The sequence below is a fragment of the Syzygium oleosum genome, unplaced genomic scaffold (genome assembly GCF_021117445.2).
Source record: "Syzygium oleosum isolate NSW1041296 unplaced genomic scaffold, Sole_v2.1 Sole_v2.17, whole genome shotgun sequence".
NCBI classification, from domain to species: Eukaryota; Viridiplantae; Streptophyta; class Magnoliopsida; order Myrtales; family Myrtaceae; genus Syzygium; species Syzygium oleosum.
The window spans coordinates 4,628,365-4,740,719 of NW_026607501.1; the positions used below are offsets into that span (position 1 = coordinate 4,628,365).

A 112,355-nucleotide genomic window follows, 5' to 3' on the forward strand; every position below is an offset into this window, starting at 1 on the left:
GACAAAACTCTCAAGACCGAGGATCAACCCGCACAGTGCAGAGTCAAGAGGTCCCAGGACCAACGACCGACCTAGTTCCCCTAGGAATCGGACCAGGACTTGCCGGGTTGTGCCGGTCTAGGGTCAATCCAGGGTCAACCCTACACTGTTGCTCACCCTTACCCCAAACTCCAGCTGGCCGTCGAGAACATCCACGACATCAGTCACTTCGACAATGTCCCTATTATCTCCGCCCTCCACCTCCCCCTTGCCATCCTTTCACCCCAACCATCCCGTGGCCATCCTTTCTGACTTCTTTCTCGTCTGGACCTTCGACTTGGCCGACAAGCTCGGCATTCATCGATTCTGTTGGGCCGCCTGAGAATTGGTCCAATTTCAAGATCAAGTGGTCCGGTTCTCGATTCTTGGGTTGGACCAGGAATTGATCACCCCTAATCTTGACCCTAAATGTAAAAGATATGTAACAATATTGGAAACCTATGAATAACTGTCTTCACGTTTATTTTTCCATTTCAAGTTACATAACTTGAGGTTTTAATCTTAAAGATAGATCTTAAAGATAGATCTATCATTTTCCTTTCCATTTTAACCCAAAAATCCAAAGTCATGAACCACAAAACCACGTACTTACAACCCTAATTCGACTCACCATCCACACCTTAGCCCCCTCGAGCTGAGCCAACCTCGTTGCCTCATCAGTGACAACGACCCTTCCTCCCTGAGTTGCACTTGTCTCGTTCCTGCCCTCAGCCATCCTTCTTCTCTATTAGTGACGACATTGAGCTCGATCCTATATCTGATCAAGCTCGACATAGGCATTCATGAATTCAAATTGAAACTTTTCAGAAGTGAATAAGATATATATATAAGTTGGGAATGGTTCTTGAAATTTTCCTCTTTCCTTCTTAAAATTACAAATTCTTTCTCAATATGTTTGGATGGAAGAAAATGGGCCTAATACCCTAAAAATCCTCAAACTTTAGCTTTTGTCTCAATTCTACCTTTTGTCTTATAAAAAACCTCAAACTTTAGGTCTTATCCCAATTTTTCCCTAAACTTTTCTTTGTCCCATAAAAAACATCAAACTTTAGATTCAGTCCCAATTCTACCCTATACTTTTTTTATCTCATAAAAAAAACCCTCAACTTTAAGTCCAGTACCAATTCTACTCCGAACTTTTTAGTCTCATAAAAAAATCATAGCTTTAGGTCAAATTCAATTTCACTCTAATTTTTTTTATCTCATAAAAGATCACAAACTACTACTTGAGTCCTAAATCTACTCTCCATTAATCCTCCGTCAAAATTGCTCTTAGGGATTTTGCGCTCGGTCTTTGATCTCTTGTGCTTGGGAATGTTTCATCTCTTGCGGTCAGAGAGCTCGCGCTAGAGAGTTTTCCATCTCTCGATTATCAATAGGAAATTTTGAATTGAGAGTTAATGGGGGCAGATTTGTGATTCAAGTAAAAGTTTATGATTTTTTATGAGACTATAAAAATTTAGGATAAAATTGGGACTGGACAGTAAAATTGGGACAAGACCTAAGTAGGGGGTTTTTCATAGGACAAAAAAATGTTTATGATAAAATTGGGACATGACCTAAAGTTGAGGGTTTTTTTATGGGACAAAATAAAATTTATGATAGAATTGGGACATAACCTAAAGTTGGAGGTTTTTGTGAGACAAAAAGTAAAATTGTGATAAAAGCTAAAGTTGGAAGTTTTTTAGGGTATTAGGCCGAATAAAATGGGAGGAAATGAGAGTAAATAAATTTTATCTCCATTTCCTTTGGGAAAAGTATTAGAAAAGTCCTAAATTTATTATATTGGTCCCAATTTAGTCCTAAACATTTTTTCAGTGCCAACTCAGTCCTAAATCTTTTATCTTTGTGCCAATTCAGTCATTCCGATTAATTTTGACTGGATATTGCTAACGTGGATGCCGGCCGGCCGGCCGGCCTATATGGCATTACCGGCGCTGACGTGGATAATTTTTTAATGATATTTTAATATCTTTTGAATTATTTATTTATTTTTAAAATTTTCTTTTCTTTTCTTTCTTTTTCTTTTTTTTCCTTCCCTATCTTCTTCCTCCAATCAATCGCTGGTCAGGCGAGGTCGACCTCACCAGCGAGGCTCGAGCCTTCACCAGTGGCTGGGCGAGGCACAACCTCACCAGATTTGGCATGGTCGGGCCTCACCCATGGCGGGCAAGGCTTGACCCTCGCTTGATTCGACAAGGGTGAGCCTCACTAGGCTAGCATGAGGCCGGCCTCACCAGATTCGATGAGGTCGTGCCTTGCCCAGCTGTTGGTGAGGCTCAACCCTCGCCTCACCAGAGGACCTCGCCGGATGTGAGGGCGGCCTCGCGTTGGGATGGCGAGGGTGGAGCCTCGCTGGCGATGGGGGAGGCCCGACCTCGCCAGATCTAGCGAGGTCGACCTCGCCTACCCTGGCCAGGCGATCGGTTAGAGGAAGAAAACAGAGAAGGAAAAAAAAGAAAAAGAAAGAAAGAAAAGAAATAAATTCAAAAATATTAAAATATTATTAAAAGTTGTCTACGTTAGCACCGGCGGTGCCACATAGGCCAATCCACGTCAGCAATATCCAGCTAAAATTAGCTGGAAAGACTGAATTGGCACAAAGATATAAGGTTTAGTACTGAGTTATCATAAAAAAAAAAGTTGAAGACTAAACTGACAATAATACAATAGGTTAATGACTTTTCCGACACTTTTCCCCATTTCTTATCTTTTCTTTTCCCTTCTTTTCCCTCCCACTTGGTTAGAAGGTTTGTTGGAATGAGACAATTAGAATGAAATAAAATGAATTGGGATAGAACATTGGGTAAACGGACAAGTAAATAAATTTTGCGTTAACATTTAGGCACACCTTGGGTTTTGATGTAATGTTTTCATGATTGAAATATTAATTAAAATTTCCATAATAATAACAGGTGAATAGAAATTTATTTAAATAATTGCCGAAGGAAGGAAAGTAAAGAAAGGGAACGAGAGAACTGTTATGTCATCTTTCTTTATTTAGTCGTTTTCTTGTTTTTAATATTCCTTCATTTCCAATATCCATCTCCATTCCTTCTTATTCCGAATTACAAAACACCATAATGAACGCAAATCATCTCTCGTAGTCTTAAACCTTTTAATAATTTATCAATGTAATCCAGTCGGCCAATTTTAATCGGAAATTGATGATGTAGACGTTGGCTGTCCAACATGGCATGACATATACCGACGTGAAATTTTGTCTAAATTTTTTCTAAATTTTTTTAACTTTTAATTTTCTTTTTTTATTGTTAAAGGTTGGCAAGGGACCGCCGGTCACTGACCAACGCTCGGCAACCCCTGCCGGTCACTGGACGAGTGCGGAGGCAAAGGCTATTACGAGCAAGGGCTCCAAGCTACGAGCGATGGCTGCGAGTCCTCGCCCAGGGGCCCCTTGCTCAGAGCTGGGCGAGGGCCTACCAGCCCTCGCAGGCCCAATGGCCAGTGGCCCCCTACAGGCCCTTAATAATAAAAATAATAATAATAATAATAGTTCAATAAGATTGAAAAGAAATTTAAAAAATTTAAAAATATTCTACATCAGTGAAGGCCGTGGCTGGCGTCTAGGTTATCAATTTCAAGCCAAAATTGGCCAAATGAACTACATTGGCAAATTGGTCAAATTGAAAGGTTTATGATTATTGGCACAAGTGCAATAGGATCATGACTTTTTTGGGAATTTTCCCCTATAATGATGAATGTTGGAATTAGGAAACTAATCTAATTCAAAATTCAAATTCAAACTTAGGCTAAAACCTAATCTACATCAATTCATTAGAAGTGATCTTGCCATCGTTTTTATCTTCAGAGTCAAAATATGATATGCTGTTTTAGTTCTTTTATGTCTTGATTGCTTACTCTTGATTGATGCACACTTCAATTTTTCTTGTTGACCACCTTCATGCATAGCTCCTCTCTGACGTTCAACTTGGGCCACACTGGAGATGCCGAACCCTACTCCATCTCGTTGGCCTGCTGGACATGCTTTCTGGATACTGCAAGTTGCCATTTACGCGCACACTTCAATTTTTCTTGTTGACCACCTTCATGTATAGCTCCTCTCTGACGTTCAACTTGGGCCACACTGGAGTTGCTGAACCCTTGACCACCTTCATGTATAGCTCCTCCCTGACGTTCAACTTTGGCCACACTGGAGTTGCCGAACCCTACTCCATCTCGTTGGCCTGCTGGACATGCTTTCTGGATACTGCAAGTTGCCATTTAGAGCACACTTCAATTTTTCTCGTTGACCACCTTCATGTATAGCTCCTCTCTGACGTTCAACTTGGGCCACACTGGAGTTGCCTAACCCTACTCCATCTCGTTGGCCTGCTGGACGTGCTTTCTAGATACTGCAAGTTGCCATTTACGCGCGCTCTCTCTCTCTCTAACTTGTGATGGCATGAAGCCTATAATAACCTGGCATGCACTGCTTTGGCTCTTCATCCAATATATCAAAATACGAAACATGGCAGTGATCGTCGCTAGCTTGAAAGCAGCGACCATGATGATCGGCATTGCCGCCTTCCTCCTCTTCGCATTGCCTCCGGCGACCGCCGGGCCGGTCTACGAGACCCTCCCGCTGCCGCAAGGAACCAACGGCCCCGAGTCTCTCGCCTTTGACCTCTTCGGCTCCGGGCCCTACACCGGCATCTCCGATGGTAGGATCGTGAAATACGTCCCCCTTCTTGGCTTCACCGATTTTGCCTTCACGGCGCCGACCCGGTAAACATATGTTTCTCGACTAAAGGGGTTTGGTCCAAGTTAGTGACAAAATGATCTTGTATGGTGGATAGTATAAATATGTTTCTTGGCCTAAAATGCAAAATCTATATATTAAGCTTCACAATATCTGGACATCGAGATATGAGAGCCCAGAGGGGAGCTTGATTAGTTTATTTCTTGTGTTTTTTTTTGGAACAATTATTAAGGAACAAGACCTTCTGCGACGGGAAAAACGCGACCGTCGACGCGACTGTGGGGAGAATTTGCGGGAGGCCGCTAGGAATCGCGTTCAACGCCACTCAATTTCTCTTCATCTGCGATGCTTACTTGGGACTTTTTGTGGCATCGCCTCTCGGAGGACGAGCGACCCGACTAGTTTCTTCGGCGGGAGGCGTCGCGATCCGCTTCTGCGACGGATTGGACGTCGATCTCAACACCGGTCTCGTCTACTTCACAGACGCCAGCACGAATTACCAGCTCAGGTGCATACTATCACTTCTCATGCACAACATTTGGGTGTAGACTATGTAATATGTGCATATAATCTTTAAGCTCATCGACTGGAGATATGACGTGACATTAGGGTAAAATGGCGTGAATCCTGTTTCGGTACCATTAGCTAGCTACATGAATATTTTATATTGCTGTTTGTAGCATCGACATTGATATTGTTAATGTAAATTTTTGAAAGACTTTTCCATAATTCGCTTAAATACTAAGGATGTGGGATAAGAACAGCAGGGGTACCATAACTTTCATACGATACTTACTCGAATGCTAAAACTTTTTTTTCACTCACTTAAGTATCATATCGGAGTAAAATCGATCATTTAAGTGTCATTTCTGGCAATTCGTCATACGCGAATTTTTTACTTAATTTTCATTCCCACATGGATTATTTTTAATATTTTGATTTTTTTGAATTTTGAATTTTTATTTTTCTTTTCCTTTTTTTATTTTTGCTTTTTTTGTGCCGACGAGAATCTCCGGTGACTCTCGTTGGCTTCAAAGGCCTTGCCTAGACTAGGCGAGGGCCGCCTCACCCTCAGCCAGTGGGGCCATGAAGGCCCTAGGCGAGGATGCCTCTCCTGCGACCGACAGGATCGCGAAGGCCCTAGCCTATATCTGGCTAGGGCCTTCGTGCCCTCGCTTGCGGCTAGCGAGGCCACAATTGCCTCGCCTAGGGCCTTCATGGCCCCGTCGGTCGCGGGCAAGGCTTTTGCAGCCGACGCAGAAAAAAAAGCAAAAGAAAATTATAAATTAAAAAATAATCAAAATATAAAAAAATCATTATAATAAAATCAAAGAATAAATAAAAATTTCCCACGTTAGTGCCGGCGATACCACGTAAGACAACCGGCGTCCACATCGGATTTTCCAATGAAGAAAATCGCCGATGACACTTAAGTGATCAATTTTTTAAATTTGTGGCACTTGAGTGAGTAAAAAAAAAAAAAGTTATGCGCCGTACGCAAATTATGGCACTCTTGCGGTTCTTATCCCTTGAGGATGTCGAAGTAATTTATTATTTTTTGTGTTTGTTGTAGCAATATTTCCCAAGCCATCTCGAGTAGGGACAGGACAGGAAGGCTACTTAGATTTGACCCGAGGACCAACCAAGTGACGGTGTTGGCAAGGAGCCTTTCGGGCCCTGCCGGTGTGGCGGTGGCCGCCAACAGTTCCTACGTCCTCGTCACCCAGTTCATCAACGGCACCATCACGAAGTTCCACCTCACCGGCCCCAATGCCAACACGGCTCAAACCTTGCTGAGCGGTGTCACGGGTGCGGACAACATCAAGAGGAGCGAGCGAGGCGACTTCACGCTCACGCAGAACCCGCGGCCCTTCAGCCTGAGAGCACTGAGGATCAACGGAGACGGGGCGGTCCTTGCGAACGTGTCGATCGGCGGCCCTTACGCCGATGTCCCATCCATCAGTGAAGCTCAACTGGTTGGCTTGTTCACTTACATTGCGTCTTTGTATGCGAATTTTGTTGGCAAAATCCTTGGGTCCGGGCTCTCTCCAATCAACAGCTAAGGCCTTGATATAGCTACGATGCTTCTCAATAAGTGTGGTGATTAATAAAAGTTCGGAGTCTTGTGCTATCATTTCGTATGTGCTTTTGCTATAAAGAGATGCGTGTTTGAACATGTGCTCCGTCGTTCGAGTTATCTAATTATATTTGTAAACCACCAATCAAAATACTGATTCGAGGAAGCTTTCTCCGATCAAAGGTGGCGCAAAATATGACCCTTTGAAATAAGCGCGAATGGTAAAATCATGTTTAAATGTTTATGCTTATCTAGTTAATAAATGGTTTAGTATCCTTACCTAGTTATGATCCTTATTTGTTCATGTAAGAAAAGCACTACGTAAGGTAAATGCGAGTATTTAAGGGATATGCGACACTACACGAACAAATCATGGTTGAATGTTTTTTTTTTTTGGTAAGGAATCATGGTTGAATGTTCATGATTCATAAGATCATTATTTGTCAATTATACTCAATAAAAGGCAAATAATGATCACATAGCACCAACGAAGAGGCATGAGGCTATAGGTATACAATAAAAAAGGAAAACATGTATCGTCGTTATCATCTTAATTTGGATTTAATAAATACAATTATGTCACTACTCATCTTAATGTCATTTTCGAATGGAAAACATAAATCTTTTTAGTTTGCGAAATGCCTAATGTAACCACAAGTTGTCAATAATTCTAAGTTGATTAGTGAAGATATGATTTGTTTTGGGGGGCAACAGAAAGAGGCGAACTCTAGTAATCCATAGGGTAAATGACACAAATGATCCATAAATTTTGACCCAATATACAATGTGATTCCTCAACTTTAAATTTGGTCAATGTAATTTTTGAACTTTGGTGCAACGTGCAACGTGATCTCTGAACTTTTAATTTGTTCAATGTGATCATTGGAATTGTGGTACATATTCAATTTAGTTCCCGGACTGTACGAAGATGTTCAATGTTGTCCTAATTAAACATGTACCAAAATTTCAGGGACCACGTCGAACAAATTAAAAGTTCAGGGACCACGTTGCACGTTTGGCTAAAGTTCAGGACCATTTATATCATAATCCCTGATTTATACAAAACCGCACGCGCGGAGATACGATAGGCACGTGGGCGCGCTAAAACACCCCGACCGGTCGAACCGTATCCTTTCTAATCGAACCGGAACCGCCCTACCGGACCGGTTCGAGTGGGAAAAACCCTAGCCTCCCTCTCCCCCGCGCAATCTCTCTGCGATTCTGCGTGACTTCTTCCTAGTTCACAGAGAGAGAGAGAGAGAGAGAGAGAGAGAGAGATGGGGAGCGATGGCGAAGCGGAGAGAGCGCAGAAGGAGAAGGAGAGGAAGAAGGCGCTGTCGCTGGCTCCCATCGCCAAGCCCCTCGCCGGCAAGAAGCTCTGCAAGCGGACCCTCAAGCTCGTTCGCCGAGGTACGAAACCCGCGCGCGCACACGCGCGTGCGTGCGGATGTCTCCGCGTCGCTCGGTTTTTCTTGCCCTTCCGGACAGCTCGGTGGACAGGGGGGCGATTGCGTCCGACGTTTCTTGGTTTTTTTCCCTTACCCTTTTCGGGTGTTGGGTTTAGCTGTGACTGGAGCCTGGATATGAAGAAGAACCGAACCGTGTTCATCATTCATCGTGATTTCAACTGAAAAAAAAGTGGCAATTGAACTGTCTTGACGTCAGCTGAAACTATGTGTAAAACACCAAATTTTGCTGGGCAAAGGAAGAAAATCAGTGATGTCCCGAATTTCAGTTGCTATTGCGTTGAACATTTCCTCTCCTGTTCCTTTCTTTTTGTTCAATGTATTGATCGTGTGCCGGGTTTTTCGAATTATATATTCCATGGGAACTTGATTCAAGTTCCTTTCTTTAGTCCGACGTTACTTTAGTTTGCCTCTGTCTACGCTGGCTAACAAAAAGCTAGGCTTTTACTTTGGGAGATGCTATATATATACCATCAAATTGATGGAATCAATGTTGCATACGGGCTAATTTGAATGTTGTGTCTTGACTAGCAGCTGCTGAAAAGAAATGCTTGAAAAGAGGCGTGAAGGAGGTGGTCAAGAGCATCAGGCGTGGTCACAAAGGGTCAGCATCAGCTCTCTTTGCATCATCCTTGCATCTAATTTTCTGTTTCCTGCAAAACCATTTGAATCCATTTGCATAGTTCTTTTTCCCGTTAGACGAGTTTTCTGCTATTCCTGTGTACCAATATGTCATTTTGGGTCCATGTTCTTCTTCTTTTTCGAATGTTCGTTTGGGATCTCTAGATTGCGGTGATTGTGATGCTAAATGAAGAGGTCGTAATAAAGAATTTGGCATGTAAATAGTGCTAGGTGGCGATGTTACCAGCTCCAGCAGGGTGAAAATACTTTTGTGTCAGAGTTTTATGAGAATGTATATTTTGAACAGAAGTGTGGTCTGTTTATGCAAATGGGCTGTCACAATGACCTTTCTAAAATGCCGAGATGGAGCACTTGTAAACATATGAAGATGATTGTGCTGGAGTATGTGATCAAGGTGATTTGAAAAATGTATCATTTGAATTTTCAAGTTAGAGTAGTACTGCCAGTACTACAGTCTACGGCTGTGTTTGCCAAGGAAAGAGCGACTACTTGTACAAGCCCTTTGGGTATTGTCCATGTTATTTTGAGTTTGTGTTATATGTATTTGAGTAGATCACTCAACGTTCTTCTTGTCTTTTCTTTTCTGTGTTGTGCAGATTATGCGTCATTGCTGGCAACATATCACCTATTGATGTGATCACTCATGTTCCCATTCTATGCGAAGAGAATGATATCTCCTATATATATGTTCCCTCAAAGGAGGTAAGTTTATACCATCCTTCAATGTGAATGGTTAGGTTTTGTTTTTTTATTCATCAGCATGCATGATGCGAATGGGTTGCCATTGCCCCGGAAACTTAGTTCATCTTCACCTTATTAGCTGTTTAACTTTTGATTCTCCCAGCTCTGAGATTATTGTCCTGTTTCCTTTTTATGTTTTCAGGATCTAGCAAATGCAGGAGCAACGAAGAGGCCAACATGCTGTGTTCTGGTACTTACAAAGCCAACTAAGGGTGAACTAGGCCCAGAAGAGCAAGAAAAATTAACGGCTGATTATGACCAAGTTGTAACAGAAGTATCTGAACTTACCTCCACTCTTTTCTAAAATGTCGACATACTTGGGGTTCTGCTTCTTTATGCTCATTGCTCTGCTAGTTCTGGTTGTTGTATTGTCGGTTAGCCCACTGGTCTCTCCGGTTTATACGGTGCCACAGCACGTCTATAAATTCATGTATGCGTATCCAAAGCACGTGCCAAAAAAACTGATATCAGTACATGGGATTATGCTTTCAGAGTGTCATGAACAGGAATGCGAATGAATTCTCGCAACATCGATTTGCCTCCAAAGAATTAGCAATTTACTGCCTTGGAGATGCAGACTACGGGCTGCTTTCTTTCACAATGGCACGACGGAGATCCTAGTTAGCAATTTTAATTACAAAATTTCACAGGTCTTGGTCATGGGATATAGATGTGTTCCAAGTCGAAGGCCTCAATGTTTAGTAGAAACTAGAAACGAGGCCGGGTGAATTGCAGCAACGTATATTGGAAACTTTAGTAAGAAGGGATCAGCATTCAAGCTAACAAAACCCGTGCAGAAAATGCTGATTCAATGTTAATGTGAATGTACTTTTCTTTCTCTGGAGGTTTTGATGAGATGCAAAGGAATCATCTTGCGAGAGAGAGAGAGAGAGAGAGAGAGAGAGAGAGAGAGAGAGAGAGAGAGAGAGAGAGAGAGAGTGACAGATATATCTCTCGAACCGATTTGAGATCAAATAATGTCCTTCCCGGTTTCCAGTTTAAACAGACGTTTCAAAGTGAAATCTGGCTGTCAACCTGCCCATTATCAAACAGAGGGATTTGGCGATGAAATCCAAGTGAAATCCGAAAGAAACATTGTTTTCCGAACAGGTTTGCTGAAATGCAATGATATGTACTAGTTCCATAATGGTACGTGGACTGACAATTTCAATGTGAATTGCATGAATCTTGCCCCAAATGACGAGAGCTTCATCAAGAATGAACTTCACCGATTCATATCTCTGGCATATATACACCTCAAAAACTTTTTAAACTTGCAGGACTTCGCTGCTTACTTTGCTATATGATATCATAATAGTCAAGAAGCCTCTGTATCATAGATGAGGCTGAAAAGCTACAATATACAGTTGACAACCACCCGGGACATGCCCGTATGGTGATTATTGGTGGCCTTCCTCAAAATGCAGATTAAAAATATACATATAGGAAATAAGAAGGGTAGTGGTCTTTTGTTGTAATAATGCAGAAAAGGATCTAGCGGAGGAATCACCTTTGGGTGGTCAGGGTCTTGAACAGAATCAGACCTAAGCCACCGAAAGCTAGAGTCAGTACAATAGGGACAGTGACGACGTCAGTCATCGTGGTTACGTCATTTTTTCTTGCTTGACGCGTCCGCTCCCCACAATACTCATGTAGAAGATTGCTCAGATTGTCTAGCTGGTGCATGATTTGGCGTTGTGATCGGGCAATGACTAGTATCTGCCATTGGGAGAACAAAGCCCAGATAACAAACAGCCATTGTTAACATATGAACTAAAATCATGACAATAATATGCCGAAAAGATTAAAAATGAGAGATCAACTCAATCTTCCTCAAGTGATAGCTTCTGTCCGGGCAATAACATTCCATTTTCATCAGGCCAGGAGTACCTTGTCTTGCATGAATTCACAACCCTATTCAACACAAACAGGACTCACTATCTCTGGGACTACAGCTCAACAGCTCTCATGTCAACCAGAGAAACGAGCAAACATAGTTTTTGCACAACTGTCCATGCAACTTTGTGCCAAAAGAAACCGTTCATGCAACAGGTTACAGCCCTTTCTAGTATTTTATCGGGCCTGAAAATTCCCTGGAAAGTTTTGGGATTTGCCATAAAGCCACGCCTAGTTTTTGAAGATATCCAACATGGCACAACACCACTCTATAAGTTTCACGCAGTAGCATGTCACCAGTTCGTCCAAAGCAGGGTCTCAAAAGATAAACTCGATATGATACTCGAAGGCTATAGCATATGCTGCGTCAGCAAAGATAAGGCCAACAAAGTGCTCTAATGTCAGAAAATCTCTCCTTAATATCTCACTCAAGTAAATGTCATAGCTGGTCCATTGGATCTACTGCACCCAACAAAGTGCTAAAAGATGAGACTCAGAAACATACCTCTTCCACAAGTGGAGAGTCCTTAGCTAATTGGGAAGAGGATGAAGAATGGGGCATCAAAGAACCAGTCAAAGACCCATTTCCTAAGCCAGTTATAAAAAGAGATGTGGGTCCAGATCCATTGCAGGCTTCGGCCTGCGGTCCTAAGTTCTGTTGACTAGCTGAAACTCTTCTGGTGTTGAACTTGGAATTGAGCTCTTCGATACGAGTTGTAAATTCATCCATCCTTTCATTGAGCGTGGATATTTGCTCGGATAGTTGAGTGATGACTCCCTGTACCCAGTCACATGCGTGTAAAAAACTAACCTTACGACAGTTTGCGAGGGATGGGGGCCAAAATCAGCAAAATAATGTCGGGGGAGGGACCACGGAACAAATGAGGATAAATTGTCACAGCTTACAGAAGAGGAAGATTTATGTGATTTGAGCTTCTTTCAGATTTTCATCATTCTTACCTGGTTTGCAATTGCAGGCGATTCTAAAGTTCTTCCATCAAACCTTCTATCATTGATGGCGAGTCTGGTCAACTTTGATAAGTTCTTCTCTTTCTGATTGGAGAAAGACTGAGATATCCCGCTGAAAGGAATATGCACAGAATTCAATGAATGATTGCTTGAACGTCCCATAATAAAGATGGTGCTACCACTAAATCTGCTTTAAATGATGCAAGGACAGGTTTGAAAGCACTAACATAAAGTATCTGTACACACACAAATTGATAAGCTCCTCTCCTCTAAACTTGCTCTATACTAGCCTTAATTAGGGAAGTATCTAGTATTGTGGGTTAATAAGCGTATACCGGTTAAGATATTTCATCCTCCTATCTGCAGAAGCCCGGGAAAGTGCCTCCTTAGGGCTGGAAACAAGATCATCATCTAGGCTAAGCTTTGTCTTCAAATCGTCCGGCAATGCCTACAAAGAAACTCAATCATCAGTGCAGCAAGTAGATCAAATTTACAGAGAGATAAGAAGAGGCATACCATAACATCATTTACAAGCTTCTCCAACTGAATCTGTTCTATGTAGGTGCGAGGAACATATGAACCATCCAAACCCAGCTGCTCTGCAACATGTTTGACATACATACGGTCACGTCCTTGTACCTTCACAACCAGATCAGAAAGATTTTGCTGTTGGCCTTCCAAATATCAAAACAGAAGCAGCTAATAGATGCAAACACACTAACAAGATAGACTAGTTTAATGAATACACTCGGACAATTTACAAGATAAAATTTTCATAATAGGATGCTGAAAAACAAAGCTCTCTACACTTATGTGTTCTGAATGCAATGGCTTTACTTGATCTTTCATAGGTGAAAAAATATATGAGTCAGGAAAGTTGTGTTCGGGTCTAAAAGGCACCGAACATCTTGGTTGATGGTTCAGTAATGTTAAGATGTCCTTTATCAAACGCTAGAGGATTATTTAGTGTACAGGGTTACATTTCAATTCAAAATTAACAAGGAAAGAAATGTATGATAGTGTTGACTCCAAAGTTATTAGACACTGACACAATAAAATGGCTCCAAATGTCAAGTAGAGCAAGCTGAACATATAAATGAACCAGCTGAAATATACCTGAACATACTTGCGATTAAGCTGTTCCAGCCAATCAGTTTTCACAGACGCCCTCTCATCAGAGAAGACATGGCTGCTTCTTTTCAGAATGGATGCGATTGTGTAGCCGAGGGCCATCAATCCTCCTAGCAGGCGCACGCTAACTTCAAAAGTTATTCTTGGAGATATAATGAATGGACTATCTGTAACCCATTCCTGATACAAACAACATTAAATGCATCTAAGCCCAGAAGAGGACATTGGACTGATTATGTCATGATATGGCAAAGACTGACACTGGCTTTGAACTCTCGAAAAAAAATCCGAAGTAGTTGACCTACTATGTTCATGGAAGATGCCACCTCCCATCCCCGATTCTAGACAAATGTCTTTATTACCCTCTGAATAATGTTAAGTAAGGTAAATATGATGCATATGGTTGCTTATCATTGGTTTTAGCAAACCTTGTCACGCATTTTTTGTCAACTTCCTTTCACAGAATGGCTACTCAAAGCTTAGAACCCAATGTAGAGCCTGAGTCAGCATTTATGGACAAGAATGTAGCCTGTTCAGAAATACGTGGACATAAGTTATACAATAAAAACCCTTTTCAACATGTTTGTTCTTAAAAAAAATCCTGTTTCCACACCAAAACCAAAGTTTTAAGTTGTTCCCACCAAAACATTCTTAGAAAAGAACAATTTAACTTGCATCTTTTCCAAAGGAAAGAGCAATAGGATGTAATTTTAAGGACGCATTTCTTTCGGGGGAAACCTACGATTTGGAAAACATTTACCTAAATATGATCGAATGAAAAATATTTTCATCATCCACGAAAATGTTTAGGATTAAATTGTTGCCGATACTGAAATAATTTTCTTGTAACTAATTTTTCTAAGCGATATAACCAATCATTTTTAAGAAAATGTTTCCCAAATCATTTATTGTCCGTGAAATTAATGGACCCCTAAGAAATTGACAAGTTAAAGTGAAAAGTATCTATAGATCGTAATGATAATTCGCAAACTCACGTTCTACTAAAAACATCTGACTACTGCCTCTGTTTTCATTCTTAAATCATGTTCTCTAAAGGATTTCCTAGAGGAACTCCCAAATGAGCACTTCTCCTAGAACTTGCAGTATATTATGGAAAAAGCCCAAATGTCAGTTTCAGATTAGATCAAGTATCGATTTCAAGAAGTTTTGTGAAGAGTTGAAATTTACAAGGAGATTTAGTTAGCAGCTGCTATACTAAGAACTAATCACAAACTTGTTTTCAGAGAGTGGTATGGGAATTAAGTGGGAAACTAGATGCTGCTTTTGCTAAATATCCTGGTAAATGCTTTAATGACATTACTTCACTTTTGTAGCAGAGGTAATTTTTTATCGGAGTTGTGACACAATGATAATATTTTGGAAGGCGATGCCACGTGACTGCTAAGAGATTAAATTTAGAACTTGGATTACAAGTTTCGAAACAGCTAAAGTGACAATTATGTTGCTGATTTTCGGCCTAAGAATGGAACTAGAGAAAAGTCTGACCAGGTTCCGTTATGTTCTGAAAAACCTTGGCAGCCGGTATTTGAATCTAGACTCGCAAGGCAGGTTTTACTTGGTTTTCTATCATATCTCCAAAAGTAAGAAAAAAGAATGGAAAACATGACACCATAGCAAGAAGGTTAACCTTATATTTATCCCACCTCAAACATGAGATTGTATTTGCCATCCCTATTTCGCATCCTGAGATATGATTGGCAAGCTTCTGGATCTTCACCGGGCGGTAGAAGGTATATATCATAAGTTTCCTCGATACTCTCTGAATATTTTCCAGGGAAAACAGCCTTGATTTCGTCCTCTGTTACTGTCCTTGTTGACTGGAATAAACAAAAGGTATGAATTAAGTTACGGAAAAAGAAAAAGAAGCGAGTCTCGATCTGAGATAGAAATGTAAAAATAGACTGCAAACTCCTGATAGAAAAGGTTCGACAGTAACTTTGAGAATATAAATGGGATTCTGAAATCCAGAGAAAGGATTAAATTTGTTGATTATTTTTATATGCGCAGTCTGAAGATCAGGCTCAATGAAAGCCTTGTACATTGGGTACACCTGCAGGGGATTAAAAACTTGGTTAGATGCTTCGATGGTGAAAAACTGAGAATAATAATTAGCAGACAACTGGACACCTTATTACTTAATTAAACTCTTGACACAGGGAAAGTAAGAAACCGTTTCAGATATCTGCTGAATGATTTCTTCAGGTTCTTGATCAGCACGTTGGATATCCCTTAGAACTCGTTTGACAAGATCAAAATGAACCCCTCCAGTCACAGAGACGCGAAGATCAAGCAAAGGCCGCAATTTTTCACTCAGGGCGTAAATCCCTTCTATAATCACAATGCGAGAACTGGGAACTTCAATAGTCCTGTCAAAAGCATAATTTTCAATTTTTTTGCATAATGCATCTAGGATATCAGATACAAGTAAATGAAAAGCAGCAATTTTTAGTGTGTATTCTACAAAAGTTTTTGGATTCCATCAGGAAAATCTTTCTTCCTTTTTCTAATGAAGTAAGTAAAATCTTTCCACATTTAGAGAGATGTACATAACCTGTAGCCTATACGAGAGCTGGACTTGAAATCATACATAGGAACCTGAACAGGCTTCCCGGCCTTTAAACCGTGAATATTCTCAAGCAATGTGTCATAGTCCGTCAAGCGAGGATCTGCTTCAGATATAATTGTTAGAATTTATAACTCATCTCTCATTTAGCAAAGTTCACAAAATAAGAAGTATTTACAACATTATAAGACGCCAGTTGGTGTACCATATCCTCGACTGCCTGTAGATGACTAAAGGAATTAGGTAGAAGAAAGACCCACGTATGAAAGGAAATCTAAATGAAGATACGTGGCAACATAGCTGGAGCATAAGGCAAGCTAAGGATAGGAAGAAAACTGAAGTAGATCCCTAACCCTAACAGTTGAAAAAGCTTTCATAAAATAGCATGTATCAACCTTCAGGCTTTGATAAAGATCTACCTTCACATAAAAACATGTCCAGCCAATATTACAAATTGAACAATTACGGAAGGAATGGACATGCACTGCTGAAATATAATACATGTTGGCGAGCAAATGGCCATGCTCAATCTAGAAGAGATGAAATAATTATTAAAGAGAGATGACTTCAGAAAAAAGAAGCCTTGATCTTGGGGATGAAAAGAAGATTAAAAATCCAACGGGACAGGTGAATATAGTATTCACACTCACAATGTCTGAGAATTAAACCAGAGAAATCACAAAAAGAATTACATCACTGACCTACTCAAAAGCCAGGGCAGCTGGCAAGATAATGTCTTAATCAACTCAAAATGCAGGTATCTGTGAGCATTGTGTGTTCCTCTCATGGTCAACAAATTATACTAAGTCATCAGGTTTTACACATATTTGCCAGGTTGGACTTGGTTGGCTCCTCTTCACTAACCTGGTTGGTTCCATTGAACTGATCAACCGCCTCATGAAGATTAGCTGATAAATCTTTGCCACAAGCCAATGCTCTGTTTCTTTCCGGTGCCAACATCTCGAGAAAGCTCTCTTCCCAAAGGTCAAGCTATTCCTAGATATCAGTGTTTCTTTAAGATTGGAAAACAGCTAACAATCTCGACGTGGCTGTTAATTCTCCTACCTCTAAATAGCTGATTCTTCTCTTCGGTATTCGAAGTACGCTCTTTTGAAAGTGGACATTCTGTAAACCTAACCAATCCTAAATATTTTGAGTTTGTGCCTTGTATCTCTCCTAAAACTCTTTGCTATCTAGGTGAAGTGGAACCCAAGAACTTACGAGTAATTTAAAAATCGAAGATAAACCTGAAGCTGACACAGGTGAAAAGAGGACTCACCATCGAAATTGCCATCGATTATACGGCTGGAGTCATTGTAATTATCCATTGTTATGACAGCAATGCTGGGCATAAAGCTCAGCACCTTCTCAGTGAACACGGTCTTGCCAGCTCCAGAAGGACCGGCTACTCCAACTAATATTAACCCATCATTCTTTTGGGCCAACAATTGACACGCCCGAATAAATATGTAAAAACCCTTCTCATATGAAAGTGATTCCTGGATCGGAATGATCTCGAAGCGATCAGAGTCCTTTCTCTTAACTATCTGGACCTGATCCCGCAAGAGGCCAGAACGCCGGCGAGGTGAATCGGCACTTGGTGAATTATCTTGAGCCATGCGTGAAGCTGACGTATATGTCCCCCAGTAAGTTGCAGATGAAAGCTAAAAACGGGAAAGGAGCTATCAATAAGCATCTGTAGCAGATCAGCAGTGGAAGAATTCTGATACTGCGAGGGATGCAAGGTAACATCTAAATGGCAGAGAGGTGACGAAAGCGGAATAGTAACATCTAATGCTGCAACGACATACATGTAAACAATCACTGGACTGCCTTCAGCGAATCATGCGTAGTGACCTCACGAAATATACATGACAAAGTCAAGAGTAAATGTGTGCATGCATGGGCGCCAGTGGGGCATTAGCTGCAGCAACATATTTCAAATGGTCCTTCAAGATCATGCCAACAGTTAGACACAGATTTTTCACCAGCTAGCATCATTGCCATTAGCTGAGTATCTAGGACCAATATGACCGTGAACACTAAACTGAGAACATATCCACGGCCTTCCTCCCAAAGACGATACGTGTCCGGCGGAATCCGCAGTTACCAAGAAAAAGAAAATGAACAATCAAGAACATGAAAGTGCTCGAACGATCGTATTTGCCGGCCGATGATTCTAATGGAAACATGCCAAAGACCCAATCTATTTACACAAGAACCATCGAATTTATAAGAAGGAAGTCGAAAACGAATGCACCCATAAAAGATCATCAAAGTAAATATTGTTCGCACTCGAAAAGGCAAGAACAACGAAATTTAAACGAAGCTCCTCATTTTTCTCCCAAAAAAAGAAGTATGTTTAGACGAACCCGGTGCTTAGGCAGGATCAATCAAACCAGACAGAACAGCAGCAAGAAACACAGAACGTCAGCGACCTTCCGGGTGCAAGAACGTAGGCCCGTCTCCGGAGAAACCCAAAAGGGGGTGGTCGGAAAGAGAATCGGAACACGGGTTCTTGGAGGCAATTGGGTGGCCTCAAGAAAAGCCCGGAAAGGCTAGTGGAGGCGCGGGATCGAATCTTTTACCGCAGCTGGGTGTGGCCAAGATCGAGGGGATTCTTGATTTTCCGTGAGGGACAGCAACGGAGCATGCGAGCCTCCAAGACGAGAGTGGATTCGCTACGATGTGCGGGCGCTCGCTGGTTGTCGACTACGTGCCCGAAACCAGTTCCTTAAAAGCTTCGATGGTGGAACTGGATATTTCCATGGTAGCAAAACACTGCGTGTGTGTTTCACGTACGCGTAAACTCGCGCTTGAAAAATTAGACAGAAAGATTAACCACTGGCTTACTGGAAACGTCTAATGAAAAGAAAAATCATGCAAACTCGTGTGCTTAGTGAAAGAGATTGAAATCCCTTCAATGCAATATGAATTTCTGTCATGGTAATATCAATCTACTCTTGTTTTGTTGGGTTTCATAGCTCTCGATCAATATCATCAAATTAAACAAAAAAAAGAGGTTGGCCCGAGTTCAAATTCGACCGATCGTGTGCAAACTGCTCCGAGTCAGAGGCGTGTGCACATGTCAAATCTCCAAACTTAACCGGTTAGTGAACTTTGAAGAGCGTTTCGTGAACTTTCAAATAACATCCGGAGTTAAGATTGTCTGCATATTTTAAACGTTTGAGCTTACAGAATGTTTCATGTTCTTTCGAATGACATGACTTTTATGCTCATGCCGCCTTAATTATACAAAGAATTCGCCAAACAAGTGCCCTCACTTATATTTGATTTCGTTGAACATACATAGCAAAGGAAATATTAGATATTCAAAGTATTGATCACGCAAGTTACGAACATTGTAAATGTACTAAAAATTGCAATATTTCCTTGTCCGATCGCTTAGTAAATGAGAGCGGGCTAAAAAAAAAAACATGGGAGGGGGCATTTTTATTTTGCAAAAATCCTTTTATCAAAAATAAGAAAAGGGTAATTATATTAAAAGTATTAAAGTTTGTTACAAAAATGCAATCAAGTTATGAAATTTTCAAAAAATGCGATTAATCCTAAACTTCATCATTGATCCAATCAAATCCTCCCGTTGATTGCACTTTTTAAAAAGTTTACGACTCGATTGCACAATCGTGACAAGTTTTAGGATTTAATTGCACTTTTTGAAAGTTTTAGGACTCGGTTGTATCTTCATAACAAGTTTTAAAACTCGCAATATATCCATCCCAATAAAAAAGGGATAATGACACAAACAGTCCATAAATTTTGGCCTAATATGCAATTTGGTCAATGAACAGTCCCTAAACTTTACACTAATGTTTAATGTGATTCTTGAATTTTTAATTTGTTCAATGTCATCCCTGAACTTTTGGTACATGTTCAATTCAGTCCCTGAACTATATGAAAATGTTCAATACATTATTGAACATTTTCATATAGTTCAGGGACTGAATTGAACTTGTATCAAAAGTTCAATTAAAAAAATTTATGAATTATATTGCACATTAAATTAAAGTTTATGAACTATATTAAACAAATTAAAAGTTTATGGCCTAAATTGGACTCGGTTGTATCTTCATAACAAGTTTTAAGACTCGCAATATATCCATCCCAATAAAAAAGGGATAATGACACAAACAGTCCATAAATTTTGGCCTAATATGCAATTTGATCAATGAATAGTCCCTAAACTTTATGCTAATGTTTAATGTGATTCTTGAATTTTTAATTTGTTCAATGTCATCCATGAACTTTTGGTACATGTTCAATTCAGTCCATAAACTATATGAAAATGTTCAATACATGCATTGAACATTTTCATATAGTTCAGGGACTGAATTGAACTTGTATCAAAAGTTCAATTAAAAAAATTTATGAATTATATTACACATTAAATTAAATTTTATGAACTATATTGAACAAATTAAAAGTTTATGGCCTAAATTGGACTCGGTTGTATCTTCATAACAAGTTTTAAGACTCGCAATATATCCATCCCAATAAAAAAGGGATAATGACACAAACAGTCCATAAATTTTGGCCTAATATGCAATTTGATCAATGAACAGTCCCTAAACTTTACGCTAATGTTTAATGTGGTTTTTGAATTTTTAATTTGTTCAATGTCATCCATGAACTTTTGGTATATGTTCAATTCAGTCCCTGAACTATATGAAAATGTTCAATACATGCATTGAACATTTTCATATAGTTCAGGGACTGAATTAAACTTGTATCAAAAGTTCAATTAAAAAAATTTATGAATTATATTACACATTAAATTAAAATTTATGAACTATATTGAACAAATTAAAAGTTTATGGCCTAAATTGCACGTTTAGTCAAAGTTTCGTGTGATTTTCCCAATTAAAAAAAAAAAAGAGAGGCCACGTGAGCCACGTCAGCGCCTCTCCCCCACTCGGTTGATGCCTGTCTTGTCGGAGACCGAAACCTGTCGACCCGAAGACCCATAAATCAGCCGTGACGTCCCCACTCAAACTGCGACCAGAACACAGAGAGAGAGAGAGAGAGAGAGAGAGAGAGAGAGGGTAGCAATGGAAGGCACGCCAGCTTCGCACGGATACCGCATGCCGGCGGAGTGGGAGCGCCACTCCCGCTGCTGGATCGGTTGGCCTGTAATACCACCCCTCCGTCTCCCTTCGCCGTCTCCGGCGTCGAAAATCTTGGCGACCCATCTTCTTCTCTTCCCCCCGTTTGAATTCTTTCTTCTTGCGGGCGGCGGCCGATGGGTCGGGGAACGGTGCGCTGAATCATCTGATGCTGCTCCTCCTCCTCGTCCTCGCAGGAACGTCCGGACAACTGGAGGGACAACGCGGCCCCTGCCCAGCGCCTCTTCGCCGAGGTCGCCGCCGCGATATCCCGGTTCGAGCCCGTCACCGTCTGCGCGAGCGCCTCCCAGGTTTGGTTCCCGCGTTTCTCGGCGGATTGAAGTTGACGTTTCTTGGGTGTGTGGTTCCGCTTTTTGAGTTTTGGGTATTGTTTGTTGTGGGTGTCTGTGCGCGCTTAGTGGGAGAATGCGCGGAGGATGTTGCCGGCGAATGTCAGGGTCGTTGAGATGAGTATGAACGATTCCTGGTTAAGGGACACTGGACCGACTGTGAGTGACTATGAATAACCCCCTCGAGTTTCTTTTAGGCGGGCCGATGTCGTGATGCTTTGTATGGTGTTGCCCCATTGTAGTTTGTGGTGAGCGACGGATCTCCGGGTTGTGAGCGGAAGGTAGCCGGGATCGATTGGAATTTCAACAGCTATGGAGGTAACTTGGCATTGTTTGAAGTATCTATTCTCTGTAAAGATGAGTAGTTATTGTGACATCTGATGTCATGTTCGCCATGTCTTGGTATTTCGAGTTGGAAATGAAGGAGATTGTGTGAGCAAGATGTTCAAACTGACATGAAGAATGCAACCAATTTGCTGTTTCAATCATTTTGTCGTGGATCGAAAAGAAATGAGTTCTTTTTTTTTTCTGAGAAAGTGCGTGAATTTCACACTTAAATCAATTTCAGATGTTTCCTTTCACTCTCTGCCTCCCTAGATGACAGCGATAAAGCTGGTTTCAAATTGATAAAAAGTCATAGTTGAAATTGAATTGATAAATGAATGGTTATTTTTCTTCATCATTACAAATAGGTATTTTCTCTTACAAGACAGGGTCAGCATTCGGTGCTCTGATAGAAAACCTGCAGATGTTAAGATTTTATTACCTTAGGATATGACCAGTCAGTTTAAGATTGCTTTCTCTCTCTAAAATGTCACTATCCCCCTTGAATATAGGTATTGAGGAAGGTTGCTATCAAGATTGGAGTCTTGACATTCTTAATGCCAGGAAGGTATGTATGGCTACACCAAACACTGTGTGTAGCGTCTCTCTTTTCTTTTGTGATTTCTGCTAGTTAAGTAGTTATTGTCCTCTTTTATACTTTAGTCTTCCTTTGCTCTTTTGGGTTGGGAACCCCGAAGCTGTTAGCTGACAGACTTGCAACACTGTCCTGCTCAATTGCATGCATTGCCACATAGAGAGAATAAAGGTGGACAAGGTGCAGTTAGCAGTTACCACCGGTTGAAGGCGGTTTTTTACTGATAGTGGAGAAGCGTCATTCGATCTCCTTATCTCACTTTATTATTTTTTTACAATCAGAATCTAAAATCAGTTTCTTTGTTCTTTTTATTTTGCTACAGCAGTCTCATTTACCTTTCATTTCCTGTATTCAGTGTTCCCTCTTAGTCAAATGCGGATTAATTACCTTAAAATCTACTGTCAGATTCTTGAAGTTGAGGAGACTCCTAGGTTTGCACATGAAATGATTCTTGAAGGTGGAAGCATCCACGTTGATGGAGAAGGTATGATCCACATGCTGGTTAGTCAGCAATTTTATAACACTCTATAAGTGAAGATATTTGACTCTTAGGTATTACTTGCGACGCACACGTATGCAGACAGGCACACTTATTATACTTGAATGCGTAATTTGTGCTTGCCCTATGTTTTTCAATATTATTAGTGGAGACATGGAGGAGATCCTTAGCCAAATTTGACTTCTTACTTTCACATGTATTGTCATCATTCATCATTCGGTTTGTTCCAGCCAGGTTCACTGCAGTGTAGTTTTCACTTTAGTAAAATAACCAGATGATATCAGGACCAAGGAAGTCCTCCCATCATTATTATATACTTACCAGTTTGTTTCTGTTTGAATGCATGTGTTTTTGGTGAATCAAAGAGCTTTAGAGGCACTTAAGAGTGTATGACAAGAAAGTCTGTGATGTCACCGCACATTAATCTCTCTCCAATGTTATAGGAAATTTCCACGGCATCATCGTCGTGCAGGTTTCCGAATTAGTTCCCTTGGTAATTTTGTGAGTTCCACGGGAAGTTGCTCTCCATTTTTGTGATTAAGATGTCCCTCTAGATGCTTAGGAAATTCCAGTTGCAAATCAACTCCGTCTGAAGTATCATGAACAGTTTAATAGAGCCGGGGAAATTAGCTCACAGTCGGACTGCTATCTCCGCCTGAATTCCTAGAGTTCATTAAGGTCGAAAGCTTTTTCCAGTTCTTGCAGTTCCACTTTGACTAGCTCTAGAAATTTGTCAGAGGCGCTGCAGAGTAATTCCACTCTTGCTAATTCATTTATCAATGATTCTGTGAGGCACTGCTTTCTTTTTGTCCTGCTGCAGTCTCAACCATACCAATTTCTTGGTATCTGAATGCTTCACCGATTGGCCCGTGTTATTTCATAGTCTTTTTTCTTCAGGGACTTGTCTTACCACTGAGGAATGTCTCCTGAACAAAAACAGGAACCCGCATTTAACCAGAGAACAAATTGAGGATGAACTCAAGGCATATCTTGGTGTCAAGAAGGTCATATGGCTGCCTCGTGGATTATATGGTACATTATTCTTATTAGTTGGCAGTTATATCATGAAGCTGAAATCAAAATCTGGACATTTCGTCTTCTACTTTTCTTCAAACTCTTGTATATTTTTAATATACTATAAGTCAGAGCATCTCAATGTCTCTCAGCCATTCTTGTGGTAGTATCCAAAACATAACGGACTTCCTCTTAAGGTAAGATGATGGGGAAGTTTCACGTTTTGTCTTCATCACTCACGCTGTGACACAGGAAACTATTATCACAATCTAGGGAATCTTCCAGTTCCCCAGCTGAAATTGTTGTGGCTTTTCCACAAGAGTGTATACATTAATCAAGAATACACTTCTACTTAGTACATAGTGTGCTTTTCTTTATGTTTTTAAATGATTAATGAGCTTTCTGCAGGTGATGATGATACAAATGGCCATATTGATAATATGTGCTGTTTTGTGAAGCCTGGTGTGGTTTTGCTCTCGTGGACCGATGACGAAACGGATCCTCAATACGAACGATCTGTGGAAGCATATCAGGTTCTCTCCAATGCAACTGATGCCGCTGGTAGGAAATTGCAGATAATTAAACTCCATGTTCCTGATCCTCTCTATGCGACTGATGAAGAGGCTGCTGGATTGACACAGGCAAGCATTTTAGAGTTTTAGAATAGGTGCTTGCCTAGTTACTTCCTTTTATTAAAGCACTGGATTGGTCACCAGAGAGATGAAAAGCATAGTTATATTCTCACACTCCTTTTCTGTGGATCTGCATTAGCTTAAGGAGAGACTGACTTTCTGGAACTTGGAAGTGTGCAAGCTTTTCAATGCCTCTGCTTTCTGCATAGATCTTTTGATTTAATTAGGATGCAGCTTTCGACTTACCCTTGAATCTTCAATGATTTCTTCATTTTTGGCCTAAAATAATTTGTTTAGAGCTATGATGAAAACAAAGCACGTTGTCCATGCGGTGACTGTCCTATAATTTATAACAGGGTGATGATGCAGTACCAAGACCACCGGGTAGAAGACTTGCTGCTTCATATGTGAACTTTTATATTGCTAATCAAGCAGTCATTGTACCACAATTTGGGGATCAGAAGTGGGATGATGAAGCTGCACGTGTCCTGGGTAATGCTTTCCCAGATCATCAGGCATGTAAACACTATCTAGTCTGCTTAGTCTTCTCTCAATTCGTTTTACAATCTTCAGTAGAACCGGGTCAAGGAGGAAATATATCAGGTTATATCCATTGGTTGATCTGCCTTGAATTTCAACTAGCTTTGGTATCGATTCTAAAGGAGCAAATCAACTTGCTCAGTGTCTTTCTTGGTGTGTTAAGCTGTGAAGCACACTTACAAATGGAGAAACATGTGCTCAAGGGCGCAAAACATTATCGTTTCAAGTATCTGATTTCATTTTTTTTTAATCTTCAAAAGATACTGACAAATTGATGCTTGCATCAGGTGGTGAGAATTGAGGGTGCTAGGGAAATCGTATTAGGTGGTGGAAATATTCACTGCATCACGCAACAGCAACCAGCGACTGTTACCGAGTAACACGATACATGGTCGACTGCCAAATATATGGCAAAAAGTCAGCATAATGCCTGCGGACCTCTGTGAAGCTCCCGAACCACCGGAGAAGTTCATCTCCTAAATCATCACTGCCAAACATTTATGAGATGTTTACTATTTGACATGTTACTGCTGATTCCATGAGTGCTTTGTTCTTGTGTGTCGTATGATGGCCCCTGTATTCTGGATTCTATTCTGATCATGGCCGGGAGATACTTGGGATATGTATGTACACCATCATTAGCTCCATCAAAGAAACATCATAAGACCTTCTTTTAACCGCTTCTTAGTGAAGAACATTCGACAGTGGATGCCAATCGTCTAATCAAACCTAAAACTAGAATGATTATTCCAAGAATGCTCTCTATGAAGTGAGGTGATCAAGCCAATATTTTTCTGGTTGGCTTCGATTAGTTGATATTACTATCTAGTTTGAGCTCTATATCAAGTACAGCATGAGTCGCAGGACGTATCAGTCTGTCAGGAGCCATCGAACGAGACAAACACTAGTCGATTGAATCTTTGGCACAGATGACAGAAAAGAGATTATATTAGAAGAAAATGCATAAATGCACTAGAAGTTTTAAAATTTGTCACGAAAATGCAATTAAGCCTAAAAATTTACAGAAAGTGTATTTGAAGTCTTAAAATTTACAAAAAAGTATAACGAAGCTTTAAAACTTATCAAAATGTTCAATCAAAGTCATTCCGCTTCTCTTACGGAAAATGCTGACATTGCCTTCTTTTATTACCTTTCTCTTCTACACAATGCATATTAATTAAAATGACATCGTTTTGATTAAAATCTGATTTTTGATAAGTATTTTATTTAAATCAAATGAAAAAATTAAGGGAAAACGGCAAGGCCTTGCCGCCACCGCTGCCCACCATTGGTAGAAAGGGTTGGCAATGGTTGGGGATGGCCGGCCAGTGGTTGGTGAGGGTCGTTGGGCCTCGGCCGACGATGGAAAAAAAATCCGCACATTTATAATCTCCAATTATGATGGAAAATCTAAAAGTTCCCGTAAGGGTAGATGCAAAACGTAGAGATCTGAGACAGAGGGATTTCACCTACGCATTGCATTTACGAGGTTGCAAGAAGATCTCAACATCGGACGAGAGGAATCAAGAGAAACTCGTAACGGCAAAAAGGGCCAACCTTGGTCCCCCGCGAAGCGGGCAACGTAGGCGAACCTGTTTCGATGCTCGCCGCTCGCGCGCGACACGAACACAGCCGACAAGTCAACGCCCATCTCGCCGCTGACTGAACGAGTGAGCTCGCTCCATGGAACACGGGACCGACCGCAAGAATGCACGAAGCCCATGTGGGTGCATTGTAATTTTGGAAGGGATCCCGGGGACGTGATGCTCGCGAAGGGAACGAAACGAGAGATCTAGAGCAATTTGGCAAACCCAAAAATATATAATCACGAAAGGAAACACACAGACACACAGAATTGCAACAGATCGATCCTCCCCACCTTTCGCTCTCTCTCTCGCGCAAGTCATTGACGTGAAGAAAGCCTTGAAAGAGACGCAGAGAGAGAGAGAGGCCGCGAGATTTCGAGATCCCCCAATTCATTCCTATTGATTGGTGATGCAGTAGGAATGAGAAATTAGGAATCTTGAAATCGTTTCAGGGGGAGAGGGTGAGATCGGCGCTTGAAGAACGAGAGGAGTTTTGTGCAGATGGGGTGTACGTTTTCTGGGTTGAACGCGCTATACGACGCCGTGAACGGGGGAGGGGACGTCTGGATCAACGAGAACAGGTTCAGGATCTTGAGGCAGCTCGGGGAAGGTGGGTTCGCGTTCGTGTTTCTGGTCAAGGAGGTGGTCAACGATTCCTCCTCCGTCTCCGGTGGAGGTCTCGCCAAGAAAGTCAAGGACCCTTCTCATCTTTCAGGTCCCCCCAATTGATTTCTTTCGATAAATTTCGCGGCTTTGCGGTCGTCTATCAGATCTTGTTGACACACCCTTTTCGTTTTGCATTTGGATTTTCTGATCTGGGTACTTTTGTTTAGTGATTTGATTGCTTGGTTGTGATTCCCATGAGCTAGCTGTTGATCCAATCGAAAGACTCAATTGTGATTTGGGCTTGATGTGAATCTCGCTTGGAAGATGTTTGCATTTGTTTTTGGTACTTTCTGGTGTCTTAAAAGAAGCATTAGGAGCCCCCATTATGTGTCTAATCTGGATCCTATATGGTTCACGGGAGTCTTTTTGAGTTGGATTCTTCGGTTTCTGCATTGGTATTTGTAAGAATTTAACAAGAAATTCAGGAGTGGCTTTTTGCTTTTCTCGTTCTGTTTTCTCTGTGCGAAAACTCATTCTGGATCTTAATATTTCTACATGGCTGTTCTGATGTTAATTTGGTTTCTATGCAGATGATGGCACTTACGCGATGAAAAAAGTTCTCATTCAGAATGGTGAACAGTTGGAATTGGTGAGGGAAGAGATCCGTGTTTCATCTCTGTTTAGTCACCCCAATCTGCTTCCCCTTCTGGATCACGCCATCATTGCTGTTAAGGTAATTACCGAGTTTTCTTTTAGATCTTCTGGCAAAAGGAACATTTTTCATTGTAAAGAGCATCCTCTCTGTTCCTGGTGATGACTGACGGAATGACAAATTGATAATGCTATAAAAGAATATATGACTCGTAAAAGAATATATGACTCGAAGTGTACATGATATGCATAGAATCTTTGCTGAAATCTCAAATTTTATCCATGATATGCATTGTTTTATGGCTAAAGAGTTAAGATCTAAATCTATATTGTTCTCTCCATGCTTCCAAACCTGATATATGTTAGGTGTCTTACTTGATGATTTGGGATTTTAATGTAGAGCTTGTAGAATGTTGAGATTAGATAAAGAACTTTGATCAAAGTAAATGAGTTTTCTTTTGAGCATTCATGTGGATAATATGAAAAACAAATTAAAATTTTTTGGTCTTTGTCAATATATTATGTACCGACTTTTGAAGAAACATGAGATTCAACCATGCCGACATGTGCACGCTGAGAAGAACAAAGGGTTTTTTTTTTTTTTTTTTTTTGGGGGGGGGGGGGGGGGGTATGGGGAGTTCATGGGACAGGACGCGATTTTCTGTGATTGAACTTTGGTATCATTCTGCATAGATTACCTGTCAGCATGTTACCATGTAGATGACCCTTACATGGTTGATACAAACAGAATAATCATTCACTAAGTGGCTTTAATAAGTCGTGTGGGTGCTCCTCTTGCATTTTCAACAACTGATCTTTTTCTGAACCAAATGGTGTCACCATCTTCTTCTCTTTTCTGAAATATGTTTCCAACATTTTTTGAGTCCTGTTTTTCCTGCATCATCTTCATAAGATGATAAATGATTTGTAATTAACATACTTGGAGGCTGGCATCTTTCCTGTTCTTGTTACATTACTTATGATTTGAGCGAGTACTTATTATATTGATAAAGATCTACTTTCTAGACTGCACAAGAAGGATCCTGGAACCATGAAGCATATTTGTTATTTCCAGTTCATCTGGATGGAACTTTATTCGATAATGCCAAAGCCATGAAAGCAAAAAAGGAGTTCTTTTCAACCGCTGATGTTCTTCAAATATTCCGACAGGTAAACAACGATTTTCCATTTTATTTTTCTCCTTCTTCACGCATTATAGGTGCTCAATATACAGAAGTTTCCATGTGACATGCCATTGCTTATTCACATTTGAGCCACTTCTTGCTACATTACAATATGTAATAAAATACAATCTGTTCTTTTTAATACTATGTTGACTTTTACAAACTTGAAAATCACGGCAGCTATAAGCATATATTAAAAGAGCGAATTGTGTTTATAGTAGAAGTGCTGCTTGAGGTGATGCCATGTCACTTGGTTGGATTTCTTTTTTGAGAGTTAATAAAGTAATTTATTAGAACAAAGAAAGAAACAAAGAAAAGCAAATAAGCAAAAATAAACATCACAAGACTATGAGAAGTCAGAGCAAGATGTCCAAATCTGAATAAAAGAGTACTACACAGAAGCAACCGAAGCTTCTAAACCCTCAAACAATCTTTTGTTGCATTCCTTCCAAATGCACCACGTTAAGAAAACTTGCGCAGCACTCCAAGACTTCTTAGAATTTGAGCCTCCTCCATAAGCATTTGAATAGCTAAAAAGCTGGATGGCATAACTTGGCATAACCCATGCCTCCTTAGATAAGCTAAGGATATGATTCCAAAGCTTAAGAGCAAAGTCGCAATGAAGAAAGAGATGATCAACGGATTTCCCAGAATGCTTACACATGCAACATGAATCCGTGAGAATGAAATCCGGTTTCGCTGAGATTCCCTATAGTTAGAATCTTATTCCAAGCTACTGTAAGAAAGAGATACTATAAGGTATATGGGGCAGACAGATTGCGTTAGAGGGGGATGAGTGAGGGGATAAAGTCTCAAAATAGAGTAACATGATTTAACACTAAATTTCTTGTTATTCGCTGGGTGCCACGTCATCTTGTCATCGCCCAAAACCATGATTTTTGAACGAATAAAGAATATCCAAGTACGATATAATCAAGGGAAGCTCCCAATCCTTAAAGTTCCTGAGGGAACAGGATTCCAACAAATGCAACCACCCTCATGATGTCGCTCGGTTGGATTAAGAGCAGTAGTGTATGCTCCCATTCCCAGTTAATTTGCTTGTTAATGTCTTGGTATGTTGATTTTACAAGTTGATCACAATGTGTTAAGAGTGTATCAGGAGCTGTTTGACTAAGCAAGTAGGTGATACAGCTTTGTGCAGGACTTAAACATATGCACAGTTTGGAGCCACCTTATGCACATAATGATGTGAAACCTGGTAATGTCCTCATAACACATAGGAAGGGACAACCTCCTCTTGCAATATTGATGGATTTTGGAAGCGCTCGACCTGCAAGGAGGCAAATTCGCTCTCGTTCAGAAGCACTGCAGTTACAGGTGCTTGTTAATCCTATACCTGTATGGATGTGTGCGTGTGCATGTGGGGGTGTGTCTTTTAACTTTTTTGTCTGTGGTTTGGTTGAGGAAAAAATCTCTTGCATTTTTATGTACATCAATAACTCTTGGTCTGTCTTTTGTCTGTCATAGAACCATTTTGTGGGTATCTTTATTGGGTGTTGTGGGCTTCATCAATTTGGATGATGTATGTTCTTTTCAGTTGGTTTTCAAGTGTTATCAGATAAGCTTGTGTGAAGTGGAAATTTTAGTATGAGGCTACCCTATCCTCTGCCATATAAATTTTATCCATGAGGAGAACTAAGAAGCATAGTTCGTCTCTTACCGAGTGATTGCAATTTGTATTGCTTTCTCATGGTGGTCCATGGCTTGCCATTGTACAGGAGTGGGCTTCTGAGCATTGTTCAGCACCTTTCCGGGCACCTGAGTTATGGGATTGCCCAAGCCAGGCAGACATTGATGAGAGAACTGATATTTGGTCTTTAGGATGTACACTGTACGCAATAATGTAAGTATTTATCCTTCACCATTTCTGTATATCTCATACCGGCCTTGGGAGAACTTAAATGGTCTTGTTGGCATATGTGTTCATAAACTGATTGGATCTGATGATGCAATTGTTTGACTGGGCATTTACCTATATGTATGTCATATATATGTCATATATATGTATACATACATGTGTGTGTTTTCATCTCAAAAGACAAATACAGTCAAAAAACTCAAAACATCATCCGATTTTGTTGTTTATAAGTACTCCAACTTCTTTCTTGCCTGTCTGTTCAAGCCTGATACTTGTTATCTGGTAGGCCACTAGTTTGACTTACCAGTCTTGTTGGTTTTCTGTAATGACATGTCTAGACTGAAATCAAATGGTAGTGCAATCAGTTTGCTAGGAGGACCTAAGCCTGTTTCTTTTATCTGAGTTAATTGGGCATGTAAAGGATATTTGTTTAGACGGCAACCAACTCTTGCACATTCAATGCTATGCCGGAAATTTGACTGGAACATTTGATTCCCATGTGGGTTATGCATATAGTTTCTTCCCACAGAATCTTTTTAATTAAACAAAAGGCTTGAGTTTGCAGTGTTGTGGCCATTATTTATGACTATTTTTCTCATCCTTGTTCTCACTGTTCTTTCCCCTAAAAGGTATGGGGTGTCTCCATTTGAGTACGCCCTTGGAGAATCCGGAGGAAGCCTACAATTAGCAATAGTCAATGCGCAGGTGAAGTGGCCGGCTGGACCCAATCCTCCATATCCAGAAGCGCTGCACCAGTTCGTGACGTGGATGCTTCAGCCACAGGCAGCGATCCGTCCGCGCATCGATGATGTAATAATTCATGTCGACAAGTTGATCTCAAAGTTCTCTCATTGAAGTTGCATAGGGATGAGAACGATGTGGGAGTAGCGCTAGTTCTAGAGAATGGTCATTTAAACAGAGTCGGTATATCTGTCTCCTATTTTTGCCTCTTTAATCCTCTTCAAAGTGATTGTCCATGAAAGCAGTTTTTAACAGTTCGTGATAAGATATTTCACTAAAGTAAAAGTTTGTCAGTTCCTGTATCTGTAGTATTCATCAGCTAATGCACTTGTTGAATGGTCTTTTCCGCACTCTTCTGAATTCTTTCGGTGAACATTCCGAGTTTTGATTACTCATAATATATACGAACAATACTAGTCGTGGTTGTTGACCCTTCTGTATAATCCTCGCCGTAATTTCTAATGCACTTGTTGAGATAACAATAAGATATCGGCATTCGTTTGTCCTAAGTTTTTCGGTTTGTCATGGTATTGCTTTTCGAGCAACTCCTTCATTTGGGCATTCAACTCTTTGTCGTACCCGCACCAGGAGGTAAAAGAGAAGAAATGTGGGTGAAATCTGTCTGATGTTTGCAGTGCATCTAAGAGAGGAGTGTTTTCATTTAGTTTTGTTTCTTGATAAGATAACATAGAAATGTCATTACAATTCTATACATGGAGGCTAAAGAGAGGCTTCACATTGGCCTCTATTCTTTGGGACAAATTTATGTCTCGCCTCTTTTCAATGTATCCAAGGAAATGGTGTCTACGCTGTCCACAATAAGAGAATTTCGTATGATGCTACATCTGAAATGTTTGAAAGTTCCCAAGTTAAAAGAAACTTTTACAATGTAACATGTTTGTACAGTCCTCCTACGTCTATACAAGAGGAAGCCAGTCACTGTTTTATCTCTTTCGATTACTCAACAGTTATCTTCTGTCCTTGCGTCCAATGCTTTTGTTACTTTCCTTGCACACGTGCATTAAAAGCTTAGAATCAGAAAACCTTGGGATTGGAATGCCTTTGGACCTTAGTCAAAATCAAATAAAGAAAGTTGCATTGGTCATCGGGCCAAATTGCTGCAAGCCAGCTCATGATAGGAAAACACAGTAAAGCGAATCTCAACCTCCCCCCAAAAGTCAAAAAGATTCATCATGGACTCTCAATAAACAAACGAGCACGCGTTACTCAATTCTTGAAACTTCTGTGAATAAACTAGGCAACACATGCACGCACGGAGACATCCTTAAAGCAGATAAACCAAAGGTCGAAAATGAAGAGGAACCGGATCTTGCTGCTTTGAAAACTTTGTCCCATTCCCAGATTTTCCATGATCCATTCTCACGTGCATGAGCAAGGACTTTTGAGTAAGTGATCAATTCTCTTCCCTGGCCCTAATCTGCATGCCACATTAGTTAATCAATCATTACGTTTCGATAAGATCGGACACGATCTATAATGGGCGAATCAATCATACATGTTCAATCTCGTGAAAGGTAAATCACGTTCTGCGATTACTATTGTATATGTCTGAACTTGTGAAAACTTTGCGGTTAGTACCGAGAGAAAAAGGAGAACACAAGATTTGACCCTAAAAAAGGACATGGAAGCAAGAATTCACTCCATGTGGCCTAACTTGTCTAATGACAACACATAACAAGTCATGACAGGAGATCAGAAGTGGGGAACAACCAGAATCGTGCTCGCTAAAATGGGAACAATGTGTGGCCCTGCCTATTGGATGCGTTCTTGGAGGGTTTTTTTTTGTCTTTTGTTCTCTTTCTCTTTGGTTTGATTGAGCATTGAGGTGATACCCTTTTCCGTTTCATTATTAGCTCATCTGGTTAAGCATGTTAGGGATACAGAATGCCATGTTTTCATGTGATGACTCTGACGTTGGGAAACAAACAAATGGTCCAGATGCTAGGGTCCACTGGTTTCGCAGACATAAAAAGTGAAGGGCAGGACAACTATTCCCTCTATCTTTGGTATGTGGCGGAAATGCGACCATGAAACCTTCGATAAGGAAACACAAGGTAAACCAAATGATGGCTTGATAATTGTCGCTGGTGTGATTAACAGTCAAATGGTGCACATTAAAATGGACATTTAGATCGGAGTTTACCCGAATCTTTTCGAAATCTTGAAAGGTTACTGACTAATGGCAAGAAAATAATGTAGAGAACTTGTGAGACTATACAAGAGCACATCTCTCTAGAGGGGAAACTCATTTAGTGGTGTTTGAAGAGGTGATTCGGATAATGATGAAGTGAAGTAAATTTGAGAGGTTATCTGTCCGATCACTACAACTTAACTCATCATCACCAGTGAGTACATCATCCATCCACACGACAAATTTATAGAGGGGGATCATTAAAACTCGGTCAGATGATCACGCGGCTTTGGCATTGGAACAGATGAGAGAGACGGGTGCTGCCAAAGATTTAATGCCTCTCCACTCCCCTATAACCCTCTAGTGCTCTCAAGTTTCAAGCAATCAAGAAGGGTCTTAGAGGTTCATTGCTCATTGACTAGGAAGGATTGAGAGATGTGACTTTCTTTTAATTTGGACACGGAAGATCCTCCAGATGGAGAAGGGGGATTTTGTGCCAGCTCCCTACTGACTTTCTGCTAGTTTAAGAAAAGGGGGGTGCCTTTTGTTTCCTTAGGTAGTAACAGAGTGGTTGTCATTCTTTATAGCACAATTGATGACAATTTTCAGTCTCGACCGCTGGTAGAGATAACGGGATTGGTTTACACAACCTAGTGAGATAATTGCGAGTGGATCGCACTAGATATTTGATAAGAATCCGCCGCGTCACTTCATTCAACCAATATTTAAGCTTTTGTATATCTAGCATTATCCTATTGAAGGGTTTTGTATTTTTGTGGTCACCTATCATATTACCGGTGCAATTCTTTGGCTTGCCCTTCTTATTTTTACATATCTGTAACTTGTCTGAGTTAGGTCAAGGGGGGATTTCTATCCAGGAAAATCCTACACTTACCATAGAGGAAAATTCTGTAATTATCAAAGAATGTAGGTATAATAAAGACATGAACCTGCTTTCTGAGGAGACAGACACCCTACAAATTAGAGGGAGACAGAAATCAGAACAAGACATACAATTTTGACAAGTTCCTCCACAATGCCCAATCTACAGAACCTAAAACTCTCAGTTGGAGTTATCTTCTTGCAACTTTTACGCTACAAGCTAGGGGAAAAAACAAAAATCTTGGTCCGTATTTATTTTTCAATGCCAGGACAGAAGAATTTAAATGTGAGAGAGCTAAATGAGGCAGTGAAAGAGGTCTTCTTCTTTACACTATTTAAAAGCTAGAGTCTTTACATATATTCTCCCCGTAGTTTGCAGGGCTCAGTTCATCACCTGGCCTTTTGCATTTAAGACTGCCCTTTTTTATTAATGACAGATTGCAGAGCAGTCAATAAAGTTTGTATCTTCACTTGTGAAAACCCCATGAACCCAGTGAACAACCCAAGTCCTTTCATATTCAAGAAGCTCTCTTTTTCTTTTTCTTTTTGATGCCTCTTGAGAGAGAGAGAGAGATGAAAATTCTGTCTTTGGCTGCTTCTCTAGCTGTCATCTTCTGATTGCAGTGAGAGAAAATTCAAGGGGTATTTAGATTGCCAGGTGGGCGTTGGATTTGTCCCTGCAGGGCCATTAGACCATATGTGGTTCCATGTAGCTTTCAAGATTACATGAGATGGGTATGTTTGCTCTTTTTGTGTAGGAAAAATCTTTCTTGAGTCAGAGGAAATAGTATAAGCCCAGTGTTGTGTTCCTCAGGTTCCTAAATGCATACACAAGGCCAAGAAATCTCCTATTTAAGAACCCTAGCTCTCTCCCTTATCTACTTGTTTCTATCAATAGCTCCAACTTGTGTTCTCTTGCCTTTAGTTAATGAAGGAGGGCCTTTTTGAGTCAGAGATGCAGTAACCTGTTGAGAGCAGATCGTTTCTCTCAGGTGTCTAAATGCTTACACAGCGAAAAGGCCAAGGCTTTCTATTTAAGAACCCTAGCTAGTTCTGTTATATCCCACTTGATTCTGATCTAGGTCTCTCTTCTTTATTTCTTCTCTTAAGGCAATGGAGTCTTCGTCCCAAGCGTCTGAAGGTTCAGAGGAATGTCTGAGCAATGAATCTGGGTGGACAATGTATATTGGGTCTCCAATGCAAGAAGACGATGAAGGTGCGGGTGACGAACAAAGTACTCACAACAATGATGATGATGATGCAGAAGATGGAGGTCATAAAGGTGATAAAGATGGTGGTCATGGTGAAGCTGAGAGTGATGATTCAATGGCCTCTGATGCATCTTCACGTCCTAGTTATAGAGGATGCGTTGCCTCAAAAAATGCTGCTAAAAAGGGTCCGTCCAAGAATGATTACAAGGAGGAAGATGATGATGATCTCAAGCAAAGAGCTGATGGCACTGATCCTTCTCCGAGTAGAGGCAAGGTGAGCAAGAGCTTGAGGATAAAGAAAAGGAAGTAAATATATGTTTTCTTGGGTTCTCTACTGGAAATTCTCATAGCTTTTTGGTGCTGGAAAAAAAATGTTTCTTTCTTTCTCACTGATATGAGAGGGGTTTTAGCTAAGTGTCAAGGGGATATGCCTTTTTGCTTTTTTGGATCATAAGTACTGTAAGAGCTCAATCCAAAGTTATATGATGTTGTTGAAGGTATGAAAGATTGCAAATATCTAAAGAAAGAGCTTCTGTCATGTCCAACTTTGTACACATGCATTGTGCGCGCTCACCGGCACATTTATGTATTCGACGAAAGAGACAGCATCTGGATTATCACTGTAAGTGTTCGCAACCGTATTCACATGGTATTGAATAACTATATATATGTATGTCAGATGAGAGAAGCTATCATTGTCAGTGTAGCTAATATATTAAGTCAATCAATGGTTCAATTCGTGGGAAATTAAATAGATGACCTGTCATGGGTTCTTTAGATATAGGAAACGATTGGCTCTTGCAATAGTATGTGAAATTACTCGGTAAGGGTTCATGTTGGACCCCAAATTTAGTCGAAACAGATGCATGATGAGCTTCCTTAGTACCGTCCATGAAGCAGCTCACAATTTTACACTTTGTCCTCAATCATGAGGGCATGTTCGTGTGGAGCCAAAGTTCCAGGACTGGAGGGGGCCAGAGGCTGTCAGAAAGTGAAAACACATCAGACAATCCGCTTGAAGCAAGAGCCATGTATGAAACTTTGAAAATCGATTCACATGTCACGAACATCATTCTTCTTTCGTAGCGATTAATCGAGCGAGACGACTGCATCCACACACGAATGAATCAGTCCAACTTCGTCTGAGATCTCTGTGCTGGTAAGTTCATCAGCAGAAGAAAGTCCCAAGGGGACCAAGTAGTTAATCAATGCACGAGGAGCATCGAAACATGAAATCCTGTGCGATAAAGAATAGTGTTAGTGCGAAACTAGTTCTCGCATGAATAGGACGGACGGGGTCGACAAACCAACATCCTCTTTTTGCTTTTTGTCTGTGGGACATGATCCGGTGTACGTGAGGCGGGGCGAGGGGAATATCCAGTAAAATAGACACCAAAGAACAAAAAAGAAATGAAAGAAGACGACATTTCTTTTGAAAAAAGTCACTACTAGTGTGCCAGCTTGCAGCATTGTTGTCGATCCTTTTTAATGTACCATTGACCACTGTGTAGGTTTCGTGGCTTTCGGCCATTGGACAGTTCATCCTTTTAGCTTGATGAGAAGTTTCCGGATTATGCTTTGTTGCCTAATGCTTGCATTGAACGAGCCATTAGATTCTTTGCGTAAGTAATGTCATCAATAGCCAAGGAAAAACTCCGAAATGATCTTGGCAATTTGAAGCCCTTCTTCTGTATCCGAAGCATAAATATCAAGAATGCCGATTCACAGTCTTAGATGGATTAGAATTCGCACGATTGCCTGACTCGATTTGGGTCTAGCAAGTTTGTGCCGCGATGTGCAAAAAACAAAGTAATGGTGTTTATGGATGTTAGTAGTTTTTTTTTTGCTAGTAGTTAATAGGCGTTCATGAATAAGAAAAATTAGGGTTTTGTTAGTGTTTTCAATGCTCTATAATTGAGCCATCAATGCCTTTGACTATTTACTCTCTTCCTCTCTTTTGAAGATCCTAAAGTATTTACAATGTTGATAGTTAACTTGTGATGGTGCTGATGGTTCTCGTGATTTGAATAGGGTCCTTGCCAGCTATTTTTTAATCTTGTGAGGGCTTCATTGGTCCACCAGCATCTAATAGTAATTAAAAAGGGTAACTAGTGAATATCTGAGAATAACAAAGGGAAAATGACACAAATGGTTTTTGCCTTTGATCCAATGTGCAATGTCGTCCCTGAACTTTTACTTAGTTCAATGTGATTCATGAACTTTTAAACATTTTCATATAATTTAAGGACTATATTGAACATTTATTAATAGTTCAAGAAACACATTATACCAATTAAAAAGTTCATAGATGACATTGCGCATTGAGCCAAACTCCAGGAAATCCATTGCACATATTAAAAGTTCAGGGACGACATTGCACATTGAACAAAAGTTCAGGAACCACTTATGTTATTATCCCAATTGTAAATTGAGAAGATATATCTTGGCTGAACCGAAAGCATCACACTTCATCCTGCATTGCCTTGACCAATTAAATCTGTGTGGAATGTGGATGTGCAGACTTCATTTTCGTAGTCCCCCTGTTCATTTTCCTTCCATCAGATTCAATTGGGACAAAGCTCCTCCATAAATGCATGGTAGACCAATCTGTTTGAGATTGAGAGGTGGGGGTACCATAATATGGAGGTGAGTACTGAAGACCGAATCATGATTCATGTCCTAGCAGCGGCACCTTAGTAGGTCCGCCTTGGCTCGAAACACAAATAAACGGGCGTCCGCCGGTATTTTCCTTTTCCGCCCCATCTTGATTATTTTACGAAGAGAATTCAACTTTCACTAAAAGGGTCGTGTTTTGAATATCTATCAGCCATGTTCGATTTAGTTAAGTTTGCACAAGAATGACATTCACAACCTGAAATCCCTCAACGACGTTCATACGGCTTGCCCGTTGATCAGGTCTAGTGAATACGTTATCGTAATTTTTCCAATTGCGCGGACCTACTTTGCACCAAAAGACGGTGGAAGCCGTGAAAGCCGTCCTGTATTCACAACATCTCAAGAGTAAAGGGAGGTAACCGATGTTGATGGGCTTGGCCAGCCCATAAAGAGGACAGACCTCCAATACCTTTCGGGTCGATTTCGACAAGTACTGGGCCCATCAGGCCCAAACGGTACCCGAAAATTCAATTTGGCAACGTGCGGGAGAGATGCAAAGCCGTGCTTAAATTCTTCTTAAGAGAAAAATACAAATGAAAAGTGTTCACAAGTGGAATTTTGATGCATATCTATCGACCGGATTAGGTTCTTGACGAGTGATCGAGCTTAGATGAGATTCTCTACGAGCTGCTGAAGGCCGAACCGAACCATCCGGGCTAACTGAATCTCGAAAGTTTCGGCCCGTCCTGGCCCGGTCCTGCCCCGTTTTAGAATGAGCTCTAGGAGGGAAGAAATGCAATGCATTTTGCTCGACTGCTTTCATGATTGTCCTGTTTCTGTCTGTGAAGTGATTTTACCACACCAAGCAGCTCTCGAGAAATGAATTCTAATGAAAAGTCACAGGTTCTTGTCTGATGGCTCTAAAGACTACATAGAAATATATCTACTGTTACACGAAATCCCTTGCACATATATATGGTCCCACCTATCTCTTTGAGCTTTCATAGAATTAAAGATGTTCACGAGAATCTGCAAGCCAAAATGGCCAAAATCGCAATGGCATATATGGCCCAAGCGCAGCACCTGAGCCAAAAATGGAATGGAACTGTCATGGCGACGAAGAAGGCGGTCGCCACAAAGAATGTGCTAATGTGCTGAAGAGCAAGGGATAACGTCAGGTACTTGGTATTGCTATGGATGTATTTGCTTACAAAGAGAAAGGTAAAGGCTAATATGACCGCCGCCGAGTACAAACAGTACACTGGACGGAGGTGATTTCCCTTCTGGACTGATGCTGCGGCTAATTCCGTGGCCGACGTCAAGCAGAACGAGACGATGATCTTCTCCCAGGCCAGGCTATGCCTCGTCTCCGATGCAGCGTGTGGAGTGTCGTGTGCCCCACCCATTTCGAGGTCCGGAGTGGACGGCACGAGCGGCTGCGGCTGCGACTGCGGCAGCTGCGGTCGGGAGGATGTTATTGCTGAGAGATTGGGAAAGATGGGATGGGTGAGGATGATTCTTGTGCTGAGCAAGGTGAGGAAATTGGATGTCCAACTTCCCAATCTCATGTTATGATAATGTTCTGTTGTTGGGGTATTTCCTAAGTCCCAGATCTCCTGCCTGGGACGCATATTTATAGCACATGGAAGGAAACTTCTTCACACCGATCGTCAGGAATTTGACTTGACAATCATGGAACACCTTATCAGTTTAGCATCCGAGTCAGATGGCTAAGAAGACTAAGAAGACCTTATCTCTTGTGCCTGCCCAGACGGAAATGCTTCATAACTTCATGGAAGCTGCTTTTTACCTCTTTGGGTTGGCTTGACTGATTATCATACCATACTCCGCACAAGAGGCAGAATACAGGATGTGGGGCTTTGGTCGGGAGGGGCGAGATAGTCGAGTAGGATGATACGGATTCGTTTTAGCTAGAAAGGCCGACCCAAGAACTTAGACTTATAGGTGGAGGGAGATCACATGCGTGTAAAGACATAGGTCTCGTAGACAGGCGGGATGAGACACTTTAACATCTCCTCTCGCGTGGAAGTCGGATTAGGAGCAGACATGTAGAGTTTGACAAATGAGGGGCTGCATATGCGATATAAACAAGAGTAGAACCCGATTCTAATGTCATCTTATCATGTCAATTCAAATGCTGAAGCATGTAGGTAGAGAAAGACCACGTGATATATAAAGTCATATCTGGCCCACTAAACGCAGCCTATAGGATTTTTGGTCGGATTTGAGATTTGAATGTCGAGTAAACTTGAACTCTTATAACTCGCACCAGCAATCTATCTTGTACAAGGATGCATACCATCTCTATTTCGAGAATAACAAGAGGCATATCGCATACAGGAGCTGCAGCAGATGAGTAATCTTATTACACAGCCCCTGAAGGCTATAGAGGGACTACATTCAAACAAAAACTATCAAACCTGCAGTGACTCGCGACTGATCATCTGATGTGCAAACCACAACAAGGAGGCAAACAAGTCAGAATGGTTCCTATAAAGACATGCTAACATGAAGTATACAAACTTCAACTACATAAGCCATTGCCCCGCAAAAACACAGCCGGAAAAAGTAAAGTAGAAGACTTGGAGATAACACACACAAGGAGTCATAGACCACGCAGAGTCGTCTGAAAACAAAGGTAATATTACAACAAGCTTTAGTTTTATTCTCCCAACAGTTAATAATTTGGGTTCTTGAGGAATAAAACTCCCTTTTGCCCTTACCAAAAAATGTGAACTTCTAAAGAATTCAATCATCCTTGCTACAAGTAAAAGATGATAGGGTCTCTCTGATGCCACTATCTACATTTTTACACAACTTACTACTCATTCCGGACTTCTACAGAACAATGTCGCCCTCGACTCGTGATTAGAGGCCAATTCGTGCTCTCCGGGTCCTTCCCCCGCTTACGATACCGCACCACCAGCAGGTAATTCATAACGACAAACAGGACATGTATTCCTCACGCGCAGCCACGTCACGATACAATCGGTGTGGTATCCATGGCTGCAAGGCAGCTGCGTTGCAATGTCCCCAGCCGTAAATTCATCCTTGCAGACCGGACAAAGCCTGTCCTTTCCATCCACATCCTCTCGAGTCAAAGCCAACTTCGGTAGATTCTGGATCACTGATTCAGAAGCCGGGGATCCTCCCACCAAAGAACTCTCATTCTCAGTAAACTGACCAAACATGCTCTCATATTCTTCAGAATATAAGTAATCATCATCATCATCAAAGTAAGTTTCCAGCTCATGCTCCAATCCTGCTGTTGCTACTAAATTATCTGAATTCAACAAAACCTCCCATTCCAAGTTCCCAAAACCTCCAACTACTTCGACACTCACATCTTCCTCGTCTTCACCTGCAATAATAGGCGTAGAAGATACAGAAATGGACCCATCATCATTGAGAGGATCGCCAAATAAGCTCAATACCTCTCTATCATCGACGCAACTCTCGACTTCCTCCCACTCCAAATCGAGATCCTCGACCTCTCCGTCATCCACTTCCAATGGAAGGGAGTCGTCCCAACACAAAGGAACACTACTAAAGTAGTCATCCTCATCGATCACGTGATCCAAACTCAATTCATCCTCCGAACCTCCACAAACCCCCAATTCATCCTCCAACTCCAAATCAGAATCGAACCCGACATCACGAATGCCACTCCAACACTGCTCCATTTCACAAACTGTCAACCCTGCTTCACAGAAATCCAACCCAGAATCCCCAGCCTCCATAAAAAACTCATCTTCACAACAATCCTCGTCCACAAGTCCACCATCCTCGTCCCCACCCACGCCGAACCCCAACCCGATCCCTAAATCTACATCCACATTATTCATACAGGCGTCATCATCCCCATCAATCACCCCAAAATCCAACCTATTTACCTCTTCCGACACCGAATCCGCGTCCCCCGCGAACCGCGGACGCTCGGCGGACAGATCCACGCCAGAGCCGCTCCCGCCGCCGAGCTTCCGCAGCAGATCGCCGGAGTCGGGATCGGAAGCCACGTCGCCGCTCGGGGCTCCGGTTCGATCGGCGGCGGCGGCCATCGGATCGCGGACGGGCAGCGTCAGGTCGTCGTCGGAATCGTAGAGATCGAACGCGCGGCGGCGCTGGTGGCTAGGGGAGGGGGAGGAGGAGCAGCAGCAGCAGGGGGGAGGGTCGAGCTCGAGGGAGAGCGAACGGCGGAGGCGGCGGCGGCTGATGCGGCGGCGATCGGGGCGGCGGAGGCGGGAGATCGGGGCGGCCTCCGCTGACATGATCTTTTCCCTCTTTCCCTCTTTTCTTTTTCTTTTCTTTTCTTTTCTTTTGCTGTTGATTTGCTAAAACGTCTCCGCGTTTTTGATATTTTTCGAGGGGAAAGAAAGAAAGAGTGGAAACGCAGGGTTGGGAGGGGACGTGGAGAGCTTGGAGTTAGGTGATTCTACATCTCTCATTTTCTTCTTTGACTTTATTATAAAAAAAAATACATAAAAAATACAAAAAAATCTTTATACCAAGGATCATGGTAGGAAGGAAATTGACACGACACCAAGCAACTCGTGATAAATGTGTGATGATGATAATAATAATAATTATAATCGTGTACCAAATTACTTAATCATCTGTAGAGAATTTTGTACAGATAGGCTCGAAATTACGAGTACTCTCGATCGTCGTTAGATCTTAGATGGACGGCACGTGTACTAGAAGATAGGTGTGTGACCGAATTCATCCAAGTGACGTCTATCCGACGATGAAAGTGGACCTGATAAAAATCCTTATACCAGCGCATTAGAAAAAACCGGCATACGTACTATCTAGGTCATATTCAGCTCTGGCAAAAGAATATCCAAAGACGATGCTAGTAGGAGTTTAGTTGGGAGTTGCATGGATTCGGACTCATTGAGCGGTGTCTGGATGCCTTCTGCACACGACTGATCCCAATCAATACAGATCGTAAGATATGATATTGGCTCTAAAGGTCCATTTGTTTCATGGAAAAAGAAGGATTTGGAAAACATTTTCCAAAAAATGATTAGTTATATTTCTTAAAAAAGGTCAATGAAAAATGTTTTTACTACCGACAACAATTTAAGTCTAAACAGTTTCATGAACGATGAAAATATTTTTCGTTCATCCATTTTTATAAGAGATACATGCGATCATCTTTCGAAAAAAATTTTCTAAATTAAGAATTTTCCGTGAAACAAAAGCATTGCGTCGAGAGCATCTCAATCCCTAGGAATATGGAGAGAAAGCCCCATGGTCTTCAGTCATCTAATCATAACGGGGCCTCTCCATCCAACGATTTGATAATATCTTGGGCGAAACAAAGTAAGGTCTTTTGATAGCCGGGTAATTCCTTAAACAATGTCAAATGTTGAAAGAATGGTCTTACACTCCCGTTTTCCCCTAATTAAATAATGTGATTATGACTTAGAAACTGACAACCATCATATCGAAGAATTCACATATATCGCGTGTCCGCGACGTAACGAATAAAAGCTCATGTGATTCGACGAGTTGCATTTGTCAGAATTTGATTAAAGATCATAACATACCTAGACGTGTTGTGCTCTAGTCAAGCCTTTGTTACTATAGATAGATTAGGCCTTTCAGCAAGAATGATGCTAGAGGCCTAACAACCTTCTCTTAACCCGTTAATCACAATTAACATGAAAACCGCCGAAATGAGTTTATCTTGCATGACTAAGTTTGGGCCTAACTTGTACGCCCAACCAAGTTCAAACATCGGGCCCGGCAACAATTTTTAAGTCATTTTAGGTGATAAATTATTTTTTTTGTCAATTTAAAGAAGGATCTTGTTAAAAAGTGCCCTAAAGCCACCGATTAAGACGACTACATACATTAAGAATACTTATTACAACATATTCAAAAATGAAAATTATATGATGCGAGAAAATTAATCATCCGCATCGCATGGGAAAATTAAACTTCAAATGCAAATTCAATGAGTTTTAACAAGTGGGCACTATTTGATATATAAAAGAGATTTATGAAAGGGCCTTGTTAATCGTTGCCTGGAGCACTTATCAAGCACTGCTACAATTGGAAACTTTATATGGTTTTCAATTAGGGATGGGAAATGTAGCAGTAATAGTGAAAAGTGTCAGAAAAATCTTAAACCTATTACATTGGTGCTAATCTAATTCAAAATCTTTTGATTGTACCAATTTAGTCCTAAACATTTTAACCTAAAGCCAATTCAGTCATTACGGCTAATTTTGGTTGAATATTGTTGATATGGACGCCGGCTGGGCAGCCTACGTGACACGACCGACGCCGACGTGAACATTTTTTAATAATATTTTAATAATTTTCGAATTTTTTTTCTTTTTTTCCTTTCCTTTTTTTTTTTTCTCTCTTTTCTCCTCCTCTTTCCTCCGGTGGCCGACATGGCCATAGCCGGGGAGGGCTGGCCTCACCGGGTCGAGGGCAAGCGCCGGCGAGGTCGCCCTCGCTAGATCTGGCAAGCCCAGGTGTTGTATGGGCGAGGGTAGCCTTTTCGAGCATCGCCTGGTCAAGGGTTGGCCTAGCCAAATTTGGCAAGGGAGCCGTCGCCTAGGCCAAGGCGAGCCCAGCGAGGCCGACAGTCGCCTGTAGTTGCAAGGGCCACCCTCACTTAGGCGAGGCTTGCCCTTGCTGGCCATGGCTATGCCGGATTCCGGAGGAAAGAGGAGCAAAACAAAGAAAGAAAAAAAAAGAGAGAAAAAATGGAAAGAAAGAAAGAAAGGAAAAAAAATTCTAAATTATTAAAAAAAATGTCCATGTTAGCGCCGGCTAGCATCCACGTCAGCAATATCCAACCAAAATTAACCAGAATGACTGAATTAGCTCTAGATTAAAAATGTTTAGGACTAAATTGGCACCATTAAAAGATTTAAGACTAAATTGGTATAAATAAAATAAGTTTATGACTTTTTTGACACTTTTTTCGGTAGTAACGATTTCATATACTCAAAAAGAAAAGATCGCCCAAAAATGTGGTCAGATAAATGAAATACACATTCTAGAAATTTTGCTCTCTCAAACGTTTTACAGGTTTTCCATCGAGCAATGTGTACTAGACTATAAGAACTGACCCGAATCTCACACGATCATACCTCGATAAAAGCATCTCTACATTTATAAGTCAAAGTGTTAGTTTTTCTTCTTTGTTTTTTTAACCTAGAGGGTCGTGTTGAGTAAATTATCAACTTGTGGATGATTGTGCTAGCAACTCGATATGGAGTGGGATATTTGTATAAGCTTGAAGTACCATGATCCTACCCTGCTACGTAGCTCGTGGTTTGAAGTTGGGAAAATTGTCGAAAATATTTTAAATCTATTATACGGCAGTAACCTTTTAATTGTGCCACTTTAATCCTACATTTTTTTACGGTTTGCCAATTTAGTTCTTACAACTAATTTTGGCTGGAAATTACTAATGTGGTAATCTAGTCAGAGTTGATCGTCCTACGTGGGACGGTCTAGTCAATGCTAGCCATCCTTCTTGGGATGGCCAGCATTAACGTGAGCAATTTTTGTAATTTTCTAAATTTTTTCTTCTATTTTTCCTTTTTTATTTTTATTTTTTCCCTTTTTCCCTCCACCAACTACTGGTGAGGGCCTCAACGCCCTCTCCTGGGTGAGGGTCACAATTGCTGGTGGCCCATCGCCAAGGCCCAGCGATGGCATGTGGATGGAAAAAGAGGAAAATAAAAAAGAAAAAGAAAGAAAAAGGAAATAAATCAGAAAATTTAAAAAATTATCCGTGTCCGTGTTGGTACTGCCACTTAGGATGGTTGGCATTAACTAGACCGCCACGTCAGCAATTTGCTGTTAAAATTAGCTGAAAGAACTAAATTGGCAAATCGTCATAAAATTTAAATTAAATTGACACAATCGAAAGGTTTATGACTAAATTGACAAATTGTCAAAAGGTTTATGACTAAATTGGCATAATTGAAAGGTTTAACACTACATTGATTGCGGTATAATAGGTTTAAAACTTTTTGGACAATTTTCCCGTCTGAATCTAAACCTTGATTTATTAAGGTTTCGTTTGTTTCGCGAAAAATGAATTATTTGAAAAATATGTTCCTAAAAATGATCACTTATATCCCTTAAAATAATTAGTCAAAGAAAATATTTTCATCATCGACAATAATTTATGTCTAAATATTTTCTTATATAACGAAAATATTTTTCATTTATTCATTTTTGTAAACAATACAAACAATCATTTTTAGGAAAATATTTTCTAAATAATTCATTTTTCGCAAAACAAACGCACACTAAAACTAAAATTTTTCAGACTCGTATTGTCAATGAAGTCTGTAAAAGGATTCATACACCAAATTGGATGTACATGTATGGTGACTCTCACCGTAAATTTCACATAAATAGCATGAACGTCTTCAATGTGTAGTCACTGCGGCAGATGTATATACATGCTCTAGTATAAATGAATGTACGTCTCAAATCATGTATATTCAACGTGAGACCCATCAAAATAAAGTCGAGGTACAGAATTAACGAGATAAAATTAGAGGATCAAAGAATTTTCCAGCAGTGAGCACTCGTAAAGATTTTCCTCATTGAAAAATGTTTCCGCATCTGAAGGAAACTAATGTATTTATAATTAAACAATACTAAATGAAGCAAAATTACATTGTAGGGGCCCGAGAGTCCTATTGAAACAACAATGAACTCTTATGCTTTGGCTTCTCAATTCTCCATACCTTTATTGGCTAAAAGCTTGGGACATCAAATTCAATCGAGCCTCCCCTTCACCGGCCAAAGCCTAGCTCTTCCCAAACACACAGACCATGTCCAACATCTTGACAAGATCACCCAGAATCTCAACAATCAAAAAGCGCACCAACTTTTCCAAAAGCAACCTCCATTGTGCATGAACAAGAGACCATGCATGCTAAGACCTGTCTCAATTCCTTGATCACATCAAAAAAAGAAAATTTTAAAACCTTTAAAGAAACAAGCTTTCATTGGAAATTGATCATGTGACCATGTCTCACAAAATCATGTGGCCATGTCTTGTAAAGGCAAGCCAAACTTCTCTTCCTTTTGAAACCCCCCAAGTTTGAATGCCGATCGAAAGCTCCCTAACCAAAGTCGCTTTACAACTAAAATAATATTATTCAGAGACAAACGAAAGTGACCACAATCTCACGATCCACACACCTTTAGGATCTCCATAACTCGAACCCATCTCCTTCCGTACATGTGGGGGGGGGGGGGGGGGTGTTACAAAAGCTTTTCTCAACAACCGAAGTTCAAAGAACCCTAAAGATGGCCTTGGAGCTAAAGAAACATGGTGACTCATCGTCCTTTATTGTTTTCTTTCATTACGCCATGACCAAGATATGTCATTATTTCGAAGATTGTAATTGATATGCTCGAATCCACGTCAAGATACACACGACTAGTCGACCCGTGTGTAATACCGGCTCTCGAAACCGACGTACCAGGCTTGAAAATGATGAACTTGACCTCATAATATTGTGCACACTCGTTATTGTTACCGCCTATTCTTATGTTATGCATGCTGCATACTTGGCAATTGATAGAACACAATGGACTGAACTAAGTACAACTTCTACGCAAATTCTGACACCCGTTGCTATGGATGCTCTTGTGGGAACATACCCAGCTCGCTGTCCATCTTCATATGCCTCCAACATTCAAATTGTGCGCAAGTACGACCAGGAGAATTTTCACACGTTCAGTCAAAACTTTCGGTCCAAGTCAAAACATGAACTTCACGGCCCGACCCAGAAAGCTCTTCTTTTTCCCCTTCTCAATGCGGTGAGAACCGAGAAAGCTGTACATATATTAAACATGACCAAGAAATTTGCAATGTAAGACCAAATCAGTCGCTTAAAAGAAAGGGAAAAATTAGGGTTTTCTCAAGATCATTGTATATCCAAGCATCTGGACAATTGATCATCCAATTTTGAAAGTAGTTTGTGGCGTTCTAAATGGTAAATTTTAGTCTTAATATACCTCAGAAAATCGTGTGCTCTCACATATTCCACATAGCATATGTATGTATATGTATAATATCTTTCTTTTTCTCATAAATACCAGTCCATAAGGAGCTAACTAGCGAGTCGCAGACGAGAATCGGCTTAAAAGCTGCATTCAGATTTGAGAATATTTGTTCCCAAATGTGTATATAGACAAAAGGGTCAGGCGTCATCATATTATATCATATCATATTATACTATATTACTCTTTAAAAAAAAAAAGGAAGAACGAAGAACAAAAAAGAGTCACTGTTCCTTACCAAAAAAAAAAAAGAGTCACTGTTCATACACCCTTTGCATGTGCAATGGCCGACGACTACGCTTTGCGCCGCTCGTTTTCCGACATTGAAAGCCAGTCAGGTTATAAACTATGATACATTGTCCTCATAAATTAAAGTAAAAGTGAGAGGTAAAGTTGGAGAGCACGCCCTCGTGTTCTATACTTCGTGAAACCCTAGCCCTTAATTTATTCGTTAATAACTGTTTATTGTTGTTAATCATCAAAGGTTGGCGATTCGAGGTGGTAATCGCTTTTTCCATGTTCTTCAATCCCCCAATTCCAATGCTGCCTCTTAGGGAACCACGTCGCCCCGATCACCAAGTGCCTCTCTCTCTCTCTCGAATTTAATCACAAGAGAAAATAATAATGAAAAGCACACAAGAATATTCTTTCTTTTTCTCTCCATAATATGATGATTGGAAAAAAAAACATTCACATTCATTTTCTCAATCGAAAAGAGCAAAGTTCTGATTCAATTGGAAACTCTTTGCCTTCTCTAACTCGAATGATCATTCCTCGCATTGCTACTTAAGGATATAGACCACTTTATTATAAAGGTCGTCATGTCAGGCCAGGAAAGATATAAATATCATGATTCGAAAAGGAACGTTTGATTTTGAGGAAAACTGTTTCTTAAATAAAGTCACACTTTTTCTTGGAATTGCACATGATGATGAGCATGCGTTAACTTGAGCATCATATGCGAAATTAACCTTCAGTCAATAATCCAAGAGCCCAAAAGAAAATACTTCGCTTCCCTTTTCAATTGTTAGAATATCCAACCTAAAAATATGAGAATTATTAGATGGATGGAGACTTTATGTATGTAAGACACATTGAAACTACATAGACAAATAACGTCGGATGCTTTGACCGCGGATATCTTGACTGTTCATGTTTGTGATCCCCTGAGTCTCTCTATATGTATGCACATTGTCTTCACAAAAACCTAACGATACTATACTTATTATTGATCATTTATGTTTTTTTGAGAACGGAATTGTTCATAATTTGTCGCATGATCCTTTCGGCTCATCCCTAACGGAGCACTCCGAGTACTTTCTTCAATTTTCCTTAAGGCAAAATATGGTGGCGTAACTTGTGGATGGTGTTCTAACCCTACTAGTCAAATCTTTGTGCCTTGTCCAAAGGTAAATTCCTAATTGCAGTCAAAACTAGGACAACTTCTCGACCAAAACGCTTTCAAACAGCAAAGTTAATTTAACATGAAACTAAACCCTCTCTTCAAACTTTGAACAATTCATCAGTCAAATACGAAACCTTAGAATACTCGGAATTAACAAATGAATGAACTAACAGCCAGCGCAACCTCCACTACTATGAGGATGTGTGCCAAAGGGCAGCATTGGCCACTGTGAATCTCTCTTGTCCAACCTAAAAACCTCTTCTCTTACACTGTTTTGGCATCGATAAACGTGGGGGAAAACTTGAAATTTTAGACCGAAAAGTATATGCATCGAACATTAATATTTTGTTTAATGAGTCCACTTGCTAAGCAACTGCATAAAAAAAAAGTTTAAATTTTCCGACCCACTGATTTTTTCAATATTTTGTGTAAATCAATACTTTAAAAATCGAATTATAACACTCGTTAGCAACTAATATCGATTGAAAAGTGAAAATGAAAACAAAAACTTAGGGTTTGGACAAGTAAAAAAAAATTCCACGTTGCATGCATGGCGGCAGACAGGCGCTGAACACCGTATCTTCAATTCCACGCGATCACATGCTGAAAAACCTCTTAATATTCTGAAGCCTACCCAACCAAAAACCGTTTTGCAACTTTTCAACTCGAGACTCTCTGAACACTTGCTTGTCCTTTTGAGTTCTTCAAAGTAATGCGGGCATTACTACGTTTAATATTAAATATGATCATCTATGATGGGAAATGTTGAAAAAGTAAGCTTTGGGACACTAGCCTTTGACCGAGGCCTTAGACTCTATAAAGACCATGGTTTGCGTCCTCATGTTCCCCTCTCTTTCGTTGTTCAAACAACAAAACATACTCTGAAGAAGCTAAAGAAAAAGGGGGAGAAGCGACCAAACATGGCGTCCGTAAGGATCACTAGCTTTCTGCTCATGCTTGTGCTCTTTTCACTACAACAATCGAGCTCCTGTGCACAAATTGGCCATGGTAAGTAGAATATGCTTTATAAGCTATACGAATTTGCGTGTCATATTGTGGTATATGTTGGTCAACGCGTGTATAAACCTCACTGAATGTTGGAACTTTTTCTCAGCCATGGAAGAAAAATTGGTTCTTGACAAAGATGGAGTGGAGGTGTTAATAGCTGGAGGCTCCTCATCAGAAGTTCAAAAGGTAGAAGAAATTACATTCTATCATAACAATTGTCGAGTGCACGCATCACTGTTGTCGATATGGATGGTAGTAAAAAGGGTTGCGAAAGTCGTTTTTCTCACCAATGTTTAAGTAGCGATACTTCCACAACTTTCTTGGAGTGTTCGACCGGTTATTTACTTTGCTTTTGCTCATATTTTGCAGGTACTACATGACGGCATTCCTTCTACTACCGACGTAGTGAGAGACATTGATCAAGGAATCGAGGAACGAAAGTTGAAGTTGAGAAAGTTCTTGGGACAAAGCACGGCGAAAGAAGTGACTTCGAGTATGCAAATGAGTTCAAAGAGTGCATCATCATTCTCATCAGCATCATCAACAGGTGCCAAGAATTATTTTGGAAAAAGTAGCCTACGTAGAGGGAAAAGGATGTCGGACGTAGACTACGAGTCGACAAGAATTAGAAGCCCCCGTCGTTCCATCAAAGTCAAAATGGGTGGTTTTGTAGCTTTCAATGCCGATTATCATGTGCCCAAACCACACCCTCCCAGGAACAACTAATGAATAATTGCATCCATTGAGAGCTACACAAGAAAAGCTCTCTTTTTTTTGCCTTTCTTTTATTTTCTTTGCTTTTTATCCCTTTCTTTTCCTTTGAAATTTTGTCAAGCTATATGCAAGTGCGGAATATCATACCTGTATGTATCCAAACTACAGAAATTTTAATGATATGAAAGCCAAAATTTTGTTCAGTGCTTCTGTTTGTGCGATGCTCTTTCCTGCTCTACCTTAATCTTTCTTGTTCTTCTTTTTCCCCTTTTATTCTCAAGTTAGTTGATGTGTCTTTACTTTGCATAAGCGCATAGTGATAAATAAGCCGCAAATATTGAAGATTGTTTGAGTTTGTTTCAATGCGACATAAAAAATGCATCCAAGTAGTTGGAAAAGGGTTTTTTATCCGTTTCATCATCCGAGTGTTTGAATTAATGCAGGAAAGGACCAAAATGATTCAAAGTTGCCCCAAGCAAGCTCACTTGAGTACATGGAAGATCAGGTTCCTCTCTCTCTCTCTCTCTCTCTCTCTCTCTCTCTCTCTCTCTCTCTCTCTCTCTCTCTCTCTCTCTATATATATATATATATATATATTCCATATACTATATGGTATATTGGACAGTCTAAATTGGGCGTACTCCCTGCAACTCACTAGATCTGACGGCTCAGATTACCTAACCCCACTGCTACAATAGATCCCACGAAAGAAAGTTGATACTTATACTATCTATAGCACCTACACGTTGGGTGTACTCCTTGCAACTCACTAGATCTGACGGCTCAGATTATCTAACCCCACTGCTACAATAAATCCCACGAAAGAAAGTTGATACTTGTACTATCTATAGCACCTACACATCTTTATTTCTTGTAGCGCATTATTCTGGCTAATAATCTTTTTAACTTATTTTGGCAATAGAATGAAGGAGGCAAGGGAGGAACAACAAGACCCATCAGAGTCTCCATCTTAAGGAAGATGATGGTGTATCCACCAGATTCAAGGCCTGTGCATTGCGATGCAATGAGAAGCTCCAAATGCCCATCATCCCAAGAACCTTATGATGAGGGTAGCCTTCAGAATCTTGATGCCCAAAAGGAAGCCACGGAGTCTGCTCACGAAATCATGGCCCTCACCAACAGAGACTACCACGGGGCCGGTCGACACCCACCTCCAATCAACAATGGACACCCCTTGTCTCAGCACCACAAGCCCTAGTTGTCTCTCAGAGTTTCATGAACTTGCTTCTCAAATTTTGGGGTTGTTTTATACGAGAAGCAAGTGTTTTTGTTTTCACTTTAGCAAAAAAACAAAAAAAGTGCTTTGTTTTCACTTACTATAGACTACAGTATAACTACTGACATAATGGCTTCTGCTGTAATTTCTTTCTAGTTGAGGGATCAATGGACTTACGTGCACTTCGCCTTTTTTCCTTATCGTGCTAAACATGGTCAAAGCGACGAGAAAAGAGATGGATCCATGTCAAACAAGTTTCAAATTTGTGTTGTTTAAGCAGAAATAAAGTAATAGATACTGTTTAGGAACAAAAAAGCTTGGCACGGACGAGGAAAACGAAAAGCTCGCACTCTGGATTCGGTAGAAAGAACTCCCGTTGCAGCACGGACGACAGCTTAGCTATCATCAGTCTTAGGGTTTTTGTCTTGGTCGATTCTTGTGTTTCAAATTGAGTGGTTTCGTTACAGTGTGGGATGGATTGAGCAGACATGGGCTTAGGTCCAAAAGCGCTTGAAAGATGCATCAAAGCTGATCGAAGATGTCGAATGCAATGTTTACGGAGCTAGCTCGGGGCCCATGCGTTGAGTAGCTGTTTGGTCCATCGTGCGTGGGATTTGCAGGCTGACCCATTTCATCACAAAGTTCTGTTGAAGGGGAGTTTTTGCTCAACTTGGTGTGCAGAGCAAGCTGCAATCTTTTGGTATTATTTTACTTTTGATTGGGAAAAAATTTACTTTTTGTCCTGTTATATTTGTATTTTTTCAAATCAAGTCATTATATTTTTAATTTAAGTCCTTCTATTTTTGCAAGTTGTCTAATTAAGTAAGTCTCTCCAACACTCAGTCCGATCAAATCCAGCTGACGTGACCATCAAACGAGGCAATATGTGACACAAATAAAGATTTGCCAACATAGACACCCAATGAGGACGGTGAACAAGGAAACCATGGCCAAGCTGCCAAACAGAGCTTGCATGGCTGCGTGAGCTCAGGTTCAAGGATCGAATGACGATCATGGCTGTGTGAGCTCAACTGGCCGTGGCAAATTCCCCTTCGAGAGAGCAATCATGAGTAGTAGAAGAAGACCTTTTTTTTCTCCTTTCTTTTCTTTATTTTTGTTGCGAAAGGAGGCGATTGAACCATAAAATTGACAAAACAAGGAAATAAATTGGACATCAGATTTATGAGATTTGGTCATAGTGATGTACGTTCACGGGAAGAGCGGCAACGAATTCCATTATAGATTAAGTAATACAACAGAAATTACAACCACATTCGAGTCACTCAAACATTCTCAGTATTTCTCAACCCCCAATTACACCCAATAATTCAAACAATATTTACGAATTAATATCTCAGTCTGACGAAGAAATTAAACAATTTTACCACAAGATTTTGGCTTCAAGACGCGTCTCTTGGATGTAATTTGTCGAAGAATTGCGCACCAGCAAAATTATTTATGGCCACAGCTCTGCTCACATCAACAAGAGCCACCCAATGGAGCCCTCAACATAATATATTTGTAAGTGCCCAGGATGTCGCGGAAACCAAGCGATCGAATAGTAAAATTGACAAAATAAAGCAAATAAATCAAGTACCAGATTTACGTGGTTCGGTCGTAGTGCCTACGTCCACGGAAAGAGCAGCACAGAATTTCACTATAGATCAAATGATACAGCGGAGATTATAACTACATTCGAGTCACTCAAACACTCTAAGTGTTTCCCAAGCCCTAATTACATTCAATAACTCACGTAGTGTTTAGCCCCATAATTCCTTGCGAAATAATCTCTCAATCTCATAAATAAATTATACACAAATCTTACTATAAAATTTAATCATTACAAATACTTGAACTCTTGTTGTAATTCTACGAACAAAACCCACAAGAAAAACCCACACAAAGCACTCGATTAGAATATCTTCTTGTCAACCGCGGCGCTTCAATACTTCTCTTATCAACAACGGCGTTAACTGCAATATATATGCGAGCAAGGCACGCCCAAGAGAAAACCTCAGTTGCATTGGGATATGCCACCGGCAGGAGAAGTCCCAGGATAGACCGGTCAAAGAAGTCAACTTTCCTTTTTCTCCTTTTGCGTTTATTTTTTTTTTCTTCTTTTGTTGGCTGCCAACTCTTGCACATCAGGAAAGTAAATTTCCAATATTTCCTTTTTCATCCTTGGCCGACTTTTAACTTGAGGAAATAATTCTTTGCACCCACAGCAATATGTAATATGATTTCCAATTCAGATAACCAAGTGAAAAGAAAACTTCAACTTTTGTGGACTTTTATTTAATCAATCTTAGGTCGGATTTTGTTTAATTGGTTCAAACTCGAAACATATTTTTAATAATCTCTACATTGATTCGACGTTTTAGCCAAGTCACAATCGCTTTTATAGAATCCGAATTTTGCTACTACTCTTTCATAGCCCCCGATGGGCTCAACTGCCACAGACGTCTTCCAAGTCCAAGCCTCGCTTGGACTTCGCTATAGCCATAGACCTCATCAGAACACCAACTCTACAAGCACCTTTAACTGTTCCACAAGGAGTCTCCGATATAACCTCTTCAATCACACATAAAGCAAAACCATTATTGCATCCATATATATTAGGATATCGAATACACACCTTGTCAATATCAGCAGTTACAGCAACTGTTAGTTCAAGAGGCTCCACCTCGCTACAAGCATAATCTGTGTTGATTACTTCGCTAATACTCGCTACCTTAGGAGTTTTTAGTTGCAACTCCACCTCAAGCTGAATACCGTTCAGACCCGTATGAACACTGCTAGCTAGAAGTACTGGAGACTTGTCATATGTAACTTCTCTATTGAAAATTGGTGAATTTAATTCCGAGCACCACAACCGATAACCTCGCTCACCTTGTGCAAATCTAGGAACATGCACTTTCTTGCCCTTCTATCTAGCTTACCATCACTCGCTCGAACATAACATGGGCATCAAAATATTCTAAGAATAGAATAATCAGCAACGTTACCTGACCACATTTCTTCAGGAGTCTAACATCCAATCGCGGTCGATGGGAATCTATTCTTCAGGTAGCTCATCGTACTAAGCGCATTCACCAGGAATCTCCTAGCCATACCAACACTAGAGAACATTTTATGAGTCGTCTCTAGCAATGTTTTGCTCATTAATTCCGCAACATGTTGTGGTTCACTGGCACTAATGCTGGGACGTCCCAGAACGTCACGTGCGATACGTGTCTTTACCAAATTTTTTTTTTATAATTATTAAAACATGCGGAATCATAATAAAGCATTCACACCATTCCCAAACATGTATACTAAAATACATATGCATCTTTTTATAAATATTAACATTAATTTTACAATACAACATTCGCCAAAAAATAAAATACATCATTACTGGGAAAGGTCAGAGTCGCCTAACTTCAGCACTTAACTACTTTGCCCAAAAGCTTGCCTGTACACTGACGGACCAACAACTACGGGTCGACGACTTCACCCGACGACATGCCATCGTCGCCAAACCCAGGAGGGCCATCGAAGCCTCTAAGTGGTCCAACTAACTCGCCCTCGATATTCACATATCAAGCTACACAACTATGGATTATATATTCTGGTAATCCCACGTCGACCCATAAAACAGTCGTACACCTAGTATAGACCACCGGTGATCCAGGTACAACAACGTCTTCATAATTATAATAAAAAAACATAGGAGCTCCAAAACGCGGCGGCGGTGAGGGATCCATCCTACATATCTGAAAAATAAAGAGTGAGCCGAGGCCCAGTAATTGAAATCTCTAAATCTAAGATAGAAGATTCACTCACCACTCAACCTGGTATCAACAATAATTATGAGTCCAAGACAGTACAAGATACATGACTAATGATATTACTCTTCCAATCATGACATGTCAGTGAAACAACAATAATGCTGCATAAAATCAATCATTCATGTGAAAATGGATGGCATATTCTATATCATATATATCACATAATATCTCATCGATTCATATTTGTCACTGGCCAGGACTATCTCGATTCACGAGGCATCTCGACTAACGAGGCATCGTCACCATCAAATCATGAGGGACGGAATCATTCATACCCTTTGCCATGCCTCAGCCCATTCATCACGGGTGTCATCTTCATTAGTGAGGATAAATACACCACTGTACATCCGCGTGATTATGGTCGTTTCTGAATATCATACCATGGCAAAGCCATGTCATACCATGACTACAAGAGCCATGTTATCATAGGATTCATATCATCTCAACCTTGTAGAGAACCGTTTCATACGATAGAATATCTGGCTAACTCCAAAGTCTTATCCATAACTCATACAAGGAAATTCGTTCGACGGCGAATAGGCTGTGGCAAAGGTCTTACTCACTTAACATCAAAGACATACATAATTAATTGTAACGTAAAACATATCACGTATTTTCATAATTACAAACGCAAACGACAATATGTCAATCTATTGTCATTTTACATAATATACAAGACAATCAATTAATTATGCACCTTTCAACATGAGAACTTTTCTTTTCTTTTCTTTTTTTTACCAAGTCAATATCAATTTAGAAGGGCTCTTTTGCAAGTTGTATAACATTTATTACTCCATAATTTAGTATCTCATCTAATATTTATTTATTTATTAATTATTTTAAATCCCCTTGATCAAGCGCACTTTTACCACATATAAAACCGCTCATTCCTATGATTCCGAATTCTTGAAATTAGAAAATTATCCTAGTAAAATTTCTCACTTTATAATTTTACCCCTTAGTTTTCGAATTTCAACCAACAAAGTCATAATAATTAAATTAAAAACTAAATGATAATATTTTTATTCTTTAAAACACACAAACATTTTAATTACACTGTAGACACCACATAATTTACAAAATTTTTAAAACTGCCCACTTTTAATTAATTATTACAATTTGCTCCAATTTTGCATAGTTAAACATATGACCTAATTAAACTATTATCTCTAAAAACTAACTTAACCACTTAACAAAATAAGGTTTCACATACTGTGATCAGTCCCCAGAAATTCCAGTTTTTATAGATTCGCCCCTCAACTTTGGCGGAATTACAAATTTGCCCCTAAAGCTCATAAACTCATTTTTTTTCAACCGGTTTGATTTCCTTTAATTAATAAAACTTAATAACCCACTAATTAACATTAAAAATTATAAATTAACACTGTTCACAGGCTCTCTTATTCTGTAAAATTCGAAATTCTTCCTTACCAAGACAACAAAATTTACCAAAATACCCCTTTTATGCCTAATTTTATCATTTTCCCACATTTCTCATTCAAGATGCAACAAAACACACTAATAAATTTCTCAAAGACATTTATGCATGTAGAGAACTTTATAATTCAAGCTCAAAAATCACAATAGTATTGATGTAGCTAGCAAGGATCACCTAGAGGGGGGTGAATAGGTGATCTTAAACAATTTTTGATAATTTATGCGGAAACAAAATAAATCACAGTAGAGTCTGAATAAAATTCAGATTCAAGACAGATTATAAAGACGGTGCTCTTGATGTGCAGAATGTAAAGTAAGAGATAAGGGATAGAGAATCTGCACACAAGTTTATAGTGGTTCGGCTTATAGCAAGCCTACGTCCACTCTCCCACGCTTACAGCCTACCGGCTGGATTTCACTATGTAATCAAGAGGAATTACAACTTCTGAGTGTTAATACTCTTGTGTATGATAGGACTCTCTATCTCACACAATCACTCTTACAAAGTGTCCCTCAAGATCTTAATGTTTGGCTCAGAATGACAAGAGAAATGATTGGAGAATGCTCAGACTTTGGACTTGTTGATTCTTGATTCTGTACTTCCTTCTGCTGCTCGTTGATCCTCTTAAATACTCCTCTACTAGCCGTTGGACAGCTTTCAGAGGATCATCTTCCAATCTTCACCTTGGACAGATTTGTATAATAAGGATTGAGTAGCCGTTGAATGACAGATTCTGAATCCCGCTGATTCTGATCGCCCATACAATCAGAATCTTGGTTTCCATAAGTAGAGCTTTGTCCGTTGTAATGCATTCTTATCGTGATGTTTGATTGTCAATCAATTTGTTTGAGATTGAGACAATCAGAACATTCCTTCTGTGAAATCCATGCCAGATCACTAGCTGTTGTGTTACGTTCTGAATTTTGCGTCTGAAGAAATTCTGCGTCTGCATCTGAAGAACTTCTGCGTCTGCGTCTGAAGAATTTCTGCGTCTGATTAATTTCTTCATCTCGCATCTCGCATCGAATAACTTCGCTTCGCATCTCGCATCTCGAATAACTTCTCGTCGAATCTCGAACCTAGATTATGTGGGTCTTCAAAAACATACTTGACGGTTTGTAAAGTCGAATAACTTTCTTCTGAGCTTCCAGAATATACAGACCTGGAATAAATTTGTTCAGAATAAGTATCAGATTTACAATAACATAGAAGGTTTTGTCAACTTCAAAATCAATAGGAGTTTTCCTCAACAAGTATAACATATACTATTAAACTTACTCACACATAACATAAAATCCAAACTAAATAACAACAAATCAACCAACCAAGATCAAGAGCACTAAATGAATCAATCTAGCTTCGCCTTAGAGTTTTCACTTACCCAAAGTGAAATCTTCAACAAAGCAAACCTCCAACCACCTTGAAATCAAAATAGTAACTAAAATTAACAAATCTTGTTCTTGTAAAAACAACAAAGCATATTTGATAAAGAAAAAAAAGAAAGGAAATCCAACAATATACCTTGTCAAGAAGCTAGATTGAAAATGAGCTTGAACTTTGATTTTTCTTCTTCTTCCTTTTTTTTTTTTGAAAGAAAGCCAAATGGAAAATGTGTTCGTGAAGGGGAAGAAGAAGGGAGTGGACGTGAAGAACAGGAGGAAGAGAAATGTTCTACAGCTCTTATCTCCCAAAATTTCACCATGATTAAATGTATTTTGGGGTCACATTTATTTACTTGGGTTAAAGGCTATAATAGCAAGTAACTATGGTTATATCTAGATAATAACTTACTAGGGTCAAAATGCAATAGGTCATGCATGATGTCATATTTTAATTAGGCATGTGACAAAATAGAGTGAAAATTAAGAAATTTATATATGCTAATAAAATGACAAATAGCATAATTTAATTGAATAGAGGAAGATATTAAAGTATTTTGGGTATATACTATACATTGCGGTAAATAAACGGAGAAATCGGTATTCGTTTGAAATGCAGGTAATTCAGAAAATTATTTTGAAATCGCTAAAATCATAAATAAAAAGTATAGCATAGAAGTAACACCTTAACTCAATAAAATTTTTAATGCTTGAAATTCATTCGATACGTAATTTGGAGCGTATCAGTCCCCATTGACAATTACTAAACTAATTTTATTACCTTAATAATTCTCACTACTAATGTCTTAAATATTAGAAACTATGAAGAAAATTGTGGATGTCACAAGTGCGGTGTCTCACTATACCTTCCTTCATGCAGAATTCGTTTAACAGTTCCGAGCAAAACTCCATACTATTGTCAGTATGCACCTGCTTGATCGTTTTATCAATCTCCTTTTCGATCAAAGCTCTCAACTACCTGATGCTAACAACAACATCAAACTTGTGCCTTAGCACAAACATCCATGTCTTTCTCGAGTAGCCATCAATAACTGTTAACATAAATCTGTCACTCTTCCTCTAAGGAAACCGCGACAACCTACGAATATCTAAGTGAATTAATTCTGCAATATCCGTGGTTTCTCTGATAGTCGTACTGAATTGCACTTTCTGACGTTGATCTAAATCACAGCACCTGTATACATTCACTCCGTCAGCAAAATAACCACATAGCAAATATCTTTCACTTAAAACCTTCAGGCTTCTCTCGCTAATGTGCCCCAAACTCATATGCCATAATTCAAACTCTCGAATCGATGTATCCAACGTCTCCGCATCGAATTTCATCACTGTCTCACCTTGAAGTTCATACAGGCCATTGTGCTTGATTCCTTTCATTATCAGCAAGACACCTCGAACAATTTTCAAAATTCCACATTCTGAAGAATACCGACACCCAGTTGAAACCAGGGCACTCAAGGAAATCAGGTTCTTCTTCAACTCTAGAACATGCCTTACTCTAGTCAATGTCCTCACGATACCATCATGTATTATGATTCTAACATCACCAACACCTATAACATTGCATTCATAATTGTTATCCAACTGTACTTTAATATTATCCGTGCACTGATAAGTAGTAAACCAGTTCATGTTTGGTGTAGCATGAACAGAATAACCATAATCCATAATCCATCCATCAAATGATGAATCATTAGTGATAGACAAGACAAAATTATTACTATCCGAATTATTGTCTGCTATAGCGGCAACATCATTCGCAGACCCAACTCTAATTCATTTTCCCTTGTCGTTTTTCAGTTTAAGGCAATCCCTTCTAAGATACCCCCTCTTACTACAACTCCAACAGATGGCGCCACTAGTCATAGACTGACTTCGTCTATTCGAGTTTATACCACTTCTGCTAACACGAGAACCAGTTCTTCTTCTATTTTTACCTACTAAAGCAGCAGATACATGTTCGCCAGATTCTCTTCTACAGATCTGCTCACTCAGAATTAAATCTTGAACACCATTAAACGTCAAACTTGTTGACCCAGAAGAATTATTAACAGCAGTAACAATAGTATTCCAACTATCAGGCAATGAGGGTAATAGAATCAAAGCACGTACCTCATCTTCAAAGTCAATCTTAACTGAACTCAATTGATAAATAATCACATTGAATTCATTGATATGATCAGCAACTGATGCACTTTTGCTCATCTTCAAGTTAAACAGACGTCGCATCAAATAGACCTTGTTGATCGTAGAGGGCTTCTCGTACATGTTCGATAAGGCTTCATCAAACCCGCAATGGTCTTCTCATTCAAGAAGTTAAATACGACGTTACAAACCAATGTTAGCCGAATAACATCCAAAGCTCGTCTATCCTGCAATTCCCAATTAGCTTGCTTCATCGCCTCTAGCTTCTCCCCAAATAAGGGCATGTGCAGTTTCATCTGATATAGATGATCCTCAATCTGCATTTTCCAGAAACCAAAATCCTTCCCATTAAATCTGTCGATTCTCACTTTTCCTTCTTCTATCGCCATCGATTTGCTTCAATTAAGCCAAGCTAGGTTCTAATACTAATTATTGCGGAAGCCAAGCGATCGAACAGTAAAATTGACAGAATAAAAAAAATAAATTGGAGACCAGATTTACGTGGTTCGATCGTAGTGACCTACGTCCACGGAGAAAGCAGTACGAAATTCCACTATAGATTAAGCGATATAACAGAGATTACAACCACACTCGAGTCACTCAAACACTCTAAGTGTTTCTCAAGCCCCAATTACATCTAATAAATCATGCAGCGTTTAGCTCCATAATTCCTTGCGAAATAATCTATCGATCTTACAAATGAATTATATACAAATCTTATCACAAAATTTAATCGCTACAAATACTTAAACTCTTGGCGTAATTTTTTCTTCTTTTGTTGGCTGCCAACTCTTGCACGTTAGGAAAGTAAATTTCTAATATTTCCTTTTTCATCCTTGACCGACTTTTAACTTGAGGAATTAATTCTTTGCACCCACGGCAATATGTAATCCGATTTCCAATTCAGTCAATCAAGTGAAAAGAAAACTTCAACTTTCGTGGACTTTTATTTAATCAATCTCAAGTCGGGTTTCTTTTAATTGACTCAATCTCGAAATATATTTTCAATACAAAAGTTTACCGAATCATGGTCAAGCGGTAGACTCCAACGTTGGACTTTCTTGTTTCAAAATAAGCGTTGGACACTCCTGTTTCAAGCCGTGAAGTCCAACAAAAGAATATCAATCACGAAGGAAAACCCCCCTCCAGAAAATATTCACAATTTGGTCCAATTCCAATTACATGTTGGACCTTCCAACCTCGGTGGCCAAAGACTCCAGCACATATTAGGAAGCCTTATTTCCAAAACTTGATCTTACATTAATTTCTATTTCTAGAATTCATATTTTCGCTTCGGGCTCAAATTGAAAATATATTTTAACAATTTTTCACAGTCGTATCCACATGAGCGTCTATGCTGGCATAATTTAACCATGTCACGCTTCGACATTGCCCAACAGCTATCTCGACTGAATTTCCCTAGGTTCGTTATTGGAGGGAGATGGTTAGATTATAAAAGTACAAGACTCGATTAAAGAAATCAAAAGTACAAGATTCAATTTGAAAAATGTGGGAGTACCTAGATGAAAAGTAAATTTTCCGATTAGTTCTCTTGATAAGTAAATCTAAGGCTACCGAAGCGTATGAGTATGTTTTGCTTAGTTTACTTTGGCTAGTATTTCTCCAATGCCTAATCCTACAGGATTGATGCTGGAATAAGGATGTGAAAGTGAGTTTCCAAGCTAGAGTTGTATGGAAAGACATGCACTACGCTTAGCAATACCATTTTCATTCAACTAGATCTCGAATTCAAACCGAATCGAACCGGGGCAACGATAACACATCGGCCTGCAATTTGATAGAATTAGGTTTCGCTCTTCCTCGTGCAGGACGAATCGACGAGTACACACCGTTACCAGAAAACCAAGCCATTCCTAGTGCATTAAACACTACTTTGAATGCACCTTCGAATGCGGTGGGATACCACGTGATCCAAGGACGTGTCCGCTTCGGACAGCACCCAAACATCTCTCCCTTCACCACGCACGTGAACATCATAAATGGTATCGTAGGGCAGACGATGCTGACTCGAACATGCAATACGGCATCGCTCTATGTCAACCATTCCTGAACCTAGACTAGGGGTGAGCATGATTCGGATAGGCGGTTCCCAATGACTGATTCCGAAAAATTAGAACAATGAATAGTCCATTGGTTTCATGGATCCACCCAAAAATCGGCTCGTCGATCTGGTCCGATTTTCGGGTAAGTCTATGGAACCGGTCCACCAATCTCCACACGTTCGCATTGTAATATATTCGAGACCTACCTATTTTCAACCTAGGACAAAACGGGTCTTCTCGGTTTGACCCGAAGAAACCCAACGCCGAAATTGAATGGAGCAGGCAGGAACCTGCCCCTGCACGCCTCTTTCTTCTTTCCTGTTCTTCCCTTTTGGGGATGATGATTGATGGGCCATGCTTGCTTGATTGCTTGCATTGCACGCCTGCCTATTCAGAGACCAGTTTCGTTGGCGGACCCAGAAGTCCAAAGTCATGGTGGGGGCCTCAGGACAGCTATATATCTGGTTTGGAGCTTTCTGCGTAAATGCGAAGAAGCACCAGAACCTCCGTCGCCAGGCGTGGCGCATCGCCACCCAATCTGAACTCAAAATGAGAAGACAAAAGTTAAGAAAGAGTATACCAACCAGGCAAGCACCGTGCCAAAAGTGCGATGTTAATCGTATAATTTCTTCCTTTTTTTTGCTAAAACGCACGATTTCTTTCTGTTTCATGAGTGCATGATGCTCCTGTATGCTTCAAAGTAATCATTTAAGGCGTTGGATTTTTTTTACGAGATAAAAAGTAAAATTTGGACAAAATTGGTGATTTTTTAGCATATCGGGCCTATTTTAAAGTAATTATTTAAGGTAACAAAAGATATCATAAGATCAGTCATAATCTATTAGAAACATGCATGCGCATCATTTCACGAGATTCTTCCAGGGAAAAAGAAATCTTCTCGTTCTAGAAAGTCTAATGAAAGTCCTCACCATCCACGCGATTCAAGGATTACGATCCCCTCTCCCCCCAATTAAATCATGGCTAAAGTCCCACTGTCCGCGCACGCACACAAATGGTATAAATCGAAGTCGTCATTCCTCCTCTCATTATTCAAAACCAAGGCCTTCAGATATTCTTCCATCATAGCATTTCGGCAATTTGACTCCAGAAGTTGTTCCGCGTCGACCAACATGCCCGCCGCCGACAATGTTCCCGCCGCCCCGCACCTGCTCGTCTATCCCTTCATCTCCTCCGGTCACATCATCCCCCTCCTCGACCTCGCCGACCGCCTCGTCTGCCGCGGCGTCCGCTTGACTGCCCTCGTCACTCCTTTCAACCATCACCTCCTCCTCCCCCTCCTCTCCGAGCACCCCTCCCTATTCCACCCGCTGGTCATCCCGGCCCCCGACATCCCCTATCTCTCCAAAAATGACCTCATCGTCAAGATCCTCTCTATGCGCCACCACCACTACCCGGCGGTCCTCGAGTGGTTCCGGTCCCACCCCTCGCCGCCGGTCGCCATCTTGTCCGACTTCTTTCTCGGGTGGACCCGGCACCTAGCGTTGGAGCTCGGCGTCCCCCGCATCGTGTTCTCGCCCTCTGCCGCCTTCTCCGTGTCCATCGAGTTCTCCCTCTGGCAAAACCTACCCAAGAACGGTGGCAGCGACTATGATGACTCCACGGTGACCTTCCGCAACGTGCCGAACTCGCCGACGTACCGGTGGTGGCAGATTTCGCGCCTATTTAGTATGTACAAGGATGGAGATGCCGACATGGAGGTTCATAGGCAGGGCTGGCTGGAAAACGCGGGGAGCTGGGGTGTCGTTTTCAACACGTTCACGGAGTTGGAGGGAGTCTACGTCGACCACATGAAGGGGAAGTTCGGGCCAGGCAGGGTCTGGGCTGTGGGCCCGCTCCTGCCACCAGTGGATGACTCAGTGAGCCCGGCCGGCCGGGGCGGGTCCAGCTCGGTCCCGGCCGAGGAGGTGCTGAAGTGGCTCGACGGCAGGGAGGAGCGCTCCGTCGTGTACGTGTGCTTCGGGAGCCGCACGGCGCTGGCAAACGACCAGATGGCGGCGCTGGCGGCTGCGCTGGAGATGAGCCGGGTCCACTTCGTATGGTGCGTGAGGGATACCGCCGACGGGCAGGTGCTGGACGGCCACGGGCTCCTGCCGGACGGGTTCGAAAGCCGCGCGGCGGGGCGGGGGCTGGTGATCCGTGGGTGGGCACCGCAGGTGCTGATACTGAGGCACCACGCCGTGGGCGGGTTCCTGTCGCACTGCGGCTGGAACTCAGTGCTCGAGGCGATCGGCGCTGGGGTGGTGATGCTGACGTGGCCGATGGGCGCGGACCAGTACACGGACGCGAAGCTGCTGGTGGACCAGCTGGGCGTCGCGATCAGGGCGTGCGAGGCCCCGCGAGATGCGGTGCCCGACCCCGCCCGGCTGGCCCAGGCGCTGGCCGAGTCGCTCAACGGGACGAGGCCGGAGAGAGGCCAGATCGGGAAGCTGAGCAAGGCTGCGGCGGACGCGGTCGACGGAGGAAGCTCGGACAAGGATTTGGATGGATTCGTGAAGAGCTTGATGGAGCTTCGATGTGGAAGAAGTGACGCGGGGGCTGACGGAGAGTGTTGATGGCTTGTTCTAATTTGATGGCTAACGCTATAGTTTTATTTTTATTTTTTGAAAAATGATATAAATGATCCCTGAATTTTGACATAACGTGCAATCTCATCCTTAGACTTTCAATTTGTCTAAAATGGTCCCTAAATTATTGATAAATTTTCAATATAGTCCCTAGACTATTTAAAAATATTCAATGTCGTCCTTCCGTTAAGTAAAGTTAATGGAGTTTGATGACGTGAATTTTAGTCCCTTAAGGAAAAAAAAAGACTCTTGGAATATCCACATAAGTTATTTATATCAGATTAAGAGAAGAAAAATCCACATGGAAATTAATTTTAAAACAACTTAACTGGGCCACAGACCAAAAAAGGAAAATATAAAGGCCGATCTTTTTCTTCTCTGTTTCTACAATCGAAGCTCTCATACTCCGGCCGGTACCAAAATGCTGAATCAAGACACGAAGAAGGAAGGAGGAGGAGGAGGAGGTAAGCCTTACAATCTCTATTAGGAGTAAGTATCGAGATTATTTTTTCAGGGCATATATGTGGATTTAGGGTTCAAGACTTGAGCTTGCTTTGAATGGCGACTCTATCTTGTCACACCAAAGACGTTACTCTGTGCCCGATGTGTTGTCTCGTGCGTAATGCTTCCAATGAAGACTCGGGTATGTACACGTGGGAGTTTTACAAGGACGACGTGTCCTACAAGCTCCTCCATGGCATTTGTTTAGGGTTAATTAGGGCTTTCTTGAAAATGGGTTAATCAAGGCTTTCTCGAAGATGATAATGCACGGTTTATCTGACTCGATCAAAGCATAGTCATGACGTAAAGTGGGAATATTTTATTTGTGCACGTTGTGCTTTGCAATTCCCTATGAGAGTATTAAAACAATATTGAGGGCACAGTAAGTTTTGTTATCATGTGGTCCCAGCTTGTCGTAGTTTTAGGTTGTAGCTTTTTCATGGCTTTTCAGACATGGCCCTCATTTGTGTTTGTTTTCTTGTCTTTAGATTATACTTTTGGTGTTTATTTGTTTATATTGTATAAACAATAGAAATAGATTGACTGGTGTCCTTTATCTTTTTTTAGTTTAGCTGATTTTTATGTTTATCTTTTTACAGATTTACATGGCTGATGAAACATTCCGATTTACTCTATGGGTTGGAGGTAGGTTTGTTCATGATAGAATAGTAAAGTATGTTGATGGTCATAGTAGAGAGTGGCTTTAAGATCCAGACAAGCTGAGCTACTTTGAGATTTTACACTTGGTACAAGATATGGGTTACTCTAATATTGAGAAATTCCACTATTTAATGCCGTGTAAGAATTTTGAGAATGGTCTAAGATTAATTGAAGAGGGCACTTCAGTACAGGAAATGATGGGACTTTGGGCAAATATTGGCGGTACATGTGAGATATTTATTGAACATGGTGAAGACGTGAGTGTTGGCATTGGTGATGGGTTAGTGGGGGGATTGATGAATGTAGAAGAAGATGATGGAGTTTTAATGCCTATTGATGGGCAAAATCATGAAATTGAAAAGGATGATGAGCTTGTTGAGGTCCCATTGTTATTTGACAATGAAGGAGAAGAACTTCAAGTGGCTAGGGGAAAAATTAGAACTTTTAAGGGAGACAATGCATATAGAGTTGCTAGGTTGCTAGAGATACCTAATGAAATAGATGTCGAAGTAGAACGAAGATGGGGGGAGGAAAGAGGCTATAACAACCCATTGTGAAGATAATGTTGAGCTTAAGACTGAATGCTTTGACTCAAGTGACTCTAATTGGAGCTTTGTCACGAGTGATGAAGAAGAACTAGAGATAGAGGAGGCTATTAGAAGGAAAAGCACACATACGTAGTATGATGAAACCACAGAGATACCTCACTTTGCACCGAATATGGTATTTGATGGCCCTAAGTAGTTTAAAGAAGCTATCAACAAATATGCAGTCACCAGAAGAGTTAATATTGATTTTATAAAAAATGACAAGGTGAGAGTTAGGGCCAAATGTAAAGCTAAAAATTGTAAATGGGTAATTTATGCAGCTAGAGATAATAAGACAGGCTTGTTTACAATGAAAACTTTCAAGGATGAGCATGCTCTTGGTCTTTTCAAGTGAGGAGCTTTGCATCTACGTACATGGTGAAGCATTATCTAAGCTTGTGGAGGGCAGCTCCTTCAATGAAGTTGCAAGAGTTCAAGAAAATTGTGCGAGAGCAAATGAGCTTAGATGTCACTATAAGCCAGTGTAGAAGGACTAAGCGAAGGGTAATCGAAAAACTAAACGGGATGTACTCCTATGAGTTCAATAGTTTGTGAAATTATTGTGAAGAAATTATTCACAGAAATCCTCGAAATGCTGTGAAGGTAAAGTTTATAAGAGAATCACCAAATTCAAGACCCATCTTCCAACGATTTTATGTTTAGGGATTCCATGAAGGTTGCAGACCTTTGATAGGGTTGGATGGATGTTTCTTAAAATGAACGTTGAAGGGTGAGTTATTGACTGTTGTGAGGAGGGATGCAAATAATCAAATGTACCCTATCGCATGGGCCGTTGTTGAGGTCGAGAATAAGGATTCATGGGGCTGGTTTGTAGAGGCCTTGAAGAACGATCTTGGCACAAAGGATGGTGTAGGATATACAGTAATCTCATATCAGCAGAAGGTAATGTGATTAATCTTCCTTCATTTTGAATTTTCCATGCGTGCCATATGGTTACCTCATTATATATATATGATGATATCATGTATTGTGCTGTAGGGCTTGTGCAAGTACTAAAGGAGGAGATGTCATCGGCTGAGCACCGACGATGTGCAAGACATATCTATGCAAATTGGCGCAAGAAGAATGGGGGAAACAATTGTCACATGCAATTTTTGATGTGTGCAAAGTCAACTACAATCTAGCAATTTGAAAAACAACTTAAGGAATTGGATAAGATGAGCAAAATAGGAAAGGCTAATTTGATGAGGATTGCTCCAAAATATTGGTGCAAGGCTCACTTTAAAACTATATGCAAGTCAGTTACTGTGGACAATAACTTGTCACAAGCATTTAATGGATCGATACTGGAAGCTAGACACCTGTCTATCATATCTATACTTGAGGATATTAGAGAGAAAATAGTGACAAGAATGCATGAAAAAAGAGATGCATGTCAAAGATGGAAAAGGGACATTGCACCAAGGATATTAGAGAAGATAGAAGGCAATAAAAAAGAAAGTGACTTTTGTCATGTGCTTTGGAATGGAGAAGATGGATTTGAAGTGCGCCACAGGAATGATAAATTTGTAGTGGACATAAGAAACAACTCTTGTTCTTGCAAGGCATGGGACTTGAGTGGGATTCCATGCCCTCATGCAATCTGTGTCATACTATTCAAAGGGGAGGAGATAGAAACTTTTGTCGCCCATTGGTATAGGAAGGATACCTATTTAAAGACATATAGTCACTACTTGGAAACAATGAATGGTGATAACCTATGGTCTTCTAGTGATAGAGAACCTTTGGTGGCACCTATTCCTCGGGTTATGCCTGGTTGGCCTAAACAGAAAAGGATAAGAGAGGAAGGAAAATTTAAAAATGGATTCAAAGTGTCAAGACAATGCACAAAAATCACATGCCATTTGTGCTTCAAGCGAGGCCACTACTCAAGAAGTTGTCCATTGAAACAAAAAGAAAAGGTAAGGTTTATTCATTTTATGTCTCTAGTCTTTGTTTGTGTCAATATTTTTAACTTCATTTTCTTAACGAACAGGATGAAGAGATAGTCGGACAAAGAGAAGCCAACTCACTTGTCATGGAGATGCATCATAATAGTGCCACCACTCAAAAGGTACTCTTAACCTTACTTTTAAGTAAGTGATCATGTTCTTGAATAATTATAAGTGCCATTTTAACTAGAGTATTATGGTTCTTAATAGCCTAGACTGGAAGGTAGTCGAGCCATTTCTCTATTAAGAAATACCAACCATGATGTGGATAATGCTAAGAAGGTAGAGAGCGCATCTCGCAAATTTATCACTACAATGGGATTACAGGTATAGCTTTATGGTAGTAATCTTGTTATGTAAACATTTAACATTTGATTGATTGATGCTTTTCTTTTGTCTGGCGGCAAAAAGCGGACATTACGAAAAGGAAACAAGAAGAATGGAAACAAGCCGTGGAGCATTTGAACGATAATGGAAGTGTTGGATCAACAAGATCTCCAGGAAAGAGGAAAATTTACCAAGAAAATTTACCAGAAGTAGATGTTTGAAGAGTTGGAAGTAGGATTAGTACTTGTACTTTTTGTTGATATGATACTCTTGAATTTAAGATCAAGAGATAGAGATTGTTTTTTTTTTGTAGTTTTGTAAGTGTTTAAGATGTGGCAATGATGCTGTATAGAGCACAAGCATTATGGGCAAGAAATTTTTGCTTTAAGTAGTATATTCAATATTTGAAAAGTGCAGTTGGCCTTATTTTCGTCTACTTTGTGGATGTTAAAGAGTATATTCAATACTCTTGAATAGTTAGCTTACAGGGCTCGTTTGTTCGTAAAAATTTTGTTGCATTTGATCGCTGCCACTTTAGTAAAATGGGTCTCAATTACCAAAAAGAGGTCTAATTGAAAGCAATTTCGGTCTTTATCTCTCAAATGGTTTGATAGCCATATGCATATCTCCCAATTCCGTCTTTCAACTTTTACAAGTGTAAGATCATATTGATAAGGCTTTGTCAACAATAACAAGCCAAGCTTGTTCAGAGGTAGATATAGATTTTCTTTCCTCACAACATCGACAAATTTTCGTTCTAAGAACACCAATTTTCATTGCAAACACGAACAGTGAATGAGTTTAACATTTTCATTCCTAAAAAACATTTTTCTATTGCGACAAATCAAGATCACCAAATTGTAATGTCTCCTCCTCGCTATATGTTTGCTGTTAACATATCTGACTGTGTGAGCTCGATCGATGTCGGATTGGAAAGAGATTGCGATAGACCAGATCACAGAGGAGAAGTTGATGGAGGGAAGAATTGTGAATTGAATTCAGAAATCATCTCCTTTTGCTCCTTTGCGCCGATATGGTCAAGGCCCCCTTTTTTTCCTTCTCCTCTAATGACACTACTGCTCGGTGCCAAATCACCACACAAGGTTTCAGCTTCAGGTGTCAAATTGAGTCTTCATCTCCACTTTTTGTTCTTTTTCTTTCTTCGACTGTTGTATGCCTTCTTGTTTTTTTTGTTTCTGAAATTTTGATCAGTCAATTTTTTTGCTTCTAAGAAGCAAGTCCTTCAACCCACCAAAAAAGAAGAAGCAAGTCCTTCGGCCCAAAAAAAAAAAAAAGAAGCAAGTCCTTCAACCCACAAAAAAGAAGAAGCAAAATTCCAGAACCAAAAAGGCATACCAAACACAAACTCACGTTCAAGCTATACAAAACACGAGCTCTTCCGAGATTTCAATTCCTCGATGCTCACATAGTTCTCACTTCCTTCCCTCGTTTTGATTTCTGATTGAGCGGATCACGCACAGGTAGTGGTGCGCCCTCCAAGACCCTAAGATTCGAATCGTTGTCGGGATTGACCTCAACCTAACCCTCTTCGTTTCAGTATCGATCCAAGTATTTTGAGAAGTCTGATGTTGAGAGGAAGAAGAATCGTTGAGTAGGAAGAAGAGGGTTATTTGAAGCCCTAATTTGTTTTTCTTTTGTAAAATACTTGCCGAATCATTATTTAGTAGGTTAATACCACGAAAAACCCCAAATTGATACACTTGTGATAATTTTATCCAAAACTAATTTTTTGACTACAAAAAACCCAAAACTGGTATACTTGTGACAATTTTACCCCGAACTAATTTTTTGACCATCAAAAACCCTAAACTGGTACACCTGCGACAAATTTACTCTCTATTAGTTTTCATTAAATTTTACTGTCAAATTTCTGAGTTTGATGACACGTGGTAGCTGACGGGTGTACTAGTTTGGGGCTTTAGTCCTCTGTTTGTCACAAATTTACGAATTTGATTTTTCGTGATATTAATCTAATTTAATAAAGGATAAATTTATCACAAGTGTACCAGTTCAGGGTTTTTTATAGTCAAACAATTAGTTTATGGTATATTTATCACATGCGTACCAGTTTGGGATTTTTCGTAGTAAAAAAATTAGTTCGGGTAAAATTATCACAGGTGTACAAGTTTGGGATAAATTTGTCGTAGGTGTATCAGTTTGGGGTTTTTGATGGTCAAAAAATTAGTTCGGGGTAAAATTGTCATAAGTGTACCAGTTTGTGATTTTTCATGGTATTAACCCTTATTTAGTAATCCAACTCAGCTCCACATCATCAGTTAACGCTCCATGTCATCAGTTAACGGTTTGAACAAACGGAAGGAGTAGATTGAACATTTACCCATAGTTCAGGGACTATTTTGGACAAATTGAAAGTTCAGTGATGAGATTGCACATTAAACCAAAGTTCAGGGATTATTTGGGTCATTTTTCTTTTTTTTTTTCCTTTTTCGTACTTAGGATTAATATCACGAAAAACCCCAAACTGGTACACTTGTGATAATTTTACCCCGAACAAATTTTTTGACCACCAAAAACCCCAAACTGGTACACCTGTGATAATTTTATCCCAAACTAATTTTTAAACCACTAAAAACTCCAAATTGGTATATTTGTGACAAATTTATCCTCCGTTAGTGTCCTTTAAATTGGATTAATATCACGAAAAATCACAAATTGGTAAACTTGTGACAAATAGATGGGTAAAACCCCAAACTGGTACACCAGTCAATTATCACGTGTCATCAAACTTAGCAATTTGACAGCAAAATTTAACGGAAACTAACGGAAAGTAAATTTGTCACAGGTGTATCAGTTTGGGGTTTTTGGTGGTAAAAAAATTAGCCAGTGTTTTTGTTTTCACATACTATAGACTACAGTATAACTACTGACATAATGGCTTCTGCTGTAATTTCTTTCTAGTTGAGGGATCAATGGACTTACGTGCACTTCGCCACTTTTCCATCTCGTGCTAAACATGGTCAAAGGGTCGAGAAAAGAGATGGATCCACGCCAAGCCAGTTTCAAATTTGTGTTGTTTTAACCAGAAATGAAGCAATAAATACTGTTTAGCAACAAAAAAAACTTGGCACTGACGAGGAAAACGTAAAACTCGCACTCTGTGACTTGGTAGAAAGAACTCCCGTTGCAGCACAGACGACAGCTTAGCTATTGTCGATCTTAAAGGTTTTTGTCTTGGTGGGTTCTTGTGTTACACGTTGAGTGGTTTTGTTACAGTGTGGGATGGACTAAGCAGAGATGGGCTTAGGTCCAAAAGCGCTTGATAGTTGTATCAAGCTGGTCGAAGATGTCGAATGCAATGTTTACAGAGCCAGCTCGGGGCCCATGTGTTGAGTAGGTGTTTGGTCCATCTTGCGTGGGATTTGCAGGCTGACCCATTTCATTACAAAGTTCCGTTGCAGGGGAGTTTTTGCTCAACTTGGTGTGCAGAGCAAGCTGCAATCTTTTGGTATTATTTTACTTTTGATTGGGAAAAAATTTACTTTTTGTCCCGGTACACTGGTGTTTTTTCTAATCAAGTCATTATGTTTACAATTTAAGTTATTCTATTTCCACAAGTTGTCTAATCAAGTAAGTCCCCAAACACAAAATCCGATCAAATCCAGCTGACAACGACTGATGTGATCGTGGCCATGGCCAAGTTTAGCTTGCATGGCTGCATGAGCTCGGGTCCAAGGATCGAATGACGGTCATGAGCTTGAGTGGTGGCGAGCTTTATGTTGAACTTGAGCGGCCCTGAGCTCACCTAGCCGTGGCAAATTTCCCGTCGATAGAGCAATCATGAGTAGTAGAAGACCTTTCTTTTCTTTTTTTTTCATTTCTTTATTTTCCACAATCATATCTACATGAGCGTTTAAGTTGGCATAACTTATCTATGTCACTTCTAGCAAAAAAAAACTTATCTATGTCACATTTCAATGTTGCCTAACGGCTATTTCGATTGAATTTCGATAGGTTCATTATCGGAGGGATGTGGTTAGATTGTAAAAGTAAAATGACTAGATTAAAGAAATTAAAAGTACAAGCCTACAAGGATTCAATTTGAAAAACCTGAGAGTACCTAGACGAAAAGTAAATTTTTTGACTAGTTCTCTTGATAAGCAAGTCTAAGGCTACTGATGCGTATGAGTAGGTTTTGTTTAGTTTACTTTGGTTAGTATTTCTCCAATGCCTAATCCTACAGGATTGATGCTGAATAAGGATGTGAAAGTGGGTTTTCAAGCTAGAGTTGTATGGAAAGACATGCACTGCGCTTAGCAATACCATTTTGAGATCCGTTTGTTTTGTGAAAAACGTTTTTCTCATTTTTCGATATTTGATTTGTATAGAAAAATAAGTTAACGGAAAATGTTTCCTACAAAAACTTAACCTCAAGAAAATGATTTCCCTTTTGAAAAAAACAAAAAAAAATTTTCTGAATATGATTAGCTATTGGTGCTTAGACACGAAACTCTACGTTTGGATACGAAAACCTTAACATTGGTTCCTAGGTCCTGGCATTTAGGACCATGTCTCCGACAGCCGAGCTCGAGTCCATCAAGGCCTGGCCTGAACACATGGTGCCCGTACCCGATGCCCTAGCACCCAAACTCGGGTCCATAAAGGCCGCGCTCAGGTCCCCGACACTTGAGCTTTGTTCGCAACCCTTAGGCCCATGTCCACAAAGCCGTGCGTGGGTCCTCAATGCTCAAGCTCGGATCCTTGGTTAGTGAAAAATTTGTTCTTATGGAAATGTTTTTTTTAAACTGGCATTTTAATTATTTTTTATTTTTAAAAAAATCAAAATTTTAATTATTTTTGATGTAGCTAGCAAGGATCATCTAGAGGGGGGGTGAATAGGTGATCTTAAACAATTTTGTCAATTTATGCGGAAATTAACGAACACAGTTGAGTCTGAATAAAATTCAGATTCAAAACAGTATATATAGACAATGCTCTTGATGTGCAGAATGTAAATAAAGAGATAAGGATAGAAAATCTGCACACAAGTTTATAGTGGTTCGGCTTATAGCAAGCCTACATCCACTCTTCCACGCTTACAGCCTACCAGCTGGATTTCACTATGTAATCAAGAGGAATTACAACTTCTGAGTGTTAACACTCTTGTGTATGATAGGACTCTCTATCTCACACGGTCACTCTTACAAAGTGTTCCTCAAGATCTTAATGTTTTGCTCAGAACGACAAGAGAAATGATTGGAGTATGCTCAGACTTTGGACTTGTTGATTCTTGATTTTGTACTTCCTTCTGCTGCTCGTTGATCTCCTTAAATACTCCTCTACTTCCAAACTAGCCGTTGGACAGTTTTCAGAGGATCATCTTCCAATCTTCACCTTGGACAGATTTGTATAATAAGGATTGAGTAGCCGTTGGATGACAGATTCTGAATCCCGTTGATTCTGGTCGCCTATACAATCAGAATCTTGGTTTCCATAAGTAGAGCTTTGTCCGTTGTAATGCATTCTTGTCGTAATGTTTGATTGTCAATCAATTTGATTGAGATTGAGACAATCAGAACATTCCTTCTGTGAAATCCATGCCAGATCACTAGCTGCTGTGTTTCGTTTTGAATTCTGCGTCTGAAGAAATTCTGTGTCTGAATAATTTCTGCGTCTGTGTCTGCGTCTGCATCTGAATAACTTCTGCTTCTGCATCTGCATCTGAATAACTTTTGCGTCTGAATATCAGAACCTAGATTATGTGGGTCTTCAAAAACATACTTTGACAGCTTGTAAAGTCTGAATAACTTCCTTCTGAGTTTCCAGAATATAAATACCTGGAATAAATTTGTTCAGAATAAGTATCAGACTTATAATTATGTGGAAGGTTTTGTCAACTTCAAAATAGGAGTTTTCCTCAACAATCTCCCCCTTTTTGATGGTGACAAAACTTTCCTGCAGATTGAATTATTTTGAAATTGATTTGAAAGTAAATAAACATATTAAGCTCATGAAGCACAGATTGAAAGAGCAAACTCTGATATCTGTGTCTTTTTCTTCCTTTGTATATAACCTGCAAATCTGCATATAATTTCTCCCCCTTTTTGTCATCAGCAAAAAATAATAGAGAGAATAAATCATAGATATTAAATAATCAACCAGTCTAACAAGAAATGTTAGTGATATTTACAGACCAAATGAAAATTAGATGAGTTGGAGAGAAATGTTGAAAAACAGGCTATTTTTTAGGAGTACGAATCAGTTGAAAATTTTTCAATATTGAGACAGCCTCCTCAATCTTCGAACTGCATTGACCTATGGCCTTATCCATGTTGGATGAGCATATAGTAATGGCTTCCTCTAATGCTGCTTTATCTGCTGCTGCCTGAAGTTGTTGAGCCTTGTTGTTTTCCTCAACAATTCTCTGTAAAGTCTTCATATTTTGTTCTAGAGCAGCTTGCTTGTCTTTAATCTCGAGCAGAATAGAAAGAATGTTCTGATTTTCAGATGGCTGACCTTGGACATTAGCTTCCTCAGACTGATTGTACCCTGTGGCTGATTCTGGTGATATCTCCCCCTGAACAGGTGCTTGATCTTCAGAAACATGTTCTTCATGAATTGATTCTGAAACCTTGGAAGCTGGTTCAGGAACATGTTCTGAGTCTCCTGTTTCAAAGTGTTCTGCTTCTGCTTCATCATTTTCATCATGTAGAAGAATTCTTCGTTTCTTGCTGTATACTTTTATTGGGGTAGGAGAATTAGGCTGCTTGCTAGTTGAACTAGTTCTTTTCCTTTGCTCTTTTTCTTTCTCAATTTTCTTTCCAACAGATTTTGCCTTCGACTGTTGAGCCTCTTTTCCTCTTACTCTTTCCCTTACATCATCAAACTGTTTCATTTTGGAGAGCATTCTTTCTCCAACAAACATACAGGGAATAAGGTTCTCGCGCAGATCATCAGGAATAGATATTTTTAAGAACATGAAAATGCGAGAGAGTAGGGCACCATATGGCAGTTGTCCCTTATCCTTCTGTAATGTTCTATACATATGGAAGATGATTATATGAGAAAGAGAAAAAGTTTGACCTTTCAAGATAGCCCAGATGAGCTTGATTTCTGATTTAGAGAGGTCAGTTTTAGAGGCTGCCTTGGGCTTCAAGCAGTTGATTATGATCTTATGCAAGATCACAGATCGTCTGGACAAGTCAGAGTGGGAAAGATGACGCTTAGATCCGTGAGCAAAGTTTGGATTTTCAGAAGCCACCCATGAAGCATCTTCAAGATTCACTGCCAATGGAGTAAACTTGGAATGGTTTGCTCCAATTATCCTTGCCAACTCATGCGCTTTTAAATCAAACTTCTTGTCACCAACTGTAAATTGAATCCAGTTGGGTGACAGAATAGAAAGATTGGAATAAAAATAGGCAGTTAATTCAGCATAAGTATTGGCAGATTGAAAGCAAAATTCATAAATTCCTAACTTCTGAAACAGGTGCTTTACAGAAATGCCAGCCTTCTCTAGATAGTCAAAATCCACTATTCTATGGTTCATAACCTCTCTAGCAAGTAACAACTTGTAGCACACATTATGCTCAGTGCTTCTGAACAATCCTCCTGTACCGGGCAAACCAGATGCTATTCCCACCTTTATCTCAAAAGTATCAAAAAATCGTGCATCATCATCAGGAATAACAAATTTCGAGGCACTTGTGGACTTAGGGCTTATATGAACAGATTTCTTTTCAAAAGGAGTGGAAGTTTCTCCGACTTTTTCTTTGCCCTTTTTGGAAGAAGGTTCTTTTGGGGTAGAGCTGGCTGGAACATTGTCAGTGTTACTACAAAACTGAGAGTAGCTTTCAGTGAGATGTTCTTCAGAGAGTAAATTATTGTCTTTAAGACAGTCACGCAGAACCGATTCAGATGCATTGCTTCTCTTTAACCGCTGATAAGCATTCCATACAAGCTTGATACTTCGAAAACGAAAATTTGTTTTACCCGACGATTTTTGTGGCGACGATCGCTGGGGTGGCGTTGCTTCAGAAGGGTCTTCATGATGGTCCGACTCTGTATCTGAAATCTCCATATACTCCGCCGGTGCAGAAGATTTGGAGTCTTGGTTGAGAATGCGTGAAGATCTTCTCTTGAACGGCATTTTGATCACTTTTGGAGCAGAAAGTTTTGATCTTTGTAGAAGAAAATAGAGGAGAGTCTCTGAATATTGGAAGGGTTTTGAGAGTGAAAATCGTACTGATAGGGTTTTGAAAGAGACTGACAGGGTTATAAACGAGAAGGACGGTTTTTGGAAAGGAAAAGTTACTTTTAGAAAATAAAAAGATATCCCAAACAAGTAGGAAGAAAATATACTCTTTGAAGCTTAATCAAACATGATGACATCATAACAATATATTAAGCACAATTTATCAGATAAATTAGAATACATACCTGATTTGCTTCCAAAAGTAACGATTATGAAAATATCCTGCCAAAAATGCCAAAAATATACCCGCCAAAATTTGAATAAGGAACGTACCTTTCTTTGTGAGTCTGAAAAATGTTCAGACTGAGAATATTTGAGTCTGAAAAATTCCTGTCTATCAAACACGTCAAGAAAATGGATAAGTGATGCACAATTTGTTTCTTATGAATTCAAATGAAGATTTATCAAGAGGTTTTGTAAATATATCAGCTAATTGATTCTTAGAATCAATGAATTGAATATTCACATCACCATTTTGAACATGATCTCGAATAAAATGACGCTTGATTTCAATATGCTTAGCTCGAGAATGAAGAATGGGGTTCTTTGTCAAATTGATTGCACTTGTGTTGTCACATTTGATTGCAACACTTGATTCTACAATAGCAAAGTCTTGTAATTGCTGCTTCATCCACAGAATCTGTGCACAGCAACTTCCCAATGCTACATATTCTGCTTCTACTGTAGAAAGTGCAACTGTATTTTGCTTCTTTAAGTACTAGGATATCAACATATTCCCAAGCAGTTGACATGTACCTGAAGTACTTTTCCTGTCCACTTTACATCCAGCTAAATCAGCATCAGAATATCCAGTAAGAGTAAAATCTGAATCTTTGGAATACCAAAGGCCTAACATTGGATATGTTCCAATGTATTTGATTATTCTCTTTACTGTAGAAAAATGAGATTCCCTTGTGTCTGATTGAAATCTCGCACACATACAGACACTAAAAAGTATGTCAGGTCTAGATGCAGTAAGATATAATAAAGATCCTATCATGCTTTTATATACCTTCTGATCAACATTTTTACCATTTTCATCTTTGTCCAGTTTGGATGAATGAGACATGGGAATGTCTGTTTTCTTGCAATTCTGCAATTCAAACTTCTTGACAATCTCCTTTGCATACTTCTCTTGGCAAATGAATGTACCATCTTTGGTTTGTTTCACTTGAAGGCCAAGAAAGAATGTTAACTCTCCCATCATGCTCATCTCGAACTCATTATGCATATTCTTTGAGAATTCCTTGCAAAGCAATTCGTTAGAGGATCCAAAGATTATATCATCAACATAAATTTGAACAAGTAGAAAATCCTTACCCTTTCTCTTAATAAATAAAGTTGTATCAACCTTACCTTTGGTGAAATCATTTTGCAGAAGGAAGTTACTTAACCTTTCGTACCAAGCTCTGGGTGCTTGTTTCAGATCGTAAAGAGTCTTTTTGAGTTTGTAGACATAATCAGTCTTCCTTGGTTCTTCGAAATCAGGTGGTTGTTCCACATATACTTCTTCTTTGATATATCCATTCAGAAAGGCACTTTTCACGTCTATCTGAAACAATTTAAAGTTATGGAAACAAGCATAAGCTAATAGTAGTCGAATGGCTTCTAACCTTGTAACTGGTGCATATGTTTCATCATAATCTATGCCTTCTTCTTGAGAATAGCCTTTTGCAACCAGTCTTGCTTTGTTTCTTGTAACTTTCCCTTTGTCATCCAGTTTGTTTCTGAATACCCATTTTGTTCCAATTATTGGATGATTTTTGGGTCTTGGCACAAGCTCCCATACTTTATTGATTCTGAACTGCTGAAGTTCCTCCTGCATAGCATCGATCCAGCTTTCATCTGATAAAGCTTCACCAACTTCTTTTGGTTCTATTTCTGGTATCAATGCCAAGTTGTTGATGTTCTCCTTGTGTTTGGATCTAGTCTTGATATCATCTTCTATTTCTCCAATGATGAGGTTCTTCGGATGACTGGATTTATGTTTCCAGTTTTTGTCAAATCTTTCTTTGTGAATATCTGCAGACTCTGAAGTTTCTGGTTGAGTCTGTACTGTATCTTCTTTTCCTTCTTTTCCTTTTGATACTAATTGTTGATGATCTTTTGATAACTCTTGAATGTTGAGAGATGGTTCAGATTCATCTCTGTGAGTCTGAATATTTTCTTCAAACCTTATATTTATTGATTCTTCCACAGACTGAGACTTTTTGTTGAAGACTCTGTATGCTTTACTTGTAGTAGAATATCCAAGGAAGAATCCTTCATCTGCTTTCTCATCAAACTTACCAGTGCGGTCATTTGGATTTTTCAGAATAAAGCATTTACAACCAAACACACGAAAATATGAAATGTTGGGCTTTCTACCTTTGTAAAGCTCATAGGGGGTTTTCTCAAGAATGGGTCTGAGAAAAGCTCTGTTAATGATATAACATGCTGTAAAAACTGCATCTGCCCAGAAATGAAAAGGAATCTTGCTTTCAATCAACAGAGTTCTTGCCATTTCTTGCAAAGAACGATTTTTCCTCTCCACAACACCATTTTGTTCTGGTGTATAAGGAGTAGAAAAATTGTGTTGAAAGCCATTTTCCTCACAAAAATTTGAAAAACTTTGATTTTCAAATTCTCCCCTATGATCAGTTTTAATGCAGGAAATGGTATAGCCCTTTTCATTCTGAACTCTTTTTGCAAATTTTGAAAAGTATGAAAACGCCTCATTTTTATGAGTAAGAAAGAACACCCAAGTAAATCTTGTGAAGTCATCAACAATAACTAAACAATACTTCTTACCACCAATGCTTTGAGTTCTGGTTGGTCCAAATAGATCCATATGAAGAAGCTGCAAAGCACGATTAGTGAAAACATGATGTATAGACTTAAAAGAGCTCCTTACTTGCTTTCCTAGAGTGCATGCATTGCATAATTCTGTTTTCTTATATTTCAAATCTGGTAAACCTTGAACCAATTTCTTGTTTAAGATCTTTGAGATTTGTTTCATACTGATATGCCCCAATCTTCTATGCCATAGATCTTCATCCTCTTTGATTGAGATCAAGCAATGAGTGGAGTTTGGATTGACATCTAGAAGATAGATATTGCCATGTCTTCTTCTTGTAAATGTTTGAGAAGAATCTTTGCTTGTTCCTGAGCATGTATCTTCTTGAAAGTTGATTTTGAAACCTGTATCACATAGTTGGCTTATGCTTATCATGTTGTAGTTGAGTCATTTCACCAAAGAGACATCATTGATTGTAAGTCCTCCAATTTCAACTGTTCCTTTGCCAACGATTTTTTCTTTGGTATTTCCTCCAAAGGAAACTTTTCCACCATTCAGACTGTGTAGATCAACGAACATGCTTGGATCTCCTGTCATATGTCTAGAGCATCCACTGTCTAGGTACCACTTTCTTTTTTTTTTGTGGTAATCTGCAAAAATCACATCATCTCAAGTTTTCTTTGGTACCCAAATTTTTTTTGATCCTGAGCATTAGTATAGGCTGTCTTAACAAAATCTCTTTGAACAGGTCTCCAGACCTTAGGACATTCATTCTCAAAATGTTGTGGATCTCCACATTTTGAGCACCTGAGTGCACTTCGGCCAACAGGTTTTACAAAATTCCTTTTGAAATGGTTTTTATAAGCTTGTCGAGGAGGTCTTTGTCTTAATCTCTCCTTGACCTTTGGAAAATCAATTAAGCTATCACTTTCCTTCACAAATCCGAGACCAGATTTGTTGTAGTAAGGAATTTGGATAGAAAGGATATGCTTCAAGGTTTCTGAACCCTTTGAAAACTTGGAAGTAATTTCTGAAACTTGCTTTTTCAAAACAGCATTTTCTTTGGAAAGAAAATCTCGACTTTCCTTGATTTGATGAAATTCTTTTTGAAGGAAATCGATTTTTTCTTTTTGTGAAACATCCTGTTGCCTCAGTGATGAATTTTCCTTTTTCAAAGAAGAGATGCATTTAAGAGCAGTCTTAAATTCAAAGCATAATTCATCAATGTAATTTGATACTTCAATAGGCATGTCAGAATGTTTTACCTCAATCTCCATTTTAGGATCAGAATCTAAATCTGAATCTGAGTCTGAGTCTGACTTAGCCATTAGACAGAAATTTGAGATATCTTCATCACTGTCTTCGCACTCTGTATCACTCCAGGTTTCTGCTTTTAAGGCATTCTTTGCTTTCTCAAACTTGGTCTTCTTTTTTAGAAGTGGACAATTTGGCTTGATATGTCCACGTTTCTTACAGTGAAAGCATATAACATCCTTTGATCTCTCTGTTTCATCGAAAGACTTCTTCTTCTCAAAAGGCTTCTTACCTTTGAGGTTTCTTCCTTTGATCTTCATTTTCTTATACTTCTTTATAAAGAGAGCTAGTTCTTCATCATCAACATCTTCATTTTCAGAATCTGCATCAGAATCAATGTTAGTCTTCAAAGCAATTGACTTATTACCTCTGGATTCATTCTTCTCATTCCGTTTCTCAGTCTCATATGATTGAAGAGTTCCAATTAACTCATTCACTGATAAAGGCTTGATCCTTTGTGTCTCTCGAAGAGATGTTTTGATGTTATCCCACTGATTTGTCAGTCCTCTTAGAAGTTTGTTGACTTTCATTGCATCTGGAACTGGATGTCCTTGATAAGCAAGACCGTTTACTATATCAGTAAACCTGTCATACAAATCAGCAATTGATTCTCCATGCTTCATTTTGAAGGATTCATATTGACCAAGCAAAAGATTGATTTGAGTTTCCTTGGCTTGATCTGTTCCTTCATAAGTAACAAGGAGAGTATCCCATATTTCCTTAGCTGATTCACAAGCAGCAATTTTTTTATATTCAATAGGTGATAAAGCACAATAGAGAGAATAAATTGTTTTGGAATCTAAGGTTTCTCTTTTGGATATCTCAGTTTGAGATAATGGAGGATTTGCTGATTTGCTTGCATCTGCCTTTTCTTTTGAATCAGAAGATTTTGGATTGACTCCTCTGATGATGACATCCCATTGCATGTGATCAATCGACTTTATGAATGCCTTCATCTTATTCTTCCAGACACTATATTCCTTGCCATCGAAATAGGGTGGTCTGTTGTTGCTCTGTCCTTCAATGAGCCCTGGAGCACCATAGCTAGCCATGTAGATCGTTAGCTCAGAAGTAAAAACACTTCAATGAATGAGCAACCTGCTCTGATACCAATTGATGTAGCTAGCAAGGATCACCTAGAGGGGGGTGAATAGGTGATCTTAAACAATTTTGTTAATTTATGCAGAAATTAAAGAACACAGTTGAGTCTGAATAAAATTTAGATTCAAAACAGTATATATAGACAATGCTCTTGATGTGCAGAATGTAAATAAAGAGATAAGGGATAGAAAATCTGCACACAAGTTTATGGTGGTTCGGCTTATAGCAAGCCTACGTCCACTCTCCCACGCTTACAGCCTACCGACTGGATTTCACTATGTAATCAAGAGGAATTACAACTTCTGAGTGTTAACACTCTTGTGTATGATAGGACTCTCTATCTCACATAGTCACTCTTACAAAGTGTCCCTCAAGATCTTAATGTTTTGCTCAGAATGACAAGAGAAATGATTGGAGTATGCTCAGACTTTGGACTTGTTGATTCTTGATTCTGTACTTCTTTCTGCTTCTCGTTGATCTCCTTAAATACTCCTCTACTTCCAAACTAGCCGTTGGACAGTTTTCAGAGGATCATCTTCCAATCTTCACCTTGGACAGATTTGTATAATAAGGATTGAGTAGCCGTTGGATGACAGATTCTGAATCCCGCTGATTCTGGTCGCCCATACAATCAGAATCTTGGTTTCCATAAGTAGAGCTTTGTCCGTTGTAATGCATTCTTGTCGTAATGTTTGATTGTCAATCAATTTGATTGAGATTGAGACAATCAGAACATTCCTTCTGTGAAATCCATGCCAGATCACTAGCTGTTGTGTTTCGTTCTGAATTCTGCGTCTGAAGAAATTCTGTGTCTGAATAATTTCTGCGTCTGCGTCTGCATCTGAATAACTTTTGCTTCTGCATCTGCATCTGAATAACTTCTGCGTCTAAATCTCAGAACCTAGATTATGTGGGTCTTCAAAAACATACTTGACAGCTTGTAAAGTCTGAATAACTTCCTTATGAGTTTCCATAATATAAATACCTGGAATAAATTAGTTCAGAATAAGTATCAGACTTATAATTATGTGAAAGGTTTTGTCAACTTCAAAATAGGAGTTTTCCTCAACAATTTTAAAATTTTATTTTGTTTCTTCCTCGGCCAGTCACCGACCATGGCGACAGCCGGCGAGCTCGGGCCTCACCAAATCGAGCGAGCAACCAGCCTTGAGCTCGCCTGAGGCCAATGAGCTTGCCTGGGGCAAGCAAGCCTCGAGCCTCACCGGCCTTGGGCGAGGCTTGCGCTCGCCTATGGCCAGTCGTCGACCCCATCGCCGTGGCTAGCGATAGACCAAGGAAGAAGAAAAAGGAAAAAGAAAAGAAAAAATATATATAATAAAAATAATAATTAAAGATAATTAAAAACTAAGAATATTTTGATAATTTTCCCTATCAGATTTTCCTTACACCGAAAATACTTTCCCAGTTTATTTTAGATTTTAACAAAACTTCGGAAAATGACTTTCTGGAAAGTCTATTTGAGAATAGTATATTTTTTGCGAAAAAAACGAACCCGTAGTTCAATTCGATCTCAAATTCAAACCGAATCGAACTAGCACAACGATAACACATCAACCTGTAATTTGATAGAATTAGGTTTCGCTCTTCCTCGTGCAAGACGAATCGATAAGAACACACCTTTGCCAGAGAACCAAGTCATTCTTAGTGCATTAAACCCTACTTTGAATGCACCTTCGAATGCAGTGGTATCCCGCATGATCCAAGGACGTTTCTGCTTCAGACAGCACCCAAACACCTCTCCCTTCACCACACACGTGAACATCATAAATGGTGGCGTAGGGCGTAGGGCAAGACGACGCCGACTCGAACAGGCAACGCGTCCTAAAAGTTGACGCTAGAAAATGGAGTCGCTCTGTTCCTCAAGTGTCAAACATTCCCGAACCCGATCAAGACTAGGGATGAGCACAGTCCAGATGGACGGTTTTCAAGAACCGGTTCCGAAAAATTAAAATCGAGAATAGCATGTTGATTTCATGGACCCACCAAAGAGCGGATCCGGATCTTGGTCCAGTTCTTCAACCTTCACAGGTCCGCATTTGAGACCTAACTATTTTCAACCTAGGACAAAACGGGTCGTCTCGGTTGGACCCGAAACCCAACGCCGAAATTGAACGGAGCAGGCAGGACCCTGCCCCCACACGCCTTTTTCTTCTTTCCTGTTCTGCCCTTTTTGGGGATGATGAGCCATGCTTGCTTGCTTTCATTGCACGCCTGCCTATTCAGAGACCAGTTTCGTTGGCGGACCCAGAAGTCGAAAGTCATGGTGGGGGCCCTACAGCTACACATCTGGTTTGGAGCTTTCTGCGCAAATGCGGAGAAGCATCAGAACCTCCGTCGTCAGGCGTGACGCACCGCCACCCGATCTGAACTCAAAATGAGAAGACAAAAGTTGAGAAAGAGAGGCCCAACCAGCAATTCCCAATTAAATCGTGGCTAGAGTCCCACTGTCCACGCACACACATAATGGTATAAATCTAAGTCTTCATTCCTCCTCTCATTATTCAAACCCAAGGCCTTCATATATTCTTCCATCATAGCATTTCGGCAATTTGACTCTAGAAGTTGATCCGCGTCGACCAACATGCCCGCCCCCGCCCCCGCCGCCGCCGCGGCCGATGTCTACGCCGCTCCGCACCTGCTCGTCTATCCCTTCATCTCCTCCGGTCACATCATCCCCCTCCTCGACCTCGCCGACCGCCTCGTCCGCCGCGGCGTCCGCGTGACCGCCCTCGTCACCCCCTTCAACCATCACCTCCTTCTCCCCCTCCTCTCCGAACACCCCTCCCTCTTCCACCCACTTGTCATCCCGGTCCCCGACATCCCCTGTGGCTCCAAAAACATCCTCATCGTCAAGATCCTCTCCATGCGCCACCACCACTACCCGGCGGTCCTCGAGTGGTTCCGTTCCCACCCCTCGCCGCCGATCGCCATCTTGTCCGACTTCTTTCTCGGGTGGACCCGGCACCTGGCCTCGGAGCTCGGCATCCCCCGCATCGTGTTCTCGCCCTCCGCCGCCTTCTCCGTGTCCATCGAGTTCTCGCTCTGGCAAAACCTACCCAAGAACGACGGCGGCAGCGACGATGATGACTCCACGGTGACCTTCCACGACGTGCCGAACTCGCCGACGTACCGGTGGTGGCAGATCTCGCGCCTGTTCAGGATGTACAAGGATGGAGACGCCGACACGGAGTTTCACAGGCAGGTCTGGCTGGAAAACGCGGGGAGCTGGGGCGTCGTTTTCAACACGTTGACGGAGTTGGAAGGAGTCTACGTCGACCACATGAAGGGGAAGTTCGGGCCAGGCAGGGTCTGGGCCGTGGGACCGCTCCTGCCGCCGGTGGATGACTCGGTGAGCCCGGCCGGCCGGGGCGGGTCCAGCTCGGTCCCGGCCGAGGAGGTGCTGAAGTGGCTCGACGGCAGGGAGGAGCGCTCCGTCGTGTACGTGTGCTTCGGGAGCCGCACGGCGCTGGCGAACGACCAGATGGCGGCGCTGGCGGCTGCGCTGGAGATGAGCCGGGTCCACTTCGTATGGTGCGTGAGGGATACCGCCGACGGGCAGGTGCTGGACGGCCACGGGCTCCTGCCGGACGGGTTCGAAAGCCGCGCGGCGGGGCGGGGGCTGGTGATCCGTGGGTGGGCACCGCAGGTGCTGATACTGAGGCACCACGCCGTGGGCGGGTTCCTGACGCACTGCGGCTGGAACTCAGTGCTCGAGGCGATCGGCGCCGGGGTGGTGATGCTGACGTGGCCGATGGGCGGGGACCAGTACACGGACGCGAAGCTGCTGGTGGACCAACTGGGCGTCGCGATCAGGGCGTGCGAGGCCCCGCGCGATGCGGTGCCCGACCCCGCCCGGCTGGCCCAGGCGCTGGCCGAGTCGCTCAACGGGACGAGGCCGGAGAGAGGCCGGATCGGGAAGCTGAGCAAGGCTGCGGCAGACGCAGTCGCCGGAGGAAGCTCAGACAAGGATTTGGATGGATTCGTGAAGAGCTTGATGGAGCTTCAATGTGGAAGAAGTGACGCGGGGGTTGACGGAGAGTGTTGATGGCTTGTTCTAATTTGATGGCTAACGCTATAGTTTTACTTTTATTTTTTGAAAAATAATATAAATGATATCTGAAATATTCAATGTCGTTCTTCCGTTAAGTAAAATTAACGGAGTTTGATGAAGTGAATTTTAGTTCCTTAAGGAAAAAAAAAGACTCTTGGGATATCCACATAAGTTATTTATATCAGATTAAGAGAAGAAAAATCCACATGGAAATTAATTTTAAAACAACTCAACTGGGCCACAGACCAAAAAAGGAAAATATAAAGGCCGATCTTTTGCTTCTCTGTTTCTACAATCGAAGCTCTCATACTCCGGCCGGTACCAAAATGCTGAATCAAGACACGAAGAAAGAAGAAGAAGGAGGAGGAGGTAAGCCTTACAATCTCTATTAGGAGTAAGTATCGAGATTATTTTTTCAGGGCATATATGTGGATTTAGGGTTCAAGACTTGAGCTTGCTTTGAATGGCAGCTCTATCTTGTCACACCAAAGACATTACTCTGTGCCCGGTGTGTTGTCTCGTGCGTAATGCTTCCAATGAAGACTCGGGTTTGTACACGTGGGAGTTTTACATGGACGACGTGTCCTACAGGCTCCTCCATGGCATTTGTTTAGGGTTAATTAGGGCTTTCTTGAAAATGGGTTAATCAAGGCTTTCTCAAAGATGATAATGCACGATTTATCTTACTCGATCGAAGCATAGTCATGACGTAAAGTGGGAATATTTTATTTGTGCATGTTGTGCTTTGCAATTCCCTATGAGAGTATTAAAACAATATCGAGGGCACAGTAAGTTTTGTTATAATGTGGCCCCAGCTTATTGTAGTTTTAGGTTGTAGCTTTTTCATGGCTTTTTAGACATGGCCCTCATTTGTGTTTGTTTTCTTGTCTTTAGATTATACTTTTGGTGTTTATTTGTTTATATTGTATAAACAATAGAAATAGATTGACTGGTGTCCTTTATCTTTTTTAGTTTAGCTGATTTTTATGTTTATCTTTGTACAAATTTACATGGCTAATGAAACATTTCTATTTACTCTATGGGTTGGAGGTAGGTTTGTTCATGATAGAATAGTAGAGTATGTTGATGGTCATAGTAGAGAGTGGCTTTAAGATTGGGTTAATTAAAAAAAAAGCACCAACTTTAGGTCGAAAGATAATTCTGGCCTGAACTTTTTTTTGTCCCGTAAAAAAGCACAAACTTTAGGTCAAGTGACAATTCTGACCTCAACTTTTTTTTGTCTAGTAAAAAAGCACCAACTTTCACTTAAATCCCAAATCTGGCCCCCATTGACTTAGAATCATTGATTATCTAACTTAACTATTCCAACTTAGCAATAAATCCACGTGATTTTCTAACTGGATTTAAAGCAATATTTATTGTCTTATTCTCTGAGCCACAATTTGAAAAATAACGGTGAAACTATTCGTCTCCTTCACTTCACCGGCAAGTCAAAAATATCTCCAAATTGAATCTCTCTAGCCAAACGTAATCTGAAGCTGACCACCGCCTGTCGACAGACGTCATGGACGAGATTCGCCAAGCTCACCACCATAACATTTTTTCTCAAACAATGGTGACTTTAGATAAAAAGTCAACAGGGGCCAGATTTGGAATCAGGGTGAAAGTTGGTAATTTTTTATGAGACAAAAAAATATTGAAGCTAGAATTGTCACTTAACCTAAAGTTAGTACCTTTTTACGGGACAAAAAAAAGTTCAGGCCAGAATTGTCCCTCAACCTAAAGTTAGTGCTTTTTTATGGGACAAAAAAAGTTCGAGCCAAAATTGTTTCTTGACCTAAAGTTGGTGTTTTTTTTTTTTGGAATTAGGCCCTTTAAGATCTAGACAAGCTAAGCTAGTTGGAGATTTTGCACTTGGTACAAGATATGGGTTACTCTAATATTGAGAAATTCCACTATTTAATGCCGTGTAAGAATTTTGAGAATGATCTAAGATTAATTGAAGATGGCATTTCAGTATAGGAAATGATGGGACTTTGGGCAAATATTGGCGGTACATGTGAGATACTTATTGAACATGGTGAAGACGTGAGTGTTGGCATTGGTGATGGGTTAGTGGGGGGATTAATGAATGTAGAAGAAGATGATGGAGTTTTAATGCCTATTGATGGGCAAAATCATGAAATTGAAGAGGATGATGACTTGTTGAGGTCCCATGGTTATTTGACAATGAAGAAGAAGAACTTCAAGTGGCTAGGGGAAAAATTAAAACTTTTAAGGGAGACAATGCATATAGAGCTGCTAGGTTGCTGGAGATACCTAGTGAAATAGATGTTGAAGTAGAACGAAGATGGGGGGAGGAAAGAGGCTATAACAACCCATTGTGAAGATAATGTTGAGCTTAAGACTGAATGCTTTGACTCAAGTGACTCTAATTGTAGCTTTGTCACGAGTGATGAAGAAGAACTAGAGATAGAGGAGGCTGTTAGAAGGAAAAGCACACATGCGTAGTATGATGAAACCACAGAGATACTTCACTTTGCACTGAATATGGTATTTGATGGCCCTAAGCAGTTTAAAGAAGCTATCAACAAATATGCAGCCACCAAAAGAGTTAATATTGATTTTATCAAGAATGACAAGGTGAGAGGTAGGGCCAAATGTAAAGCTAAAAATTGTAACTGGTTAATTTATGCAGCTAGAGATAATAAGACAGGCTTGTTTACAGTGAAAACTTTCAAGGATGAGCACACATGCTCTTGGTCTTTTCAAGTGAGGAGGTTTACATCTACGTATATGGTGAAGCATTATCTAAGCTTGTGGAGGGCAACTCCTTCAATGAAGTTGCAAGAGTTCAAGAAAATTGTGCGAGAGCAAATGAACTTAGATGTCACTATAAGCCAGTGTAGAAGGACTAAGTGAAGAGTAATCGAAAAACTAAACGGGATGTACTCCTATGAGTTCAATAGTTTGTGGAATTATTATGAAGAAATTATTCACAGAAATCCTCGAAATACTATGAAGGTAAAGTTTATAAGAGAATCACCAAATTCAAGACCCATCTTCCAACGATTTTATGTTTAGGGATTCTTTGAAGGTTGCAGACTTTTGATAGAGTTGGATGAATGTTTCTTAAAAGGAACGTTGAAGGGTGAGTTATTGACAGTTGTGAGGAGGGATGCAAATAATCAAATGTACCATATCGCATGGCCGTTGTTGAGGTCGAGAATAAGGATTCATGGGGCTGGTTTGTAGAGGCCTTGAAGAATGATCTTGGCACAAAGGATGGTGTAGGATACACAGTAATCTCATATCAGTAGAAGGTAATGTGATTAATCTTCCTTCATTTTGAATTTTCCATGTGTGCCATATTGTTACCTCATTATATATATGATGATATCATGTATTGTGCTGTAGGGCTTGTGCAGGTACTAGAGGAGGAGATGTCATCGGTTGAGCACCGACGATGTGCAAGACATATCTATGCAAATTGGCGCAAGAAGAATGGGGGAAACAATTGTCGCATGCAATTCTGGATGTGTGCAAAGTCAACTACAATCTAGCAATTTGAAAAACACCTCAAGGAATTGGATAAGATGAGCAAGACAGGAAAGGCTGATTTGATGAGGATTGCTCCAAAATATTGGTGCAAGGCTCACTTCAAAACTATATGCAAGTTAGATATTGTGGACAATAACTTGTCAAAAGCATTTACTGGATCGATACTAGAAGCTAGACACTGGTCTATCATATCTATGCTTGAGGATATTAGAGAGAAGATAGTGATAAGAATGCGTGAAAAAAGAGATGCATGTCAAAGATGGAAAAGGGACATTGCGCCAAGGATATTAGAGAAGATAGAAGGCAATAAAAAAGAAAGTGCCTTTCGTCATGTGCTTTGGAATGGATAAGATGGATTTGAAGTGCGCCATAGGAACGACAAATTTGTAGTGGACATAAGAAACAACTCTTGTTCTTGCAGGGCATGGGACTTCAGTGGGATTCCATGCCCTCATGCAATCTGTGTCATACTATTCAAAGGAGAGGAGATAGAAACATTTGTTGCGCACTGGTATAAGAAGGATACCTATTTAAAGACATACAGTCACTACTTGGAAGCAATGAATGGCGATAACATGCGGTCTTCTAGTGATAGAGAACCTTTGGTGGCACCAATGCCTCGGGTTATGCCTGGTTGGCCTAAACAGAAAAGGATAAGAGAGGAAGGAGAATTTAAAAATGGATTCAAAGTGTCAAGACAAGGCACAAAAATCACATGCCATTTGTGCTTCAAGCGAGGCCACTACTTAAGTAGTTGTCCAATGAAACAAAAAGAAAAGGTAAGGTTTATTCATTCTATGTCTCTAGTCTTTGTTTGTATCAATATTTTTAACTTCATTTTCTTAATGAACAGGATGAAGAGATAGTCGGACAGAGAGAAGCCAACTCACTTGTCGTGGAGATGCATCATAATAGTGCCACCACTCAAAAGGTACTCTTAACCTTACTTTTAAGTAAGTGATCATGCTCTTGAATAATTGTAAGTGCCATTTTAACTAGAGTATTATGGTTCTTAATAGCCTGGACTGGAAGGTAGTCGAGCCATTTCGCTATTAAGAAATACCAACCATGATGTGGATAATGCTAAGAAGGTAGAGAGCGCATCTCGCAAATTTATCACTGCAATGAGATTACAGGTGTAACTTTATGGTAGTAAACTTGTTATGTAAACATTTCACATTTGATTGATTGATGCTTTTCTTTTGTCTAGCGGCCAAAGGCGAACATTATGAAAAGGAAACAAGAAGATTGGAAACAAGCCGTGGAGCATTTGAACGATAATGGAAGTGTTGGATCAACAAGGTCTCCAAGAAAGAGGAAAATATACCAAGAAAATTTACCAGAAGTAGATGTTTGAAGAGTTGGAAGTAGGATTAGTACTTGTACTTTTTGTTGATATGATACTCTCGAATTTAAGATCAAGAGATAGAGATTGCCTTTTTTTTTGTAGTTTTGGAAGTGTTTAAGATGTGGCAATGATGCTGTATAGAGCACAAGCATTATGGGCAAGAAATTTTTGCTTTAAGTAGTATAGTCAATATTTGAAAAGTGCAGTTGGCCTTTTTCTCGTCTACTTTGTGAATGTTAAAGAGTACATTTAACACTCTTGAATAGTTAGCTTACGGGACTCGTTTGTTTGTAAAAATTTTGTTGCGTTTGATCGTTGCCACTTTAGTATAATGGGTCTCAATTACCAAAAAGAGGTCTAATTGAAGGCAATTTCAGTCTTTATCTCTCAAATGGTGTGATAGCCATATGCATGTCATTTGCATATCTCCCAATTCTGTCTTTCAACTTTTACAGGTGTAAGATCATATTGATAAGGCTTTGTCAACAATAACAAACCAGATTTGTTCAGAGGTAGATATGGATTTTCTTTCCTCACAACATCGACAAATTTTTGTTCTAAGACCACCAATTTTCATTGCAAACACGAACAGTGAATGAGTTTAACATTTTCATTTCTAAAAAACATTTTTCTATTGCAACAAATCAAGATCACCAAATGCTAATGTCTCCTCCTCGCTTTATGTTTGCTGTTAACATATCTGACCATGTGAGCTCGATCGGTGTTGGATTGGAAAGAGATTGTGATAGACTAGATCACAGAAGAGAAGTTGATAGAGGGAAGAATTGTGAATTGAATTCAGAAATCATCTCCTTTTGCTCCTTTGCGCTGATATGGTCAAAGCCCCCTTTTTTTCCTTCTCCTCTAGTGACACTACTGCTCGGTGCCAAATCACTACGCACAGCTTCAGGTGTCAAATTGAGTCTTCATCTCCACTTTTTGTTCTTTTTCTTTCTTCGACTATTGTACTCCTTCTTGCTTTTTTGTTTCTGAAATTTTGGTCAGTCAATTTTTTTGCTTCTAATAAGCAAGTCCTTCAACCCACAAAAAAAGAAGAAGCAAATCCTTCAACCCACGAAAAAAAGAAGAAGCAAGTCCTTCGGCCCAAAAAAAGAAGAAGCAAGTCCTTTAACCCACAAAAAAGAAGAAGCAAAATTCCAGAACCAAAAAGGCATACCAAACACAAACTTGCGTTCAAGCTATACAGAACACGAGCTCTTCCAAGATTTCAATTCCTCGATGCTCACATAGTTCTCACTTCTTTCCCTCATTTTGATTTCTGATTGAGCGGATCATGCACAGGCAGTGGCGCGCCCTCCAAGACCCCAAGATTCAAATCGTTGTCGGGATCGACCTCAACCCAACTCTTTTCGTTTCAGTATCGATCCATGCATTTGAGAAGTCTAATGTTGAGAGGAAGAAGAATCGTTGAGGAGGAGGAAGAAGAGGGTTATTTGAAGCCCTAATTTGTTTTTCTTTTGTAAAATACTTGCCGAATCATTATTTAGTGGGTTAATATCACGAAAAACCCCAAACTGGTACACTTGTGATAATCTTATCTCAAACTAATTTTTTGATCACAAAAATCCCCAAACTGATACACTTGTGACAATTTTACCCCAAACAAATTTTTTGACCACCAAAAACCTCAAACTGGTACACATGTGACAAATTTACCTTCTGTTAGTTTCCATTAAATTTTACCTTCAAATTACTGAGTTTGATGACATGTGGTAGTTGACGGGTATACTAGTTTGGGGTTTTACTCCTCTGTTTGTCACAAATTTACGAATTTGATTTTTCGTGATATTAATTCAATTTAACGAAGGGTAAATTTGTCATAAGTGTACCAATTCAGGATTTTTTGTGGTAAAAAAATTAGTTCTGGGTTAATTTGTCACATGCGTATCAGTTTGGGATTTTTCGTGGTAAAAAAATTAGTTTGGGGTAAAATTGTCACAAGAGTACCAGTTGGGGATTTTTGGTGATCAAAAAATTAGTTCGGGGTAAATTTATCACAGGTGTACCAGTTTGGGATTTTTGATAGTCAAAAAATTAATTCAGGGTAAAATTGTCACAAGTGTACCAGTTTGGGGTTTTTCATAGTATTAACCCTTATTTAGTAATCCAACTCAGCTCCACATCATCAGTTAACGGTCCACGTCATCAGTTAACGGTTTGAACAAACCGAAGGATTAGATTGAACATTTACCCATAGTTCAAAGACCATTTTGGACAAACTGAAAGTTCGGGGACGAGATTACACATTGGACTAAAGTTCAGAGATTATTTGTGTCATTTTCCCTCTTTTTTTTCCTTTTTCGTACTTAGGATTAATATCACGAAAAACCCCAAACTGGTACAGTTGTGATACTTTTACCCCGAACTAATTTTTTGACCATCAAAAACCCCAAACTGGTATACCTGTGATAAATTTACCCTGAACTATTTTTTTGACCACCAAAAACCCCACACTGGTACACTTGTGATAATTTTATCCCGAACTAATTTTTTGACCACCAAAAACCCCAAACTGGTACATCTGTGATAATTTTACCCAAAACTAATTTTTAAACTACTAAAAACCCCAAATTGGTACATTTGTGACAAATTTACCCTCCGTTAATGTCCGTTAAATTGGATTAATATCATGAAAAACCACAAATTGGTAAACTTGTGACAAATAAAGGGGTAAAACCCCAAACTGATACACCCGTCAACTACCACGTGTCATCAAACTTAGCAATTTGACAGTAAAATTTAACGGAAACTAACGGAGAGTAAATTTGTTACAGGTGTACTAGTTTGGGGTTTTTAGCGGTAAAAAAATTAGCAAGTGTTTTTGTTTTCACTTACGATAGACTACAGTATAACTACTGACATAATGGCTTCTGCTGTAATTTCTTTCTAGTTGAGGGATCAATGGACTTACGTGCACTTCGCCACTTTTCCATTTCGTGCTAAACATGGTCAAAGGGTCGAGAAAAGAGATGGATCCACGCCAAGCCAGTTTCAAATTTGTGTTGTTTTAACCAGAAATGAAGCAATAAATACTGTTTAGCAACAAAAAAAACTTGGCACTGACGAGGAAAACGTAAAACTCGCACTCTGTGACTTGGTAGAAAGAACTCCCGTTGCAGCACAGACGACAGCTTAGCTATTGTCGATGTTAAGGGTTTTTGTCTTGGTGGGTTCTTGTGTTACAAGTTGAGTGGTTTCGTTACAGTGTGGGATGGATTAAGCAGAGATGGGCTTAGGTCCAAAAGCGCTTGGTAGCTGTATCAAGCTGGTCGAAGATGTCGAATGCAATGTTTACAGAGCCAGCTCGGGGCCCATGTGTTGAGTAGGTGTTTGGTCCATCGTGCGTGGGATTTGCAGGCTGACCCATTTCATCACAAAGTTCCGTTGAAGGGAAGTTTTTGCTCAACTTGGTGTGCAGAGCAAGCTGCAATCTTTTGGTATTAATTTACTTTTGATTGGGAAATATTTACTTTTTGTCCTGGTACACTTGTGTTTTTTCTAATCAAGTCATTATGTTTATAATTTAAATCCTTCTATTTCCGCAAGTTGTCTAATCAAGTAAGTCCCCCAACACAAAGTCCGATCAAATCAAGCTGACAACGACTGATGTGACCGTGGCCATGGCCAAGTTTAGCTTGCATGGTTGCGTGAACTCAGGTCCAAGGATCAAATAACGGTCATGACCTTGAGTGGTGGCGAGCTTTATGTTGAACTTGAGCGGCCCTGAGCTCACCTAGCCGTGGCAAATTTCCTGTTGAGAGAGCAATCATGAGTAGTAGAAGACCTTTATTTTCTTTTTTCTTCATTTCTTTATTTTCTACAGTCGTATCTACATGAGCGTTTAAGTTGGCATAACTTATCCATGTGACATTTCGACGTTACCTAACGGCTATTTCGATTGAATTTCCATAGGTTCATTATCAGAGAGATGTGGTTAGATTGTACAAGTAAAATGACTAGATTAAAGAAATTAAAAGTACAAGGACTCAATTTGAAAAACGTGAGAGTACCTAGACCAAAAGTAAATTTTCCGACTAGTTCTCTTGATAAGTAAGTCTAAGGCTACTAAAGCGTATGAGTAGGTTTTGTTTAGTTTACTTTGGTTAGAATTTCTCCAATGCCTAATCCTACATGATTGATGCTGAATAAGGATGTGAAAGTGGGTTTTCAAGCTAGAGTTGTATGGAAAGACATGCACTGCGCTTAGCAATACCATTTTAAGATCCGTTTGTTTCGTGAAAAATATTTTTCTCATTTTTCAGTATTTGATTTGTATAGGAAAATGAGTTAACGGAAAATGTTTTCCTACAAAAACTTAACTTCAAGAAAATGATTTCCTTTTTAAAAAAAACCAAAAAAAATTTTCTGAATATGATTATCTATTGATGCTTAGACACGAAATTCTACGCTTGGATACGAAAACCTTAACGTTGGTTCCTAGATCTTGACATTCAGGACCAGGTCTCTAGCAGCCAAGCCCGAGTCCATCAAGGCCTGGCCTGAACACATGGTGCCCATACTCGATGCCCTGGCGCCCAAACTTGAGTCCACAAAGGCCGTGCTCGAGTCCCTGACACTTGAGCTTTGGTCCCAACCCTTAGGCCCAGGTCCACAAAGCAATGCGTGGGTCCTCGGTGCTCAGGCTCATGTCCTTGGTTAATGAAAAGTTTGTTTTTATGGAAATATAATTTTTGAAAACTCGCATTTTAATTATTTTTTTATTTTTAAAAATATCAAAATTTTAATTATTTTAAACCAAGGAAGAAGAAAATGGAAAAAGAAAAGAATATATATAAAAAAAATAATTAAAAATAATTAAAAATCAAGAATATTTTGATAATTTTTCCTATCAGATTTTCCTTACACTGAAAATACTTTCCCAGTTTATTTTAGATTTTAACGAAACTTCGGAAACTGACTTTCTGGAAAGTCTGTTTGAGAATGGTACATTTTTCGGTATCCCGCATGATCCAAGGACGTTCTCTTCTTCGGGCAGCACCCAAACACCTTTCCCTTTATCACACACGTGAACATCATAAATGGTGGCATAGGGCAGACGACGCCGACTCGAACAGGCGACACGTCCTAAAAGTCGACTCTAGAAAATGGCGTCACTCTGTTCTTGAAGTGTCAAACATTTCCGAACCCAATCGTGACTAGAGATAAGCATAATCCGGATGGGTGACTTTTAAGGATTGATTCTAAAAAATTAAAATTGAAAATAGCGTGTTAATTCAGTGAATCCACCAAATAGCCCGTCCAGATCTTGGTCCAGTTCTTCAACCTTCACAGGTCTGCATTTGAGACCTACCTATTTCAACCTAGGTAGGTCGGTCGAAATTGACCGGAGCAGGCAGGACCCTGCCCCCACACGCCTCTTTCTTCTGCCCTTTTCTCCCCTTTTTGGGAATGATGAGCCATGCTTGCTTGCATCGCACGCCTGCCTATTCAGAGACCAGTTTCGTTGGCGGAAGCAGAAGTCGAAAGTCATGGTGGGGGCCCTAGAGCTACACATCTGGTTTGGAGCTTTCTGCGTAAATGCGAAGAAGCATCAGAACCTCCGTCGTCAGGCGTGACGCACCGCCACCCAATCTGAACTCAAAATGAGAAGACAAAAGTTGAGAAAGAGAGTCCCAACCAGCAATTCCCAATTAAATCGTGGCTAGAGTCCCACCGTCCACGCACACACATAATGGTATAAATATAAGTCTTCATTCCTCCTCTCATTATTCAAAACCAAGGCCTTCACATATTCTTCCATCATAGCATTTCGGCAATTTGACACCGGAAGTTGTTCCGCGTCGACCAACATGCCCGCCGCCGCCGCCGCCGTCGCCGCGGCCGATGTCCCCGCCGCTCCGCACCTGCTCGTCTATCCCTTCATCTCCTCCGGCCACATCATCCCCCTCCTCGACCTCGCCGACCGCCTCGTCCGCCGCGGCGTCCGCGTGACCGCCCTCGTCACCCCCTTCAACCAACACCTCCTTCTCCCCCTCCTCTCCGAACACCCCTCCCTCTTCCACCCGCTGGTCATCCCGGCCCCCGACATCCCCTGTGGCACCAAAAACAGCCTCATCGTCAAGATCCTCTCCATGCGCCACCACCACTACCCGGCGGTCCTCGAGTGGTTCCGTTCCCACCCCTCGCCACCGATCGCCATTTTGTCCGACTTCTTTCTCGGGTGGACCCGGCACCTGGCCTCGGAGCTCGGCATCCCCCGCATCGTGTTCTCGCCCTCCGCCGCCTTCTCCGTGTCCATCGAGTTCTCGCTCTGGCAAAACCTACCCAAGAACGGCGGCAGCAGCGACGATGATGACTCCACGGTTACCTTCCGCGACGTGCCGAACTCGCCGACGTACCGGTGGTGGCAGATCTCGCACCTGTTCAGGATCTACAAGGATGGAGACGCCGACATGGAGTTTTACAGGCAGGGCTGGCTGGAAAACGCGGGAAGCTGGGGCGTCGTTTTCAACACGTTCACGGAGTTGGAGAGAGTCTACGTCGACCACATGAAGGGGAAGTTCGGGCCAGGCAGGGTCTGGGCCGTGGGACCGCTCCTGCCGCCGGTGGATGACTCGGTGAGCCCGGCCGGCCGGGGCGGGTCCAGCTCGGTCCCGGCCGAGGAGGTGCTGAAGTGGCTCGACGGCAGGGAGGAGCGCTCCGTCGTGTACGTGTGCTTCGGGAGCCGCACGGCGCTGGCGAACGACCAGATGGCGGCGCTGGCGGCCGCGCTGGAGATGAGCCGGGCCCACTTCGTGTGGTGCGTGAGGGATACCGCCGACTGGCAGGTGCGGGACGGCCACGGGCTCCTGCCGGACGGGTTCGAAAACCGGGCGGCGGGGCGGGGGCTGGTGATCCGGGGTTGGGCCCCGCAGGTGCCGATACTGAGGCACCGCGCCGTGGGCGGGTTCCTGACGCACTGCGGCTGGAACTCGGTGCTCGAGGCGATCGGCGCCGGGGTGGTGATGCTGACGTGGCCGATGGGCGCGGACCAGTACACGGACGCGAAGCTGCTGGTGGACCAGCTGGGCGTCGCGATCAGGGCGTGCGAGGCCCCGGGCGACGCGGTGCCCGACCCCGCCCGGCTGGCCCGGGCGCTGGCCGAGTCGCTCGACGGGACGAGGCCGGAGAGGGGCCGGGTCGAGAGGCTGAGCAAGGCGGCGGCGGACGCGGTCGACGGAGGAAGCTCGGACGAGGATTTGGATGGATTCGTGAAGAGCTTGACGAAGCTTCAATGTGGAAGAAGTGACGCCAGGGTTGACGAAGAGTGTTGACGTGGCTTGTTCCAATTTGATTGGCCAACGCTGTAGTGTTATTTTTATTTTTTATCCTTTTTCATACTTATTCTTCAACTTCTTTTTTTTCTGTAAAAGTGAATATTTAATACTTATCCCAGAGACCAAGGAGGCAAAGGAAAGAGAGTATTCCTTTTTTTAAAATTCTTTTATTAGTTGGAGGATTGCTTATTTAATAGAGTATAGAAAATAAAATAGATAATTCATGAACTTTAGCTCAATTTACAATATCGTTCCGAATTTTTAATTTGTTCAATGTGATTTTCGAATTTTAGCCAATGTGTAATGTTGTATATAAATTTTTAATTTTTTCAAGGTGATCTCGAAATTTTTATTAAATATTTAATATAGTCTCAAGCTATATGAAAATATCCAATAATAACCTTTCACTTATTCAAGTTAAGGGATAAAAATGAACATTTTCATATAGATTCAGAACTAAATTGAATATGTATCAAAATTTGAGGGATCGTATTGAATAAAATAAAAATTTATGAATAATATTGTACGTTGAGTCAAGGTTCATGACCATTTGTGTCATTTTTCTAGTAGAGTAATTGAGGTGCATATCAATTTTCCATGCAAAGACTGTCCATCTTTATTTCTAAAAGAATTTGGTGAATTAAAAGTTAAAGATCAAGTTACAGTCAATTCACAAAAAAAAGTTGTTGCTCAGTTAAAAAGGTACATTTCGAAAAACCTCCCCCCCCCCCCCAAAAAAAAAAAGGGAAGCAACCGCGTAATTTCCACGATGATGGACCTTGGTTAAGCCAATCAATTGTCGTCATTATCTTTAGGTGAATTATGAAATGGGGCGTAGAAGGGCCCAGATGAAAAGGAAAAAAAATATGCTATGGGACTTGATGCTGTAACTATAGTGTAACCGATTTTTCTTTTTGTCGAAAAGTGCAATCAGATATTTTATAGCAGAAGAAGATGTACATAAGATTGCGTTAAGATGTCCTGGAGCTATTGGCATGTTCGAATGGTTAGTGATGCCATTTGATCTAAAAAAAATGCTAGAGCTACTTACCAGAGAGCGACGAACTTTATCTTCCACGAATACGACATGATTAGGGAATTCGTGGAAGTCTATATTGACGATACCATCGTCAAATCGGACCAAGTAAAATGATCTTTAACTTGATGGATGGTCATTCGGGGTATAACCAGATATTTATAGCAAAAGAAGATATACACAAGACTGCGTTTAGATGTCCTGGAGCTATTGACACGCTCGAGTGGTTAATGATGTCATTTGGTATGAAGAATGCATGAGCTACTTATTAGAAAGCGATGAACTTTATCTTCCACAACATGATTTGGGAATTCATGGAAGTTTATATTGATGATATCATCGTCAAATCAGACCAGGTAAGTTATCTGAACTATCTCAAACAAGCTTTTATTGGGATTTAAGAAGTTTAAATTGAAAATGACCCACTGAAATGGGTTTGTAGAGTTAGGGCTGGTAATTTTCCAGGATTCCTGATTGACCAAAGAGGGATTGAAATAGATAAGAATAAAGTTAAGGCTAATCTATAATTACCACCACTGATGAACAAAAAGCAACTGCAAATGATCATAAGTAAGATGAACTTCTTACATCAATTTATTGCTAACTTGTCTGACAAGATAGAAGCTTTCTCCTCTAATTAAGTTGAAGAATCAAGATGATTTTGTTTGGAAAGAGAAGAGCACCAAAATGCAGATCATATAAAAGAATACTTGTCTAATCCTCTAGTTTTGATACCACCTAAAGCAAGTAGGCCTTTAAAACTTTATCTGTTGATGACAGACACGACTATCGAAAGCAAACTGGCACAAGCGAATGATGAGGGCAAAGAGCAGGTAGTCTAGTACCTCAGTCGAATGTTGACTGATGCAGAAAAGAGATGTACTCCAATTGAAAAGCTATGTTTGTCCTTGTACTTTACTTGCAATATGAAACGTCACTGCATGTTGCCGACTACGGTTCATGTAATATGCAAAACAGATGTGATTAAGCATATGCTAACTCAGCCAATCGTCAAAGGCTGTATTGCCAAATTGGTACAAATGTTACCATGGACTTTGTAGTTCGATGGATCATATGCAAATAGTTTTTTTAGGAATAGGAATATTAATAGTGTCGCCAAAGGAGTATAAGACCAATATCATGTTCAAACTCGATTTTGATTGCACAAACAATCAAGCGAAGTACGAGGCATTAATAGTTGGTCTAAATATCTTGACTGACATGAATGTACATTTTGGAAAAATAAAAGGAGATTCTTAATTAGTTGTCAAACAATTAACTGGAGAATATCAATGCCTTAATGAGAATATTATTCGCCATTATACTTTGGTGAAAAAGCTGTCAAGTAACTTCTTGATTACGAATTGGTTTATATCAAACAGATGAGAATACGAAATCCAACGAGTAAGCTCAAATGGCCTATAGATATAAAATATCAAAAGATTGGCTAAGTTTATCGTCACAAAAGTAAAAATTGTCTTCAATAGTGATGGTGACCGATCTATATAAGGATCAAGGCACATATATCAACCAAGAGGATTGGAGAAAACCCTTTGTTGAGTATCTGAGAAATCTCGTTGCCTTCGATAAAAATTTCAAAAGACTAGTGATGAAATATCTATTACTTGATGACGAATTATATAAAAGAACTGTCAATGAAATTTTAATAAGGTGCTTAAACAAGTATGAGTCAATGGTCACCATGTCAGAAATACACGAAGGGATTTGTGGGGCACACCAGGTTGGAATTAAAATGAAATTGTTATTGCGTTGCCATGGTTATTTCTGGCCAACCATGACTCAAGACTGCATTGATTATGCAAAGAGCTATGAACCTTGTCAAAGACTGGTCCCATTCAACATGTCTAAGCATTCGTGTTGAAATCTATTGTTAAACCATGGTCGTTATAGGCAAAATATACCCTCCTTCATGAAAAAAGCATCGTTTTATTTTGGTTGCCATCGATTACTTTAATATCCTCTTATAAAAATATTACACAAAAGATTGTGAATGAGTTCATAGAAGAGCAAATTCTACACCGATTTAGGGGAAAATGATACTAGAAGTGCCAAAAGTTGTGTAGGGCGCTCATTTTAGTGCCAAAAGTTTTTTTCGGATCACTTTAAGTGTCAATTTAAAAAAAACGGTCACTTAAGTGTCAACTTCAATATGAATTGCCAAAAATCCGACATGATCATATTTTATTAATTTCTTAGTCCTACATGGCTCTCCGGCGTTTCTAGTCTGCATATAACCCCTAATGATGTCATCCAAAAGTTGTAAATAGTGATTGTTTGAATGCTAATTTTCATTTAAAGTGATCACTTCAGTACTCATCGTTGTTAAAAAATGATCACTTCAGTGCCAGTCGGATTGTGCAACGTCGTTTTGGATGTTCACGTGGATTGAATTTTTTTTTTTAAATCCTACCATGTCATATTAAAAATTTTAATTATAAATGCCACGTAATCAATTTGGTCGGAATTGATACTTAAATGATCGTTTTTTCTCTGATTTGGTACTTAAGTAATTGTTATTTCTTCTCTTTTCTTTCTTTTTTTTTTCTTTCCTTCCTCTTCCGTTTGCTAGTCACCAGCCTCCACGATGACCGGCGAAGGCCGCCGGCAGCTGGCAAGGGCTAGTGCCGGGACGCCCTTGCCAGCCACAGGGGAGGCCGGCCCTTGGCGAGGGCTGGACGAGGCCGCCCATACCCCTGCCAGATCTGGCTAGGGCTGGGCAAGGGTTTCCTCGCCGGATCTAGCGAGGGACCTCGCGACGACAAGGTGGGCGAGGGCGTCTTGGCCTTCGCCGGCCTCTGGCGAGGGCTGGGCAAGGGTGCCCTTGCCAGATTCAGCGAGGGCATGGGCGGCCTTGTCCAATCCTCGCCAGCCCTCACCAAGGGCTGGCCTCCCCTGTGGCCGGCGAGGGCATCCCAGCCCTTGCCCTCGTCGGCCTCTGCCGATCATCGTAGAGGCTGGTGACTGGCGGAGGAAAGAGGAAGGAAAGAAAAAAAAGAAAAGAAAGAAAAGAGAAGAAATAAAGAAAAGAAAAATTAATAACAAAATAATAAAAAAAAATCGAAAAACTATTTTAAAATGTCCACGTCAGCGCCGGTTGTGCCATGTAGGATAGCCGGAGTCCACATCAATGATTTCCGGCCTAAATTGGCCGGATAGACTGAGTTGGTACCAATGTGAAAAAATTTAGGACTAAATTGGTTCAATTGAAAGATTTAGAACCGAATTGGTACAAATGCAATAGGTTTATGACTTTTTTGATATTTTTCCCAATAAACATGTGAAGCGAAAACACTTTGACGTTGGTGACTTGGTATGGAAAACCATATTACCAAAAAACATAGACGTGAGAAATTCGGCAAATGGTCTTCTAATTGGGAAGGTCTTTACTTGGTCACATATATTTTAACCGGCAATACTTATCGATTAATGGATATAGATGGAAAAAAAATATGCCAAGGCCAATTAATGGGAAGTATTTAAAGAGGTACCATCCGACCATGTGGGAGATGCTGAAAATACTAAGTGATCAGGAAAAGGAAGTAGATACAGAAACATCAAAAGAACTGGTTGTATTCACATCAACAGGGAAGGAAAGTACATCGATCCTAAACAAAAAGCGACTGGACTAGGAAAGGAAATGTGATGACGACGACATCCACAGCCACAAAACAACAAACATTGATCACACCAGACCAATGAGCTTCTTAAACATGAAGACGAAAGCAGCAAGGCGATCCTCCAAACGGTCGACGTTTTCCTCCAAGGCCTGCTGGGCTACCGAAGCATGAGCCTGCACCAATGGGGGAAAGTGATCACATTCATCCCGTAGCTCGTCAAACGCAGGCACCTGATCCTCCACAAGCTTATTGGCATGTGTTACCAGAGACTGGGTGACCTGAATACCATGATCGAAGTCGTTGAGCCTCCGGGAGAGTCTCACCTTCTTTACTCCCAGCTCAACAACGTTACCTCTGTTTGCTTCAATCCGATTGACAACGTTGAGGTTCAGTTGATGATACGATCAAGTGATGGTATCGGTGATATAAAACATTGATCAAGATCTTGAGAACAAACTGAAGAGACGTGGCATGAAGTGAAAAGGGAAAAGAATTGTTCATTAGGAACATTAAACACAAAGACGGCGGGCCACATAAGACAATGATACGACAATGGACTACATAAGCTAAGGTACTACCAGAACATCGACATTGCTTGAAGTGGAGGTACTGCCTACAACATGGGATAACATAAAACCAAAGTGCTGCCTATGTGCGAGGACGAAGCTGTACAAATGCGTCTCCCGCTCGCAATTGGCGCAATTGGCTTCATGATGTTGGCTTAGGTCGCGACAAATAGTGTACAATTTGGAACACAGAGACCGGCACGCAGCAGTAAGCCGATTGACCAGCCTCATCTGAGTCGATGACGTCTGTAGCGAAGTATAAAAATCAGATTTTTATCCAAATATATAATTTCTTGGAATGGATAGCGATTCAGAAGATGGCAATTCGAAAAAATATGATCCATAATGATGAAGATTCACGACGATTCGCAGGAAAGGTCGGTCGAAGCAACGTATCAGAGCACCACAGGACATTATGAGTTGGCTGACTGTGCGTAGAGTATGAAGCGTTGGAAGAACAATGCACGTCCTCATACTGTCTGCGAAAAGAGAGTGCGTACATTAAATGTATCACTTTAAAAGAATTAAAATCTTTTTTAATCGTTTTAATAGGGGGCATTTGTATGTACCAAAAAATGATCAAGCCATCAACATAGATGAACACGTGACTAATGTGTAAGCACAAGCGACCACGTGACTAACGCATGACTAGTGTGCGGACATTGCTATGCATGTGACACGTTGTCGACGGCCACATCAATATTGATTTGCAATGCCGACGCACGCTAATAGATACAGTAAATCAGTTGTCGACGTACAATGACGAAGGACTAGTAATTATCAATGAATGTGCTTATGGTGAAGGACAGTGTACAATTCGTTAAATACATGAGAAGCGTTGAGAGAGAGTTGAGAAGTTCAAGGCCACCGGGGGATGGGACAATTTAACCGATGGATCAACTGACAAAAATGAGGAGTATCGGCGTACGAAACGTGCTCAAGACCACCACACTATCCAAAATTGTGAGGCAATTGACATGAATGTTTGAGAGAACAACCGTATGATAATGACTTTTGATTGAAGATATTTCGTTGCGAAAGAAATTCCAACGAAACAATCGCAAATCGGATTTCATCGACATGGATTCTTGAAATGCCGCTCTTAGGAGCAATAAACCATATCGATTATGAAATCAATGTCACTTTCCGGCTCCATAACATTACATAAATCAATTATTGCATACATCTTCACCATGATTATACGACAAATCTCAAGGCATCTAATAATCTATCACGTGCACCGACACTTGCATAACCCATCAACACAACCTTTGTTAATACACCCAAATCGAAAGCAGTGCCACGTGCAGTCTTTGAGCTCGGTGCAACGGGGAGGGCTCAAGGGAGCTTCCTCAAGAGGCACGCTTCCACTTCCATGTACGCTTGATGTCCCTGCAAAGCCACCCCCAAAAAAAAAAATTTGTATCATTACTCGTCGCGAACGTGCACATAAATATGTGATTTGCGAGGGTGCCGAGAGAGAGACTTACCCGACGCCATGAGCAATAGGATCGTCAAGAGAGCCAGATCGCGTGCAATTCTCCCCATGATGGCAGAGCTAAGTGAGGAGGAGTCTCGACGGGGGGAATTTATATAGAAGTTCAGTGACGGTGAGAAAAGAAGGTTGAGATATTTTGCAGTATTAAGGAATGTGATCTGGCATAATATGTATATGGGCAAGAGAGTGATGGTCCTGTTTCTACAAATATTTATCCGAGTATTAAAACGGTAAGTTAGATTTTGAGTAAGTCAATGCGAAGACGGTGAGAAAGGAAGGTTGAGATATTTTGCAGGATTAAGGAATGTAATCTAGTGTATAATATGTATATGGGCAAGAGAGTGTTGGTCTTGTTTCTACACACATTTATATGAGTATTAAAACGGTAGCTAAGATTGGAATTATATTTTGAGTAAGTAAATGCGAAGACGGCAAGAAACGAAAGTTGAGATATTTTGCAGGTGATCTGATGTGTAATATGTATATAGGCAAGAGAGTGATGGTCCTAATTCTACATATATGTATCTGAGTGTTAAAACGGTAGCATAGATTGGAGTTAGATTTTGAGTAAGTCAATGCGAAGACGGCAAGAAAGGAAGGTTGAGTGGTGCCACTTACAATATCTTTTGTTGACCGACTCTTCTTTACTCGGGATGGTTTGTCCCTTTGTCAATTTTATTAAACCATCGGCCAAAAAGAGATCAAATATTTCATCTAACTTTGTCATATCAAAAGAATAGCTCTGTGTATCTTTTGTCCTAGCCATAACAGTTTCCTTAACTCGGGCCATGTTTCAAAGCTTGACAAACGTAAGGCTTGTCGAGCATCATTTTGGCCTCAGTGATCTTGATGGCTTCATCCTGGTCGATATCCTCATCTGAACTATCCTCACGATCAAGTAGTGTCATATTCTGTTTATAGTCTTCATATGGCTTCTTATCCTTTTCAATCAAAGATTTTCATATTTCACCAACTAGTCAATAATGAGAATGAATCTGTAAACTTCTGGCCTTCAAGTCGCTCTCTCAAGGCGAATTTCAAGCCACTTTTTGCTAGGTCCGTGATTTGTTTCTCGGTGAGGGAAACCATACACCAATTCCTCAATTTCTTGAATCGAGCAATGTATTGGTCTACCGTTTCGTTGTTATATTGTCTAACACTGGCCAAATCTACTATTGTCACTTCAGGTACCAACCTATAAAACTAGGCATGAAATCTGTTTTCCATCTCATCCCAATTCTGAACAGAATTAGCTGGTAGACCAGCATATCACATAAAGGCTGTTTTTTATAATGATAAAGGAAACAATCTCAATTTCATACACCCATCGTCCCTTGCATCACCACATTGGGCTGTAAACTTACTAATATGTTCCACTGTAGACTAGTCATCTTGTCCAGTGAACAAACTAAAGTATGATATTTGAAGCCTCTCGGGTATTGAATCATGTCAACCCAATCGAGATATGGTTGGCGATAGATGGGCCTAGGAACTCCTCCATCAAGGCCCATACGCTGCATCACTATTCATACGGCTTGCTCAATTATACATTGTAATTGGGGCTAACAATATAACTTAGATGGGAGTAAAAAGGTTGTTTGAGAGCTATGAAAAAATATTTGCAGAATATAACGAGTTCAACTTCAAACAGTAGGAGAAACTATATATAGAAATTAGGTGCGCATGCTGCTGTTGAACATATGGTGATGATATTAAACATGTGTTACTAATAGTGAAGAGATAGTATTACAAAAAGATATATAGTGGTTCGGCTTTATCTCCAAACCTATGTTCACTCTCTAAACTAAAAGCCACAACAAGGTTGGAATCCACAAGTAATCTTTAAGATAAGTTATAATCAACAAGTACCGCCTTTCTAATAGATCACACTATCAGAACTTGCGTATTGCTATCACTCTTGTACATGTGCTCTTATCACTTATTACAAACATTAGCATGACCCAAACATTGACATCAACAATATATGGCTACTAACAGCAAAATAATAGCAAAGAAGAACACTCAAAGTACTACATTAGTTAATTCGTTTCCACCTAACACAATTACTTCTCTTGGACTTAATATATAGCAATTCCTATGATGACTGTTCCTTATTGAAATCCTCAAGTAGCCGTTAGTTCTACCATTGCCAGCGGCAAAATGTCGCTCAGAATCGTCAGAATGGCTCCTTGACATTGGCAACGCCCCTTTGACATTTTGGCAATTTCCCTAGACAGAGTCAGTGTACTTTTGTTAGACTGTCTCTTGCTCATTAATGCTAGAACTGCTCCTGATCAACTCCGGTGCTCTTTTCTGGATTCCAAACCTTGAAGATAATTGTTGGACACCAGATTAAGGTTGGAAGGAGAATGTACTTTCCCTAAACAGTGTCAGTGTACGTTTGTTAGATTGTCTCTTGCTTATTAATGTTAGAACTGCTCATGATCAACTCTGGTGCTCTTTTCCAGATTCCAAACCTTGAAGATATTTGTTAGACACCAAATTAAAGTTGGAAGGAGGATGTCACACATCCGCCACCTCTCTAATATCGGCAATTACTCATGCCCACAATCTGCTGCTCCGATAACAATCTACTACAACAAATAATCCTAGTCCTTCCAAGCATATTAACAATTGCGACCATAACAAGCTATTCACCTTCATGGTTCTTTCAAGCTTTACCGAACATCCTCGTTTTAGGCTTGTTTACCATCATCAGGGTCCATCCAACTGTTTACCCGATTTTAGTCATTCCAAGCCTTCACGAACATCCCCGTTCTTCTCAACTTGTTCACCCTCAATCATAATCCTTCCATATGTTCACCTTATCCAAAGATCCTTCTAACTTGTAGACATCTCCACGCCCAATATCTTGTTCATTTAAGATATCAGCAGCGATCCCTTAATATTAGCATAACACTCTTGACAGTGGTAGACCACTCCTCGTATCAAAATCACCTGGCTGTTTATGATATCATATGCATTGTGGCTTGTGTTTATATCACCTAGTACTACTTAGCCAATACATACATTAGTGGCCTTTGATTATCTTTGTCATTATCAAAACAGCATAGAAAATTTTCCCAATAGTTTTCCTTCTGGGGTCTTGCATCTGTTGGACCCGACCAATTTGGCCCCCTAGGCAAGGAAGGCGGCCGTGCCAAATTGTCCATTGGCGACTGCGACCGATACAGTAAGTACCCCAGGTTTGGTGGAATTGCTACACCGATAATCAACGGGTTCAGTGGATTCACTACTCCCACGGGTGGTGGCATAGCAATACCGAATGGTCTCACATTGTCACCATTGGGTGGCGGTATAACTGGCCTCTCGTTTTCAACGTTCGGCAAAGTTATGTTTTGATTTGCCATTCCATCGTCATTGTTTCCAGTGGAATTATTTGGAATTGGACCACTTTGATTGACCATATTGGCAAGATTAACCAAGTTAGGATTACTTTGGTTATGGCCGTCGAGAACTTTAGGCCTTTGCAATATTCTTACCACTGGTTGCGGTACTGCTTGGCCGAAATTACCGACATTACTTAATTGAGCAGAAGAGGTCAAAGGAACATACCCCATTGCCACCTGACTTCCTTGCATTGAAAATGACTCACTTGATGGTCCCGGCCTAGAGGCGAGTTCGTTCACCATGTTGACTATCATGGGTTTGAGCACTATAGTAAGATGATCAGCCACATGATTAGCCAAATTATTTTGTTGCTCGTCGAACGTCATTCTCATGGTTGCCACTGGGTTTGGCTCCAATTATCTCCTCTATTCATCGGTGAGATTCCGCGGAATATCCACTAAATTCCCACCATCGTTGTCATCACCCACTGCATCAGTGGATGACGACTCCGACCGGTCAAGCCTCTCATTACCTTGCTGTGGGGATTGATTTTCCTCGCCAGTGGCATTGCGGGGCTCTTGATTCCTCGTTTTCGCCATTTGCACTTCCTCAAACCGAACCACAATGGTCCCACCAAGCGAGCCAAAAAGATGCTTCGCCGAAAATGGTTTTCAACAAAATACCTTTTACCAAAGGTTAGATCTTTGGTTTTTTGAAGTGAATCGGGCTCTGTGGCGATTTGGAAAGAAAACAATCAGTATGGCTACACTACGAACTAAAGATAAATGATAGCAAATAAATAATTGGTAAAGTAAATTGCAAGTAAAATTGAAAAGTGTTGTTAAATGCAGATACCGTACAATCGACATTTCTTGGCCTTATATAGTCTTGTACAAAATGTTAATCTTCAAATTACAAATTCTAACTTCTTCTGATATTCTAAGCTTCAAATCAAGATAAACAAATCAAGTCACGAGAAAATGCTGAGAGGGCTCGTTACATTTCAATTCTTTATCAAACAAAAGAGGTCACGTGATTCGATTTTGTGAGTCGGATATGTTTGCCGCAGTATTTGCTTAGCAATTTTTACGCAATTTTCCATCAGTGCTTGGAATTGAAAGATTAATTTTCAAATCACAGAGAGAGTGAGGCGCAGACCAGTACCCAGATGCGAACCTGCTGGGGGACCAACTGGGCATCGTGACCAGTAGTGCGAGGCCTGGAACAACGCGGTGCCCGACCCCAACGAGCTGGCCCGGGCGTTGGCCGACTCGCTCGACGAGACGACGCTGGGGATGGAGAAACTGAGCAAGGCGGCGGACGACACGGTCGACAGACGAAGGTTGGGCAAGGATTTGGACGGATTCGTGAAGAGCCTAATGGAGCTTCAATGTGGAAGAAGAGACGCGAGGGTGGATGATGGAGGGTGTTGATGGCTTGTCCAATTTGATGGCTAACACTATAGTTTTATTTTTCTTTTTTCTTATTCATACTTTTTTTTCTTTTTTCTTTTTCCTTGGATAATGAAAATTTCATCCTTATCCTAGAGGCAACGAGGCAAAGGAAAGGAACTTTTTTATTTTTTAGTGGGACAACTCCTTATTTGATAGAGTCATCTATCAAATGTAAAAATCACACTCGCAGAGCCCATGAACACAAAATTTTGATAGAGTAATCTATCGAGTGCACTGACAGTCGCACAACCCATTATCACAACCTTTGGTAATGCACCCAATTGCCTGCAGTGCTCCACGCAGTCCTTGAACTCGGTGCAAGTGGCAGGGCTCAAGGGAGTTTCCTCGCTAGGCATGCTTCCA

At 40.5% G+C, this 112,355-nt stretch overlaps 12 protein-coding genes and 1 long non-coding RNA gene across 23 annotated transcripts; 10 read left to right on the top strand and 3 right to left on the bottom strand.

Moving 5' to 3' along the window:
* The first annotated feature begins 4,488 nt into the window (after nucleotides 1-4,488).
* Nucleotides 4,489-6,963, top strand: LOC115676573 (protein STRICTOSIDINE SYNTHASE-LIKE 12-like). Its single transcript, XM_030599527.2, has 3 exons — nucleotides 4,489-4,785; nucleotides 4,992-5,267; nucleotides 6,333-6,963. The coding sequence occupies exons 1-3, from the start codon at nucleotides 4,529-4,531 to the stop codon at nucleotides 6,820-6,822; spliced, it is 1,023 nt and encodes a 340-aa protein (XP_030455387.1). The 5' UTR covers nucleotides 4,489-4,528; the 3' UTR covers nucleotides 6,823-6,963.
* A 1,099-nt stretch (nucleotides 6,964-8,062) lies between these two features.
* On the top strand, nucleotides 8,063-10,213 carry LOC115676547 (H/ACA ribonucleoprotein complex subunit 2-like protein). Its single transcript, XM_030599497.2, has 4 exons — nucleotides 8,063-8,246; nucleotides 8,837-8,906; nucleotides 9,541-9,646; nucleotides 9,828-10,213. Exons 1-4 carry the CDS (start codon nucleotides 8,114-8,116, stop codon nucleotides 9,987-9,989), a joined length of 471 nt encoding a protein of 156 aa, XP_030455357.1. The 5' UTR covers nucleotides 8,063-8,113; the 3' UTR covers nucleotides 9,990-10,213.
* A 737-nt stretch (nucleotides 10,214-10,950) lies between these two features.
* LOC115676768 (inorganic pyrophosphatase TTM1-like) lies at nucleotides 10,951-19,046 on the bottom strand. Its single transcript, XM_030599753.2, has 12 exons — nucleotides 18,638-19,046; nucleotides 17,545-17,929; nucleotides 16,254-16,368; nucleotides 15,873-16,068; nucleotides 15,639-15,752; nucleotides 15,346-15,519; nucleotides 13,667-13,861; nucleotides 13,067-13,189; nucleotides 12,886-12,998; nucleotides 12,542-12,662; nucleotides 12,087-12,359; nucleotides 10,951-11,404 (listed from the first exon to the last, which is right to left on the bottom strand). Exons 2-12 carry the CDS (start codon nucleotides 17,882-17,884, stop codon nucleotides 11,192-11,194), a joined length of 1,977 nt encoding a protein of 658 aa, XP_030455613.1. The 5' UTR covers nucleotides 17,885-17,929; nucleotides 18,638-19,046; the 3' UTR covers nucleotides 10,951-11,191.
* A 2,209-nt stretch (nucleotides 19,047-21,255) lies between these two features.
* On the top strand, nucleotides 21,256-26,012 carry LOC115676769 (agmatine deiminase). The gene is made up of 10 exons (XM_030599754.2): nucleotides 21,256-21,415; nucleotides 21,586-21,699; nucleotides 21,808-21,897; nucleotides 21,981-22,056; nucleotides 22,575-22,630; nucleotides 23,063-23,141; nucleotides 24,054-24,188; nucleotides 24,579-24,811; nucleotides 25,159-25,317; nucleotides 25,630-26,012. Exons 1-10 carry the CDS (start codon nucleotides 21,335-21,337, stop codon nucleotides 25,720-25,722), a joined length of 1,116 nt encoding a protein of 371 aa, XP_030455614.1. The 5' UTR covers nucleotides 21,256-21,334; the 3' UTR covers nucleotides 25,723-26,012.
* Nucleotides 26,013-26,856: 844 nt separating this feature from the next.
* On the top strand, nucleotides 26,857-32,339 carry LOC115676770 (uncharacterized). The gene is made up of 6 exons (XM_030599755.2): nucleotides 26,857-27,643; nucleotides 28,125-28,267; nucleotides 29,212-29,355; nucleotides 30,522-30,707; nucleotides 31,109-31,233; nucleotides 31,878-32,339. Exons 1-6 carry the CDS (start codon nucleotides 27,430-27,432, stop codon nucleotides 32,101-32,103), a joined length of 1,038 nt encoding a protein of 345 aa, XP_030455615.1. The 5' UTR covers nucleotides 26,857-27,429; the 3' UTR covers nucleotides 32,104-32,339.
* Nucleotides 32,340-35,588: 3,249 nt separating this feature from the next.
* On the top strand, nucleotides 35,589-36,772 carry LOC115676719 (protein SOB FIVE-LIKE 1-like). Of its 2 annotated transcripts, none has more exons than XM_030599684.2 (2): nucleotides 35,589-35,758; nucleotides 36,134-36,772. In XM_030599684.2, the coding sequence occupies exons 1-2, from the start codon at nucleotides 35,750-35,752 to the stop codon at nucleotides 36,542-36,544; spliced, it is 420 nt and encodes a 139-aa protein (XP_030455544.1). In that variant the 5' UTR covers nucleotides 35,589-35,749; the 3' UTR covers nucleotides 36,545-36,772. The 2 variants fall into 2 exon arrangements, with proteins under 2 accessions (XP_030455544.1, XP_030455546.1); XM_030599686.2 differs by lacking the exon at nucleotides 35,589-35,758 and adding an exon at nucleotides 35,766-36,015.
* Nucleotides 36,773-41,517: 4,745 nt separating this feature from the next.
* Nucleotides 41,518-43,256, bottom strand: LOC115676721 (E3 ubiquitin-protein ligase SIRP1-like). Its single transcript, XM_030599689.2, has one exon. The coding sequence runs from the start codon at nucleotides 43,137-43,139 to the stop codon at nucleotides 41,778-41,780; it is 1,362 nt and encodes a 453-aa protein (XP_030455549.1). The 5' UTR covers nucleotides 43,140-43,256; the 3' UTR covers nucleotides 41,518-41,777.
* An 8,087-nt stretch (nucleotides 43,257-51,343) lies between these two features.
* Nucleotides 51,344-53,279, top strand: LOC115676722 (uncharacterized). Its single transcript, XM_056319101.1, has 4 exons — nucleotides 51,344-51,532; nucleotides 51,716-51,893; nucleotides 52,504-52,565; nucleotides 52,983-53,279. The coding sequence occupies exons 1-4, from the start codon at nucleotides 51,344-51,346 to the stop codon at nucleotides 53,277-53,279; spliced, it is 726 nt and encodes a 241-aa protein (XP_056175076.1).
* A 12,024-nt stretch (nucleotides 53,280-65,303) lies between these two features.
* LOC115676720 (flavonol 3-O-glucosyltransferase UGT89B1-like) lies at nucleotides 65,304-66,746 on the top strand. Its single transcript, XM_030599688.2, has one exon. It carries the CDS (start codon nucleotides 65,304-65,306, stop codon nucleotides 66,744-66,746), a length of 1,443 nt encoding a protein of 480 aa, XP_030455548.1.
* A 3,459-nt stretch (nucleotides 66,747-70,205) lies between these two features.
* LOC130140326 (uncharacterized) lies at nucleotides 70,206-93,341 on the top strand. Of its 10 annotated transcripts, none has more exons than XR_008818346.1 (5): nucleotides 90,121-91,565; nucleotides 91,660-92,582; nucleotides 92,657-92,756; nucleotides 92,840-92,939; nucleotides 93,014-93,341. XR_008818346.1 is itself a non-coding variant. In XM_056319443.1 (5 exons), exons 2-5 carry the CDS (start codon nucleotides 92,364-92,366, stop codon nucleotides 93,158-93,160), a joined length of 570 nt encoding a protein of 189 aa, XP_056175418.1. In that variant the 5' UTR covers nucleotides 90,121-91,565; nucleotides 91,660-92,363; the 3' UTR covers nucleotides 93,161-93,341. The 10 variants fall into 10 exon arrangements, 9 of the variants coding, with proteins under 9 accessions (XP_056175420.1, XP_056175423.1, XP_056175418.1 ...); XM_056319443.1 differs by having other exon boundaries at nucleotides 92,836-92,939; XM_056319447.1 differs by having other exon boundaries at nucleotides 92,836-92,939; nucleotides 93,023-93,341.
* LOC130140325 (flavonol 3-O-glucosyltransferase UGT89B1-like) lies at nucleotides 86,752-88,290 on the top strand. The gene has a single exon (XM_056319441.1). It carries the CDS (start codon nucleotides 86,812-86,814, stop codon nucleotides 88,273-88,275), a length of 1,464 nt encoding a protein of 487 aa, XP_056175416.1. The 5' UTR covers nucleotides 86,752-86,811; the 3' UTR covers nucleotides 88,276-88,290.
* Nucleotides 93,342-98,827: 5,486 nt separating the features above from the next.
* On the top strand, nucleotides 98,828-100,746 carry LOC115676764 (flavonol 3-O-glucosyltransferase UGT89B1-like). Its single transcript, XM_030599748.2, has one exon. The coding sequence runs from the start codon at nucleotides 98,983-98,985 to the stop codon at nucleotides 100,444-100,446; it is 1,464 nt and encodes a 487-aa protein (XP_030455608.1). The 5' UTR covers nucleotides 98,828-98,982; the 3' UTR covers nucleotides 100,447-100,746.
* A 5,987-nt stretch (nucleotides 100,747-106,733) lies between these two features.
* On the bottom strand, nucleotides 106,734-107,262 carry LOC130140328 (uncharacterized). The gene is made up of 2 exons (XR_008818347.1): nucleotides 107,180-107,262; nucleotides 106,734-107,081 (listed from the first exon to the last, which is right to left on the bottom strand). It is a non-coding gene; the product is annotated as an uncharacterized LOC130140328 (long non-coding RNA).
* Between the last annotated feature and the right edge of the window lie 5,093 nt (nucleotides 107,263-112,355).

What these genes read in the sequence shown, in the direction of transcription:
- LOC115676769 (XM_030599754.2), top strand. Translation starts at nt 21,335, where the DNA reads ATGGAAGGCACGCCAGCTTCGCACGGATACCGCATGCCGGCGGAGTGG. An exon ending in GAATTTCAACAGCTATGGAG is followed by an intron (nt 22,057 to 22,574) that starts GTAACTTGGCAT and finishes CCTTGAATATAG; the next exon opens with GTATTGAGGAAGGTTGCTAT. An exon ending in CATCCACGTTGATGGAGAAG is followed by an intron (nt 23,142 to 24,053) that starts GTATGATCCACA and finishes TTTTTTCTTCAG; the next exon opens with GGACTTGTCTTACCACTGAG.
- LOC130140326 (XM_056319445.1), top strand. Translation starts at nt 70,210, where the DNA reads ATGAATGGTGATAACCTATGGTCTTCTAGTGATAGAGAACCTTTGGTG. An exon ending in ACTCTTAACCTTACTTTTAA is followed by an intron (nt 70,603 to 70,681) that starts GTAAGTGATCAT and finishes CTAGACTGGAAG; the next exon opens with GTAGTCGAGCCATTTCTCTA. An exon ending in TCACTACAATGGGATTACAG is followed by an intron (nt 70,786 to 93,013) that starts GTATAGCTTTAT and finishes TCTTTTGTCTAG; the next exon opens with CGGCCAAAGGCGAACATTAT.
- LOC115676764 (XM_030599748.2), top strand. Translation starts at nt 98,983, where the DNA reads ATGCCCGCCGCCGCCGCCGCCGTCGCCGCGGCCGATGTCCCCGCCGCT.
- LOC130140325 (XM_056319441.1), top strand. Translation starts at nt 86,812, where the DNA reads ATGCCCGCCCCCGCCCCCGCCGCCGCCGCGGCCGATGTCTACGCCGCT.
- LOC115676770 (XM_030599755.2), top strand. Translation starts at nt 27,430, where the DNA reads ATGGGGTGTACGTTTTCTGGGTTGAACGCGCTATACGACGCCGTGAAC. An exon ending in GGACCCTTCTCATCTTTCAG is followed by an intron (nt 27,644 to 28,124) that starts GTCCCCCCAATT and finishes GTTTCTATGCAG; the next exon opens with ATGATGGCACTTACGCGATG. An exon ending in ACGCCATCATTGCTGTTAAG is followed by an intron (nt 28,268 to 29,211) that starts GTAATTACCGAG and finishes TCTACTTTCTAG; the next exon opens with ACTGCACAAGAAGGATCCTG.
- LOC115676720 (XM_030599688.2), top strand. Translation starts at nt 65,304, where the DNA reads ATGCCCGCCGCCGACAATGTTCCCGCCGCCCCGCACCTGCTCGTCTAT.
- LOC115676721 (XM_030599689.2), bottom strand. Translation starts at nt 43,139, where the DNA reads ATGTCAGCGGAGGCCGCCCCGATCTCCCGCCTCCGCCGCCCCGATCGC.
- LOC115676547 (XM_030599497.2), top strand. Translation starts at nt 8,114, where the DNA reads ATGGGGAGCGATGGCGAAGCGGAGAGAGCGCAGAAGGAGAAGGAGAGG. An exon ending in CCTCAAGCTCGTTCGCCGAG is followed by an intron (nt 8,247 to 8,836) that starts GTACGAAACCCG and finishes CTTGACTAGCAG; the next exon opens with CTGCTGAAAAGAAATGCTTG. An exon ending in ATCAGGCGTGGTCACAAAGG is followed by an intron (nt 8,907 to 9,540) that starts GTCAGCATCAGC and finishes TGTGTTGTGCAG; the next exon opens with ATTATGCGTCATTGCTGGCA.
- LOC115676573 (XM_030599527.2), top strand. Translation starts at nt 4,529, where the DNA reads ATGGCAGTGATCGTCGCTAGCTTGAAAGCAGCGACCATGATGATCGGC. An exon ending in GCCTTCACGGCGCCGACCCG is followed by an intron (nt 4,786 to 4,991) that starts GTAAACATATGT and finishes ACAATTATTAAG; the next exon opens with GAACAAGACCTTCTGCGACG. An exon ending in AGCACGAATTACCAGCTCAG is followed by an intron (nt 5,268 to 6,332) that starts GTGCATACTATC and finishes TGTTTGTTGTAG; the next exon opens with CAATATTTCCCAAGCCATCT.
- LOC115676722 (XM_056319101.1), top strand. Translation starts at nt 51,344, where the DNA reads ATGGTAAGTAGAATATGCTTTATAAGCTATACGAATTTGCGTGTCATA. An exon ending in CTCATCAGCATCATCAACAG is followed by an intron (nt 51,894 to 52,503) that starts GTGCCAAGAATT and finishes GAATTAATGCAG; the next exon opens with GAAAGGACCAAAATGATTCA. An exon ending in TTGAGTACATGGAAGATCAG is followed by an intron (nt 52,566 to 52,982) that starts GTTCCTCTCTCT and finishes TTTTGGCAATAG; the next exon opens with AATGAAGGAGGCAAGGGAGG.
- LOC115676768 (XM_030599753.2), bottom strand. Translation starts at nt 17,884, where the DNA reads ATGGCTCAAGATAATTCACCAAGTGCCGATTCACCTCGCCGGCGTTCT. An exon ending in AATCGATGGCAATTTCGATG is followed by an intron (nt 16,369 to 17,544) that starts GTGAGTCCTCTT and finishes TATCTGAAGCAG; the next exon opens with ATCCTCGCTTGACGGACTAT. An exon ending in TTAATCGCAAGTATGTTCAG is followed by an intron (nt 13,190 to 13,666) that starts GTATATTTCAGC and finishes CTGGTTGTGAAG; the next exon opens with GTACAAGGACGTGACCGTAT.